Here is a 144,179-nt window from a genome sequence, read left to right on the forward strand (position 1 = left end):
GAGCATTTTGTGCAGCCAAACGCTGCGACCTTCTATGGCCAGAAACCACATGACTGTCTATTACACGTGACACACCCGTCTCTTGGATCAGGTACCGCAAGAGTCCATGCCTCAGGTCATAATGGTTTTCGTTAATTGGTGTAGTAAGTGATACCCCTACTGATAGTCATTTTTTTATTTACTAAACAAATTAATATTTGACATTAAGGGACTAAATATAGGTAATAAAGATTGGAAACATTCGGACTGTGAAAGGAATTTGAATATCTCTATTCCGGTAAACGTTGTCTAGTCTTTCATTTTATATTTTTTTTTCTTTAAAATCAAACCCGCTGATAGATTTGGAAAGCTTGTGGCTATAAAGCTTTCACCTTGAAATAAAAAAAAGGAAAAATTAAAAGAATAAGGACCCAGAAGAAGTTAAAAGAAGCATAGACAAATGAAGTGTTCAAGCTATGTTTCCGAGGGGGGCGAGTGGACTTTTTATCTAGATACCTTTGAATTGCGAGTCAAGCTAGTGAAAGTTACAACTGGGTTAAAGTTTAAATGGCATAGAAGAAAGATGAAAAATATTTTATCCGGACGGAGGAACAAAGAGCTTGACTCTTTATCTATGTACCTGTCTAAAGAAAAACTACCAGGAGTCCTAGAGATGAGCTCACCTATTGTTCATAGATAAGAATTAAAGTAATTGAAAGGAAAAGCAGTAGGAACAATATTCAGCATTACACTTCCAGCATTGTGGTTATATGGATATTCATTGACCCTGTAAGTACCGGTGGATAGCTCATATAGTGTGACAATAAAAACAAGAAAGATCAATTAATTATTAATAATTACACTAATAATATTTTATTCCCTTTATGATATAATACGGTTTATAGTGTAGCCTATATTTATATCTTTATATAAAAGGAGGTTTAATGAGCGCATCTCCAACTGTCATGGCGGCGACATGACCTGTGGAAACTACAGATTCTGGCATTCTGCCTGCTAACTTCTCTGATGTCTGTGATCAGCGCAGGGAGACTCAGGCGTCGACCCACAGACTTGTAGTTCATAGGCAGTCTAGAAAAAGTTAATCTCTGCTGGACTGATTGATCACCTCCTTTTATCACATGCTGTGCGGGAGCAGTCACATTCGCTCCCCTCCTATATATGCTGGCTGGACAATTCCATTAATGGCAGCTATAGCTAGTCTATACTGGTCTGGTGCTGTGATCCAGATTTACTGGTGGTTGTAGTATTTTATTGCTGTGAGTTGTGATTTTATCCTGTGTTGTCCTTTTGTTGCTGTGAGTCTCTTAAGGGTACTTTACACACAACGATATCACTAACAATATATCGTCAGGGTCACGGTGTTCGTGACGCACATCCGGCGCCGTTAGCGATATCATTTTGTGTGACTAAAAGGAGCGACGATCAACAATCGCAAAAACGTCAAAAATCGTTGATCGTTGACACATCACTCCTTTTCATAATATCATTGGTGGTGCATGCCGCTGGTTGTTCGTCATTCCTGCGGCATCACACATTGCTATGTGTGACACTGCAGGAACGACGAACATCTCATTACCTGTGTCCACCGGCAATGAGGAAGTAAGGAGGTGGGTGGCATGTTCCGGCCGCTCATCTCCGCCCCTCCTCTCCTATTGGGCGGCCGCTTAGTGACACCACTGTGACGCCAAACGAACCGCCCCCTTAAAGGAGAGATTGTTTGGTGTCTCCAGCGACGTCGCTAAGCAGGTATGTGCGTGTGACGCTGCCGTAGCGATATTGTTCGGTACGGCAGCGATCACCCCATGACGAAACAACGACGCGGGCGGGTGCTATTGCCCACGACATCGCTAGCGATGTTGCAGCGTGTAAAGCACCCTTTAGGGTATGTGCCCACGATCAGTATCTGCTGCGTCCTGGATGTGGCAGGTCCTGATCTGCGGGGCCACAAATTTCCTCCGCAGGAGACCACATCTGTTCGTGCCCACGATCAGGGTTCGGGGCGCTACCATCTCTCGCTATGTTCTCCCTGCTTAGAACGCTTGCAAAGCTGCAGCAAAGAATTAACATGCTTGCGATTCAGAAAGCCACACCGCAGGTCAGTTTATACTGCGGGCTGTATACACACGGTGGGCTTGGGCTTCTATAAATCCCATCCACTGTGCTTGTACTGTACAACGCAGCTGTGAACCCTGATTATGGGCACACACCCTTACTGTTTGCTCCTGTGAGTTTCCAGTGTGTCTAAGTTTTGTTTTTTTTCCGGTCTGTCTTTATCTATCTTGCCATCACGCTCCTACCCCTTCCTTCCCTGTTGGGGAGAACAGATTAGTTCTGGTCAGGAATATAGCCAGGCACGGGACTCAGGCATCTCCACCATTAGGGATAACCCTGATTTTAGGGACAGCCTAGGCTTCCCTAGTGTGAGGGATAGTACGAGAGCCTCGTGTCCCTCGCTATTCTGCAGTCACATCGTGACAAGGGGTGTACACAAAAATCCCAGAGCCCTGTAAGAAAACTCTTACTGTCTATCTTTTCCATATTTCCTATGCACTGAGACCTCCATAGTGACCCCAACAGGTAGCCACTTTGACACACCCCATAGCAGAGGTGTAGGTTCTCTCTATGCAAGATATGACCCTGGTAATTTGGTAAATGGAGGAGGACATGGTGATAGATAGGTTTGTTTGGAGGATTACATTTTTCCTGAAGATTATTGTGCGCCTCTGAATTACTCAATAAAATGGGAAAACCTCAAATGTGGTTGTTCCTGGGAGGTTTTGGGAGCATTCCTGGTTGGAATGCGCCAAGGCTTTCTTTGTAGTTGATCTGGCAAATTTGACAGGCAACATAGTCATCCAAACAGACCACAGGCAGAATATGATAGTTATGAGGAATATGGATGATAAAAATTGGATTTCACCCCATTGCAACATTTACTACGGTTACTCCTTCTGTGTGTATTTTTAATCATTCCTAGTCTTTTATGTAAATATACTTTTTTTCTAGTTTGATTAATTATCCAATAACATGGAGAAACCTTAACTGGGTTTTATCCTGGGTAATTTTGTGAGCATTTTCTCAATTAGTGAACATGGCAAACTTTTCTGTGTGTATTATTTGTATGCTATAACATCACTGTGTGTATTATCCCTGTACTGTGACATCACTGTGTGTATTATCCCTGTACTGTGACATCATTGTGTGTATTACCCCTGTACTGTGACATCACTGTGTGTATTATCCCTGTACTGTGACATCACTGTATGTATTATCGCTGTACTGTGACATCACTGTGTGTATTATCCCTTTACTGTGACATCACTGTGTGTATTATCCCTATACTGTGACATCACTTTGTGTATTATCCCTGTACTGTGACATCACTGTGTGTATTATCCATGTACTGTGACATCACTGTGTGTATTATCCCTGTACTGTGACATCACTGTGTATATTATCCCTGTACTGTGACATCACTGTATGTATGATCCCTGTACTGTGACATCACTGTGTGTATTACTCCTGCACTGTGACATCACTGTGTGTATTATCCTTGTACTGTGACATCACTGTGTGTATAATCCCTGTACTGTGACATCACTGTGTGTATTACCCCTGTACTGTGTCATCACTGTGTGTATAATCCCTGTACTGTGACCTCACTGTGTGTATTAACCCTGTACTGCGACATCACTGTGTGTATTATTCCTGTACTGCGACATCACTGTGTGTATTATTCCTGTACTGTGACATCACTGTGTGTATTATCCCTGTACTGTGACATCACTGTGTGTATGATCCCTGTACTGTGACATCACTGTGTGTATTATCCTTGTACTGTGACATCACAATGTGTATTATTTGTATGCTATTAAATCACTGTGTGTATTATCCCTGTACTGTGACATCACTGTGGGTATTATCCTTGTACTGTGACATCACAATGTGTATTATTTGTATGCTATTAAATCACTGTGTGTATTATCCCTGTACTGTGACATCACTGTGGGTATTATCCCTATACTGTAACATCACTGTGTATTATCTCTGTACTGTGACATCACTGTGTGTATTATCTCTGTACTGGGACACTGTGTGTATTATCCTTGTACTGTGACATCACTGTATGTATTATCCCTGTACTGTGACATCACTGTGTGTATTACCCCTGTACTGTGACATCACTCTGTGTATTATCCCTATACTGTGACATCACTTTGTGTATTATCCATGTACTGTGACATCACTGTATTATCCCTGTACTGTGACATCACTGTGTATATTATCCCTGTACTGTGACATCACTGTAGGTATGATCCCTGTACTGTGACATCACTGTGTGTATTATCCCTGTACTGTGACATCACTGTGTGTATTATCCCTGTACTGTGACATCACTGTGTGTATAATCCCTGTACTGTGACATCACTGTGTGTATTACCCCTGTACTGCGACATCACTGTGTGTATTATTCTTGTACTGCGACATCACTGTGTGTATTATTCCTGTACTGTGAAATCACTGTGTGTATTTTCCCTGTACTGTGACATCACTGCGTGTATGATCCCTGTACTGTGACGTCACTGTGTGTATTATCCCTGTACTGCGACATCACACATATCCTGACCTTAAAATTGGAGATGATCATGGTGGCCTAGGATTACATAAGTTTTGCTATGGGCCCTATGGCACATGTTCTCTGGTTGCTGCAATTTTAAAATAGCTAAACATGGATGAGCTAATCCAGGATTTTCTGGTATCTGCAAATGAACCTTCGTTTGGAGAAATCATGTTTTTAAATATTAAAATGAAAGTTACATTTCACTATTTTGAATTTTATTCATTACATTTTTGGATTTGTGAAATCACCTTTAACATGAAATGCCACACATTTTACAGCGTATGCAAAAAAGCCAGAAATAATGTGGAAATCGCAGGTTTAATATCTTTATTCTTATTCCACAGATGTGTTCCAGGATTTCGATTTTAGCAGCGCCCCACATACTGATATCTACAGGTACATTCTAGGAGGTGCGCAGCATAATTGTTTTCACAGTTTAATTCTGAGAGATTTGCTTGTTGCTTTGGAAGTAGGGCTTTTATCTATTTCCATATAGTGACAAGCTGAACAAACAGTGACATTTTCAACAGCCGGCGCTTATTCTTAATCATGTTTTTAAGAAAAGATTTCATTTTAAAAAGACTCGTTGGCGAAAAATTATTCCCTTAAGTGTGAGCTATTTTGAAAAGAAATTGTATCTTTTGTTCATAAATGCATTTTAAAGTTTGCCAACTATGTAAACTGTGTTATTAGTTGTCTTGTTTGGAAGCGTACACTACTGCATTTTTTAATTTCATTTCCCCACTTTTTGACTATTCCATTTTGTGAAAAATATGTGTGGCACCCCTGAGGCTCCAGTCACCATAGAGGTACTGCACCTCAGCCAGAGGTGTGGTATCCAATTCCTGGGTAAGGAGGAGGTCACAAATTGGTATACACAAACACAGACACTCTTTATTTAGGGACACTCCATTAGACCATGGTTAGGACAAGTTGCACCTTTGCTGTCGCCATTGGAACGCACAGTCCAAAGCCAGATTGGGGGTGGAGTCTAGTTAGTGGGAACAGAATGTAGAACGTTGGTCAGTTAGGAGGAGGACGCGGAGGAGAGAGGTCCTGGGGTCTGGAGCTGCGGAGCTCGTCCTATGATCAGGACAGAAGGAGTCCTAAGGTCACGGGAAGTGCGCCATACACCCGTGGACTCTTTTTGACATCCAATATATCGGTGTGGAGGGACTTGGCCACATAGGGGACCGGCCCCTTAACTAGTGGAGAACTTCAACACTCAGCTAGCAAATCGGAGGCAGAGGTTACTGCAAGTACTGAAGCCACATCCGCACATAAATTGCTGAAAAGGTGACCACATAGGACCAAGGGACAAGGCAGAAAAGCCACCCATAAAAGGATCCATGGACACTGGTTCCCGGCTCTGTGTGTGAGGCGTGTGGCAGGCGGGAGACGCCAGCGCAGGAAGACGACCAGGGAAGCAGAAGGGTGTATCGGGTTTTGCCTCCAAACTATCCATGGATCGGCTGGGGCCCATCAAAGCAGAACTCAGCACTCCAAGGGCAGCATTTGACCATCCGGACGTGATAATCTGGAACTCTTAACTGTGAGTAAAGAACTTGTGACTGCATCCCTGTGTTGCCCAGTTATTCCCTGCACCTCCGACTTACACCCCGCAATTACTCCACAAGTAATGGGACTCAGCTCTGCCTGTGGAGAGGTATACCAACCAAGCTGCATCTGTCGCAGGCGGAGGGGCCGCGCTCGCTACGCTCGGGTCCGGGGCTGCTGTTGCTCGGTGGCTCGAGCGGCAGGCCGGACCCGGGGACTCGAGCAGCGCTCCTCGACCACGAGTGAAAAGGGGTGGTTTGTTTGGGGAGATAGTTCGTGACGCCACCCACAGTTCGTGGTGATAATGAGCACCAACGCTGCTGGTGACGGGGATCCCGGGAGCGATGGCAGGGAGCAGCTAGGATGTTGGATCCGTGGGTAGGGGTTGGTGATCCCGGGGCCCGGTTGCGGTACGGGGAGGCAGGAAGGCTGGGGTGCAGGGTTGCAGGGGTAGCGCGGCGCGGTGCCGGATGGCACTGTTGTACTCACTCAGGCACAGATTCACAGAGTCTCTGGTAAACCAAACGGCTGGATGGACGGGTCCCGCAGCCGGCTGCAGTGTCTTTGCTCTCCCCGGACAGGTTGATGGTGGCTGTCTTTCCCTGCACCGCTGTGTATGTATTGACTCCGATGGTTTCCCACTGGTAGTCCGCTCCCTGGCGTGTATGTACTGAAGGAGCCCGTTTTGCCCGCAGGCGCTGGCCCTTGGATCTCTAGCCTATGGCGGTGGCTTTTTATCCTCACTGTATGGACGGTTGCCTTCTGTCGGGTCTTGGGTGTTAGGGAACCCCTGGGGTTCTGGTCACTATCGGATTTGACTGTTGTCGGCGGCTCCTAGCCTGGTCGGGGTCTGATGGCCCTGCCTTTGTGCTTGGTACAGATCTGCTCCCCGGCTCGGTACCGGCGGGCCACCGCCCGTCCCCGGTCTTACGGTTCCGCTGACTTGCACCACCTCCTGCAGACAGCCACCACCGTCTGCCGGCCTTGCTGACAGTGCCTGGGCTCCTATCCAGACACCAACAGTTTCTGTCCTCTCACTTTCAACTCCAACTCGAATCTGTTACTTTTCCCGCCTCCAGGCCTGTGAACTCCTCGGTGGGTGGGCCAACCACCTGGCTCCGCCCCATCTGGTGTGGACATAAGACCCTGGAGGAGGCAACAAGGATTTTGTTTGACTGTTGTTGCCTAACCAGGGGAGGGTGTGTGTGTGATGTTGTGTTTGTGACTACCTGGCTAGTCCAGGGCGTCACACATCACCATCGACCCCCAGGGCAAACTGAATATCAGCGGCGGCATCTATGTTGCCTCATACCACAGGTGGCATCACGACTTATCTCCTGTAAATAACCTCCACCACTCATTCAAACGACACCGCCAGGGTCACAGAGCCGAGCCCTGCCGCCGTGACATCCCAGAAACTTAACTGCTGCCCGGTAATGAGTAATCCCCACGGCCCTGGTGGGCGTGTCATATAGATTAAAAATACATTTGTCCCATCTAGAAATTTAGAATTTGTGCAGAGATATATTAGTATTAATAGGACCAAAAATAAAAGCTTTATCTTTGGTGAAAATGCCAGCAAGCATTCTCATTACCTTCCCAGATGTTTCCGGTTTGGACCACTCTCAGTTTTTTTATATACCTTCTGCTATCAGTAAAGGGTGCCGGTTATTCTCTTACTTATTTGGATGCTTGGCCTTGAGGTGGAAGTTGCTGGTGGAGCCCTCTCTGAAAGTTGCTGTGGTGGCTGCAGTCCTGGTGCTGACTGAACAGTCTGTTGTTGTGTTTCTCTTGTCTGTATTTCCTTCCCTTGTTGTTTTATTAGTGCAGCAGTGGGGCTAGTGTCCCTCACCTGCCAGCTCGCTAGCCAGGGCTTTTACAGGGTCTGCCAGGGTCTCAGGTATGTTGTTCGGCGACAGGTGCAGAACCTATATAGGGACTGGCTAGGAGTGTAGGGTCAGCTGCAGGTGAGTGAAGGTGGTGTCCCATCTTCCCTTCACTAGCGCTAGGGCCTACCATTATTAAAGTGTCCCCTGTACCCCTTGTTTTGTACAGTGTAGTGTTGTGTGCCATATTTTCCGTTGTCATTCACGTGACAGAAGAGGTTTGTCCTTATGTTATATTGTGCCCTCGTGGCCCACTTCAAAACAATTAAAGGGTATCTGTCAGCAGATTTTTGTTATTTAATCTCAGAGCAAAATGACATAGAGAAAGAGAGTCTATTCTACGATGTGTCTCTTATTAGGCTGTGTGTAGTAGTTTCAATACAATCACTATTTTATCAGCAGGAGATTATCAGTGCCTGACTATGTCTCATGTGCAGGCCAGTCAGGCTAATTTGTGTAACCCCGCCCCCACTGCTGATTGCCAGATTGTTGACAGTGTACAGTGTACAGAGGAAGCTGTCAATCAGGGGTGTGGGAGTGATTATACAGGGCTCATCATTCTGACTACTGCTACATCTACAACTGCGAGTGGCACAGTCGGACTTTATTTTTCTTTTTCTTTTTCATTTAAAACTGTTCGACGGTGCCCCCGGGTCCGGGACCCCTTGAGCCACGGACCGCCTGGATCCGAGCAGCTCGGCTGCCCTGGGGCGCAACACTACATGATGCTGCTCTCAGATTACACAGTAAAAATCTACTGACAGATTACATTTAAGTAACAGTAATATGCAAAAAATGTTATACAAACATGCACACATAATAATACCGTACTGTGCATATATAATAATACTGTATTGTGTACATATAATACAATAATGTTCACATATAATAATACCATACTGTGCACGGATAATAATACCACATTGTGTACATATTAATAATACCGTACTGTGCACATATAAGAATACCATATTGTGTACATATAATTTTAGCAACCCTGTGGTACCAGGTGCCACACAATATGTGAACGTGGAAACCCAAATCCGGGAATAGCCGTGCCAGACAGTACACCAACACCTTCAGGCCACATACACAACCCCAACACCAGACTGGGAGACTGCCTAGCAACAGGAAAAAGGGATGGGCACTGATTGGATAGTCGCCACCCAGTCTGTAGGGAGAAACCCAGTGAGGGGGAGGGGCCAGTGGTCACTTGGGAAGTTGGCGGGAGGAAAGAGTGAGTGAAGAGTAGGAGTGTGAAGGAAGGAGTAGAGGAGTGTGAGGAGAGAGAAAAGGAGTTGAGAGTGAAAGTACAGAAAGACCTGATGTAACAATGGAGTGCTGTAATAGGAGTGAGGGACTGTGGCGTATGGAACCTGGACTCCAGGAACCGTGGGTTACCTGTGGAAGTCTCAATAGCCAATGTAAGGAGAAGGAAACAACCACACAATCCAGCTCAGATCCGGTAAAAAACGTCTTCTTTATTTTACGAATAGGTGCATATAAAACGCAGGGTGTGTGTTGTTTCTATTTGTCTTAGTTAAAACTGTTATTTAATGTTTTTCATGCTTGTCTCTACTGCCATCTACTGGTCAGACCTTTTGGCTCCTCTGTTTCTTTTGCCGAGCCCATGGGAGTGTCTGATGACCCTCTTGCATCACTTCCTGGCTTGTTCATTCCAGCCAGAGTTTTGTGAGAGCAACATCCCTTATTGGAGCTACTAGGAGCAAAGTCTTCTGACCACGTAGTAGCTTCAGAGGCAAGCATCACTGAGAATTACAATGCCAAGTACTTGGATTACTGCACTCTGCATGTCCTAACCTTTGGAGAAAATAAACCACCATTGTTTCATCTTAGCATGTGCATGTTTCACTCTGGAGTGCTCTGGTCCTGTCTGCCCTACCTATAGGAAAAACGAAGGTAAGACTCTCACAACCTCTCACAACTACGCACCTTCCATCGCCTTTAAGTGGGGACAGAACAGGGTGAAGACCGGGTGCAGGTCCTACCAGATCGACAGCTGTTTCGCGTACAGTCACGCTTCCACAAGTGGACCTTACATTGGCTATTGAGGCTCCTTATCCTTTCAACACGCACCCAGGACCGGTGAGTGAAATGAAGTTTCCGTGAGATGTCCATTCCCCCCAGGACTATTATCAGGCTGGTTGCGGCGGTGCAGAACTGTCTTTTCTTTTGTAACTTTTTGTTACCTGTGGAAGTGTAAGACTCCAGGAACCGCGGGACGCCTGTGGAAGTCTGGAACCAAGGCTCACAGGACTCAGCACAAGGCAGGGTGCAGACCCTAGGACAGCGGGACACTTTATTGTCAACTTTTAATTCTGCCAGGTGACAGGATTTCCAGGATCCCTCACCAACCCAAAGAGTCTGAAGTATCAGCAGGGAAGAAGGGACCGGGGACTGAACCCCTTAAATAGTCCATGCTTCCTGCAATAGGACCAAGACTGAAAGGAAGGGACTCCCAAGTAGCTCTAGGCCACAAGAGCCCATCAACAACAAGTGTGCACGTAGGACAGCCAACCCAGGTCACAGCTGGCATGGAGAACAAGGGGAGCGGGAACATCTGGAACCGGCACCAGCGGGTCCAAGCACTGAAACCAAATAAAACAAGGCAAGTTTAAACTGCAATACTGGTGTGGACTGTTTCCTTATTGCCTCCGTACACATACACTGACTGTTCCCAACTATAACCCCCATCATCCACTGCTGGGGCCTGTCCCTGGTTGCGGAGGAACCACAACACCTAAGCTGCATTACTCCATCAACCCCAGCAGGACCCTGCAGCGGCGGCTTCAAATAACCTGGCTGCACACCGCAAGTGGCGTAGTCGAGAACTCTTTTATTTTTATTCCCTTTTTATTTTTCACCCCTTTTTATCAGACCGACCCCCAGGGCCATGGAACCGGCCATCGGCCGCGACCACGACTGATCCCCCCTGCGCACCACACGCCCGGGACCAAGTACCCCACAGCCCTGGGGCATCACATAATAATACCATACTGTGCACGTATAATAATACTGTATTGTGTACATATAATAATATTGTACTATGCACATATAATACTGTATTGTGTACATATAATAATACCATACTGTGCCTGTATAATAATACCATATTGTGTACATATAATACCACATTGTGTACATATAATAATACGGTATTGTGCATGTCGCGGGCGGGGAGGAGGGTGTCAGCACTGCGCTTACCCCTCTGCTCGGGTCCGGCTGCTGCTGCTCAGTGGTGGCTCGAGCGGTGGGCCGGATCCCGGGGGTTCTCGAGCGGCGCTCCTCGCCCGTGAGTGAAAGGGGATTGGGTTGTTGGGATATTGTCTATTGTCCGTGACGCCACCCACGGTTGTGGTGATTTGTTAGCACCACCGCTGCTCGGTGTGGGGATCCCGGGAGTGATGGTGTGTAACAGCAAGTTGTTGTGTTGCCCCTCCGTGGGTAGGGGTTGGTGATCCCGGGGCCAGTGATGAGGTGGGCAGATGCAGGGCCTGGTGGGCGCAGGGACGCGGGGGCAGCGCTGTGCCTTGCGGCACTGTGGTACTCACTCAGCCTGAGACGTTGACACAGTTCTCGGTAAAACACACGGCTGGAAAGACGGTTCCCATGGACGGCTGCACTTGCTTTCCCCAGTAGGTGACGGTGATGTCCCTTTTCCCTGCACCTGATGTTGTTGATGGTCTCGATGGGTTCCCACCGGTAACCCGCTCCCCGGCTTCAAGCTGGACCGGAGGAGCTCTACTCTTTGCCCGCAGACGCTGGCCCTTAGAAACTGGTGCCCTGGCGGTGGTGGTGTCTCTACTGTAATGGTTGGGCTGTTGCCTTCAATCGGGACTTGGTTGTTGGGGGATCTACGTCCCCTTCACTGACGGATTTGGCAAATTATGGCGACTCCTAGCCTTGCCGGGGTCCGAGAGGCCCTGCCCTGGTGCTGACTGTCTTTTGTACACTGCTCCAGACCGCCGGGCCACTACCCGTCCGCGGTCCTTCCAGGAACTTCCAAACGGTCACCCCTCCGGACAATCACCGCCATTGCTGACCTTGCTGACTCTGTCCTGCACACAGCTGGACCACTTCAGGCTTTCTTACTCTTTCTTTTCGGTCACCACTCTTACTGTCCTCCTTTACCACTTTACTTCCTTCACTTCACTACTTCTTTACTCAAGCTCTCCCTGAGCTAATCTGCCTGGCACTTCCTGCCTCCAGGGCTGAGAACTCCTCGGTGGGCGGAGCCTACCGCCTGGCCCACCCCCTGGTGTGAACACCAGCCCCTGGAGGAAGGCAACAAGGATTTTGGGTTAGCTTTGGTGTTCCTAACTGGGGTGTAGGGTGTGGTGGTGTGATGACCTGTGACCCCTGGCTTGCCCAGGGCGTCACATTCCCCCTTAGCAAAATGCAGACCGTCCGCGGGCTGCCCGTCCAACACCGGTTTTATTTTTCTGAAAATGCATAAAAGGTAAACGGTAACATATTTACATTTTTAATAATTCTTCCCATATGGGAGGCACATTTCTTAAACGTTGCATAACGGTTTACGGTTACCGCACTCTCCCACCCAAGCAACCTGGCCCTGACGCTGCCCCTAAAACCCAGGCAGCACCCCTTGACCCACAGTCCAGCACAAGTTACCCGAGCGGGATCTGTCCTTTCCCTCCAGAGGGTAGCCACCGGTTCCGGTGGTGGCTGGGCCCCAGCCTGCTCTGCTGAGGGCCCTCCCTCCAACCTGCCTCTCCGGAGGCGGCATTGCGGAAACGGTAACGGCAAACAACTTATTTACAAGCCACTTAACGTTTGTGGTTGCCCTGCAAGTTCTCGGGCTTGTCCATGGAAAGTTCTCCATGCAAAACAACTTTCAAACGGTCCCCACGGGGACAACGGTGCCGGCTCCGGCCGGTTCAATCACTGTTAGACAATCTGGTTACTGTTCGGTAATCATTTTCATCATTTTTAAAACTTTCACACAAACTTAAACATGAACTCAGTGGTGGCCCCAACGGGGGCTGCTGCAGCGGGCATCCGCTGCCCTACTCCGGACTTTCAGCTTCTTCCAAGGGAGGGGGTGCGGGACTCACTCTGCTCTCCTGGCTGCCCCGCAGTTTTACATCCAGGGCAAACCACCCCCTCTCTCCACAGTGCTGGGTGTACTGTACAATATCGCCCGGCATTAGGTTACGGCCGGGATGTTCTTCAGGCAGGTGGGCATTCACATCCCGCCGGGCTACAAACACTTCGGCGTCCAGGCCCGGTTCATAGATAAACCCGTAGCCCCGGCGGACATCAAACCGCCTCACCTGCCCCTCGTACAGCGGTCCCCGGAAACGGAATGTTGCTTGCTGGAGATTCTCCTTTTCTCTAATGGCTCTGGCCACCAGCTCGGCCTTCTTTCTCTCCCGTTCACCGAACTCCAGGCCCAACGGTACCGGCTCCCTATCCCAATACGGCGCTGCTGCGAGCTCCGGCGCACGGGTCGGGCCCCGCGGGACATTCTGGACGTTGCCCACTGTCAGGAATCTGGGCGGCGTGTCCCGCGGTGTCTTGGCCTTGGGCGCTGCCTTACAGCAACAACCCGGCGCTACCTCAGCCGAGGTGTGGGGGATGGGCATAGGGGCCTTCCGCTGCTGGGCCTTCGGCTCGGAGCGGGTCATCAGCTCCGGCTCGGGGGACTTTTCATGGGATGCCTCCGGTTCAGTTTTCGGGACCTTCCAGGGCAACACCTCCGGTCGACTACGGGCTCCGGCTACAGGTCGGCCCGCCTGGGCGGGGACGCTGGGTATTGCTACCGGTTGCGGTGGTAGCAGGCCTAGTGGCGGGGTCACGGCCTCCGGGACGGGTGGCGAGGGAGGCAACGGGGGGAGAGGGCTTGGACCGGGTCCCGCAGCCGCGTTGACCGGCCCTTCCAGGGCATCGGGGCGTGGGTCACTCACCCTCCCTTCCTCCGCCTCCTCCTCGTGTCTCCGCACGGCTGCTATAACGTCCGCCATGTCGGCCTCCCACTCCTCCATGAGGAGCTGCATCTTGACCTGCAGCCGTTGGTAGAGCTGCGCGGTCCGGATCTCCACCCACGCCGCGGTCCCAGGCGCGGAGGCTACGGTGTCGCGGGACGGCATTCACATGTTGCTGGCGGCTCTTCCCAGGAACAAGATGTCTGCAGAGTCCTGGCGTCCCTGCTTTATAACTGCGTTCACATGCAGCCGCCATCGCGTCCCCCTTAGCTCTTTCCGGCCCCTCCTCTCTCGGGGCGGGGTTTTGGCCTTCGCGCGTCTGCTACTCGAGAAGACGCTCGAGCGGGAACTTTTCGCGCCAAAGATCGCGGCTTCTGAAATTTTCCTGCCGGATACCTCCAGCGGTTACAAGGCGCACCTCTACCCAACGGCAGAGCGGTAAGATCCTGTTCGTGACGCCAAGTTGTCGCGGGCGGGGAGGAGGGTGTCAGCACTGCGCTCACCCCTCTGCTCGGGTCCGGCTGCTGCTGCTCAGTGGTGGCTCGAGCGGTGGGCCGGATCCCAGGGGTTCTCGAGCGGCGCTCCTCGCCCGTGAGTGAAAGGGGATTGGGTTGTTGGGATATTGTCTATTGTCCGTGACGCCACCCACGGTTGTGGTGATTTGTTAGCACCACCGCTGCTCGGTGTGGGGATCCCGGGAGTGATGGTGTGTAGCAGCAAGTTGTTGTGTTGCCCCTCCGTGGGTAGGGGTTGGTGATTCCGGGGCCCAGTGATGAGGTGGGGAGATGCAGGGCCTGGTGGGCACAGGGACGCGGGGGCAGCGCTGTGCCTTGCGGCACTGTGGTACTCACTCAGCCTGAGACGTTGACACAGTTCTCGGTAAAACACACGGCTGGAAAGACGGTTCCCACGGACGGCTGCACTTGCTTTCCCCAGTAGGTGACGGTGATGTCCCTTTTCCCTGCACCTGATGTTGTTGATGGTCTCGATGGGTTCCCACCGGTAACCTGCTCCCCGGCTTCAAGCTGGACCGGAGGAGCTCTACTCTTTGCCCGCAGGCGCTGGCCCTTAGAAACTGGTGCCCTGGCGGTGGCGGTGTCTCTACTGTAATGGTTGGGCTGTTGCCTTCAATCGGGACTTGGTTGTTGGGGGATCTACGTCCCCTTCACTGACGGATTTGGCAAATTATGGCGACTCCTAGCCTTGCCGGGGTCCGAGAGGCCCCTGCCCTGGTGCTGACGGTCCTTTGTACACTGCTCCAGACCGCCGGGCCACTACCCGTCCGCGGTCCTTCCAGGAACTTCCAAACGGTCACCCCTCCGGACAATCACCGCCGTTGCTGACCTTGCTGACTCTGTCCTGCACACAGCTGGACCACTTCAGGCTTTCTTACTCTTTCTTTTCTGTCACCACTCTTACTGTCCTCCTTTACCACTTTACTTCCTTCACTTCACTACTTCTTTACTCAAGCTCTCCCTGAGCTAATCTGCCTGGTACTTCCTGCCTCCAGGGCTGAGAACTCCTCGGTGGGCGGAGCCAACCGCCTGGTCCACCCCCTGGTGTGAACACCAGCCCCTGGAGGAAGGCAACAAGGATTTTGGGTTAGCTTTAGTGTTCCTAACTGGGGTGTAGGGTGTGGTGGTGTGATGACCTGTGACCCCTGGCTTGCCCAGGGCGTCACATGCACATATAATACCGTACTGTGCACATATAAAAATACAATGTTTACATAATAATACCATACAGTGCCTGTATAATAATACTGTATTGTGTGCATATAATAATACAATATTGTGCACATATAATACTCTATTGTTCACACATAATAATACCATATTGTGCCTGTATAATAATTAAATACTCTGCACCTATAATCATACAATATTGTGCCAAAAGTATAATACTATACTGTGCATAAACTGTAATACTACTGTACTGTGCCTATATAACAATTATATACTGTGCACATAGGCCGATTCCCATGCAGATCAATGTCCGGACCAGAGCTCATTTACAAATAAGCAAAACATAGATTTCTCTGGAATAATGATTTATTGTTCTCAGTGAGAGAAACAAAATTAAAATTTTGTAGTTGTGATACATTTTAATGGCTAACTAAAATAAAATATGATGATGCAAGCTTTCCAGACATCTCAGGTCTCTTCCTCAGGCATGTTATGACAAAATATCTGAAGAAACACAAATATATGCACAAACAGGGCAGAGGGCTGGCATAATAAAAGGACATTTAAATAAACAAACACTAAGCTTAGAAAGTGAATCCTTAATTAGCTTTGATTAGTGGTGTGAGAGTTTTATTGTCCCAATATCCATGTAGGATCAGAGGCCTGTGCCCTCAGTCTCTGGAGCAGACTCCTCAGATTTTGTAATGTGTAATAAATCTTCCTAGAACAAAATAGGGACGGCACCACCATTAAATATATATAGGTAATGGAAGTGTGCTTCAACCCATAAATAGAATCTGGAACACAAAACATGGGAAAGAGTGAGCACAACTACACCAAACATATACTGGAAAATCCAGGATAATGGAATCAAGCAAGAGGAGTCCCTTGTTGCATGCAAAAAGTGTGAAAAAGTTTATTAATAACACAGAGAAATATTGTTAAGACCATTTAAAAATGGGAAAGATCAAAAGAATGATCTACCCATGAGCAAATTGGCACATCACCAACCAAAACCTCATGAATTAATATAAAGCATACTAGCTCACAAAAGCAGTACCAAAGGACAGTATACAGCAGTACATAGTCACCAATTGTAGGATTCACATAAATATGGTACAGATCAAAGAGAGCTAATACAATACCAGGTAAGTAAATAGTGAGGGAGGTGGTGTGGGTGCGCCTGCCCCACGCGTTACGCCACCATATGTGGCTTCATCAGGGGTAAGTTGAGGAGTGACCAGAGCCTAAATATATATGTACAAAAGGACCATTAATAATTACTAACCGGTGGGTTGAATAAACCACTCACCAAGCAGGTGAGGAGGGCAGAATCCTCTGTAATCTCCCTGTAAACAGGAACCAGGCTGTCGGCGTGCGTTCCACAGTGGAATGCAGCACCATGTGATCCGGTCATGTGACCGGAGTGACGTCAAGCCCCGCCCCTCAACTCCTATGGAGTACAGAGGCAGTTATCAGCGTCATTCAGAGTCTGGTATCACTAAGGATACCACAGATAAGACCCTGAACAGCAGATGTGCACATCTATTGGTTCCATAGTAATGTAATCCTTTTAGTGTAAAACAGGAAACTGGTCACCCCAGTGTGTGCTGAAACAAAAGAACGACTTAATATTTTCTCTGCAAGGACAATACACATTTAGATACAATATAATGCACAGGTGCAAAGCAACAGGAATAAGCAAACAAACAGGTATACAAATGGAGCAGAGAATGGGTTAATTGCAGACACAGTAAAGCATCCTAGAGAAAGTTTATATGGAATTCTCATGTTTATAGTGGAACAAAGAGGAGAAGGTAAGGGGAGCCCAATCAAAATGCAGGATAAAAGTGTCTATTTTTTATAGTACCCAGTAAATAAAAGATTCTCATTAATGCCATTGGGCATAACTGTATCAAGCTGGAAAATCCACCAGGATTCAGTTCTCAGGAGTGCCGGAGTGGGATTACCACCTCGTATATTGCTCAAAACTTTATCCAAGCCAACCACGGTTGTATTTCCAATTCTGCTCCCATGGTGTCTAAGATAGTGCTGTGCCACTGTAGAGATCGTTCGTCCCTGTTTAAGATGTTTAGAAGCCAACGCAATGTCCGAGAAGTGTTTTTGAATACGATGTCGCAGCTCCTGCGAAGTCTGTCCGACGTAAATGAGTTGGCAAGGGCAGGTGAGAGCGTAAACAACGTTCTGGGACCTACAGTTCACATAATGTCGTAATAGGTACGACCTCTGGGTGCGATGGTTACTAAAATTGGATACAGGAGACATGAATTGGCAAATAGAGCACTGTCCACATGGGAAAGATCCCTTCAAAATGGTTCCTCTCCCAATACGGGTGGTAGGTCGTGTGAAGTGGCTCCTACAAAGGTGGTCCCTCAGATTTGCTGATCTCCTTGCTGTAAGGAGTGGTCTGGAAGAGATAAACTTTTTTAGGTTGGAATCAGACAACAAGATGTTCCAATTTTTATTCAGGGTCTGATATATATCTGACCACTGACAATTAAAAGTGGTTACCAACCGTGGAGAGTCATTTTTGGGCTTATGGTCCTTAGGTTTCAGCAAAGTATGGCGGTCCGTGTTGATGGCTTTCTGGTATGCTCGATGAATGATCTTCCGTGGATAACCTCTCGTTCTGAATCGTTTGGACAGATCCTGTGCCTGTACAAGAAAATCAGATTGTGCACTGCAATTTCTTCTTAAACGAAAAAATTGGCCCACCGGTATACCAACTTTAAGATGTTTAGGATGTGAGCTCTTATAATGCAAAAGACTATTAGTGGATGTGCACTTACGGTAAAGATTAGTTTCAATCTTTTTCCCTTTTATTGCCAATGTCAGGTCCAAAAAATCCATGTTGTCCGATGTAATTTTCGAAGTGAGCTTGATGTTCAGTTGATTACTATTCAAATTCGAGATGAATTCCAGGCAAAGGTCTCTAGGTCCTGTCCACAAAAACAAAATGTCATCGATATATCGAAACCACCCACAGACATAGTCACGACACCACGACGAGGGATACACGCACGTCTCCTCCCACCAACCCAAAAACAGGTTAGCGAAAGAAGGCGCACAGCGCGCCCCCATCGCGGTCCCAGACGTCTGCCTGTAGGTGGTCCGGTCGAAGACAAAGTAATTGTGTCGGAGGATAAAGGCCAGTAAATCCAAAACAAACGTACCGTGAGCTGAGATATTATCCTGGTCATCCTTGAGAAAGGTGGAAACGGCATGTAACCCTTCTTTATGTCCTATGCTCGTGTAGAGGGCCTCGACGTCTAGGGAAACAAGTAAGGTCTGTGGAGGTAATTCAAGACTATCCAAAATTTCCAGCAAGTGCATAGTATCCCGTACATAGGACTTTAAATTGGCCACAAGAGGTTGTAAGTAGAAGTCTATGTAGACACAGGCATGTTCACTTAGACCACCGATCCCTGCCACAATTGGCCTTCCGGGTGGATTTTGAATACATTTGTGCACCTTCGGAAGTAGATAAAACGTTGGCGTTACAGGATGAGTATTATATACAAAGTCTCGCTCCCTCTTACCTATAACATTCCGCGACAATGCGTCAGCAAGCAAGGCATCCAATTTCTTCTGGAACACCGAGGTGGGGTCGGAGGGTAATACCGTGTAAAGAGATGTGTTAAGAAGCTGTCTTTTGGCTTCCTCCACGTAAAGATCCGTAGGCCAAAGGACTATGTTGCCGCCTTTGTCAGCTTCTTTGATGACAAAAGCTGTGTTGTTCTTAAGTGTGACAATAGCATCTCTCTCATCCTGGGTAAGGTTATCATGGGCAGCACCCCTGATCTTAAGTGTAAGTATATCCTGTACCATGGTGTTAAAAAAGACGTTAATAGTTGGGCAAGTCCCAAAAGCCGGTGTTTTTTGAGATGGTCTGTATATGGTGAACGGCTTCCTACCTGAGGGATCCTCAATCTCCTGTAACAGATCAATCAGGTCCTCAAAAGCTCTTTGTTCCATTTCAGGTAAAGATTGTAAGGACGAAGGGTAGAGGTGGTAGTATTTGAACATGAGGCTTCTGCAGAAAAGATAAATATCCTTAATCAGGGTAAATTTGTCTAATTTCTGTATTGGTGAGAAGGACAAACCACGTTTCAGGACAGTCTCCTCTGCAGGGGATAAAACATGATCAGACAGGTTGATTATTTGGAGTGTATTCTCACCAACTATCTCCGATTCTTGTTCCTGTAGCGAGTCTGCATGTATACATTCGGTGTCCGATTCCGTGGTATTCTTTTGTTGTTGGTTCCTCTTCCGGCCACCTCTTCTCCCCCTCCTTCTGCTTCGCTTGTGTCTGTAGATAAAAAATCAGTAGACGAGCCTTCGCCCGGATTAATTGAGTGGCTCTGTTTAGACACAGCGAACCGAGATCTTCTATTTCCTTGATGGCTCCACCTATAGGCATGGTTATCCTCAAAGTCTTTCTTGTCGCGAGCAAATTTTCTCTTTTTGCCGGCAATAATGTCCTTTTCATACTTATCAATGTTTTCCTTCAATTTGACTAAAAATGGTTGTACCAATGTATTATTATCAAAGATATTAATTTTAAGCTCAGTTGCCTTAATACTTTCTTTGATCTGTACCAGCAAATTACGATCATGTCCTATCAACAGTTCAAGCAATATGCCAGAGCACTGAATGAGACCCCCTTCCCAAAGACCTCTGAAGTGTTCATCCACCTCCCAGGAGGGAAATATCTGAACCCTCAGTCCACGGGGAATAATCTTCAATTTTAGATACTGTTCCAGGCTCTTGATGTTCCACCATACACGGATATATCTTTTATGTAAATTCAAAAGTTCATCACATATAGCCTTAAAATCACCGTCTGCTGTGTCAGGAACCTGACAATCAAACACCGCTGCCACCTGATTGTTCCAAAACACCTCTCTTGCTTCCAAGTCATAAGCCATAGTAGGGCTCATGTAATCCAAATCAGACAGTTAAATCAAACTATGATAGTGTGCACAAGTCCCTGATGGTGAAAAACCATAGAACAAGGATCATAGAACAAAATAGGGACGGCACCACCATTAAATATATATAGGTAATGGAAGTGTGCTTCAACCCATAAATAGAATCTGGAACACAAAACATGGGAAAGAGTGAGCACAACTACACCAAACATATACTGGAAAATCCAGGATAATGGAATCAAGCAAGAGGAGTCCCTTGTTGCATGCAAAAAGTGTGAAAAAGTTTATTAATAACACAGAGAAATATTGTTAAGACCATTTAAAAATGGGAAAGATCAAAAGAATGATCTACCCATGAGCAAATTGGCACATCACCAACCAAAACCTCATGAATTAATATAAAGCATACTAGCTCACAAAAGCAGTACCAAAGGACAGTATACAGCAGTACATAGTCACCAATTGTAGGATTCACATAAATATGGTACAGATCAAAGAGAGCTAATACAATACCAGGTAAGTAAATAGTGAGGGAGGTGGTGTGGGTGCGCCTGCCCCACGCGTTACGCCACCATATGTGGCTTCATCAGGGGTAAGTTGAGGAGTGACCAGAGCCTAAATATATATGTACAAAAGGACCATTAATAATTACTAACCGGTGGGTTGAATAAACCACTCACCAAGCAGGTGAGGAGGGCAGAATCCTCTGTAATCTCCCTGTAAACAGGAACCAGGCTGTCGGCGTGCGTTCCACAGTGGAATGCAGCACCATGTGATCCGGTCATGTGACCGGAGTGACGTCAAGCCCCGCCCCTCAACTCCTATGGAGTACAGAGGCAGTTATCAGCGTCATTCAGAGTCTTGTTGTCTGATTCCAACCTAAAAAAGTTTATCTCTTCCAGACCACTCCTTACAGCAAGGAGATCAGCAAATCTGAGGGACCACCTTTGTAGGAGCCACTTCACACGACCTACCACCCGTATTGGGAGAGGAACCATTTTGAAGGGATCTTTCCCATGTGGACAGTGCTCTATTTGCCAATTCATGTCTCCTGTATCCAATTTTAGTAACCATCGCACCCAGAGGTCGTACCTATTACGACATTATGTGAACTGTAGGTCCCAGAACGTTGTTTACGCTCTCACCTGCCCTTGCCAACTCATTTACGTCGGACAGACTTCGCAGGAGCTGCGACATCGTATTCAAAAACACTTCTCGGACATTGCGTTGGCTTCTAAACATCTTAAACAGGGACGAACGATCTCTACAGTGGCACAGCACTATCTTAGACACCATGGGAGCAGAATTGGAAATACAACCGTGGTTGGCTTGGATAAAGTTTTGAGCAATATACGAGGTGGTAATCCCACTCCGGCACTCCTGAGAACTGAATCCTGGTGGATTTTCCAGCTTGATACAGTTATGCCCAATGGCATTAATGAGAATCTTTTATTTACTGGGTACTATAAAAAATAGACACTTTTATCCTGCATTTTGATTGGGCTCCCCTTACCTTCTCCTCTTTGTTCCACTATAAACATGAGAATTCCATATAAACTTTCTCTAGGATGCTTTACTGTGTCTGCAATTAACCCATTCTCTGCTCCATTTGTATACCTGTTTGTTTGCTTATTCCTGTTGCTTTGCACCTGTGCATTATATTGTATCTAAATGTGTATTGTCCTTGCAGAGAAAATATTAAGTCGTTCTTTTGTTTCAGCACACACTGGGGTGACCAGTTTCCTGTTTTACACTAAAAGGATTACATTACTATGGAACCAATAGATGTGCACATCTGCTGTTCAGGGTCTTATCTGTGGTATCCTTAGTGATACCAGACTCTGAATGACGCTGATAACTGCCTCTGTACTCCATAGGAGTTGAGGGGCGGGGCTTGACGTCACTCCGGTCACATGACCGGATCACATGGTGCTGCATTCCACTGTGGAACGCACGCCGACAGCCTGGTTCCTGTTTACAGGGAGATTACAGAGGATTCTGCCCTCCTCACCTGCTTGGTGAGTGGTTTATTCAACCCACCGGTTAGTAATTATTAATGGTCCTTTTGTACATATATATTTAGGCTCTGGTCACTCCTCAACTTACCCCTGATGAAGCCACATATGGTGGCGTAACGCGTGGGGCAGGCGCACCCACACCACCTCCCTCACTATTTACTTACCTGGTATTGTATTAGCTCTCTTTGATCTGTACCATATTTATGTGAATCCTACAATTGGTGACTATGTACTGCTGTATACTGTCCTTTGGTACTGCTTTTGTGAGCTAGTATGCTTTATATTAATTCATGAGGTTTTGGTTGGTGATGTGCCAATTTGCTCATGGGTAGATCATTCTTTTGATCTTTCCCATTTTTAAATGGTCTTAACAATATTTCTCTGTGTTATTAATAAACTTTTTCACACTTTTTGCATGCAACAAGGGACTCCTCTTGCTTGATTCCATTATCCTGGATTTTCCAGTATATGTTTGGTGTAGTTGTGCTCACTCTTTCCCATGTTTTGTGTTCCAGATTCTATTTATGGGTTGAAGCACACTTCCATTACCTATATATATTTAATGGTGGTGCCGTCCCTATTTTGTTCTATGATCCTTGTTCTATGGTTTTTCACCATCAGGGACTTGTGCACACTATCATAGTTTGATTTAACTGTCTGATTTGGATTACATGAGCCCTACTATGGCTTATGACTTGGAAGCAAGAGAGGTGTTTTGGAACAATCAGGTGGCAGCGGTGTTTGATTGTCAGGTTCCTGACACAGCAGACGGTGATTTTAAGGCTATATGTGATGAACTTTTGAATTTACATAAAAGATATATCCGTGTATGGTGGAACATCAAGAGCCTGGAACAGTATCTAAAATTGAAGATTATTCCCCGTGGACTGAGGGTTCAGATATTTCCCTCCTGGGAGGTGGATGAACACTTCAGAGGTCTTTGGGAAGGGGGTCTCATTCAGTGCTCTGGCATATTGCTTGAACTGTTGATAGGACATGATCGTAATTTGCTGGTACAGATCAAAGAAAGTATTAAGGCAACTGAGCTTAAAATTAATATCTTTGATAATAATACATTGGTACAACCATTTTTAGTCAAATTGAAGGAAAACATTGATAAGTATGAAAAGGACATTATTGCCGGCAAAAAGAGAAAATTTGCTCGCGACAAGAAAGACTTTGAGGATAACCATGCCTATAGGTGGAGCCATCAAGGAAATAGAAGATCTCGGTTCGCTGTGTCTAAACAGAGCCACTCAATTAATCCGGGCGAAGGCTCGTCTACTGATTTTTTATCTACAGACACAAGCGAAGCAGAAGGAGGGGGAGAAGAGGTGGCCGGAAGAGGAACCAACAACAAAAGAATACCAAGGAATCGGACACCGAATGTATACATGCAGACTCGCTACAGGAACAAGAATCGGAGATAGTTGGTGAGAATACACTCCAAATAATCAACCTGTCTGATCATGTTTTATCCCCTGCAGAGGAGACTGTCCTGAAACGTGGTTTGTCCTTCTCACCAATACAGAAATTAGACAAATTTACCCTGATTAAGGATATTTATCTTTTCTGCAGAAGCCTCATGTTCAAATACTACCACCTCTACCCTTCGTCCTTACAATCTTTACCTGAAATGGAACAAAGAGCTTTTGAGGACCTGATTGATCTGTTACAGGAGATTGAGGATCCCTCAGGTAGGAAGCCGTTCACCATATACAGACCATCTCAAAAAACACCGGCTTTTGGGACTTGCCCAACTATTAACGTCTTTTTTAACACCATGGTACAGGATATACTTACACTTAAGATCAGGGGTGCTGCCCATGATAACCTTACCCAGGATGAGAGAGATGCTATTGTCACACTTAAGAACAACACAGCTTTTGTCATCAAAGAAGCTGACAAAGGCGGCAACATAGTCCTTTGGCCTACGGATCTTTACGTGGAGGAAGCCAAAAGACAGCTTCTTAACACATCTCTTTACACGGTATTACCCTCCGACCCCACCTCGGTGTTCCAGAAGAAATTGGATGCCTTGCTTGCTGACGCATTGTCGCGGAATGTTATAGGTAAGAGGGAGCGAGACTTTGTATATAATACTCATCCTGTAACGCCAACGTTTTATCTACTTCCGAAGGTGCACAAATGTATTCAAAATCCACCCGGAAGGCCAATTGTGGCAGGGATCGGTGGTCTAAGTGAACATGCCTGTGTCTACATAGACTTCTACTTACAACCTCTTGTGGCCAATTTAAAGTCCTATGTACGGGATACTATGCACTTGCTGGAAATTTTGGATAGTCTTGAATTACCTCCACAGACCTTACTTGTTTCCCTAGACGTCGAGGCCCTCTACACGAGCATAGGACATAAAGAAGGGTTACATGCCGTTTCCACCTTTCTCAAGGATGACCAGGATAATATCTCAGCTCACGGTACGTTTGTTTTGGATTTACTGGCCTTTATCCTCCGACACAATTACTTTGTCTTCGACCGGACCACCTACAGGCAGACGTCTGGGACCGCGATGGGGGCGCGCTGTGCGCCTTCTTTCGCTAACCTGTTTTTGGGTTGGTGGGAGGAGACGTGCGTGTATCCCTCGTCGTGGTGTCGTGACTATGTCTGTGGGTGGTTTCGATATATCGATGACATTTTGTTTTTGTGGACAGGACCTAGAGACCTTTGCCTGGAATTCATCTCGAATTTGAATAGTAATCAACTGAACATCAAGCTCACTTCGAAAATTACATCGGACAACATGGATTTTTTGGACCTGACATTGGCAATAAAAGGGAAAAAGATTGAAACTAATCTTTACCGTAAGTGCACATCCACTAATAGTCTTTTGCATTATAAGAGCTCACATCCTAAACATCTTAAAGTTGGTATACCGGTGGGCCAATTTTTTCGTTTAAGAAGAAATTGCAGTGCACAATCTGATTTTCTTGTACAGGCACAGGATCTGTCCAAACGATTCAGAACGAGAGGTTATCCACGGAAGATCATTCATCGAGCATACCAGAAAGCCATCAACACGGACCGCCATACTTTGCTGAAACCTAAGGACCATAAGCCCAAAAATGACTCTCCACGGTTGGTAACCACTTTTAATTGTCAGTGGTCAGATATATATCAGACCCTGAATAAAAATTGGAACATCTTGTTGTCTGATTCCAACCTAAAAAAGTTTATCTCTTCCAGACCACTCCTTACAGCAAGGAGATCAGCAAATCTGAGGGACCACCTTTGTAGGAGCCACTTCACACGACCTACCACCCGTATTGGGAGAGGAACCATTTTGAAGGGATCTTTCCCATGTGGACAGTGCTCTATTTGCCAATTCATGTCTCCTGTATCCAATTTTAGTAACCATCGCACCCAGAGGTCGTACCTATTACGACATTATGTGAACTGTAGGTCCCAGAACGTTGTTTACGCTCTCACCTGCCCTTGCCAACTCATTTACGTCGGACAGACTTCGCAGGAGCTGCGACATCGTATTCAAAAACACTTCTCGGACATTGCGTTGGCTTCTAAACATCTTAAACAGGGACGAACGATCTCTACAGTGGCACAGCACTATCTTAGACACCATGGGAGCAGAATTGGAAATACAACCGTGGTTGGCTTGGATAAAGTTTTGAGCAATATACGAGGTGGTAATCCCACTCCGGCACTCCTGAGAACTGAATCCTGGTGGATTTTCCAGCTTGATACAGTTATGCCCAATGGCATTAATGAGAATCTTTTATTTACTGGGTACTATAAAAAATAGACACTTTTATCCTGCATTTTGATTGGGCTCCCCTTACCTTCTCCTCTTTGTTCCACTATAAACATGAGAATTCCATATAAACTTTCTCTAGGATGCTTTACTGTGTCTGCAATTAACCCATTCTCTGCTCCATTTGTATACCTGTTTGTTTGCTTATTCCTGTTGCTTTGCACCTGTGCATTATATTGTATCTAAATGTGTATTGTCCTTGCAGAGAAAATATTAAGTCGTTCTTTTGTTTCAGCACACACTGGGGTGACCAGTTTCCTGTTTTACACTAAAAGGATTACATTACTATGGAACCAATAGATGTGCACATCTGCTGTTCAGGGTCTTATCTGTGGTATCCTTAGTGATACCAGACTCTGAATGACGCTGATAACTGCCTCTGTACTCCATAGGAGTTGAGGGGCGGGGCTTGACGTCACTCCGGTCACATGACCGGATCACATGGTGCTGCATTCCACTGTGGAACGCACGCCGACAGCCTGGTTCCTGTTTACAGGGAGATTACAGAGGATTCTGCCCTCCTCACCTGCTTGGTGAGTGGTTTATTCAACCCACCGGTTAGTAATTATTAATGGTCCTTTTGTACATATATATTTAGGCTCTGGTCACTCCTCAACTTACCCCTGATGAAGCCACATATGGTGGCGTAACGCGTGGGGCAGGCGCACCCACACCACCTCCCTCACTATTTACTTACCTGGTATTGTATTAGCTCTCTTTGATCTGTACCATATTTATGTGAATCCTACAATTGGTGACTATGTACTGCTGTATACTGTCCTTTGGTACTGCTTTTGTGAGCTAGTATGCTTTATATTAATTCATGAGGTTTTGGTTGGTGATGTGCCAATTTGCTCATGGGTAGATCATTCTTTTGATCTTTCCCATTTTTAAATGGTCTTAACAATATTTCTCTGTGTTATTAATAAACTTTTTCACACTTTTTGCATGCAACAAGGGACTCCTCTTGCTTGATTCCATTATCCTGGATTTTCCAGTATATGTTTGGTGTAGTTGTGCTCACTCTTTCCCATGTTTTGTGTTCCTAATAAATCTTCCTGACAGGTTGAGTCCTGTGTCCACAGAGTTAAGCTGGGTTTACACACTGCAACATCGCGAAGGACATCGCTGTAACGTCACCGGTTTTGTGACGTAACAGCGACCTCCCTAAGTCTCTGCTAAGTCGCTGGGGAGCTGTCAAACAGGCAAACCTGGCCAACAACGCAACAGCGATCCGGACCTGCAGAGCGACCTAGCTGGTTGTTGGGGACGTTGATAAGCAGCCTTTTGAAAGGGAAGTTGCTAACAAAGTCGCTGCAAAGTCTTTCACACACTGAAACTTTCCAGCGATGCTTGCTGCACAGCGGGAAACAAAGGACCTAGGAATGGTCCTGAACGATTTGTAACGATTACAACTTCACAGCAGGGGCCGGGTCACTGATAGGTTTCACACACTGCAACATCGCAAAAAACATCGCTATTGCGTCACAAAACCGGTGACGTTACAGCGATGTCCTTTGCGATGTTGCAGTGTGTAAACCCAGCTTTAAACATTGTGATGAATTCTCTGGAATAAGACATGGGATCCCAGACATCAGGATATCAGGTTACTCAGTTTCCTATGACCTACATGCTCATTTAGAAGGCTTAAGAGGGTTGATCCCACTGACAGATTCCCTTTAAAGTTTGTGATAGTATGTCCATTATAATGTCTGAATCATAGCCTACTCTCAGCTGCCGCTTCCTACAAGTAATGAGAGTTTCAGACTGACAGTTATTGTTCCCTCTTCAGGTTAAGGAGGGCTGAGCTCTGAGCGGCTGTACAAATGACATATTTCTAAGCCAGTGATTGGAAGAATCTGTTATTCCATACAATTGCTCTTTCTAATATTAAAATAAACTAGTGATTGGGGGGGCAAAATATGTGTCATTATCTGCAGAGCCATATTTTGGGGAGCACATAACTGGACGCTTTTCCCATGAGCAAAGCGGTTCTCCGGCCCTACAATGCAAGTCTGGAGACACTCTGTGTACCTCTCTATGTGATTACAGACTCATGAATGCTCATATTGTGCACACTGCACACTGTGAGGATTCCCCCTGTGCCGGCACCAGAAGCCGGCGGTCATGTAACTGCAAGTATAAAATCTGAATACTTCTTGCCACATTCCGACTAGACTGCATGTGTACTGCCCCGCGGGCTCGGCTGCGACCGCCGAGCCGCTCGGATCCGTGCTCGTACTGCAGGTGGTGGCTTGAGCCTCTCACGGACCCGGGGGTCATGTTGCTCTGCAAGGGAGTTGGCGCTACACGCGGGGATGTGGGGTTTTTGGATTTGAGGTGATAGTTCGTGACACCACCCACGGGTTGTGGTGATTGTGGACACCACCACTGCGGTGAAGGTGTGGGGGCCCCCGGGAGCGGTGTAGTAGCGCAGCTATGTGTTGACCCCTACGTGGGTAGGTGATGTTGGTCCCGGGGTCCGGTGGGCCAAGGCCCAGGTGCAGGGGGTAGTGTTGTGGTGCAGCGCGGCGCAGTGCCTGATAGCACTGGTGTACTCACTCTGACACAAGACACTGGAGTCACTGGTAAACCAAACGGAGTGATGAACGGGGCCCGCAGCCGGCTACAGCTTTTCCCAAGTTAGGTTGGTAATGTCCGCCTTTCTCCTGCACCTTTGTATGTGAATCTTGACTCCCGTGCCTAAGCACCGGTAGTCCGCTCCCCGGCGTATATCTGTCGTAGGAGCCCGCTTGCCCGCAGACGCTGGCCCTTTGGATCTCTGGCCCTTGGCGGTGGCACTTATCCGGAATGGTTGGGCTGTTGCCTTCAATCGGGACTTAGGTGGGAATGAACCCCTGAGGTCCAGACCGCAATCAGTTAATTCGACTATGGTGGTGGCTTGTAGCCTAGTTCGGGGTCTGAGTACCCTGCCTGGTGCTTCGGTATCCAGTTGGCTCCCCGGTTCGGTTCCGGCGGGCCACTACCCTGTCCCGATCCCTTACGGTTCCACCGGTTGTCTTCCCGGTCTCCTGTAGGTGGCCATTACCGTCTGCCTCCTTGCCAATAGTGACTGGGCTCCAACCCAGGCACTGGAGTAGTCTTTGGCAGGCCTGAGCACAGGTCTGCTTCTGGACACAACCTCCCTCCTTCACGGTCAAAACCACTCTCTCTACTACTTTGGACTTGACTACTTGTGGTGTGGACATCAAACCTGGAAGGTGGTGACAAGGCTTTTAGGTTGACTGCTGTTACCTAACTGGGAAGGGGTATGTGTAGTGTTGCTGTGTCTACCTGGAACGACCTGGATAGTCCAGGGCATCTCATATCTGGCCTCGATCAAAAAAGTTAAAGATACTTCATTGTAGAAACCAGACACCCCCAAAAGCGAGAAGACAGACTCAAAAGAAAGCAGACAGTGCCTCCTCAATCACCATCACCAGACCCCGAACAGCTACAGCTTGCAGGTGCCAATGGTGGATGGGCTCTTCCACAGAGATCTGCATTGCTGTCAGGTTCGCTCACACACACATCGGGCACAGGATACCTCCATTCTCACAGACACACCTATCAGATCACAATAACCACACACACACACACACACACACACACACACACACACACACACATTTCTGGTGATACCGTACTGTGGAATGCATTAAAGACCTGTTGTGTAACACATCAAGGACTTGCTGGGGAATATATTGAGAACCTGCTGTGGAACGCATCGAGGACCTGCTGTGGAATGCATCGAGGACTTGCTGTGGAATGAATGGAGGACCTACTGTGGAACGCATCGAGGACCTGCTGTGGAACGCATCGAGGACCTGCTGTGGAACACATCGAGGACTTGCTGAGGAATGTATCAAGGACCTGCTGTGGAACTCATCAAGGACTTGTTGTGGAATGCATCGAGGACCTTTCCTGCTGGGACGACCGCTGTCGCATGCATTGAGGACTTCCTGTGGAACGTATCGACGACCTATTGTGGAACGTATCGAGACTTGTTATGGAATGTATCAACAAAATGTTGTGGAATGCATCTTGGACCTGCTGTGGAACGTATCGAAGACTTGCTGTGGAATGTATCGAGGACCTGCTGTGGAACATACCCAGGATTTGCTGTGGAAAGTATCCACTACCTACTGTGGAATGCATCGAGGAATTGTTATAGAATGTATCGACGATCTGCTGTGTAATGCATGTGTACCGCCCCGTGCTCGGCGGCAGCAGAGCCGCTCGGATCCGGACCTTCTGGGGTAGCTCGAGGGTCTCCGGACCCGGGGGTCCTACTGTCACTCCAACTGAAAAAGGGGGATTTATGGTATGGGGATGTAGGTGTATGGCCGGAGCCGTGATTTGAGTTCGTGACACCACCCACGGGATGTGGTGAAGGTGGACACCACTGCTGCAGTTATGGGGCACCCGGCCAGGGAAGATGGTATGCAGCAAGTTGTTAAACCCTCTGTGGGCAGGGATGGTGGCCCCGGGACCCGTTGGGGTGTTTTGGCGGTGCAGGGAGCTCGGCGGCCAAAGGGCACTGGTGTACTATTAGAATAAGACACTCGAGTCTCTGATAAACCAAGATGATGGTGTTCGGTGCCCGCAGCCGGCTGCAGTCGGGTTCCCCCACCCGGTTGGTGGTCTCTGCCTTTCTCCTGCACCTGTTTGAGATGTTGGACTACCTGCTCGAGTTACGTTCGAGAAAAGTTCGATCAGCAAAAAGCCTAGCTAGTTACTAGCTGGCTTTTCACTGTAATTGTGTGAGTCACTCTGTGATTCACACTATTATCTAATTTCAGCGTATAGTTGCAGGGGTGGCGCGTTTAGATCAGTGCTGCTGGGATAATGGCGATCTCCATTTTTTTTTTTTCCCAAACGCGCGTGCAGTGGGGTGGGCCAGCATGTCAGCCAATCCCAGACACACACACAGCTGAGTGGTCTCTTTTGCCAGACAAGCAAGGGCATGTGTCATAGGCTGTCCATGGCACATGTCCTTGCATTATAAATACGGCCATTTTCCCTCACGGCGCCATTATCTGATTTCTGCGTGTGGGTGACAGTCACCGCTCACGCAGCTCCTGGCACCGCTCCGGCTGTGAACGCTATACACACAGCACTCTACAGATTAGGGACAGAAGTTTATTTCAGCCCTTTTCAGGGCTCACATCCTCGGGCTCAGAGCCATAGGTGACAGTCAGGTCCATGGAAACGCTGTATACAGTTTCAGATAACAGCGTCCTTGTAGCTAAGCTCAGGGAATTCCTTGCTGCATTTCACCATTAGGAGGGATAGAAAGTGAGGCTTCCTTTCCTGTCCACTGACCCAGAGAACCCGGCCACTGTACCCACCTGCCTACGTTTGCCATGCTATTTTTATAGCAATCAGTGCTGAAACTTAGTGGCATCCAAAAAGTGGCTGCTATACTCCATTGTTGTCCCACTGGTGCCTAGCAATTTTCAGCACCTCTGTATTCAACCCTCATGCACATTTTGCTACGCTATTTTTATAGCAAACAGTGCTGAACATAAGTGGCATCCAAAAAGTGGCTGCTATACTCCATTGTTGTCCCACTGGTGCCAAGCATTTTCCAGCACCTCTGCATTAAACCCTCATGCACATTTTGCTACGCTATTTTTATAGCAAACTCAAGGAATTCCTTGCTGCATTTCATCATTAGGAGTGATAGAAAGTGAGGCTTCCTTTACTGTCCTGGTACCTACAGAACACGGCCACTGTACCCACCTGCCCACTTTTGCCACGCTATTTCATTTGCCCACAGAGCTGACACTTTTTCTGCCATCCTAAAATTGTCTGGAATACTAAGTGTTCCTTTGCTGCCAAGCAAGGTACAACACATGTGCATTCTACACTCCTTTCCATTTGTAGAATGCAATTATTAACTGTAGGTAGTCCAGCCAATCTGTGATGAAGGTGCAGACGTGGATATAATGTTGCCTTCATCCAATGGTGGTTCTCTCGATGTCTGACAGCTCAACAATACCATCTGTTTCCACTTCCAAAACAAGTGACGACCTGCCAATCACACTCCCGCTTACGGGTAAAGGGGTGGAAGTTCAGCGTGAAAAACCATGTGTGACTGCTGTCCCCACAGTCACAGAGGATGGAGAGCATGCAGATGCACTTGATGGGGCAGGCGGTGGTTGCACAGGCACGCTAGGCCGCATTGTAGCACAGTGAAATTCCCATTGCGACTTATGCTTCATTTTAAGTCATGTACAGGGTGGACTCCCCAGTATGCAGCAAAACCACGCAACAGTAAAAGGACTCTAGGCAGTTGGGTTGATAAATGATTCTTTAACTTTCCCAAAACAAACAATAAGAACCGTGCATAAAATTGAATTAATAGAACAATGTATTCAGTTGCTTACTACCTGCTAATCCCTCTGCGTAGCAGCAGTAATTGCGTGTTTGTGTGTGTGTGTATGTGTGTGTGTGCGAACACGACTTACCAGTGGCGCATCACAAGAGATTTTAAGTTATCTACCTAAACATAGACAAAACACATTACCCCCCCCCCCCCCCCCCGAATACCCTTGTTAGCTGAAGCCTCAAAGATAAGGCAGATGATAACAGTATGAATGCAAACCACACATCTCTGCAACACAGTCATGGAAATCTTGAAAAGCAACAGTCAATGCAAACATGTGTCGCTGTCCCTCTATGATTTAAACTGTAAGTGACAATTTGACAGTGCAGAGGTAGCAAGTCTTATTGTCTATATAGTTGGCCTACCCAGAACAGATATGTGTTTTGCTAATAAAACAAAGTGTTGTGTGCACGCATTACTGTCTGGGCACAGCGTACCGTACCCGGGTACTGTGATGTCCAGTTGCCAGAAATACAGACTTTACGCTCCTCTCACGGTAAACAGTATAGACAGCACCGGAAGAATGTTGGTCTGTGGCACAGGATGCTTGTTACGGGGGGACCGGCAGATTAGGACCAGGGGTATATATCCCAATCGCCAGTCGGGGCCCACCGTGCTCCAGATGGTAATGGAGCTGCTTGCACCCTGTGGGTTAGGCGGAGACTATAGAGATGGATGGCTCTGAGATAAAAGGCTCTCAAGGAACTGGACACGTGTGTAGGGACACGTCAGACCGGACGACAACCCAGTTAGTGTTTCGGTAGAGCGGACGCTACTCCGACCACGTGTGTAGGGACACGTCAGGCCGGATGGTAACCAGTTAGCGTTGACCGAGAAGACCGCTGCGACAGCGCCCTGTCGGCCACGTGTGTAAGACACGTCAGGCCGAGCGGTCCTCCGATTAGCGTTTCTGGCCACCACTCGACTGGCCACGTGTGTAAAGGACACGTCAGACCAGGCAGTCACACCAGTAGCATTTGACTGGGAAGCCGAGGAGGATAATAGGGTTCACACACCCAATCCAGGTACACCCTGTTAACTTCACAGGGGTTCTGGGGTGCGCTGTCCGTGCGCGTAGAGGGCACAACCGGACAGGTGGCACAGCATGTACACTGTCCGTGTGCGTAGAGGGCACTCTCGGACAGGTGACGCAACAGGTATTCTGTCCGTGTGCGTAGGAGGCACAACTGAACAGGTGACGCAGCAGCCGCAGCCCAGTTAATGCCACTGGACTGCTCTAGCACAACAGGAACGGTAGCAAGGAAGCACAGCGCCTGACCTTCATGTGCTGAGCCACGAATCTTGGCGTGACAGGCACCGTTCGCCTAGCCCTACCTACCGCTTCCAACAAGGCTTATGCCACCAAGAACTCTAAATGAAGACTGCGCGCCTCCATGTTGTTTCCAGCCCCTTTTATAACCTGGGTCCGCCCCAAACCCAGGGTGGAACCACCAAGGTCCAATAGCAGAGTGCCATGTCATCAGTGACGTCACATGCGTCCTATCCGGAACCGCCACGTCATTGATGACCTCATGGCAGCCACGCCCCAAACACTTCACCAATGATCGTCTGACGACCAATGGTAAGGTGCCAGATCATAGGGGCGGGCCTCTGCGAGCCAGTCCAGATTTGCCACGTCATCAGGACGCCTGACACCCTCTGCCCTATCAGGGCCTGCCACCTCACGGACATGCTCAGTGAGGTCCTTACCGGACCTAGCCTCTGATGCACTAAGTGCCTGAGCATGCTCAGTAGCCTGAACAACAGGCTCAGAAAGCAGACTATCAGTTTGAGCATGCTCAGTAGGCACATCCCAGAACTTAGACACAGCACGAAGTCCAAGTACCTGTGCAAAGAGGCTGTTAGGGTTAATTGTGGGAGCATGCTCAGTAGGAAAAACACCGGGCTTAGACTCTGGCTGGTGTAAATCGGCGCACGCATGCGCACTAGCCACCTCTCCACACTTAGACGTGGTGGAAGGAGCAGGCAACTGGACGACCCAAGGCACGGCCAAGAACGGCAGCCGGCGCCTGGGCGCAACAGGAACCAAGGAAAAAAAAAAAAAAAAAAAAAAATTGTGAAAACATACCCTGCTGTAACTAAATAAAAGCATAGTGCATATAAACATAGGGTACTTAGTAAACACTGTTTTTGATCAAAAAAAGCATAAAGCTATCCCACCAACGCCAAGGTGTACCCAGTTGGGATAGTACCTACACTCTCTAATATTAAAACCTTACCATGGGTCTAAAATAGGCCTCAATGTGGCTAAGGGCTGAGAGCGACCGGGTCCCAACAGGACACACACAGTCAGGGGGATTCACAGAATGAAATGTCCAGCTCGCTGAGAAGGGGGCCACTCCCTGTTTGTACTGAATACAAAAAAACTACATAAAAACAAAAAGTGAGCCGGAGTATGAGATGGTATACATGGAACTTGTGAGACCATGTTCACACTGGCCATGAGACAAAGAGAAACCAAGGAAAAAAAAGAAAAAAAAAATTGTGAAAACATACCCTGCTGTAACTAAATAAAAGCATAGTGCATATAAACATAGGGTACTTAGTAAACACTGTTTTTGATCAAAAAAAGCTCTGGCTGGTGTAAATCGGCGCACGCATGCGCACTAGCCACCTCTCCACACTTAGACGTGGTGGAAGGAGCAGGCAACTGGACGACCCAAGGCACGGCCAAGAACGGCAGCCGGCGCCTGGGCGCAACAGGAACCGCAGCAGGCTGCTTGCGGCTATGGCGGCGCCGGTTCGCAACAATGCTGCTCACTGGCGTTACGGTGCTCCTCACCAAACTCCAACACGACTCCCCTCACAATTGAACGAAATGTTTCCGCGGTGGCTCCTTGATGTAACACATACCTTTAGCTTTTCCTTCTGTTCATAGACAGCATCTCCAAGTCCACACCCGAAGACCAATTTGCTATTGCTATAGTGACCAAACAGACAAAGGCAGATCCAAAAAAACAGCAGCCCCTTGTGTGTAGTCTGCAACAATGCATGCAATGAACGGCAAATAAGCATGTTGCATTGACAGTGGCTAAAGCAGAGCAATACACCCTCACGCTATCAATTCATATCCATGTGACACTTCATGGAGGAAGTACTCAAAGGTGTGAGTTTTTGCCTTCTACTTAGAGATTGTTGACAAATCTTACAGATTACATGACTTGGGTGATCCTTTGCGATGTCCAAAAAGTCCCAGGCTAGGCAAGGCTTACAGCCCATGTGACCTGCATAGCCAGCATGACTTATGCTCAGAGGCAGAGTTGTGGCCGAGGATTCAGTTACTGACGTGCTTCCAGTACTTTGTCTCTGTCCAGGAAGACACAACGTAAACTTGTCGTCAGTAGCATCCTCCTCCACCTCCTCTGCTGACGTCATCGACTGGCTGACTTTGGTTTGACAGTATGTGGGGTCTCCAACCTCATCATCACCCTGTGTGTTTTCATTCCCCTTGTCCTGAGTCCTCCGTGACAACCTCTTCCTGCCCTGACCGAATAGCAAAGTTGTCGTTACAATCAGGTATCTGAGTCTCCTCATTATGTTCCCCATTGTCTCCACCAGGATGATGTACGGTTTGGAAATGAAGGTGTACATTATGCTCAGCACCTTCTTCATCAGGGCCTGGATCCGACTCACAAAGCTTCTGGCCATCTGTGCAGATCATTTCCCCTGTCTCCTGGAACTCGCTGCCTCAACATGTCAGATTATCTGCGACACCCGCAAGCTTCAAACGGAACCTGAAAAATCATCTGTTGAGAAATGACTATAACCTTCAATGACACCACCACCGTGCGTAGCTGCCACCCAACCTACACCACACATCTCCTCCCCAAAATACTTTACAATGTAGTCCCGCAAGGGCTGGGCCCTCTTCCCTCTGTATCAGTCTGTCTATTGTTACTTGTATATGTATTCTGTATGTAACCCCCTTCTCATGTACAGCACCATGGAATCAATGGTGCTCTATAAATAAATAATAATAATAATAATAACTTCTTTGTCTGTACTCACTGCAGGTTTGGAGCAGACCTCTGATTCCCAGGCTATAGTGTGACTGAACAGCTCTGCAGACTCAACCATCTCTGTTACCCCATACTCAGCAGGGCTGGTGGAAACTTGAGAGCTGTTAGGAAGCAAGTGCAATTGGGTTGACACCACAGTGGAATGGAGTATTTGTGATATTGAACTTGAGGTAAAGAAGAGGCCACTTTATGGAGCACTTGAGATCCATTGAAGCAGCTGCTGTTTTGGTGCCTCATCTACATTTGTTAGCGATGGTCGTGTCCGTGAAAAAAGGATCATATCAGATTATCCACGGGAAGAAGTACACCTGTTATTTTGGCTGTTATTTGTTGTTACGAATTGGAGCCGCCGTAAAACGCAAGCAACCTGCTGCAGTTCCAGTTGCGCCCAGGCGTCAGCTGCCATTTAGGGCTGTGACTCGGGTTGTCCAGCTGGCTGCTTTCTCCTCCACGTCTAAGTGTGGAAAGGCGGCTAGTGCCATTGCGTGTGCTGATTTACCCCAGCCGCAGCCTAACTCCAGTGTTTTGCCTAGTGAGTATGCTCAGCCTGACTGTGCCATTCCTGAGGCTAAGTCTTAATTTCGGGCTACAGCGCATGCTCCCACACTTAGTGCGAAAAGCCTCTTTGCATAGGTACTTGGACTTCTGGCCAGGTCTAAGTCCTGTGTTGTGCCTAGACACCATGCTGAAGCTGATAGTCTTTTTTCGGAGACTGTATTTCATGCTACTGAGCATGCTCAGGCACTTACTGCATCAAAGGCTAGGTCCGGTAATGATCTCTTTGGCCCTGCCCCTGATGTGGGGGGCCCATATAGACCACTGGGCATCAGGTGTCCTGACGATGTGGCCAGGCAACTCCCAACTGGCTTGCAGAGGCCTGCCCCTATGACTTGTCACCTCATTATTGTTGGTCAGGCGAGGACTGGTGAGGTGTTTGGGTTGTGGCTGCCATGAGGTCATCATTGAAGTGGCGGTTCCGAATAGGACGCTAGTTATGCCACTCATGACGTGTCACTCTGCTTTTGTCTCCAGGAGGTACATTGTGGTCCACCCTGGTTTGGGGCGGACCCAGGTTATAAAAAAGGCTGGAGCCAACAAGGAGGTGCGCAGTCTTCTATTATGTGCACAAATAAAGGGTGGTCGTGCACCACTGCTTGTCACCTGCGGTACCGCATATATCCGGGGTTTCACTTGCCGGTGGTTCACATCCAAAGTGGGGTGTGCGTCACGAAACAAGATCCAAGGATGATAAGGTAAGAAAAAGGACCGCACTCCTTCGCTGTGCTGTAAACTTTATTCAAACAGTACATAATAAAAGTACACAAAGCAAATGGGAGACTTTTATGAGCATCCTGAATAGGGCTTGTGCAGAAAATATACCCTATGGGAACAAACATGCTAGAAATAGGAGGAAACCCCTATGGCTAAATAGAGATGTAAGGGAAGCAATAAAAGAAAAACAGAAAGCCTTAAAAGAATTAAAGAGGGTAGGTAGTGATGAGGCATTATATAATTATAGAAAATTAAATAAAATATGTAAAAAGCAAATTAAGTTAGCTAAGTTTGAGACAGAGAGACTCATTGCGAGAGAAAGTAAAAATAATCCTAAAATATTCTTTAACTACATAAACAGTAAAAAACTGAAAAGCGATAGTGTTGGCCCCCTTAAAAATAGTCTTAGTGAAATGGTGGAAGGGGATGAGGGTAAAGCCAACCTGCTGAATGACTTTTTTTCTACGGTTTTTATACAAGAAAATGCCATGGCAGATGACATGACCAGTGATACCATAAATTCACCCTTGAATATTACCTGCTTAACCCAGCAGGAAGTACGCCGCCGCCTCGAAATCACTAAGGTTGACAAATCTCCGGGCCCAGATGGCATACACCCCAGAGTACTACAGGAATTGAGTTCTGTGATAGATAGACCATTATTTTTAATCTTCTCAGATTCCTTAATAACAGGGTCGGTACCGCAGGACTGGCGCATAGCAAATGTGGTGCCAATATTCAAAAAGGGGACAAAAACTGAGCCGGGAAATTATAGGCCGGTAAGTTTAACCTCTACGGTTGGTAAAATCCTTGAGGGTTTCTTGAGAGATGCTATACTGGAGTATCTCAAGAAAAATAACCTTATGACAGAGTATCAACATGGGTTTATGAGGGATCGATCCTGTCAAACTAATTTGATCAGCTTCTATGAAGAGGTAAGTTCAAGTCTGGACCAGGGAAATGCAGTGGATGTTGTGTATATGGACTTTTCAAAAGCTTTTGATACGGTGCCACACAAAAGGTTGGTACATAAAATGAGATTAATGGGGATAGGGGAAAATATGTGTAACTGGGTTAAAAACTGGCTCAGTGATAGGAAACAAAGGGTGGTTATTAATGGTACGTACTCGGACTGGGTCTCAGTTCATAGTGGGGTACCACAGGGGTCAGTATTGGGCCCGCTTCTTTTCAACATATTTATAAATGACCTTGTTGGGGGCATGCGGAGTAGAATTTCAATATTTGCAGATGATACTAAACTCTGCAAGGTAATCAATACAGAGGAGGATAATTTTATATTACAGGGAGATTTATGTAAATTGGAGGATTGGGCTGAGAAGTGGCAATTGAAGTTTAATGTAGATAAATGTAAGGTCATGCACTTGGGTAGAGGAAATAACATTTATGATTATGTACTTAATTGTAGAACACTGGGTAAAACAGACACAGAAAAAGACTTGGGTGTATGGGTGGATGGTAAACTTCACTTTAGTGGCCAGTGTCAGGCAGCTGCTGCCAGGGCTAATAAAATAATGGGATGTATTAAAAGAGGTATAAGTGTTCATGAAAAAAATATAGTTCTACCTCTGTACAAGTCACTAGTGCGACCGCACTTAGAATACTGTGTACAATTCTGGTCACCGATATATAAGAAGGACATAGCTGAATTGGAGAGGGTGCAGAGAAGAGCGACCAAGATTATTAGAGGAATGGGTGGGCTGCAATACCAAGACAGGTTATTAAACTGGGGGTTATTTAGTTTGGAAAAACGAAGGCTTTAGGGGGATCTAATCACAATGTATAAATATATGAGGGGACAGTACAGAGACCTTTCCAAAGATCTTTTTACACCTAGGCCTGCGACTGGAACACGGGGGCATCCGCTATGTCTTGAGGAAAGAAGGTTTAATCATAATCACAGACGAGGATTCTTTACTGTACGAGCAGTGAGACTATGGAACTCTCTGCCGCATGATGTTGTAATGAGTGATTCACTACTAACATTTAAGCAGAGCCTGGATGCCTTTCTTGAAAAATTTAATATTACCAGTTATGTATATTAGATTTTTTTCCCCATTGGAACTTGTTTGCCACATTGGGGTTTTTTTTGCCTTCCTCTGGATCAACATGTTAGGCTACGGGTTGAACTAGATGGACTTAGAGTCTCCCTTCAACCTTAAAAACTATGATACTATGATACTATGATACAGGTGCAAGGTAAAAAGCTGGAGGCAACCTATATGCCAGCTCCTGCTATGGTCCATAGCAGTAGCTGGCATACAGGTTGCCTCCAGCTTTTTACCTTGCACCTGTTTGAATAAAGTTTCCAGCACAGCGAAGGAGTGCGGTCCTTTTTCTTACCTTAGCAGTCTTCTATTATGCTCCGAAAGAGCACACCTCCATGTGTTGAACCCATTGCGGCTTTAGGCCAGAGGTAGGCAGGGATAGGGCATCGATGCAGGCCACCACCACAGTTGGTGACGCAGAACGGTTAAGACCAGCTCCTGTCCTACCAGTCCTGCTAGTGCAGCACAGTGGCATTAACAGGCCTGCTGCTGCTGATGCGCCTGCTGTCCACAGGTGTGGCCCCTACGCACATGGACAGTGTACCCAATGGCTCCTGTGTTGTTAACAGGGAGTTCCTGGGCTGGGTGGGCGTGTGGACCCTGTGACGCTAACAGGTCTCCCAGTCTCCAGATCCGAGTGTCGTTTAACTCAGTTCAGGCTACTATTAGTTTCAGAGTCACCCAGCTCTGTATCCTCCACCTAACCTTCCAGTTCCAACCACAGTCTCCCTCGTTTCCACTAATTGGGCCACACACACCCCACTTGACTGGCATCAGTTGACCCCCATTTTCAAAATGAAAAAGATGCTTTGCATGAAGCACTCTCAAAAATACATGTGCCTTTCGCCTCCCCTGGATGACCCAGGAGAAGAAAAGTCCTCTGTGATCCATGACTTCCTCATCTTGGTGAACGTTAGTATGTCCACATTGTTAGTGGACAGACGTGTGTGCTTATCTGTCAGCAGACCTCCAGCAGCACTGAAGACACGTTCCGAGAGAACGCTGGCTGCGGGACATGACAAGATCCCCAAGGTGTTCGTGGCGAGCTCAGGCAATTTATCCAGATTGGAAGCCTAAAATGAGCAAGGCTCAAGTTGCACAGTAATGGCATCGATGTTCCCTTGCATATACTCATATATCTGTGTCTCCTCCTCTTTTTCCTCATCCAGCTGTTTAGTTTTCATATGGGTATTTGTCCTTGTCACTTTCCAATGTGTTTGTGTTGTTTTGGGAGTTGTTTGGCACCTTTTGGACAACTTTGAGGGTGTTTTCCAGGTGTTTTTAGGTGTTTGTGATTTCCTCCCATTGTTTTCAATGGGGTTCGAGAGGTTCGTCGAATGGCTCATCGAACGGCTCGTTGAACGGGGCACCGTTTGATGAACCGAACTCGAACTCTAGGGGGATGGCGCATCTCTAGTCAGGAGTCCGCTCCCCGGCTTGTGAATGTCGGAAGAGCCCGTTTGCCCGCAGACGCTGGCCCGTGGGATCTCTGAGCCGTGGCGGTGGCTGCTTATCCCCCTCGTTGGGCTGTTGTCTTCTATGAGGGACTTTGGGTGGGAAAGAACCTCAAGTCCAGATCGCAATCAGTTAATTAACTCAGTCCAGTAGTTTCTAGACCTCGTTTCAGGGTCTGAGTACCCCCTCTTGTGCTCCATTTTCCGAGTCGGTTCCCCGGGTCGGTACCGGCGGGCCACTACCCTGTCCCGGTCCACCACGGTTCCACCGAGCCGTCTTCCCGTCTCCTGCAGACAGAGGCCTCCGTATGTCTCCTAGCCAGAGGTACCTGTCAGACAGTTGCAGACCTGACACAGGCCAGACCTCCTCTCAACTCTCCCTCCAAACTGCTCTCCCAGACTCAACTGTTTACTTTTTCCTGCCTCTGGCTCTCTGAACCCCTCGGTGGGTGTCCCAAATGCCTGGCTCCACCCCCTGGTGTGTCCATCCAGCCCTGAGGGAGGTGACTAGGGTTTAATGTGGTTGGCTGGTGTTACCAAGTGAGGGGACTGGTGTTGTGCGGGGCTCTATCTGTGACTACCTGGCTTGTCCAGGGCATCACACATTGAGGACCTGCTGTGGAACGTATTGAGGATTTGCTGTGGAACTTATCGAGGATTTGCTGTGGAACGTATGGAGGACCTGCTGTGAAACATATTCAGGATTTGCTGTGGAACATATCAAGGACCTGCTATGGAGCGTATCGAGGATTTGCTGTGGAACATATTGAGGACCTGCTGTGGAACATATTCAGGATTTGCTGTGGAACGTATCGAGGACCTGCTGTGGAACATATTGAGGACTTGTTGTGGAATGCATCAAGGACCTTTCCTGCTGGCAGGACCGCTGTCAAATGTATTGAGGACCTGCTGTGGAACGCATCAAGGATCTGCTCTGCTGGGGAATCGCTGTTTAACGCATTGATGACCTGCTTTGGGATGCATTGAGGACCTACTCTGCGAAAAGAAACGCTGTTTAATGCATCAATGACCTGCTGTGGAACGCATCTGTGACACACCAGAACTAGTCAGGGTGTCCCAGGGTGCCGAACTTTTTTTTATCTTGATTGGTGCAGGACTCAACCCTCATGGTTCTGGAATCCTAAGTTTTTGTATTGCTCCTTCAGCATGCAAATCCTAGTCACACCTCACACCCTGTCAGGCACACCAGTGCGTGGTCTAGCTGGAAAAGGGCCACTCGCCTAGGGGTCAGGCAGACTGGTGGGAGGGAGGAAGACAGAGAGAGGACGTGGAGAGCAAAGCTTAGACAGTTGAGTAGTAGCTCCCAAAGAGTGAGGCACTGGGAGTTGGAGCTCCCTGGGGACTTTTGGCTAGGTCGCAGACAGTGGTCTGGGACCCGAGGAGTCAGAGACCCAGTCGCAGGGTATTGGGGAAAGGTGCCAGGCTTAGTTTTGGGGAATGGCGGGCACCGGGGTACCTAGTAACCGAACTGGACCGAACATGGTGGGGTACTGGACACTAGATCAGGGAGTGGCTTCACACAACCGAGATATGTAGCCTGTGGAGGATAGTCTCTTTATGGACTTTCCCCAAGAGCTCAAAGATCGAAAGCATCAACACAACGAGGGGGACAGGGCTTTCCAGCTTATCCGGCCAACTGAAATCCTAAGTGTCAGCCATCGAGAGCACAGCTTCACTACTTAACAGTGGGGAGCGGGACCCTGACAGCTTCAAGCATAGGGGTCACAACGGACACTATAATACAGTGCATGGAGGCAAGGTACAGACCATCATCAATACCAAAGGGAGCGGACTCCCGGACAAGCTCCCCTGAAGTGGCAGCGGCACACAGAGACTTCGTTTACCTTTGTGTCAGAGTCTGCTTTGCGGTCGCATCACTACCAACACCGCCGTAGTGAGTACGCTGTCTTCCCCTGCTTCCAATCTGCACCACACTCCCCTTCACCTCCATTATCCAGAGTCCCGCGGGCTCCCTTACCCGTGGAGGAAACGTCATTTGTCTGCCCCACTCCATCTTCCCTGGGTACTCCCATCGGCAGTGGCGGTACTCCCCTTACCGCGAACCACGGATGGTATCACAAACTCTTATCCCCTGTAAATACCCCCTTTTCATTTGAAGTGGCCACAAGCCCCTGGGTCTGGAGACTCTTGAGCCACAGCAGACCCCGGATCTGAGCGGTTCGACCGCTGCAGGAGCAGCACACATCGAGAACCTGCTCTGCTGACAGGACCGCTGTTTAACGCATCGATGACCTGTTGTGGGATGCATCGAGGACGTACTCTGCTGAGAGGACGGCTGTGGAACGCATTGAAGACCTGTTGTAGAATGCATCGAGGACCTGCTTGTGGAACTCATCGAGGACCCGCTCTCCTGGGAGAACCGCTGTGGAACGCATGAGGACCTGCTGGGAGTGCCTACTGTGGAACGAAGCAGGGCATGGAAGCAATGCAGATATGCTTGGTCTGGTAAGTGTGATTCTCTTGGGGGCATCAGCCTTCTTTTGGGGGTAAACTAACCCCCAACCTGTATTTCCCCAAAAATAAGCCCTACCCCGAAAATAAGCCCTAGTGCATTTTTCCAGGCAATAATTAATATAATACAGTGTATTATTTTAGGTGAAACATGGTATATATGGAGTTTTTTTTTTGTTTTATAATTTGAACACATTTTTTTTCAGCTGTAATAAACTCGCTTATTCTAATACAGTCAGGGCCAGAGATATTTGGACAGTGACACAAGTTTTGTTATTTTAGCTGTTTACAAAAACATGTTCAGAAATACAATTATATATATAATATGGGCTGAAAGTGCACACTCCCAGCTGCAATATGAGAGTTTTCACATCCAAATCAGAGAAAGGGTTTAGGAATCATAGCTCTGTAATGCATAGCCTCCTCTTTTTCAAGGGACCAAAAGTAATTGGACAAGGGACTCTAAGGGCTGCAATTAACTCTGAAGGCGTCTCCCTCGTTAACCTGTAATCAATGAAGTAGTTAAAAGGTCTGGGGTTGATTACAGGTGTGTGGTTTTGCATTTGGAAGCTGTTGCTGTGACCAGACAACATGCGGTCTAAGGAACTCTCAATTGAGGTGAAGCAGAACATCCTGAGGCTGAAAAAAAAGAAAAAAATCCATCAGAGAGATAGCAGACATGCTTGGAGTAGCAAAATCAACAGTCGGGTACATTCTGAGAAAAAAGGAGTTGACTGGTGAGCTTGGGAACTCAAAAAGGCCTGGGCGTCCACGGATGACAACAGTGGTGGATGATCGCCGCATACTTTCTTTGGTGAAGAAGAACCCGTTCACAACATCAACTGAAGTCCAGAACACTCTCAGTGAAGTAGGTGTATCTGTCTCTAAGTCAACAGTAAAGAGAAGACTCCATGAAAGTAAATACAAAGGGTTCAGATCTAGATGCAAACCATTCATCAATTCCAAAAATAGACAGGCCAGAGTTAAATTTGCTGAAAAACACCTCATGAAGCCAACTCAGTTCTGGAAAAGTATTCTATGGACAGATGAGACAAAGATCAACCTGTACCAGAATGATGGGAAGAAAAAAGTTTTGAGAAGAAAGGGAACGGCACATGATCCAAGGCACACCACATCCTCTGTAAAACATGGTGGAGGCAACGTGATGGCATGGGCATGCATGGCTTTCAATGGCACTGGGTCACTTGTGTTTATTGATGACATAACAGCAGACAAGAGTAGCCGGATGAATTCTGAAGTGTACCGGGATATACTTTCAGCCCAGATTCAGCCAAATGCCGCAAAGTTGATCGGACGGCGCTTCATAGTACAGATGGACAATGACCCCAAGCATACAGCCAAAGCTACCCAGGAGTTCATGAGTGCAAAAAAGTAGAACATTCTGCAATGGCCAAGTCAATCACCAGATCTTAACCCAATTGAGCATGCATTTCACTTGCTCAAATCCAGACTTAAGACGGAAAGACCCACAAACAAGCAAGACCTGAAGGCAGCGGCTGTAAAGGCCTGGCAAGGCATTAAGAAGGAGGAAACCCAGCGTTTGGTGATGTCCATGGGTTCCAGACTTAAGGCAGTGATTGCCTCCAAAGGATTCGCAACAAAATATTGAAAATAAAAATATTTTGTTTGGGTTTGGTTTATTTGTCCAATTACTTTTGACCTCCTAAAATGTGGAGTGTTTGTAAAGAAATGTGTACAATTCCTACAATTTCTATCAGATATTTTTGTTCAAACCTTCAAATTAAACGTTACAATCTGCACTTGAATTCTGTTGTAGAGGTTTCATTTCAAGTCCAATGTGGTGGCATGCAGAGCCCAACTCGCGAAAATTGTGTCACTGTCCAAATATTTCTGGACCTAACTGTATATACAGTGCCTACAAGTAGTATTCAACCCCCTGCAGATTTAGCAGGTTTACACATTCGGAATTAACTTGGCATTGTGACATTTGGACTGTAGATCAGCCTGGAAGTGTGAAATGCACTGCAGCAAAAAATAATGTTATTTTTTTTTTTAATTGTGAAAAGTTTATTCAGAGGGTCATTTATTATTCAACCCCTCAAACCACAAGAATTCTGTTTGGTTCCCCTAAAGTATTAAGAAGTATTTCAGGCACAAAGAACAATGAGCTTCATATGTTTGGATTAATTATCTCTTTTCCAGCCTTTTCTGACTAATTAATACCCTCCCCAAACTTGTGAACAGCACTCATACTTGGTCAACATGGGAAAGACAAAGGAGCATTCCAAGGCCATCAGAGACAAGATCGTGGAAGGTCACAAGGCTGGCAAGGGTTACAAAACCCTTTCCAAGGAGTTGGGCCTACCTGTCTCCACTGTTGGGAGCATCATCCGAAAGTGGAAGGCTTATGGAACTACTGTTAGCCTTCCACGGCCTGGACAGCCTTTGAAAGTTTCCACCCGTGCCGAGGCCAGGCTTGTCCGAAGAGTCAAGGCTAACCCAAGGACAACAAGGAAGGAGCTCCGGGAAGATCTCATGGCAGTGGGGACATTGGTTTCAGTCAATACCATAAGTAACGTACTCCACCGCAATGGTCTCCGTTCCAGACGAGCCCGTAAGGTACCTTTACTTTCAAAGCGTCATGTCAAGGCTCATCTACAGTTTGCTCATGATCACTTGGAGGACTCTGAGACAGACTGATTCAAGGTTCTCTGGTCTGATGAGACCAAGATCGAGATTTTTGGTGCCAACCACACACGTGACGTTTGGAGACTGGATGGCACTGCATACGACGCCAAGAATACCATCCCTACAGTCAAGCATGGTGGTGGCAGCATCATGCTGTGGGGCTGTTTCTCAGCGAAGGGGCCTGGCCATCTGGTCCGCATCCATGGGAAGATGGATAGCACGGCCTACCTGGAGATTTTGGCCAAGAACCTCCGCTCCTCCATCAAGGATCTTAAGATGGGTCGTCATTTCATCTTCCAACAAGACAACGACCCAAAGCACACAGCCAAGAAAACCAAGGCCTGGTTCAAGAGGGAAAAAATCAAGGTGTTGCAGTGGCCTAGTCAGTCTCCTGACCTTAACCCAATTGAAAACTTGTGGAAGGAGCTCAAGATTAAAGTCCACATGAGACACCCAAAGAACCTAGATAACTTGGAGAAGATCTGCATGGAGGAGTGGGCCAAGATAACTCCAGAGACCTGTGCCGGCCTGATCAGGTCTTATAAAAGACGATTATTAGCTGTAATTGCAAACAAGGGTTATTCCACAAAATATTAAACTTAGGGGTTGAATAATAATTGACCCACACTTTTATGTTTAAAATTTATTAAAATTTAACTGAGCAACATAACTTGTTGGTTTGTAAGATTTATGCATCTGTTAATAAATCCTGCTCTTGTTTGAAGTTTGCAGGCTCTAACGTATTTGCATCTTATCAAACCTGCTAAATCTGCAGGGGGTTGAATACTACTTGTAGGCACTGTATATATATTTTTGCAGCAATTCTTGGATGCTGTGTCATGTAGTTGATTTTTCTCACACTCATTCATAAAGATTCCTATGACAGAAATGAACGCACAAGTCAACAGAATAAAAAAAGGCTTAAATGAGAAGTTTAAATGAAAAACATGCCATCTGGTAATTGTCCATCCCTGTTTCCTTTATTACGTGCGAACAGAATTGTACTTTATTTCTTTGCGTTTTCAAGGAGAAAAGGAAGGGCATTTGCTTAAAGATGCATATAAATAGGATGTATATTACATAGTGTCGTCCACAACATAAATATTACGAAGAGATATGAGACACGAACTGCATGAGAATAAAACGGGTCACGGGGGAGTAAAACTGGGAGCTGGCCAATACTGGCTTCAGGTATTGAATATGTAAATTGCATGGAGAATTCCGCTTGACAGTAAAAAAGCTTTGAGATTCTAAATATCATGAAATAAATATACCAACAACTGGCTGATGGCCGGGAACATATGTGTCGGTGTGAGTGCAGCTCCGGTTGCAGGTCGGCTGACTGAAAAATTACTCAACTATATTTTCATCTTTTGCTTAGAAAATCTAGGAGTGAGCGGTTGAGGTGGGGGATGTTCTTTGTTTGGGATCTTCATCTTGTGGACAGTGTAAAATATGATTACAAAGAGCGCTTCTCTTCTGGAGGACCTGTCTGGTCCGGTATTACACAGACGATTGGTTGAATTTGAATAAATACTGTGTAATGCTCAACATCTCCTGTGGTGGCGTTACAGGGAAATCAATCACCTAATGCCGGATTTCCTCAGCAGATCGTTGCTGATAATCACACTTTGTGATCTGCTCACTGTCAAAGGTCCTTTCTTAAAGCCTGGTTTACACGCTTCAATAGATCTTTCAATCCGTCGTCGGGGTCAAGTTGTAAGTGACGCACATCCGGCATCGTTCGTGACGTATTTGCGTGTGAAACCTACGTGCAATCAAGATTGAAAGAAAATACGGTGATCGCATACACGTCGTTTATTCCTCATACATTGGACGTTTTGTTGTATGAACCTAGTCAATTGAAACGTGTGACATCCCTCATACGATTTGGATGTCTGAGGCTATGTGCGCAGGTGTGCGCTCTGCACCGCAGCTTAAAAAAGGTCCGCTTCAGAGCGCAGCTGAAAAGCTGCATTCTGAAGCGCCTCACAATGTCTGTCATTCACTAATCTCTGTCAGTCCGTCACTATCTCTGTCCCTCACTCTCTGTCCATGTCAGTCTATCCCTCTTACCCCCTCTCTCATACTCACCGATCCCCGGCTCTGCACGGCATTCACACTGCTACGGCGGCTTTTACTGTTTTGAAAAAGCCGGCTACCCATTAAACAATCTCGTATTCCCTGCTTTCCCCGCCCACCGGCGCCTATGATTGGTTACAGTGAGACACGCCCCCACGCTGAGTGACAGGTGTCACACTGCACCCAATCACAGCAGCCGGTGGGCGTGTCTATACTGTGCAGTGAAATAAATAATTAAATAATTAAAAAAAACGGCGTGCGGTCCCCCCAATTTTAATACCAGCCAGATAAAGCCATACGGCTGAAGGCTGGTATTCTCAGGATGGGGAGCTCCACGTTATGGGGAGCCCCCCAGCCTAACAATATCAGCCAACAGCCGCCCAGAATTGCCGCATACATTAGATGCGACAGTTCTGGGACTGTACCCGGCTCTTCCCGATTTGCCCTGGTGCGTTGGCAAATCGGGGTAATAAGGAGTTATTGGCAGCCCATAGCTGCCAATAAATCCTAGATTAATCATGTCAGGCGTCTATGAGACACTTTCCATGATTAATCTGTAAATTACAGTAAATAAACACACACACGCCCGAAAAATCCTTTATTAGAAATAAAAACACAAACATATACCCTGGTTAACCACTTTAATCAGCCCCAAAAAGCCCTCCTTGTCCGGCGTAATCCAGGATGATGCAGCGTCGCTTCCAGCGCTGCTGCATGGAGGTGACCGGAGCTGCAGCAGACACAGCCGCTCCGGTCACCTCCACACAGCAAATGAAGACAGCCGCGCGATCAGCTGATCTGTCACTGAGGTTACCCGCGGCCACCGCTGCATCCACCGCTGGATCCAGTGACAGCGGGTAACCTCAGTGACAGATCAGCTGATCGCGCGGCTGTCTTCATTTGCTGTGTGGAGGTGACCGGAGCGGCTGTGTCTGCTGCAGCTCCGGTCACCTCCATGCAGCAGCGCTGGAAGCGACGCTGGAGCATCCTGGATTACGCCGGACAAGGAGGGCTTTTTGGGGCTGATTAAAGTGGTGAACCAGGGTATATGTTTGTGTTTTTATTTCTAATAAAGGATTTTTCGGGTGTGTGTGTTTATTTACTGTAATTTACAGATTAATCATGGAGGGTGTCTCATAGACGCCTGACATGATTAATCTAGGATTTATTGGCAGCTATGGGCTGCCAATAACTCCTTATTACCCCGATTTGCCAACGCACCAGGGCAAATCGGGAAGAGCCGGGTACAGTCCCAGAACTGTCGCATCTAATGTATGCGGCAATTCTGGGCGGCTGTTGGCTGATATTGTTAGGCTGGGGGGCTCCCCTTAACGTGGAGCTCCCCATCCTGAGAATACCAGCCTTCAGCTGTATGGCTTTATCTGGCTGGTATTAAAATTGGGGGGGACCGCATGCCGGTTTTTTTAATTATTTAATTATTTATTTCACTGCACAGTATAGACCCGCCCACCGGCTGCTGTGATTGGGTGCAGTGTGACACCTGTCACTCAGCGTGGGGGCGTGTCTCACTGTAACCAATCATAGGCGCCGGTGGGCGGGGAAAGCAGGGAATACGAGATTGTTTAATGGGCGGCCGGCTTTTTCAAAACAGTAAAAGCCGCCGGAGCAGTGTGAATGCCGTGCAGAGCCGGGGATCGGTGAGTATGAGAGAGGGCTGCTCAATTCACTTACTCAGGAGTTTAGCGGTCACCGGTGAGCCCTTCACATGTGACCGCTAATCAGGACGCGGCACATATAGAGCCGCAGCATGACAATGAAGTCGGGTGAAGTTCACCCGAGTTCATTCTGACAGTGCGGCTCTGTCTGTGTCTGCTGTCATCTGCCATTCAGCTCTGCTACATGGCTGTCTGTGTCTGCTGTCAGCGGCCATGTAGCAGAGCTGAATGGCAGATGACATAGTAAAAACGCATCCCTACACATTACACACGCTTGGCAAGTCAATAAATAAATAAAAAAAAAAAGGGTGCCCAATGCATACGTCACAGAACACATGATCTAAAGGAGCGCACACAAAATTGATCAATTTAACATAGACTACTAACGCTCGTGTGACAGCAAATGAACGACCTACGTGCAATCTCATTCAATCGCATATGCGACCTGGGCGTGTCACATCGCATACGAGATCGCACACCTAATTGTAAGGTGTAAAGCTGGCTTTAGAGTAGAAATTGTCTAAAAAAACCCATTTTCAAATTACTATTAATTCAGCACTGAAATTATATTATTTAAAGAGGTTTTCAAACAAGCAAAGTTCATATTAATCAATAGATCTTGTAAGAAAAATAAGTTCCACAATTGGATGCAATGAAAAAAAATGTTCCTGTGCTGAGATAATCCTATATGTGTCCCTGTTATGTGCTGTGTAATGGCTGTGTCTGACCATACAGGGACATGGTCTGAACATACCCCAGTTCTGGCCAACACCAGATGATCGGTGGTGGTGTTGGGTGTTGCACCCTCACCAATTAGACATTGTTGACCTTTCCTAAGGGGTACTTTGCACGCTGCGACATCGCAGCCCGATGCTGCGATGCCGAGCGCGATAGTCCCCGCCCCCGTCACAGCAGCGATTTCCTTGTGATAGCTACCGTAGCGAACATTATCGCTACGGCAGCTTCACATGGACTCACCTGTCCTGCGACCGTCGCTCTGGCCGGTGACCCGCCTCCTTCTTAAGGAGGCGGGTCGTGCGGCGTCATAGCGACATCACACGCTAGGCGGCCAATCGGAGCAGGGGCGGAGATGAGTGGGATGTAAACATCCCGCCCATCTCCTTCCTTCCGCATATCCTACGGAAGCCGCAGTGACGCCGGTAGATGTTCCTCGCTCCTGCGGCTTCACACACAGCGATGTGTGCTGCCGCAGGAGCGAGGAACAACATCGGACTGTCGCGTCAGCGTAATCATGGATTACGCCGACGCTGCACCGATGATATGATTACGACGCTTTTGCGCTCGTTAATCGTATCATCTAGGCTTTACACACTACGATGTCGCATGCGATGCCGGAAGCGCGTCATTTTCAATTTGACCCCACCGACATCGCACCTGCGATGTCGTAGTGTGCAAATCCCGCCTAAGGACAGACCACCAATGTTACAGTAGTGAACAACCTCTTTAAATAATACAACTCTGAAAGACTGTTAGGAGTTTAAATAGGGTGTGGCACTGCCCCATTGGCAATAGCAGGCAGCCAGTTACTTTTGTTGAGCAGTACACATTCACTCCCTCTGGTTGATCAGCACCATAAGTCACAGACCTACCAATATTCTTGTGGCGGCCGCGCCCCTAAGGGTCCAGTTGCCACAGAGGTACTGCACCTTAGCTAGAGGTGTGAGACCCCATCCCTGGTAAGAAGGAGCACATAGACCATAGTACACACACAATCTTAGTATAGCTACACCACTTCAGGCCATGGTTAGGGTGAGATTGCTTCTTAGGGAGAGCACAGTCCCAGAGCCCGTTTGGAGGTGGAGTTAGTTGGTGAGTGGAACATACACTCAGAAAGAACAGAGTGAGAGAACAAAGTAGGACGCGGAGGAGAGAGGTCGTGGGGACTGCTGCTGGAAGAGCTCGTCCTAGGACCAGGAGAAGGAAAGAACTAAAGAAGAGCCACGGGAAGTGAGAGATGCATCCGTTGGCTCACATCCACATCTGACACACCGGTATGGAGGGACTAGGCTGCAAAGGGGATCGGCCACTAGACTAGTGGAGAACAATCAGGCTCAGCTAGCGAAAACGGAGGCTGAGGTATCTTCATGTGCCGAAGCCACCACCAAACGCGAATCCGCTGAAAAGGTGACCATAGAGGGCCAGGGGATCAGGCAGAAGAGCCTCCCAAAACAGGGTCAGCGGACACAAGTTCAGGGCACTGTGTGTGAGACGCAGGGCAGGAGGGTGAAGACAGTGTAGGAAGATGACAAGGAGAGGACACTGGTCTTGTGCTTCTGAATTACCTGGGGATCGGCTGGATCCCATCACCGTAGGACTCAGCACTCTAAGGATAGTGTCACGGGCGGAGGGGACGCGCTCGCCACGCTCGGGTCAGGGGCTTCTGCTGCTGCTCGGTGGCTCGAGCGGTGGGCCGGACCCGTGGACTCGAGCAGCGCTCCTGTGGCGCCCTGGACAAGCCAGGTCGTCACAGGTACTACACCAACACACCCCACACCCCGGCTAGGCACACCAAAGCCAAACAAAAATCCTTGTTGCCTTCCTCCAGGGGCTGATGTCCACACCAGGGGGTGGGCCAGGTGGTTGGTCCCGCCCACCGAGGAGTTCACAGTCCTGGAGGTGGGAAAAGGAGGGCTGATGAGTTAGGGAAGTGGAGAAGTGAAGTGGCAGTAGAGGAAACTGACCGTGTCCGGGTGTGTGGCCCGGGCACATACAGCAAGGTTGGCAGACGGTGGTGACCGTCTGCAGGAGAGGCTGATTGGAGTGAACCGTAAGGACCGGGGACGGGCGGTGGCCCGCCGGTACCGGATCGGGGAGTGAAGAGAAGCCAGCACCATTCGGCAGGGCTTACGGACCCCGACCAGGCTAGGAGTCACCGTAAAACTGGTCAAATCCGTTAGCGAAGGGAACCTCCGGGGTTTCCCAGCAGTCAAGACCCGATTGAAGGCAACAGCTCACACCATAAAGGAAAACACAGTCACCGCCAAGGCTACAGTTCCCAGGGCCAGAGCCTGCAGGCAAAACGGGCTCCCTCAGCATCCATCCAAGCTGGGGAGTGGGTTACCGGTGGGAAGCCATTGGAACCGTAAACACAACACAGGTGCAGGGAAAGGCAGTCACTATCAACCTACTGGGAGAGCTGCCGCAGCCGTCTGTGGGACCCGTCCATCCAGCCGTTTGTTTGACCAGAGACTTCGTGTGAATTACTGGCTGAGTGAGTACCACCGTGCCGTGCAGCACAGCGCTGCCCCCGCGACCCTGCACCTCACCAGGCCCCGTAACCCGCCTGCCATCCCTAACCCTCACCGGGGCCCCGGGACAACCAACCCCCCTACCCACGGAGGGGAGAACCAACATCCAAGCTGCTCCCTGTCATCGCTCCCGGGATCCCTGTCCAGAGCAGCGGCGGTGTCACAACTTCACCACAACCGTGGGTGGCGTCACGGACAATATCCCTAAACCAAACCACCCCCTTTCACTCACGGGCGAGGAACGCCGCTCGAGTCCCCGGGATCCGGCCCACCGCTCGAGCCACCACCGAGCAGCAGCAGCCGGACCCGAGCAGTGGGTGAGCGTAGCGTCCCCTCCTCCGCCCGTGACAACTTGGCGTCACGAACAGGATCTTACCGCTCTGCCGTCTGGCAGAGGTGCGCCTTGTGACCGCCGGAGGTGTCCGGCCGAAAATTTTGAGAAGCCGCCATTTTGGGCGCGAAAAGTCCCCGCTCGAGCGTCTTCCCGAGTAGTGGAGGTGCGAAAGCTGAAACCCCGCCCCTGTAGAGGAGGAGCCGGAAAAAGACTAAGGGGGACGGATGGCGTCTGGCCGCATGTAGCCCGCGGCTCTAAAAGAAGGGACGCCAGGACCCTGCGGCCATCTTTTTGTTCCTGGAAGAGGCCGCCGCAGCGATGTACCAACCGTCCCACAGCACCGTAGCCCCCACGCCTGGAACCGCGGCGTGGGTGGAGGTCCGGACTGCTCAGCTGCAACAACGGCTGCAGATCAGAGTGCAACTCCTCTTGGAGGAGTGGGAGGCCGACATGGCGGAGGTGGTGGCGGCCATACGGAGATTCGAGGTGGAGGGAGTCTTGGAAGAGAGGGTAAGTGACCCACACCCCTGTACCCCTAGTGGGTCGGTCATCGCGGCCAGGGGGCCCAGTCTACACCCGCTCGCCCTGCTACCTCCCCCGCTACCCGCGTTGGCTGCTGCTGCCCCGTCACTAGGCCCGCTACCACGACAACCGGTAGCGGTACCCCGCCAATCCGCCCAGGAGGACCGACCTGCAGCCGTGACCCGTGACCGTGCAGCACCGCTCCCTTGGAAGACACCAAAGGCCGAGCCCGTCAGTGAAGCTGTACCGGAGGCACCGGTGATCGTGCCTGACCCCGTACCGACCCCGGCAGCCCGTCTCATGCCGGAGGAGGCGGAGGCTCAGCGGGAGAGGATCCCTGTGCCCGTTCCCCACACGTCGGCTGAGGTTGCGCCGGGTCGCCGCTGTAAGGCAGCACCCCAGACCAAGTCACCGCGGGACCTTCCACCCAGATTGCCAGTGGTGGGCAGCGCCAAGGAGGTCTCGCGGGGCCCGACCCGTGCGCAGGGGCCCGCAGCAGCCCTGTATTGGGACAGGGAGCCGACACTGCTGGGCCTGGAGATCGCCGAGAGGGAGAGGAGGAAGGCGGAGCTGGTGGCCCGCACTATTGAAGAGAAGGAGTGCCTCCGAAGAGCCACCTTCCGGGTGCGGGGCCCGAGATATGAAGGACAGGTGCGGAGATTTGATACCCGAAGGGGGTATGGCTTCATTTACGAACCGGGCCTGGAGGCCGAAGTTTTTGTGGTTCGAAGAGATGTAAATGACCACTTACCGGAAGACCATCCCAGCCGCAATCTGCTCCCCGGTGACCTCGTCAACTACACCCGACATTGTGGGGAGAGTGGATGGTACGCCCTGGGTGTCCGGCTGAGAGTAGGCCAGGGGCTTCAAGCGCCCGCTCAACCCTCTACCCCGGTCGGTGAGGTGGACCTGAAGTGAAGCCGGCGGTCCTCCGCCAAAAAGTTGTCCCCGTTGGGACCATCAGCACCGTTGTTGTTAAAAGTTTGAATGATAAGTGAAGAATAATCAACCGAAGAAGTAACCTGATTGATGTTTTGATTGAACCGGCCGTTGCTGGCAACTGTTGTCCCCGTAGGGAGTGTCTGCAAACCGTTGCGTAAGGAACTGCTTACGGACAAACCCGAGAACTGGCAGGGCAACCACAAACTAGTGGGATGTAAATAAAAAAATGTGTTGGCTTGATACCGTTACCGTCTCCGGAGAGGCTGATTTGGGAGGATGGGCCTAGAGGAAAGTGATGGCCCAGGCCCGCCACTACCGTAAGCGGTGGCGATCCTCCGGGGGTTCAGGGGTCCCCATGGACGCGGGTCCCCTGAAAGAGACAGAACCCGCTCGGGCAGCCTGGTGATGGACTGGGGCAAGGGGTGCTGCCCACTTCTTAGGGGCAGTATCAGGGCCAGGTTGTTTGAGTGGGAGAAGAGTGAAAGCCGTACCGTTGAAAAATGTTTGATGTTTTTACATGCCTTTTACCGTTTTCTATCTCTTTGCAGTTAACCAAAAATAAAACCGGTGATGGACGGGCAGCCCGCGGACGGTCTGCATTTTACTAAGGGGGAATGTGGCGCCCTGGACAAGCCAGGTCGTCACAGGTACTACACCAACACACCCCACACCCCGGCTAGGCACACCGAAGCCAAACAAAAATCCTTGTTGCCTTCCTCCAGGGGCTGATGTCCACACTAGGGCGTGGGCCAGGCGGTTGGTCCCGCCCACCGAGGAGTTCACAGTCCTGGAGGCGGGAAAAGGAGGGCAGATCAGTTAGGGAAGTGGAGAAGTGAAGTGGCAGTAGAGGAAACTGACCGTGTCCGGGTGCGTGGCCCGGGCACATACAGCAAGGTTGGCAGACGGTGGTGACCGTCTGCAGGAGAGGCTGATTGGAGTGAACCGTAAGGACCGGGGACGGGCGGTGGCCCGCCGGTACAGGATCGGGGAGTGAAGAGAAGCCAGAACTATTCGGCAGGGCTTACGGACCCCGACCAGGCTAGGAGTCGCCGTAAAACTGGTCAAATCCGTTAGCGAAGGGAACCTCCGGGGTTTCCCAGCAGTCAAGTCCCGATTGAAGGCAACAGCTCACACCGTAAAGGGAAACACAGTCACCGCCAAGGCTACAGTTCCCAGGGCCAGAGCCTGCGGGCAAAAGGGGCTCCCTCAGCATCCATCCAAGCTGGGGAGCGGGTAACCGGTGGGAAGCCATTGGAACCGTAAACACAACACAGGTGCAGGGAAAGGCAGTCACCATCAACCTACCGGGAGAGCTACCGCAGCCGTCTGTGGGACCCGTCCATCCAGCCGTTTGTTTGACCAGAGACTTCGTGTGAATTACTGGCTGAGTGAGTACCACCGTGCCGTGCAGCACAGCGCTGCCCCCGCGACCCTGCACCTCACCAGGCCCCGTAACCCGCCTGCCATCCCTAACCCTCACCGGGGCCCCGGGACAACCAACCCCCCTACCCACGGAGGGGAGAACCAACATCCAAGCTGCTCCCTGTAATCGCTCCCAGGATCCCCGTCCAGAGCAGCGGTGGTGTCACAACTTCACCACAACCGTGGGTGGCGTCACGGACAATAACCCTAAACCAAACCACCCCCTTTCACTCACGGGCAAGGAACGCCGCTCGAGTCCCCGGGATCCGGCCCACCGCTCGAGCCACCACCGAGCAGCAGCAGCCGGACCCGAGCAGTGGGTGAGCGCAGCGTCCCCTCCTCCGCCCGCGACACTCCTTGTCCACGAGTGAAAAGGGGGTGGTTTGTTTAGGGAGATAGTTCGTGACGCCACCCACGGGTCGTGGTGATTATTAGCACCACCGCTGGTGGTGACGGGGATCCCGGGAAGGATGGTAGGGAGCAGCTAGGATGTTGTCCCCTCCGTGGGTAGGGGTTGGTGGTCCCGGGGCCCGGTGGTGATACGGGGAGGCTGGATGGCTGGGGGTGCAGGGTTGCAGGGACAGCGCGGCCCGGTGCCGGATGGCACTGGTGTACTCACTCAGACAGTCAATGACAGAGTCTCTGGTAAACCAAACGGCTGGATGGACGGGTCCCGCAGCCGGCTGCAGTGTTGTGCTCTCCCCGGACGGCTGATGGTGGCTGTCTTTCCCTGCACCTGTTAGAATGGTCTGACTCCTGTGGTTGCCCACTGGTAGTCCGCTCCCCGGCGTATAGGTGCCGTAGGAGCCCGTTTTGCCCGCAGGCGCTGGCCCTTGGATCTCTAGCCTATGGCAGTGGCTGTATATCCTCTCGGTGTGGACTGTTGCCTTCTGTCGGGTCTTGGTTGTTGGGAAACCCCTGGGGTTCCTGTCACACTCGGATTTGACTATTGTCGGCGGCTCCAAGACTGGTCAGGGTTCGATGGCCCTGCCTGTGTGCTTAGCTTCACTCCGCTCCCCGGTTCAGTACCGGCGGGCCAACGCCTGACCCGGGTCCTACGGCTCTGCAGAGATTCACTAACTCCTGCAGACGAACACCACCGTCTGCAAACCTTGCTGTCAGTGCCTGGGCTCCGACCCAGACACTTGCAGTTTCTGTCCTCTCACTTTCACCTCCAAACTAGACTGACTGCTTTTCCCGCCTCCAGACCTGTGAACTCCTCGGTGGGTGGGGCCAACTGCCTGGCTCCGCCCCACCTGGTGTGGACATCAGACCCTGGAGGGAGGCAACAAGGGTTTTTGTTTGACTGTTGTGACTGTCTAGGGAAGGGGGTGTGTGTGGTGTTATGTCTGTGACTACCTGGCTAGTCCAGGGTGTCACAATAGCATTTGACCGTCCGACATGATAATCTGGAACAAACAAGTGTGAATAAATGAACTAATGACTGCTACCCGCTATGTCCTGGAATCATTGCCTGCTCTGCCAGCCCCACGTTGTACCAATACTTTATCGGCTAACAACTGACTATGGTTGCCCTGGGGTCCCAGCTCCACCTATGGGGAGCTGTGCCATCTAAGCTGCATTACCATCTGCCCCAGCAGTCCCATCTAAGCAGTGTCGGCCATTCTTGGCCGAAGACCACAGGTGGCATCACGCTTAATCATTCCCCAATTTGTTATATTAAACACCGCCAGGGTCACGGAGTTGGGCCCCTGCTGCCGTGACCTCCCTAAGACCCAGGACCCCCGGCCCGGTTCTGAGTGCCCCACGGCCCTGGTGGGCATGTCAAAATATGGCGTCAGAACAGGATTTCGCGCCCGTTACAATGGGTGCTGTGTACCTAGAGACTGTGTAATAGTGTCTACCAAAAAAGAACATGCGCCATGTGTACTCAGAAGGGATTGGTGCGTCCTCCCTTTGTGGGCTGGATTGCAAAACGGCGCGAAGAGCCATGCCCGCCCACCGCCGAGGTGTTGCAGAGAAATGAAACTTACCAAATGGCTTAAAAGCCCCACCTCCTCAGGAAGAAGACAGAGAAGCAAGGGAGTGGAATGGAGCACCTGTGTTGTCGAAGGACCCTGTGTGCATGGTGGTCAGCGGTGATCAGCGCGACCTTGAGCGTGGGGTGAAAACCATGGACTCCCCCAGCTGTCTAGAGGAGACACTGGTGACACTGTCTGCACTAGACCCGGGCTTCATGGATCGGGAGGTGGAAGTGCTCAGCCATCGACAGCTGGAGGTCCAGGTGAAGGCGGTAACGTGATAGCAAGAGTCCCTGCTGGAAAAAATGGCAGAGGGACGCGCAGCATGCGAACTAGCAACGCCGACCCCACAAGAGGAAGAAACCAACCCCCGGAGAGGTCAGAATTAACAAACCAGTTGTTGCCCCGGTAGCTGAAGACACCCTAGTGGGACCTTTAGCAGTCCCATGGGTTCCTGCATTCGATCAGGTCTCCCGTTACTGGGCCTGGGACCAGATGTCCAGCAGTGGGGAAGGACTGGTGACCCCTCTACAGCCCATAATCGTACCCTGGGGTGCAGAAAGAGAAGGTTGCGGGATTCTCAGTACAGAGGTCCACTGGGAGGGCGCCTGAGGTGCAATACCCTGCATTGCCAGTGAGATGTTCTGCCACCAGCAGTTGACTAGGTTGGCCGCAGAGCAAGAGGACCACTGACTGCAGTGGGACGTCATGGAGGCTGGAAATATGCTGGCAAAACCGAGACTCCCAAAGGCCAATCCTGCAAAGCGGGGACCCCTAAGATGTGGGATAGTGGTCAGTTTCGACTTACAGAAGGGATGGGGTTTCTTTAAAGAACCCGGACTAGCCTCAGACGTTTTTGCTATCCGTCGGGACGTGGAGTTGCACCTACCACAAGGACACTCTGATCGTGACCTGTACCCGCATGATGTTGTTAGGTATATGTGGCAGGAAGGTGAATGGGAATGGTACGCTTTGTACATTAAGAAAGTGCGCCTACAGTGATAAGAACTGGCTATGGAGCACACCCCAGCGGTGCCAGACCTAAAGTGTAATCGGGAAACCCAGAACCCATAGATAACAGCAAGGTGTAAAATGTGTAAATATATTATATAGAATACAGTAAAGCTTATTAGGTAAGAATGTTGACCCATAAACTTTTTAAGGACTGTTACGTTGTGGACTATGAACAAGTGAACTTATTGTAAATAGTTAGCACTGATTAGAGTGCTTCCCAGTAAATTGAATACACCACACAAGCAAAACCCGCTAGGTGTGGTCGAAGAACCAAAAAGGTGGTCAGTCCATGCTCTATCACCACGCCCAGAGCCTACGTTGAGGTTTGTTGGTGACGGGTGCCCCGTTTTTGTTCTGTTGCTGCTTGGACTTCCAGTAGTGAAAAAAACCACTCGGAGAGTGGATCACCATAGACTCCTGAAAAGCTGTACAAAATGTTAATAATGCAGATGTTATATTTGATTATAAAGTTGTGTTTGTAACGTGCAAGAAATTACGCCTCTCATAAAGGGATGAAAAGTTTAAATGTTACCTGTTGGAATGTTTTGCTAAAATGTTTTGCATGTCTTAAGACTGGTTGTGATTCTGTGTTTCAGCCAGAGGACGTGCTGGGTTTTGCTGTGGGGGAGTGTTGCGCCCTTGAGGGTCCAGTCGCCACAGAGGTGCTGCACCTCAGCCAGAGGTGTGAGTCCCCATCACTGGTAAGAAGGAACACATAGACCATAGTACACACACAATCTTAGTATAGCTAAGGTCATGGTTAGGGCGAGATTGCTCCTTAAGGAGAGCACAGTCCAGAGCCAGTCTGAAGGTGGAGTTAGTTGGTGGGTGGAGCATAGACTCAGATCAGAGTGAGAGAATGAAGTAGGACGTGAAGGAGAGAGGACCTGGGGACTGGAGCCAGAGGAGCTCATCCTAGGACCAGAAGGAGGAAAGAAATAAAGAAGGAGTCCTAGAGCCACGGGAAGCGAGAGATCCACCCGTGGGCTCACATCCACATCTGACACACCGGTGTGTAGGGACTAGGCCGCAAAGGTGACCGGCTCCTAGACTAGTGGAGAACAATCAAACTCAGCTAGCGAAACCGGAGGTTGAGGTATCTTCATGTGCCAAAGCCACCACCAGATGCGAATCCGCTGAAAAGGTGATCATGGAGGGCCAGTGGATCAGGCAGAAGAGCCCCAGAAAACACGGTCCGCGGACACCGGCTCAGGGCACTGTGTGTGAGACGCAGGGCAGGAGGGTGAAGACAGTGTAGGAAGACGACCAGGAAAGGACACCGGTCTTGTGCTTCCGAATTACCTGGGGATCGGCTGGATCCCATCACCATAGGACTCAGCACTCCAAGGATAGCATTTGACTGTCCGGACATGATTATCTGGAACTGACAAGTGTGAATAAAAGAACTAATGACTGCTACCAGCTGTGTCCTGGAATCATTGCCTGCTCTGCCAGCCCCACGTTGTACCAACACTTTATCGGCTAACAACTGCCTACGGTTGCCCTGGGGTCCCAGCTCCACTTTTGGGGAGCTGTGCCATCTAAGCGGCATTACCATCTGCCCCAGCGGTCCCGTCTAAGCAGTTTCGGCCATACCTACCCGAAGACCACAGGTGGCATCACGATTAATCATTCCCCAATTTGTTATATTAAACACCACCAGGGTCACGGAGTTGGGCCCCTGCTGCCGTGACCTCCCCAAGACCCAGGACCCCTGGCCCGGTTCTGAGTGCCCCACGGCTCTTGTGGGTGTGTCAAAACGTGACATCAGAACAGGATTTCGCGCCCGTTACAATGGGTGCTGTGTACCTAGAGACTGTGTAATAGTGTCTACCAAAAAAGAACATGCGCCATGTGTAATCAGAAGGGATTAGTGTGTCCTCCCTTTGTGGGCTGGATCGCAAAACAGCGCAAAGAGCCATGCCTGCCCACCGCCGAGGTGTTGCAGAGAAATGAAACTTACCAAATGGCTCAAAAGCCCCACCTCTCCAGGAAGAAGACAGAGAAGCAAGGGAGTGGAATGGAGCACCTGTGCTGTCAAAGGACCGTGTGTGCGTGATGGCCAGCGGTGATCAGCGCGACCTGGAGCGTGGGGTGTAGGGACTAGGCCGCAAAGGTGACCGGCTCCTAGACTAGTGAAGAACAATCAGGCTCAGCTAGCGACACCGGAGGTTGAGGTATCTTCATGTGCCAAAGCCACCATCAGATGCGAATCCGCTGAAAAGGTGAACATGGATGGCCAGGGGATCAGGCAGAAGAGCCCCAGAAAACACGGTCCGCGGACACCGGTTTAGGGCACTGTGTGTCAGACACACGGCAGGAGGGCAAAGCCAGCGTAGGAAGACAACCAGGAAAGGGACATGGAAAGGGACACCAGTCTTGTGCCTCTGAATTACCTGGGGATTTGCTGGATCCCGTCACCGCGGGACTCAGGACAGTGCTTGTACTGCCTTATGATGCCGGTCATAATGTCTCATTTATTACAAGCCCCGTCTCCAGAGTAAAAGGCAATGCTGCTTTGTACCAGAAGCAGATGTCCAGGTGATTACATAGCACGAACGTAGGAGAATTATTATTGTGGAAATACGGCACTCCCGTCCTTATGTAGGAGAACCATATCTGGCAGTGAATAAAATAATTTAATGAGAACCTGTCAGCAGGGAAATTGTGTCCTATGTGAGGGTGCGACTTAATAGGGACTCTAAGTATAGGAATGATTGTGTCAGAAAAACTGTTAGTGCCATGAGCAGAGCATCAACGTAATTATGGGATGCATTGAATACTCTTGACTAAAGTGGCTTTCCACCTGCATTGTAAATGTGACTTTTCATTACTAATTGCAGCGCTGACATCCCTGCATTGGTGTCCCCAGCAGGATGCCATCCTAGTCACTGCCGCGGCCTGCCCGTACCACGAAGTCTTCCTTTCCCGCAGTCTACCACATGTGCATCCTTTTCTTTCTTCTCCCGGAGCATGTTCATGCATAGGTCTTCCGGGAATGTGCCTAGGGTGCACGCACAGCTGCCCTTCTCTTAAAGGGCCAGAGTGCCATTTACTGGAAGTACCTCTCAGGCCATCACTGAGAAGCACTGGGTACTTAAGACACTTTCCCCCCACAAGGGGAGGTGCCTGAACAACATGGTTACTTAGTTAGTGGTCTGTTCTCTAGCTAGCTAGTTGTCAGGTCCCCTTGTCCACACTTTGTGTCTTAAAGATTATCTTTAAGAAGCTAATTTTTTTTTAGAAAACAAAATGGTGCTGAAAAATTAACATTAGAGAGATATTCCCATTTCCAAGATCCTATCCCAATATGTAGTAGGTGTAATATTAATAATAGTATCAAATACCTCCAATTAGAAATGTAGCATAGTTCTTCTGATTAGCTATTGCTTTTACCTCATGTACAGGGCATTGCAGCTTCGGCATCCATGTTAGTTGCTGATGGTTGTAACCATGGATACCTTAGCTGCAATGCCCTGCAGATGAGGTAAGAGGCTAGATCAGGAGAACTATATTGCTTTTCTAATTGGAGGTATTTGCTAATATTATTATTACACATGCTACATATTGGGATATGATCTCGGACATGGGAATACCCCTTTAATTTTAATACTTGCAAATAACCTTTCTTAGAGATATTGCTTATTCAGCATAAATCCAATATTGATCTTTATGTATACAGCTATGTTAAGTGACAGGAGAATTTCTTATTTATCAATCAAGGAGGCCAATGTCATCTGTTGTCGTTGAAGACTTTATTCTCATATATGAGGAGAGAGCTCAAAAACACCATCCAGAATCAATAGGCAGGAGTGTCTGTTTTTCTATATTTAAATCTGTCTTTTTAAAGCTATGCATTCAAAGGTAATAGCTGCAAACAATCACATATCACCCTAGCCTTTAAGGCTGCTTTACACGTTACAATTAATCGTGCAATCGCATTTGCGATTGCACCCGCCCCCATTGTTTGTGCAGCATGGGCAATTTCTTGCCCGTGTTGCACAATGTTGTAACCCCCGTCACACGTACAGTACTTACCTCCCAAACGACCTCGCTGTGGGCGGCGAACATCCACTTCCTGAAGGGGGAGGGACGTTCGGCATCACAGCGACGTCACACAGCGGCCGCCCAATAGAAGCGGAGGGGCGGAGATGAGCGGGACATAAACATCACGCCCACCTCCTTCCTTCAGCATTGCCGGCGGCCGCAGGTAAGCTGCAGTTCATCGTTCCCGGGGTGTCACACGGAGCGATGTGTGCTGCCTCGGGAACAAAGAACAACAGGATGTTCGATTTTTAGAAAATAAGCGACGTGTCAACGATGAACGAGAAGGTGAGTATTTCTGCTCGTTCATAGCTGTCACACAATACGATATCACTAACGATGCTGGATGTGCGTCATTTATGACGTGACCCTGCGACATCTCGTTAGATATATCGTAGCGTGTAAAGCCCGCTTAAGGCCCCTTTACACACTGCAACATCACTAGCGATATCACTGTAACGTCACCGGTTTTGTGACGTAATAGCAACCTCCCCAGCGACATTACAGTGTGTGACACGCATCAGTGACCTGGCCCCCGCTGTGAGGTCGCTGATCGCTAAAAGTCGTTCAGGACCATTCTTTGGTCCTTTGTTTCCCGCTGCGCAGCATGTATCGGTGTGTTTGACACCTTTACAATGACATCGTTAGCGACTCAGCCCATAAGTGTGCTAGCGTTCCCTTTCCAGCGAGGTCGTTCTGCAGGTCCGTATCGCTGCTGTGTCGTTGGCCAGATCTGCCTGTTTGAAAGCTCACCAGCGACTGTTAGAGACTTTCCAGCGATTCCGGCCAGGTCGAGATCGCTGGTGGGATCGCTAGAAAGTCTCAGTGTGTAAAGGGGCCTTTAATTCTCTGCTCACCAGATAAGGAACTTGTAGCCATTATCTATTCTAGACTTTGTTTGGACTTGAATAAATCTCTTTCTTCTGCCCTATTGTCCAGACAGGAGAAGCCTAGATAAACAAAGCATCTCTCCCCCTTCTTCATACATCAGCATCATAAGTACAGAGTATTACAATTACTTAAGGCACAGTCAAACAAACAACTTACCAGCGATCCCAACAACGATACAACCTGATAGGGATCGCTGGTAAGTTGCTAGGAGGTCGCTGGTGAGATGTCACACTAAGTGACGCTCCAGCGATCCCACCAGCAACCTGACCTGACAGGGATCGCTGGAGCGTCGCTACACGTGGAAGCATGCTGCGCTTGGTAACTAAGGTAAATATCAGGTAACCAACCCGATATTTACCTTGCTTACCAGCACACACCGCTTAGCGCTGGCTCCCTGCACGCCTAGCCACAGTACACATCGGGTTAATTAACCGATGTGTACTCTGCTACGTGTGCAGGCAGCAGGAGCCGGCTTCTGCGGTCGCTGCTAACCACGGTAAACAGCGGGTAACCAAGAAGCCCTTACCTTGGTTACCCGATATTTACCTTCGTTACCAGCGTCCGCCGCTCTCAGCTGTCAGTGCCGGCTCCTGCTCCCTGCACTCCTAGCCACAGTACACATCGGGTTAATTACCCGATGTGTGGTCTGGCTATGTGTGCAAGGAGCAGGAGCCGGCACTGACAGCTGAGAGCGGCGGACGCTGGTAACGAAGGTAAATATCGGGTAACCAAGGTAAGGGCTTCTTGGTTACCCGCTGTTTACATTGGTTACCAGCATCCGCAGAAGCCGGCTCCTGCTGCCTGCACATTCAGTTGTTGCTCTGTCGCTGTCACACACAGCGATGTGTGCTTCACAGCGGGAGAGCAACAACTAAAAAATGGCCCAGGACATTCAGCAACAACCAACGACCTCACAGCAGGGGCCAGGTTGTTGCTGGATGTCACACACAGCAACATCGCTAGCAAGTTGTGCCTCAGCAGCGATGTTGCTAGCAATGTTGCTTAGTGTGACGGTACCTTTAGGCTACTTTCACACTTGCGTTGGACGGCTTCTGTAGCATTGCGTTGTGTGACGGATGCAACGGATGCGTTGCATATAGTGGCACAACGGATGCTACGGATCGTATAAAACAATGGAAAGCTTTTTTTTTTTTTTCTTCTTTACAGTTTTACCGGCAGCAGATTATTGTGAACGATCAGCTGATCGCTCTCAATAGCCGGCGGCCGGTCACTCAGCTGAGCGCTCTCACATGCCGGCGGCCAGGCATGCCGGCGGGCGGGCGCTCTAATGAGCGCTTTCACATGCCGGGCATGCTGGTGGCCGGTCGCTCAGCTGAGTGCTCTCACATGCGGGCGAGCGCTCAGCTGAACGTTCGGCCACCAAAAGACAAAATAAAGTTTGTGATTTAAAAAAAAAAGAGCATGCGCAGTGAAATCCTATGGATTGCGCTGCTCAAAAAAAGTTACATACTGCGTTTCTTCCGCCCGACGCAGCATCAAAATAACGACGCTGCGTCGTCCAGCGGATGCAACGCTGACATTTGCGTTACAGTGCGTTGTCCATACAAGTCTATGGAGAATAGCGCAGTGCGTTAACGGACTGCGCTATTCTCCATAGTGACGGACTCCGCTGAACGCAAGTGTGAAAGTACCCTTATAATGTCCAACTATTAATACGAGACTAAAATTCCTATAACACTACTTACCATATTTTTTGGATTATAAGACGCACTTCTCCCAAAAATTTGGGAGGAAAATGAGGGGTGTGTCTTAAAATACAAGTGTAGTTTACTGGGAGGTGGAGAATGGGCACTGTGCTGACTGCGGTGTGCCGTGCTGCCTGCGGGGGGGCTGCTGTGTGGGCTGGGGGCTGTGTGGAACAGACATCCCAGATGCTCTGTTGGCGGTGTGGGCTTCAAATAATGGCACCTGGAGTTGGTGTGGCGCCCCTGACCTAGTCAGGCACCACTGAGTACTGCACCTGTGGCGCCCTGGACAAGGCAGGGGCCACAGGTAACAACACACACACACCCCCACCCCCAGCAGGTCACAGTAGTCATCCCCAGTGAGACCTGATTTCTTCCCTCGGGTTCAGACAGACACACCAGGTGGGCGGAGTCAGGCAGATGGGCACGCCCACCGAGGAGTCTAGCTGGCCTGAGGCAAAAACCAGCTCAGACAAGTCCAGGCAGAGGAGAGGAGGTCTGCAGAGAGGCAGACGCAGACTGGGGCCTAGGTTGGAGCCTAGGTCCCTCGTGTAGCCAGTGAGGCAGACGGTAGTGGCCGTCTGCAGGAGCCGGGAAGACAGTCTTGGTGGAACCGTAGGTAGCCGGGACAGGGTAGTGGCCCGTCCGGTACCGAACCGGGGAGCCAGCTGGAAACCGGAGTGCAGGAGGAGCGTACACGAAGGTGAAGGAAAGGACTTACACTACCAACCTGGGGTCAGGGGAAAAACACCGCATCCGTCTGTGGGACCCATCCATCCAGCCGCTTGTTTTACCGGAGATTTTGCATTCATCACTGGCTGAGTGAGTGCCACCGTGCCGTGTGGCACGGCACTGCCCCCGCGACCCTGCACCTCACCAGACCCCGTAGCCCGCCTGCCATCCCTACCCCTCACCGGGCCCCGGAACAACCAACCCCCCTACCCACGGAGGGGAGAAAACAATGTGGCGCCCTGGACAAGCCAGGGGCCACAGGTAACAACACACAAACACCCCCACCACCAGCAGTTTCACAGCAGACATCCCCAGTGAAACCTGATTCCTTTCCTCGGGCTCAGACAGACACACCAGGTGGGCGGAGTCAGGAGATGGAGACGCCCACCCAGGAGTTAGCTGGCCTGAGGCAGGAAACAAGCGCAGTCAAGTCCTAGGAGAGGAAGAGAGAGGAGGTCTGCAGAGAGGCAGACGCAGACTGGGGCCTAGGATTGGAGCCTAGGGCCCTCGTGCAGCAGAGAGTCAGGCAGACGGTAGTGGCCGTCTGCAGGGAGCCGGGGAGACAGTTGGTGGAACCGTAGGTAGCCGGGGCTGGGCGGTGGCCCACCGGTACCGAACCGGGGAGCCAGCTGGAAGCCGGAGCGCAGGAGGAGTGTGCACGGAGGTGGAAGAAAGGACTTACACCACCAAACTGGGTCAGGGGAGAAACAACAACCGCAGCCGTCTGTGGGCACCCGTCCATCCAGCCGAGTGTTTTACCAAGGACTGTGTCGTGATTACTGGCTGAGTGAGTACCCAGTGCCGTGCGGCACAGCGCTGCCCCTGCGACCCTGCACCTCACCAGGCCCCATAACGAGCCTGCTACCCATCCACCTACCTCACCGGGCCCCGGGACAACCAACCCCCTTACCCACGGAGGGGAGAACTAACATCTAGCTGCTCCATACCATCACTCCCGGGATCCCCGTCCAGAGCAGCGGTGGTGTCACAACCTCACCACAACCGTGGGTGGCGTCACGGACAATCTCCCTTACCAAATCCCCTTTTACTGTGGAGCCTGGGATCACAGACCGGGTCACGCCACCGTGATACCCACAGAAGTGACCCCGTGGCCCGGATCTGAGTACCCCCTGATCCACGGGCGACACAACAATATCCAAGCTGCTCCCTGTCACCGCTCCCGGGATACCCGTCCAGAGCAGCGGTGGTGTCACAACCTCACCACAACCGTGGGTGGCGTCACGGACACTATCCCTAAACCAAACCACCCCCTTTCACTCACGGGCGAGGAGCGCCGCTCAGGTCCCCGGGATCCGGCCCACCGCTCGAGCCACCGACCGAGCAGCAGCAGCAGCAGCCGGACCCGAGCAGTGGGTGAGCGCAGCGTCCCCTCCTCCGCCCGCAACACACCCATGCTGGGACAGTGCTTACAGGTAATTCTAAAGGCCAGAATGAGGTGTGTACGCACAGATACATAGCAACCAGTTCTCCCACACCATTAGATGGGACCCTTGGGTAGCCTCTGGAAGAGGCTAGCCTTCAATTTTTGTCAAAGGGTGTAGTGGAGGGGCTGGAAGCTAAGCTGCAGAGGCTGTCAGGAAAGAGGTGGAGCAAGCCAGTCTGGTGGCAGTGAGCGCGGTTGCTCAGAGACGCAGACATTCACACACGCTAGTCAGACCCTGCACGTGTAGTAGCTGTTAGCGGGGGAGAACGGTTAACAGAAAGTCAGTCTGAAAGACCGGGGAAGAGAGTCGGTTGAGTACGGTGACTCCTGGTGACTAGGCACGTACGGGATACAGGTCCCAATGACAGACTCTTGTTTATCTGCTAAACCTGCCGGTGAGGGGAACTTCAACTACCTCACCAACCTCATAGGTCTGAGCCTCAGCAGCAACGCAGGGACCCATAGGAGACATAGCCAGAAGCCATCTCACCTGGTCCACGCTGCCGGCAACAGGCTGAACATAGGGGAGAAAAGGCAGTAGCGACTCCCTGGATAGACCCCACAGTACTTCAGGTCAGGGGTTATCCGAACAAAGAAGTGCTCGGATGGCAAGTTAATGGTTACCCTCAGACGGCCTGAAGGAGCCCTGGTTCAACCTGGTTATCTCAGCATCGCCCGGGTACCTCACAGAAACATCTGAAGTGAGTAAAGATCAGTTGAAAGACTTTCTGGACTGAGACTGAGTTATTCTGGGACCTGTTGTTCTACACACCTGAGCCTCTGGGGCCAGCCTCACTCACGGGAGGCCATACCACCCGACTGCAGACCCCATCAGCCCCAGAAGCTCGTTAAAACCTGCAGTGGCGGTCACCCATAATCCTGACCGCAAACCGTGAGTGGCGTCACGAAACATACACAAAAATCGACATACCTGTCGCCTTGCCAAATACACAAAAAGGACCCTGTGGCGTCCCTGAAGGTGGATCGATGTCCCTGGGACGACTGGGCTTCCCATCGGCACGTGCGCAGATGGAGCTCTTGGCTCAAGATCTCATCTGTGCACACACCGCCTCTGGCCCATTGATCTCTGTGCATTAGACTTAAGGAAAATGCCGCTCGGAGGTAGTGCATGCGCAGATGAGATCTCAGCTTGTCATTCTACGCACGCGCCAACTCTGGGCGCTATTTCTTTGAAGCCTGCACCACTGGCAGAGCATCTGGGACAGTGGCCGAACCACCCTGCAACACACAGCCAGCACAGCCCCCGCTGCTGCCAGCACAGTCCCCACCGCAGCGCATTCAGCATCGTCGCTCTCCAGCACCGCCCCTGCCTCCTGCGACCCCTCTCCGGTAAGACACCACCGATGTATAAAACGGATCCCATTTTTTTTACCTTTTTTATTTCTAAATTTGGGGTGCATCTTATATTCCGGTGCGTCTTATAAAACGAAAAATATGGTATAATGAATATAGACTATTGAATATTAATATGGGATTGAAATTCCTTTAACATTAGGCCATTTTTACCTATAATGACTCTTATTATCTTGTCTCTTACCTGTCTTCCTCACATTGACGTCAATTACAAAAGTGAAAATGTTATTTAGCCAAAGCTTCAGCGAAATCCTACAAGGCTTCAGTTTGTTTGTCATAAATCATCACCGAGTAATTTGGGATCTTTGTTGCACAAAATTTCTTGAGCTGGAAGAGTGTTAAATGAAACATTTATAAGTGGAAACTGCATTCCTAAGGGGATTTCTCTCTTCTTAAAAAAAACTTTCCCTTATGACTACTGCACCAGCTTATGTTCATAGAGTCAAAGCTATTACTGGGAGGCATTTCAGGGAAATATGAAGTTGTTACAGCCAGGAAAAGAAGCAAAAACCTGCGGGGAAAAAAAGGAAAATGGAAGATTACAAAGACGTTAAATGGCGGAATTGCCGTTGCGTAGAGTCATTACTATTACCTACTTCCATTTTGGATAATGCACATCTTTATACACTTTTAGATCTTGTAAAAAGCTTTTATTATTAATTTTAATATTAACTTTTGGTTTTTTTTCTTTTATTTGCAAAGATTTTGAGTTTTATATCATAAAGAGTAAAATTTTATAATTTTTTTATATTCTAAATGCCATTTTAAATTCTAGTCCAAGTGAAGGTTTAATAAAATAACTTAATTGTGTGTTGAATTCCTGCTCCTGTTAATACTCTTTTTTACTTCCACTAACTAGAATTATTACAGCTGATTTTGCCTCAGGCTCGGTTCACCGGGGAGCGTAAACCTGGGGTTCTGTTGATATCCCTGTCACCGGCAAGGTAAGGAGGAGTTGACTTGCATTCGATATGAGCGCCGTGCTAGCAAAAAAAAAAAAAAGGCATTTTAATAAGGCACAGACAAAAGATAAAATGCAGAGTACGGTGTCACTAACATGAATCCACAATTAACAATCGTAAACTTTTTCTTTCATTCTTTTCCCAATATAAATTGAGATAAAATCTATAGAAGTTTCTACAAATGTGGACACCTGACAATATTAATTTCTGTTTGTGATGGCAATGAGAGATTATCTTCTAAGAAATTAAAGGGAAGGTGTCGTCCCCCCCAAAAAAAATATCAATATTTGAAAAAAAATTAAAGTATTAATTTTTTAATGTTTTGTTTAAATATTATTATTTGTTTTTAATTGAGCAAAATATAAATTAAAATGAAAACGTTTCCTTTTATAAAACTTTCTACAGGTCCAAGCAAGAATTTTGAGATTTTAAGAGGAAGCCCCTGGATGAATTCTACTAGAATCTTTTTTAAACTATGTGTATTCTCCAAAATACAAATTTTGGGCAATTCGCTCCTCGCAGATTCAACAGAATAGCAGCCAGCTGTGTCTGCTGTTTTATTAAGCTGTAGAGGGCGTGCCTAAGGATAAAAAGAATCTGTCACCCTTTTGTGTTTTTTTAGTTACTAAAGGGAACCTGTCACCAGATTTGGCGACTATAAGCTGCGGCCACCACTAGTGGGCTCTTATATACAGCATTCTAACATGCTGTATATAAGAGCCCAGGCCGCTGTGTAGAATGTAAAAATCACTTTATAATACTTACCTTACAGTCGGTCTGGTGCGTGCAGACTGGTCAAATGGGTGTCTCCGTTCTCCGGTACCAGCGCCTCCTCTTTCGGCCATCTTTGTCCACATTCTTCTGAAGCCTTGGTGCATGACGCGTCCTACGTCATGTACACAGGCTGACACTGCGGTTTGCGCAGGACCTCAATGCTGGCTTGTGGGCATGATGTAGGATGCATCATGCACTCAGGCTTCAGAAGAAGGAGGACAAAGATGGCTTAAAGAGGAGGCGCTGGCACCGGAGAACGGAGACACCCATCCGACCAGTCTGCAACTGTTTTTTTTTTTTAAACTCGTTTTATTGAAGGTTAAGTATAACATAGAATCACCAATCAATATAGCGATTAGTAAATGAAGGATAAAATTTGAACATTAAAAGGTACATAAGTATTCAATCACAGGTTGTATCCAAAACTTGCAATACCAAAAAGACGCAGAATAATATTATCAAATGCTGGGAACCGTGTCCCACTACCAGCATGAAAACCAATACATTCTATAAGAGTCCACCGTCCGAGTAATTATTATAACAGAAAAAGAACTTTAAGACGAAAAGTCATGTAAGTTTGAAGCCAGGGAGCTGGGCGAATCCCCTGTCAAGGGCGATCTCAGCCACCCGCCCCTGATTTTCTCAAATTTATTTAAAGAACCCCTGTTCTTGAATACAAATTGCTCTAGAGGGATTATGACATTCACAAGGGCAATCCAAGAAGCTCTGGATGGGGGGTCTAGGATTCATCCAATTTAGTATTATGCCCTTACGAGACAAGAAAAGGGCTTTCTTTAGTAGCATATTCTCAGATTGGGACCAGGAGTTAATATTCAATATACCAAACAAGCACAGGATCGGGCTCATAGGGACCATTTTCTCCAGCACAGCCGCGAGCGTTGATGCCACTTCTGTCCAATAGGAGTAGACAGCATGACATTCCCATATCATATGCCAAAAGTCTGCACCACCTCTCCCACACCTCGGGCAAGAGTCCGCAACTGTGCTGTTCATTTTATTTAGTCTTACCAGAGTAATATAGCTCTGATGTATAATATATAGCTGAATGAGTCTATTGTTAATTGCAGGAGAAACCAAGGTGTGGGATTCAATAATGTCATCCCAAACTATATCATCTAACTCAGGGATTTTGGTTTTCCACTTCCCCAAGACGGGGGAGAGGATTGTTCATGGCCTTGGCCCGGATGAGTATAATTTAGAAATTAGACCCCCAGGGCCCTGTGATCTAATAATTCTAATTATCGGGAATGATGAAAATCTAACCCCACGACCAGAAAATTGAGCCCGGAAAGCATGTCTGACCTGGAAGTACTTGAACTCATGAGAATCCGGCAGATCAAACTCAGTCTGCAGTTGTGCAAAGGGACGGAGCTCATTATCTCGGACTATTGAACTCAGGGAGACTATTCCTTAGTTCCTCCATTCCTCAAAGCCCGGCAATCCACAAAAATGCGGGAGGTCCAAATTGACCCATAAAAGGGTCTCAATGGGCACATCCTGAAAACCAAAGGTGGACCTAGCTTCCTTCCAAATCTTGGCCCCCAGTTTGTGAATTGGGAGAATTCGGCCCTCAGGGGCTCGTTTGTGATCAAATAGTAGGGGCCATAGCAGTTCCACCCCCTTGAAATCTGCCAAGAATCCCTCCGGGGAGCTACCTGCGCCAGGTAATGTCCAATATCCCAGATATTTCAACTGTCCAGCTAAGTAATATATGTATAGGTCTGGAAGGGCCATGCCCCCCAGATCTTTAGGTCTTTGCAATTTAGCTAGCTGGATTTTTGATCTAGAGGAACCCCAGACAAAAGAAATCATTAAGGATTCTATGAAGCGGAAAAAGGACCGGGGAATCTGTACGAAGATATGCTGGGTAATATAAAGACACTTCGGTTGTACTATCATTTTAAGGAGGTTAATCCTTCCCGCTACTGAGAGGGGAAGCTGACTTCACCTATTAAATTTTTCCCCGAAGTATGTTAGGAGAGGCGCAACATTTCTAGCAATCATTTCTGCTGGACTTTTCGTTAATATAATCCCCAGGTATTTGAACAGGTCAACTACCGGTATTCTACATAAATATGTGTCCACCGATTCATTTCTACACTGGGATAGAAATAGGAGATATGATTTTGACCAATTTATCACTAGGCCCGAGAATTCCCCGAACTGATCAATGAGTTCCACAGCTCTAGGAATGGAGGAGTCCGGCTTGGAGGCAAAAAGCAAGAGGTCATCTGCATACAGTGACAGACGTTCCTGTCCCCCTCTATACCTTACTCCCTCATACAATGGGTCCGCCCTAACACGCACTGCCAACGGTTCCATGGCTAAAGCAAATAAGAGGGGAGACAGGGGGCACCCCTGTCTGGTTCCCCTCCCCAAGGTAAAGGTCTCAGACACCCCGCCACCCACCTGGATGTTGGCCGTTGGCGCCTTGTATAGAATTTCAACCCATCGAATGAAATTGTTACCGAATCCAAAGGCCCGCAGTACCTCCAGCAGATAGGGCCACTCAATGGAATCGAAGGCTTTAGCCGCATCCAATGAGACCAGAGCCCAGTCCTCGTCCAGCTTTGCACCCGCCTGTAAGATCACCTGTGCCCTCCTCAGATTGTCCGAAGTGCTCCTACCTGGGATAAACCCAGACTGATCCCTATGTATTATGGAGGAGATCACTTTATTGAGTCTAGTTGCCAGGATTCTCGTAAGTATTTTGTAATCAGAATTTAACAGTGAGACTGGTCTGTAAGAGCCGCAGTCCAGGGGGTCCTTATCCGGCTTCAATAATAAAACAATGGTGGCCTCATAGAAGGAGTCGGGCAGCCTACCCATTCGGAACGAGGCCCCAATCGTCTCCAGGAGGGCTGAAGCAATCTCCCCCTGGTATTTAGTATATATCTCAATCGGTAGTCCGTCAGGACCAGACGCCCTACCCTTATTAAGGGCCCCCATCGCTTCCACCAGCTCCTCCAGGCCAATGTCCTCATCCAAAACTAGTCTCTGTCCGAATTCAATTTGGGAAACCTAAGGTCTCGAAGGTAGTCAGAGGTCTCCTCTCTGGAGAAAGTCAGTCTGGACTCATACAGGCGCTTATAAAAGGAAGAGAACACTTCCAAAATGTCATTGACGGAAGTGACAATCTCCACACCAGAAGCTCTGATCCGGAGGACCGCAGGTGAGCTACTGGACTGATGCACCAGGAATGCCAATAGGCTGCTAGATTGGTTTCCCTGCTCAAAGTATCTCTGGTTCGTGAAGAAGACATGTCTTTTGGCCTTATCCTGCAAAAATAGAAGATATTGCCTCCCTACTTGTAGCCAGCGGGATCTATTTTCTTCAGTCGGGTCAGATGTGAATCTGTGTTCCAATAATTTATTTTGAGCAGCTAGGTCCTGCTCTTCCCTGGCCGCTTGTTTCTTGGTATATGAGATGGAGGATTGGCAACAGCCCCTAAGGTATGCCTTAAGAGCGTCCCAATAGGCTGAGTAATTTTCCTCAATAGAGTTCATCTCAGTGTATGTTTTAATCTGGTCAGGGATCTTTAATCTGGTCAGGGATCCTATCATTGGCTCCAAAGAGTGACAGCCACCAGGGGTTAATCTTCCGAGATAATCTATGTGACGTGCATCTCTCCCATCGGACATTCACAAATACTGGGGAATGGTCTGAAACAGATCTGGGTAAATGGCATACCAATTGTATATAAGAACAGACCCTCTCATTCCCACATATGTAGTCAATCCTGGATAGGGAGTGTTTCCCGGGGGTGTAGCAGGTATATTCCCTCAAAACTGGATTATGAAGACGCCACATATCACACCACCCCACCTCCTTGAGGAATGCACTCAGTCTGGTTTGTATCTTTTGAGGGATAGATGCCAGTTGGGTACTAAATTTATCTAACCCGGGGTTATTGATTAAATTAAAATTCCCCATGCAGAATACCAGTGCCTGAGGGTATTGAGAAGCAAACTTAGCCGCCTCATATAGAAGTGAGGTGCCCATTGTTGGAGGATTATAAATGGCTAGGATCACCACCATTGATCCGTCTATGTGGGCTTGAATGAACACATATTTACCCTCAGGGTCTTTTACAACCTTACCCGGGTCCTAACGTAGTGATCTATGAACCAATACCGATACCCCTCTGGAGAAGGAGGAGTGAGTGGAATGAGCCGACCATTGGATCCATGGTTTTTTAAGAAATCTAACTGTTTCAGATAGCAGATGGGTCTCCTGTAAGCATACAATCAGAGCTTTGGAAGATTTGATGTGTGAAAACACTGCCGCCCTCTTCCTGGCCGTGCCCAGTCCCCTGACGTTCCATGTCATTAAACTTATAACCAGGGCCGTATTTGCCATTAGGCACCTGAGGGCACGTGCCTGGAGCGGCGCCTTCCAGGGTGGCGGCGCCCAGACCAAAACTTAATAAAATTTAAAAAAAAAAATGTTTTTTTAAATCTTCCTCCCTCCTCCAAACTCTTTATTAAATCCGGCGCCTTTTTGGAGGAGGGAGGGGGCGCCGCAGTCATTTATAGTCGCGTCTATAACACGCGAATATAAATGAAACTGTGAGCGCGCCGGCAATTCCGGGGTCAGAGGAGCTGGAATCAGCTTCCCGCCCCGACGTGCTGCCGTGCGCTCACTGTGCAGAGGTCACAGCAGCGCGAGGCAGCGCCACGCAGAGGAGGACAGGAGATGCAGCCGCCGCCGAGGAAGATGTGAGATGATGATCCTGCCACCGCCACCACCACCACGGAGAACAGGAGGTGCAGCCGCCGCACAGGAAAGGAGATGCCGCCTGGAGCAGGTAAGCGCTTTACTGCCGAAGACAGCGCCGAACAAGCAACCGGGGTAGGCGCGCGCAACATGGAGGATGAGGGGGATGCAGCATGATGTGGAGGCGCAACATGGAGGATGGGGGGATGGAACATGATATGGGGGCGCAACATGGAGGATGAGGGGGATGCAGCATGATGTGGAGGCGCAACATGGAGGATGGGGGGATGGAACATGATATGGGGGCGCAACATGGAGGATGGAGGGGATGCAGCATGATGTGGGGGCGCAACATGGAGGATGGGGGGGTGGAGCATGATGTGGGGGCGCAACATGGAGGATGGGGGGATGGAACATGATATGGGGGCGCAACATGGAGGATGGGGGGGATGAAGCATGATGTGGGGGCGCAACATGGAGGATGGGGGGATGAAGCATGATGTGGGGGCGCAACATGGAGGATGGGGGGGATGAAGCATGATGTGGGGGCGCAACATGGGGATGGAGCATGATGTGGGGGCGCAACATGGAGGATGGGGGGGGATGAAGCATGATGTGGGGGCGCAACATGGAGGATGGGGGGATGGAACATGATGTGGGGGCGCAACATGGGGATGCAGCATGATGTGGGGGCGCAACATGGAGGATGGGGGGATGGAGCATGATATGGGGGCACAACATGGAGGATGAGGGGGATGCAGCATGATGTGGGGGTGCAACATGGAGGATGGGGGGATGGAACATGATATGGGGGCGCAACATGGAGGATGGAGTGGATGCAGCATGATGTGGGGGCGCAACATGGAGGATGGGGGGATGGAACATGATGTGGGGGCGCAACATGGGGATGCAGCATGATGTGGGGGCGCAACATGGAGGATGGGGGGATGGAACATGATATAGGGGCGCAACATGGAGGATGAGGGGGATGCAGCATGATGTGTGGGCGCAACATGGAGAATAAGGGGATGGAACATGATGTGGGGGCGCAACATGGAGGATGAGGGGGATGCAGCATGATGTGGGGGCGCAACATGGAGGACGGGGGGATGGAACATGATATGGGGGCGCAACATGGAGGATGGAGGGGATGCAGCATGATGTGGGGGCGCAACATGGAGGATGGGGGGATGGAACATGATATGGGGGCGCAACATGGCGGATGGGGGAGATGAAGCATGATGTGGGGGCGCAACATGGAGGATGAGGGGGATGGAACATGATGTGGGGGCGCAACATGGGAATGGAGCATGATGTGGGGGTGCAACATGGAGGATGGGGGAATGAAGAATGATGTGGGGGCGCAACATGGAGGATGGGGGGATGAAGCATGATGTGGGGGTGCAACATGGAGGATGAAGCATGATGTGGGGGCGCAACATGGAGGATGGAGCATGATGGGGGTGCGCAGCATGGGGGATGGAGGAGAATGGGAAAATGGGGGGGGGGAAATGAGGGAGGGTGGTGGACAGTATAGCGAATGGGAGTTGCAGTATTGAGAATGGGAGGCATGGTATGGAGAATGGGGAAGCATGGGGGGTGCTCGGTATGGAAGGGGAACCATGGTGGGCTTGGTATGGAGGGGGCTTGATATGGAGAAGGGGCAGCATGGGGAGCGCTCAGTTAGGAGCCTGGGAGGGCTCGGTATAGAGAATGCGAAGCATAAGGCTCCTTATAGAGTGGGGACATCATGAGGGGGACAGTGAAGTTGGGATCTGCATGGAGAGGTGGGGACAGTGGAGGTCATAGTTCATAAGTGAGGAAGGTCTGGAGGGTATAATTCAGTGGTGAGGACAGTGGGGGGTTTTCATTTGAGGGGGCAGTGTAGTGGAAATGTTATAGGAGAGAATGTGGAGGCCGTATACTATAAGTGACACGGTGTGGGGTCATTCTTGGTGCTGTGAGCTCAGTGATGGGCAGTTATTTATTCTTGGGCACAGCCTTGGGCTTACTTAGGGTGGTTACTCTTTTTAGTGAGGAGAATTATAAGTCTCACCAGGTTTTTGCCACCTAATTTGAGAGCAGCATAATGTAGGGGCAGAGATCCTGATTCCAGTGTTGTCACTTACTGGGCTGCTTAGTGTAGTTTTGATAAAATCACTGTTTAATCAGCAGTAGTTATCATTACAGGACTACTTGGTGTGCTGCAGAAATAAGAAGAAACAAAAGTCTTTAAATTTGCCTAAGTATCTGTATATCCCATGGTCAATAATTAGCGATAATAAACGCTATAGTGCACATAAAAAGTTTTAGTAGACACAAGGTACATGGGGTATAGAATATAATAAAACATACAGGACAGGATGTGACAATGACAGGCCACATGCAGGGTTATTCATATACTGTGTCCCTGATATACAAAGTGCTGAGTGATAGAACCAAGCTTATACATGAAACAACTACCAGCCCTTACTGAAAGCAGTGACTGACCAGAGTCAGATAATCACAGGCTAGAAAAACCAGTGAGCCATGGAGACCCACAACAGCACTGGCTAGCAGTACAGGGGGCCATAGAGAACCACACCAGCACTGGCTAGCAGTACAGGGAGCCATAGAGAACCACAACAGCACTGGCTAGCAGTACAGGGGGCCATAGAGAACCACACCAGCACTGGCTAGCAGTACAGGGAGCCATAGAGACCCACAACAGCACTGGCTAGCAGTACAGGGGGCCATAGAGAACCACACCAGCACTGGCTAGCAGTACAGGGAGCCATAGAGACCCACAACAGCACTGGCTAGCAGTACAGGGGGCCATAGAGAACCACAACAGCACTGGCTAGCAGTACAGGGAGCCATAGAGAACCACAACAGCACTGGCTAGCAGTACAGGGGGCCATAGAGAACCACACCAGCACTGGCTAGCAGTACAGGGAGCCATAGAGACCCACAACAGCACTGGCTAGCAGTACAGGGGGCCATAGAGAACCACACCAGCACTGGCTAGCAGTACAGGGAGCCATAGAGACCCACAACAGCACTGGCTAGCAGTACAGGGAGCCATAGAGAACCACACCAGCACTGGCTAGCAGTACAGGGAGCCATAGAGAACCACACCAGCACTGGCTAGCAGTACAGGGGGCCATAGAGAACCACACCAGCACTGGCTAGCAGTACAGGGGGCCATAGAGAACCACACCAGCACTGGCTAGCAGTACAGGGGGCCATAGAGACCCACAACAGCACTGGCTAGCAGTACAGGGAGCCATAGAGAACCACAACAGCACTGGCTAGCAGTACAGGGAGCCATAGAGAACCACAACAGCACTGGCTAGCAGTACAGGGAGCCATAGAGAACCACAACAGCACTGGCTAGCAGTACAGGGAGCCATAGAGAACCACAACAGCACTGGCTAGCAGTACAGGGGGCCATAGAGAACCACAACAGCACTGGCTAGCAGTACAGGGAGCCATAGAGAACCACAACAGCACTGGCTAGCAGTACAGGGAGCCATAGAGAACCACAACAGCACTGGCTAGCAGTACAGGGGGCCATAGAGAACCACACCAGCACTGGCTAGCAGTACAGGGAGCCATAGAGAACCACAACAGCACTGGCTAGCAGTACAGGGAGCCATAGAGAACCACAACAGCACTGGCTAGCAGTACAGGGAGCCATAGAGAACCACAACAGCACTGGCTAGCAGTACAGGGGGCCATAGAGAACCACACCAGCACTGGCTAGCAGTACAGGGAGCCATAGAGACCCACAACAGCACTGGCTAGCAGTACAGGGAGCCATAGAGAACCACAACAGCACTGGCTAGCAGTACAGGGGGCCATAGAGAACCACAACAGCACTGGCTAGCAGTACAGGGAGCCATAGAGAACCACAACAGCACTGGCTAGCAGTACAGGGGGCCATAGAGAACCACACCAGCACTGGCTAGCAGTACAGGGGGCCATAGAGACCCACAACAGCACTGGCTAGCAGTACAGGGAGCCATAGAGAACCACAACAGCACTGGCTAGCAGTACAGGGAGCCATAGAGAACCACAACAGCACTGGCTAGCAGTACAGGGAGCCATAGAGAACCACAACAGCACTGGCTAGCAGTACAGGGAGCCATAGAGAACCACAACAGCACTGGCTAGCAGTACAGGGGGCCATAGAGAACCACACCAGCACTGGCTAGCAGTACAGGGGGCCATAGAGACCCACAACAGCACTGGCTAGCAGTACAGGGAGCCATAGAGAACCACAAAAGCACTGGCTAGCAGTACAGGGAGCCATAGAGAACCACAACAGCACTGGCTAGCAGTACAGGGAGCCATAGAAAACCACAACAGCACTGGATAACAGTACAGGGGGCCATAGAGAACCACAACAGCACTGGCTAGCAGTACAGGGAGCCATAGAGAACCACAACAGCACTGGCTAGCAGTACAGGGAGCCATAGAGAACCACAACAGCACTGGCTACCAGTACAGGGAGCCATAGAGAACCACAACAGCACTGGCTAGCAGTACAGGGGGCCATGGAGACCCACACCAGCACTGGCTAGCAGTACAGGGGGCCATAGAGACCCACAACAGCACTGGCTAGCAGTACAGGGAGCCATAGAGAACCACAAAAGCACTGGCTAGCAGTACAGGGAGCCATAGAGAACCACAACAGCACTGGCTAGCAGTACAGGGAGCCATAGAAAACCACAACAGCACTGGATAACAGTACAGGGGGCCATAGAGAACCACAACAGCACTGGCTAGCAGTACAGGGAGCCATAGAGAACCACAACAGCACTGGCTAGCAGTACAGGGAGCCATAGAGAACCACAACAGCACTGGCTACCAGTACAGGGAGCCATAGAGAACCACAACAGCACTGGCTAGCAGTACAGGGAGCCATAGAGAACCACAACAGCACTGGCTAGCAGTACAGGGAGCCATAGAGAACCACAACAGCACTGGCTAGCAGTACAGGGGGCCATAGAGAACCACAACAGCACTGGCTAGCAGTACAGGGAGCCATAGAGAACCACAACAGCACTGGCTAGCAGTACAGGGAGCCATAGAGAACCACAACAGCACTGGCTAGCAGTACAGGGAGCCATAGAGAACCACAACAGCACTGGCTAGCAGTACAGGGAGCCATAGAGAACCACAACAGCACTGGCTAGCAGTACAGGGAGCCATAGAGAACCACAACAGCACTGGCTATCAGTACAGGGGGCCATAGAGAACCACAACAGCACTGGGTAGCAGTACAGGGAGCCATAGAGAACCATACCAGCACTGGCTAGCAGTACAGGGAGCCATAGAAAACCACAACAGCACTGGCTAGCAGTACAGGGAGCCATAGAGAACCACACCAGCACTGGCTAGCAGTACAGGGGGCCATAGAGACCCACAACAGCACTGGCTAGCAGTACAGGGAGCCATAGAGAACCACAACAGCACTGGCTAGCAGTACAGGGAGCCATAGAGAACCACAACAGCACTGGCTAGCAGTACAGGGAGCCATAGAGAACCACACCAGCACTGGCTAGCAGTACAGGGAGCCATAGAGACCCACAACAGCACTGGCTAGCAGTACAGGGGGCCATAGAGAACCACACCAGCACTGGCTAGCAGTACAGGGAGCCATAGAGAACCACAACAGCACTGGCTAGCAGTACAGGGGGCCATAGAGAACCACACCAGCACTGGCTAGCAGTACAGGGAGCCATAGAGACCCACAACAGCACTGGCTAGCAGTACAGGGGGCCATAGAGAACCACACCAGCACTGGCTAGCAGTACAGGGAGCCATAGAGACCCACAACAGCACTGGCTAGCAGTACAGGGGGCCATAGAGAACCACAACAGCACTGGCTAGCAGTACAGGGAGCCATAGAGAACCACAACAGCACTGGCTAGCAGTACAGGGGGCCATAGAGAACCACACCAGCACTGGCTAGCAGTACAGGGAGCCATAGAGACCCACAACAGCACTGGCTAGCAGTACAGGGGGCCATAGAGAACCACACCAGCACTGGCTAGCAGTACAGGGAGCCATAGAGACCCACAACAGCACTGGCTAGCAGTACAGGGAGCCATAGAGAACCACACCAGCACTGGCTAGCAGTACAGGGAGCCATAGAGAACCACACCAGCACTGGCTAGCAGTACAGGGGGCCATAGAGAACCACACCAGCACTGGCTAGCAGTACAGGGGGCCATAGAGAACCACACCAGCACTGGCTAGCAGTACAGGGGGCCATAGAGACCCACAACAGCACTGGCTAGCAGTACAGGGAGCCATAGAGAACCACAACAGCACTGGCTAGCAGTACAGGGAGCCATAGAGAACCACAACAGCACTGGCTAGCAGTACAGGGAGCCATAGAGAACCACAACAGCACTGGCTAGCAGTACAGGGAGCCATAGAGAACCACAACAGCACTGGCTAGCAGTACAGGGGGCCATAGAGAACCACAACAGCACTGGCTAGCAGTACAGGGAGCCATAGAGAACCACAACAGCACTGGCTAGCAGTACAGGGAGCCATAGAGAACCACAACAGCACTGGCTAGCAGTACAGGGGGCCATAGAGAACCACACCAGCACTGGCTAGCAGTACAGGGAGCCATAGAGAACCACAACAGCACTGGCTAGCAGTACAGGGAGCCATAGAGAACCACAACAGCACTGGCTAGCAGTACAGGGAGCCATAGAGAACCACAACAGCACTGGCTAGCAGTACAGGGGGCCATAGAGAACCACACCAGCACTGGCTAGCAGTACAGGGAGCCATAGAGACCCACAACAGCACTGGCTAGCAGTACAGGGAGCCATAGAGAACCACAACAGCACTGGCTAGCAGTACAGGGGGCCATAGAGAACCACAACAGCACTGGCTAGCAGTACAGGGAGCCATAGAGAACCACAACAGCACTGGCTAGCAGTACAGGGGGCCATAGAGAACCACACCAGCACTGGCTAGCAGTACAGGGGGCCATAGAGACCCACAACAGCACTGGCTAGCAGTACAGGGAGCCATAGAGAACCACAACAGCACTGGCTAGCAGTACAGGGAGCCATAGAGAACCACAACAGCACTGGCTAGCAGTACAGGGAGCCATAGAGAACCACAACAGCACTGGCTAGCAGTACAGGGAGCCATAGAGAACCACAACAGCACTGGCTAGCAGTACAGGGGGCCATAGAGAACCACACCAGCACTGGCTAGCAGTACAGGGGGCCATAGAGACCCACAACAGCACTGGCTAGCAGTACAGGGAGCCATAGAGAACCACAAAAGCACTGGCTAGCAGTACAGGGAGCCATAGAGAACCACAACAGCACTGGCTAGCAGTACAGGGAGCCATAGAAAACCACAACAGCACTGGATAACAGTACAGGGGGCCATAGAGAACCACAACAGCACTGGCTAGCAGTACAGGGAGCCATAGAGAACCACAACAGCACTGGCTAGCAGTACAGGGAGCCATAGAGAACCACAACAGCACTGGCTACCAGTACAGGGAGCCATAGAGAACCACAACAGCACTGGCTAGCAGTACAGGGGGCCATGGAGACCCACACCAGCACTGGCTAGCAGTACAGGGGGCCATAGAGACCCACAACAGCACTGGCTAGCAGTACAGGGAGCCATAGAGAACCACAAAAGCACTGGCTAGCAGTACAGGGAGCCATAGAGAACCACAACAGCACTGGCTAGCAGTACAGGGAGCCATAGAAAACCACAACAGCACTGGATAACAGTACAGGGGGCCATAGAGAACCACAACAGCACTGGCTAGCAGTACAGGGAGCCATAGAGAACCACAACAGCACTGGCTAGCAGTACAGGGAGCCATAGAGAACCACAACAGCACTGGCTACCAGTACAGGGAGCCATAGAGAACCACAACAGCACTGGCTAGCAGTACAGGGAGCCATAGAGAACCACAACAGCACTGGCTAGCAGTACAGGGAGCCATAGAGAACCACAACAGCACTGGCTAGCAGTACAGGGGGCCATAGAGAACCACAACAGCACTGGCTAGCAGTACAGGGAGCCATAGAGAACCACAACAGCACTGGCTAGCAGTACAGGGAGCCATAGAGAACCACAACAGCACTGGCTAGCAGTACAGGGAGCCATAGAGAACCACAACAGCACTGGCTAGCAGTACAGGGAGCCATAGAGAACCACAACAGCACTGGCTAGCAGTACAGGGAGCCATAGAGAACCACAACAGCACTGGCTATCAGTACAGGGGGCCATAGAGAACCACAACAGCACTGGGTAGCAGTACAGGGAGCCATAGAGAACCATACCAGCACTGGCTAGCAGTACAGGGAGCCATAGAAAACCACAACAGCACTGGCTAGCAGTACAGGGAGCCATAGAGAACCACACCAGCACTGGCTAGCAGTACAGGGGGCCATAGAGACCCACAACAGCACTGGCTAGCAGTACAGGGAGCCATAGAGAACCACAACAGCACTGGCTAGCAGTACAGGGAGCCATAGAGAACCACAACAGCACTGGCTAGCAGTACAGGGAGCCATAGAGAACCACAACAGCACTGGCTAGCAGTACAGGGAGCCATAGAGAACCACAACAGCACTGGCTAGCAGTACAGGGAGCCATAGAGAACCACAACAGCACTGGCTAGCAGTACAGGGAGCCATAGAGAACCACAACAGCACTGGCTAGCAGTACAGGGGGCCATAGAGAACCACAACAGCACTGGCTAGCAGTACAGGGGGCCATAGAAAACCACAACAGCACTGGCTAGCAGTACAGGGAGCCATAGAAAACCACAACAGCACTGGCTAGCAGTACAGGGAGCCATGGAGAACCACACCAGCACTGGCTAGCAGTACAGGGGGCCATAGAGAACCACAACAGCACTGGCTAGCAGTACAGGGAGCCATAGAGAACCACAACAGCACTGGCTAGCAGTACAGGGAGCCATAGAGAACCACAACAGCACTGGCTAGCAGTACAGGGAGCCATAGAAAACCACAACAGCACTGGATAACAGTACAGGGAGCCATAGAAAACCACAACAGCACTGGCTAGCAGTACAAGGAGCCATAGCAAACCACAACAGCACTGGATAACAGTACAGGGAGCCATAGAAAACCACAACAGCACTGGATAACAGTACAGGGAGCCATAGAGAACCACACCAGCACTGGCTAGCAGTACAGGGAGCCATAGAGAACCACACCAGCACTGGCTAGCAGTACAGGGAGCCATAGAGAACCACACCAGCACTGGCTAGCAGTAGAGGGAGTCATAGAAAACCACAACAGCACTGGCTAGCAGTACAGGGAGCCATAGAAAACCACAACAGCACTGGCTAACGGTACAGGGAGCCATAGAGAACCACAACAGCACTGGATAACAGTACAGGGAGCCATAGAGAACCACACCAGCACTGGCTAGCAGTACAGGGAGCCATAGAGAACCACACCAGCACTGGCTAGCAAAACAGGGAGCCATAGAGAACCACAACAGCACTGGCTAGCAGTACAGGGAGCCATAGAGAACCACAACAGCACTGGCTAGCAGTACAGGGAGCCATAGAGAACCACACCAGCACTGGCTAGCAGTACAGGGAGCCATAGAAAACCACAACAGCACTGGCTAGCAGTACAGGGAGCCATAGAAAACCACAACAGCACTGGCTAGCAGTACAGGGAGCCATAGAAAACCACAACAGCACTGGCTAGCAGTACAGGGGGCCATAGAGAACCACACCAGCACTGGCTAGCAGTACAGGGAGCCATAGAGACCCACACCAGCACTGGCTAGCAGTACAGGGAGCCATAGAAAACCACAACAGCACTGGCTAGCAGTACAGGGAGCCATAGAGAACCACACCAGCACTGGCTAGCAGTACAGGGGGCCATAGAGACCCACACCAGCACTGGCTAGCAGTACAGGGAGCCATAGAGAACCACAACAGCACTGGCTAGCAGTACAGGGAGCCATAGAGAACCACACCAGCACTGGCTAGCAGTACAGGGAGCCATAGAGAACCACACCAGCACTGGCTAGCAGTACAGGGAGCCATAGAGAACCACAACAGCACTGGCTAGCAGTACAGGGAGCCATAGAGAACCACACCAGCACTGGATAACAGTACAGGGAGCCATAGAGAACCACACCAGCACTGGCTAGCAGTACAGGGAGCCATAGAGAACCACACCAGCACTGGCTAGCAGTACAGGGAGCCATAGAGAACCACAACAGCACTGGCTAGCAGTACAGGGAGCCATAGAGAACCACACCAGCACTGGATAACAGTACAGGGAGCCATAGAGAACCACACCAGCACTGGCTAGCAGTACAGGGAGCCATAGAGAACCACACCAGCACTGGCTAGCAGTACAGGGAGCCATAGAGAACCACACCAGCACTGGATAGCAGTACAGGGAGCCATAGAGAACCACACCAGCACTGGCTAGCAGTACAAGGAGCCATAGAGAACCACACCAGCACTGGCTAGCAGTACAGGGAGCCATAGAAAACCACACCAGCACTGGCTAGCAGTACAGGGAGCCATAGAAAACCACAACAGCACTGGCTAGCAGTACAGGGAGTCATAGAAAACCACAACAGCACTGGCTAGCAGTACAGGGAGCCATAGAAAACCACAACAGCACTGGCTAGCAGTACAGGGGGCCATAGAGAACCACACCAGCACTGGCTAGCAGTACAGGGAGCCATAGAGACCCACACCAGCACTGGCTAGCAGTACAGGGAGCCATAGAAAACCACAACAGCACTGGCTAGCAGTACAGGGAGCCATAGAGAACCACACCAGCACTGGCTAGCAGTACAGGGGGCCATAGAGACCCACACCAGCACTGGCTAGCAGTACAGGGAGCCATAGAGAACCACAACAGCACTGGCTAGCAGTACAGGGAGCCATAGAGAACCACACCAGCACTGGCTAGCAGTACAGGGAGCCATAGAGAACCACACCAGCACTGGCTAGCAGTACAGGGAGCCATAGAGAACCACAACAGCACTGGCTAGCAGTACAGGGAGCCATAGAGAACCACACCAGCACTGGATAACAGTACAGGGAGCCATAGAGAACCACACCAGCACTGGCTATCAGTACAGGGAGCCATAGAGAACCACACCAGCACTGGCTAGCAGTACAGGGAGCCATAGAGAACCACAACAGCACTGGATAGCAGTACAGGGAGCCATAGAGAACCACACCAGCACTGGCTAGCAGTACAAGGAGCCATAGAGAACCACACCAGCACTGGCTAGCAGTACAAGGAGCCATAGAGAACCACACCAGCACTGGCTAGCAGTACAGGGAGCCATAGAAAACCACAACAGCACTGGCTAGCAGTACAGGGAGCCATAGAGAACCACAACAGCGCTGGCTAGCAGTACAGGGGGCCATAGAGAACCACACCAGCACTGGATAGCAGTACAGGGGGCCATAGAGAACCACACCAGCACTGGCTAGCAGTACAGGGAGCCATAGAAAACCACAACAGCACTGGATAACAGTACAGGGAGCCATAGAGAACGAACACCAGCACTGGCTAGCAGTACAGGGGGCCATAGAGAACCACAACAGCACTGGCTAGCAGTACAGGGAGCCATAGAGAACCACAACAGCACTGGATAACAGTACAGGGAGCCATAGAAAACCACAACAGCACTGGCTAGCAGTACAGGGGGCCATAGAGAACCACACCAGCACTGGCTAGCAGTACAGGAGCCATAGAGAACCACACCAGCACTGGATAACAGTACAGGGAGCCATAGAGAACCACACCAGCACTGGCTAGCAGTACAGGGAGCCATAGAAAACCACAACAGCACTGGCTAGCAGTACAGGGGGCCATAGAGAACCACAACAGCACTGGCTAGCAGTACAGGGAGCCATGGAGAACCACACCAGCACTGGCTAGCAGTACAGGGAGCCATAGAGAACCACAACAGCACTGGCTAGCAGTACAGGGAGCCATAGAGAACCACACCAGCACTGAATAACAGTACAGGGAGCCATAGAGAACCACACCAGCACTGGCTAGCAGTACAGGGAGCCATAGAAAACCACAACAGCACTGGCTAGCAGTACAGGGAGCCATGGAGAACCACAACAGCACTGGCTAGCAGTACAGGGAGCCATAGAGAACCACACCAGCACTGGCTAGCAGTACAGGGAGCCATGGAGAACCACACCAGCACTGGCTAGCAGTACAGGGAGCCATAGAGAACCACAACAGCACTGGATAACAGTACAGGGAGCCATAGAGAACCACACCAGCACTGGCTAGCAGTACAGGGAGCCATGGAGAACCACAACAGCACTGGCTAGCAGTACAGGGAGCCATAGAGAACCACACCAGCACTGGCTAGCAGTACAGGGAGCCATGGAGAACCACAACAGCACTGGATAACAGTACAGGGAGCCATAGAGAACCACAACAGCGCTGGCTAGCAGTACAGGGAGCCATGGAGAACCACACCAGCACTGGCTAGCAGTACAGGGAGCCATAGAGAACCACACCAGCACTGGCTAGCAGTACAGGGAGCCATAGAGAACCACAACAGCACTGGCTAGCAGTACAGGGAGCCATAGAGAACCACACCAGCACTGGCTAGCAGTACAGGGAGCCATAGAGAACCACAACAGCACTGGCTAGCAGTACAGGGAGCCATAGAGAACCACACCAGCACTGGCTAGCAGTACAAGGAGCCATAGAGAACCACACCAGCACTGGCTAGCAGTACAGGGGGCCATAGAGACCCACACCAGCACTGGCTAGCAGTACAGGGAGCCATAGAGAACCACAACAGCGCTGGCTAGCAGTACAGGGAGCCATGGAGAACCACACCAGCACTGGCTAGCAGTACAGGGAGCCATAGAGAACCACACCAGCACTGGCTAGCAGTACAGGGAACCATAGAGAACCACAACAGCACTGGCTAGCAGTACAGGGAGCCATAGAGAACCACAACAGCACTGGCTAGCAGTACAGGGAGCCATAGAGAACCACACCAGCACTGGCTAGCAGTACAGGGAGCCATAGAGAACCACAACAGCACTGGCTAGCAGTACAAGGAGCCATAGAGAACCACACCAGCACTGGCTAGCAGTAGAGGGGGCCATAGAGACCCACACCAGCACTGGCTAGCAGTACAGGGAGCCATAGAGAACCACAACAGCACTGGCTAGCAGTACAGGGAGCCATAGAGAACCACACCAGCACTGGCTAGCAGTACAGGGAGCCATAGAGAACCACAACAGCACTGGCTAGCAGTACAGGGAGCCATAGAGAACCACACCAGCACTGGCTAGCAGTACAGGGAGCCATAGAGAACCACAACAGCACTGGCTAGCAGTACAGGGAGCCATAGAGAACCACAACATCACTGGCTAGCAGTACAGGGAGCCATAGAGAACCACAACAGCACTGGATAGCAGTACAGGGAGCCATAGAGAACCACAACAGCACTGGGTAGCAGTACAGGGAGCCATAGAGAACCACACCAGCACTGGATAGCAGTACAAGGAGCCATAGAGAACCACACCAGCACTGGCTAGCAGTACAAGGAGCCATAGAGAACCACACCAGCACTGGCTAGCAGTACAGGGAGCCATAGAAAACCACAACAGCACTGGCTAGCAGTACAGGGAGCCATAGAGAACCACACCAGCACTGGCTAGCAGTACAGGGAGCCATAGAGAACCACAACAGCGCTGGCTAGCAGTACAGGGGGCCATAGAGAACCACACCAGCACTGGATAGCAGTACAGGGGGCCATAGAGAACCAAACCAGCACTGGCTAGCAGTACAGGGAGCCATAGAAAACCACAACAGCACTGGCTAGCAGTACAGGGAGCCATAGAGAACCACACCAGCACTGGCTAGCAGTACAGGGAGCCATAGAGAACCACACCAGCTCTGGCTAGCAGTACAGGGAGCCATAGAAAACCACAACAGCACTGGATAACAGTACAGGGAGCCATAGAGAACCACACCAGCACTGGCTAGCAGTACAGGGGGCCATAGAGAACCACAACAGCACTGGCTAGCAGTACAGGGAGCCATAGAGAACCACAACAGCACTGGATAACAGTACAGGGAGCCATAGAAAACCACAACAGCACTGGCTAGCAGTACAGGGGGCCATAGAGAACCACACCAGCACTGGCTAGCAGTACAAGGAGCCATAGAGAACCACACCAGCACTGGATAACAGTACAGGGAGCCATAGAGAACCACACCAGCACTGGCTAGCAGTACAGGGAGCCATAGAAAACCACAACAGCACTGGCTAGCAGTACAGGGAGCCATGGAGAACCACACCAGCACTGGCTAGCAGTACAGGGAGCCATGGAGAACCACAACAGCACTGGATAACAGTACAGGGAGCCATAGAGAACCACACCAGCACTGGCTAGCAGTACAGGGAGCCATAGAGAACCACAACAGCACTGGCTAGCAGTACAGGGAGCCATGGAGAACCACAACAGCACTGGCTAGCAGTACAGGGAGCCATAGAGAACCACAACAGCACTGGCTAGCAGTACAGGGAGCCATGGAGAACCACAACAGCGCTGGCTAGCAGTACAGGGAGCCATGGAGAACCACACCAGCACTGGCTAGCAGTACAGGGAGCCATAGAGAACCACACCAGCACTGGCTAGCAGTACAGGGAGCCATAGAGAACCACAACAGCACTGGATAACAGTACAGGGAGCCATAGAGAACCACACCAGCACTGGCTAGCAGTACAGGGAGCCATAGAGAACCACACCAGCACTGGCTAGCAGCACAGGGAGCCATAGAGAACCACAACAGCACTGGCTAGCAGTACAGGGAGCCATAGAGAACCACACCAGCACTGGCTAGCAGTACAAGGAGCCATAGAGAACCACACCAGCACTGGCTAGCAGTACAGGGGGCCATAGAGACCCACACCAGCACTGGCTAGCAGTAAAGGGAGCCATAGAGAACCACAACAGCACTGGCTAGCAGTACAGGGAGCCATAGAGAACCACACCAGCACTGGCTAGCAGTACAGGGAGCCATAGAGAACCACACCAGCACTGGCTAGCAGTACAGGGAGCCATAGAGAACCACAACAGCACTGGCTAGCAGTACAGGGAGCCATAGAGAACCACACCAGCACTGGATAACAGTACAGGGAGCCATAGAGAACCACACCAGCACTGGCTAGCAGTACAGGAAGCCATAGAGAACCACACCAGCACTGGCTAGCAGTACAGGGAGCCATAGAGAACCACAACAGCACTGGCTAGCAGTACAGGGAGCCAGTGAGAACCACACCAGCACTGGCTAGCAGTACAGGGAGCCATAGAGAACCACAACAGCACTGGCTAGCAGTACAGGGAGCCATAGAGAACCACACCAGCACTGGCTAGCAGTACAAGGAGCCATAGAGAACCACACCAGCACTGGCTAGCAGTACAAGGAGCCATAGAGAACCACACCAGCACTGGCTAGCAGTACAGGGAGCCATAGAGAACCACAACAGCACTGGCTAGCAGTACAGGGGGCCATAGAGAACCACAACAGCACTGGCTAGCAGTACAGGGAGCCATAGAGAACCACACCAGCACTGGCTAGCAGTACAGGGAGCCATAGAGAACCACAACAGCACTGGCTAGCAGTACAGGGAGCCATAGAGAACCACACCAGCACTGGCTAGCAGTACAAGGAGCCATAGAGAACCACACCAGCACTGGCTAGCAGTACAGGGGGCCATAGAGACCCACACCAGCACTGGCTAGCAGTACAGGGAGCCATAGAGAACCACAACAGCACTGGCTAGCAGTACAGGGAGCCATAGAGAACCACACCAGCACTGGCTAGCAGTACAGGGAGCCATAGAAAACCACAACAGCACTGGCTAGCAGTACAGGGAGCCATGGAGAACCACAACAGCACTGGCTAGCAGTACAGGGAGCCATAGAGAACCACACCAGCACTGGCTAGCAGTACAGGGAGCCATGGAGAACCACACCAGCACTGGCTAGCAGTACAGGGAGCCATAGAGAACCACAACAGCACTGGATAACAGTACAGGGAGCCATAGAGAACCACACCAGCACTGGCTAGCAGTACAGGGAGCCATAGAGAACCACACCAGCACTGGCTAGCAGTACAGGGAGCCATGGAGAACCACAACAGCACTGGATAACAGTACAGGGAGCCATAGAGAACCACAACAGCGCTGGCTAGCAGTACAGGGAGCCATGGAGAACCACACCAGCACTGGCTAGCAGTACAGGGAGCCATAGAGAACCACACCAGCACTGGCTAGCAGTACAGGGAACCATAGAGAACCACAACAGCACTGGCTAGCAGTACAGGGAGCCATAGAGAACCACAACAGCACTGGCTAGCAGTACAGGGAGCCATAGAGAACCACACCAGCACTGGCTAGCAGTACAGGGAGCCATAGAGAACCACAACAGCACTGGCTAGCAGTACAGGGAGCCATAGAGAACCACACCAGCACTGGCTAGCAGTACAAGGAGCCATAGAGAACCACACCAGCACTGGCTAGCAGTAGAGGGGGCCATAGAGACCCACACCAGCACTGGCTAGCAGTACAGGGAGCCATAGAGAACCACAACAGCACTGGCTAGCAGTACAGGGAGCCATAGAGAACCACACCAGCACTGGCTAGCAGTACAGGGAGCCATAGAGAACCACAACAGCACTGGCTAGCAGTACAGGGAGCCATAGAGAACCACACCAGCACTGGCTAGCAGTACAGGGAGCCATAGAGAACCACAACAGCACTGGCTAGCAGTACAGGGAGCCATAGAGAACCACAACATCACTGGCTAGCAGTACAGGGAGCCATAGAGAACCACAACAGCACTGGATAGCAGTACAGGGAGCCATAGAGAACCACAACAGCACTGGGTAGCAGTACAGGGAGCCATAGAGAACCACACCAGCACTGGATAGCAGTACAAGGAGCCATAGAGAACCACACCAGCACTGGCTAGCAGTACAAGGAGCCATAGAGAACCACACCAGCACTGGCTAGCAGTACAGGGAGCCATAGAAAACCACAACAGCACTGGCTAGCAGTACAGGGAGCCATAGAGAACCACACCAGCACTGGCTAGCAGTACAGGGAGCCATAGAGAACCACAACAGCGCTGGCTAGCAGTACAGGGGGCCATAGAGAACCACACCAGCACTGGATAGCAGTACAGGGGGCCATAGAGAACCAAACCAGCACTGGCTAGCAGTACAGGGAGCCATAGAAAACCACAACAGCACTGGCTAGCAGTACAGGGAGCCATAGAGAACCACACCAGCACTGGCTAGCAGTACAGGGAGCCATAGAGAACCACACCAGCACTGGCTAGCAGTACAGGGAGCCATAGAAAACCACAACAGCACTGGATAACAGTACAGGGAGCCATAGAGAACCACACCAGCACTGGCTAGCAGTACAGGGGGCCATAGAGAACCACAACAGCACTGGCTAGCAGTACAGGGAGCCATAGAGAACCACAACAGCACTGGATAACAGTACAGGGAGCCATAGAAAACCACAACAGCACTGGCTAGCAGTACAGGGGGCCATAGAGAACCACACCAGCACTGGCTAGCAGTACAAGGAGCCATAGAGAACCACACCAGCACTGGATAACAGTACAGGGAGCCATAGAGAACCACACCAGCACTGGCTAGCAGTACAGGGAGCCATAGAAAACCACAACAGCACTGGCTAGCAGTACAGGGAGCCATGGAGAACCACACCAGCACTGGCTAGCAGTACAGGGAGCCATGGAGAACCACAACAGCACTGGATAACAGTACAGGGAGCCATAGAGAACCACACCAGCACTGGCTAGCAGTACAGGGAGCCATAGAGAACCACAACAGCACTGGCTAGCAGTACAGGGAGCCATGGAGAACCACAACAGCACTGGCTAGCAGTACAGGGAGCCATAGAGAACCACAACAGCACTGGCTAGCAGTACAGGGAGCCATGGAGAACCACAACAGCGCTGGCTAGCAGTACAGGGAGCCATGGAGAACCACACCAGCACTGGCTAGCAGTACAGGGAGCCATAGAGAACCACACCAGCACTGGCTAGCAGTACAGGGAGCCATAGAGAACCACAACAGCACTGGATAACAGTACAGGGAGCCATAGAGAACCACACAAGCACTGGCTAGCAGTACAGGGAGCCATAGAGAACCACACCAGCACTGGCTAGCAGTACAGGGAGCCATAGAGAACCACAACAGCACTGGCTAGCAGTACAGGGAGCCATAGAGAACCACACCAGCACTGGCTAGCAGTACAAGGAGCCATAGAGAACCACACCAGCACTGGCTAGCAGTACAGGGGGCCATAGAGACCCACACCAGCACTGGCTAGCAGTAAAGGGAGCCATAGAGAACCACAACAGCACTGGCTAGCAGTACAGGGAGCCATAGAGAACCACACCAGCACTGGCTAGCAGTACAGGGAGCCATAGAGAACCACACCAGCACTGGCTAGCAGTACAGGGAGCCATAGAGAACCACAACAGCACTGGCTAGCAGTACAGGGAGCCATAGAGAACCACAACAGCACTGGCTAGCAGTACAGGGAGCCATAGAGAACCACAACAGCACTGGCTAGCAGTACAGGGAGCCATAGAGAACCACAACAGCACTGGCTAGCAGTACAGGGAGCCATAGAGAACCACAACAGCACTGGCTAGCAGTACAGGAGCCATAGAGAACCACACCAGCACTGGATAACAGTACAGGGAGCCATAGAGAACCACACCAGCACTGGCTAGCAGTACAGGGAGCCATAGAGAACCACACCAGCACTGGCTAGCAGTACAGGGAGCCATAGAGAACCACAACAGCACTGGCTAGCAGTACAGGGAGCCAGTGAGAACCACACCAGCACTGGCTAGCAGTACAGGGAGCCATAGAGAACCACACCAGCACTGGCTAGCAGTACAAGGAGCCATAGAGAACCACACCAGCACTGGCTAGCAGTACAGGGAGCCATAGAAAACCACAACAGCACTGGCTAGCAGTACAGGGAGCCATAGAGAACCACACCAGCACTGGCTAGCAGTACAGGGGGCCATAGAGAACCACACCAGCACTGGCTAGCAGTACAGGGAGCCATAGAAAACCACAACAGCACTGGATAGCAGTACAGGGAGCCATAGAAAACCACAACAGCACTGGATAACAGTACAGGGAGCCATAGAGAACCACACCAGCACTGGCTAGCAGTACAGGGGGCCATAGAGAACCACAACAGCACTGGCTAGCAGTACAGGGAGCCATAGAGAACCACAACAGCACTGGATAACAGTACAGGGAGCCATAGAAAACCACAACAGCACTGGCAAGCAGTACAGGGGGCCATAGAGAACCACACCAGCAATGGCTAGCAGTACAGGGAGCCATAGAAAACCACAACAGCACTGGCTAGCAGTACAGGGAGCCATAGAGAACCACACCAGCACTGGCTAGCAGTACAGGGAGCCATAGAGAACCACACCAGCACTGGCTAGCAGTACAGGGAGCCATAGAGAACCACAACAGCACTGGCTAGCAGTACAGGGAGCCAGTGAGAACCACACCAACACTGGCTAGCAGTACAGGGAGCCATAGAGAACCACAACAGCACTGGCTAGCAGTACAGGGAGCCATAGAGAACCACACCAGCACTGGCTAGCAGTACAAGGAGCCATAGAGAACCACACCAGCACTGGCTAGCAGTACAGGGAGCCATAGAGAACCACAACAGCACTGGCTAGCAGTACAGGGGGCCATAGAGAACCACAACAGCACTGGCTAGCAGTACAGGGAGCCATAGAGAACCACACCAGCACTGGCTAGCAGTACAGGGAGCCATAGAAAACCACAACAGCACTGGCTAGCAGTACAGGGAGCCATAGAGAACCACACCAGCACTGGCTAGCAGTACAGGGAGCCATAGAGAACCACAACAGCACTGGCTAGCAGTACAGGGAGCCATAGAGAACCACACCAGCACTGGCTAGCAGTACAGGGAGCCATAGAGAACCACACCAGCACTGGCTAGCAGTACAGGGAGCCATAGAGAACCACAACAGCACTGGCTAGCAGTACAGGGAGCCATAGAGAACCACACCAGCACTGGCTAGCAGTACAAGGAGCCATAGAGAACCACACCAGCACTGGCTAGCAGTACATGGGGCCATAGAGACCCACACCAGCACTGGCTAGCAGTACAGGGAGCCATAGAGAACCACACCAGCACTGGCTAGCAGTACAGGGAGCCATAGAGAACCACAACAGCACTGGCTAGCAGTACAGGGAGCCATAGAGAACCACAACAGCACTGGCTAGCAGTACAGGGAGCCATGGAGAACCACAACAGCACTGGCTAGCAGTACAGGGAGCCATAGAGAACCACAGCAGCACTGGCTAGCAGTATAGGGAGCCATAGAGAACCACAACAGCACTGGCTAGCAGTACAGGGAGCCATAGAGAACCACAACAGCACTGGCTAGCAGTACAGGAGCCATAGAGAACCACACCAGCACTGGATAACAGTACAGGGAGCCATAGAGAACCACAACAGCACTGGCTAGCAGTACAGGGAGCCAGTGAGAACCACACCAGCACTGGCTAGCAGTACAGGGAGCCATAGAGAACCACAACAGCACTGGCTAGCAGTACAGGAGCCATAGAGAACCACACCAGCACTGGCTAGCAGTACAGGGAGCCATAGAGAACCACAACAGCACTGGCTAGCAGTACAGGGAGCCAGTGAGAACCACACCAGCACTGGCTAGCAGTACAGGGAGCCATAGAGAACCACAACAGCACTGGATAGCAGTACAGGGAGCCATAGAGAACCACACCAGCACTGGCTAGCAGTACAAGGAGCCATAGAGAACCACACCAGCACTGGCTAGCAGTACAGGGAGCCATAGAAAACCACAACAGCACTGGCTAGCAGTACAGGGAGCCATAGAGAACCACACCAGCACTGGCTAGCAGTACAGGGGGCCATAGAGAACCACACCAGCACTGGCTAGCAGTACAGGGAGCCATAGAAAACCACAACAGCACTGGATAGCAGTACAGGGAGCCATAGAAAACCACAACAGCACTGGATAACAGTACAGGGAGCCATAGAGAACCACACCAGCACTGGCTAGCAGTACAGGGGGCCATAGAGAACCACAACAGCACTGGATAACAGTACAGGGAGCCATAGAAAACCACAACAGCACTGGCTAGCAGTACAGGGGGCCATAGTGAACCACACCAGCACTGGCTAGCAGTACAGGAGCTTACCAATAGGGGGAGATCGCTTGTGGCCTGTCATTGTCAAATCCTGTCCTGTGTTTTATTATATTCTATACCCCATGTACCTTGTGTCTAATAAAACTTTTTATGTGCACTATAGCGTTTATTATCGCTAATTATTCACCATGGGATATACAGATACTTAGGCAAATTTAAAGACTTCTGTTTCTTCTTATTTGAGCATACCTATTGAAGTTGTTGCCTTTCACTCCTAATGAAGCCCATATGCACTGCTCTGTTTTCCTTAATCTTGGTATGCTGCAGGTAGTCCAGCATATTCATGAGCTCTGTATAACTGCGAGATCTGCAGCAGAGAAAATGACAGCAAACAGCTCTGTAAGTGACACATTGCTGGAATCAGGGGCTCTGTCTCTACATTATGCTGCTCTCAGAGGGGGGAAAAAAACCTGGTGACACATTCCCTTTACGGGCACCATTGCAGTATGTGCTGCAGCAGACCAAACAAGAGGAGAGTCTTGGGAGACACAGGACAATGTGTTGCTAAGAGCGATGACATTTTACTTTTACTCCCAAAATGCCAATTAATCTGCATACCCATTTATACTGGGGACGTCGCTCTGGCATGTACAGTTTTAACTTAATATTTTATTATATGCAGACGGTTCTGTCCCCCCTGGTGCGGCCGGTGTCTTGGTGCAGATGTGCACCCTCCTATTTGCATATTAAAGACAGTCCCTCATCCTTAAGTGAGAGTCAGTGCTGTCTAAAATCACTTAGCATTTCTGCACGTGTCCTGACACTGGAGGAGCAGAGTAGGACTTAAAGTGTCAGTGTGGGTGCGCACGCAATGGGACTGCAGTGCCAGTGTGGGTGCGCACGCAATGGGACTGCAGAGTCAGTGGGGGTGTATGCAATGTGACTGCAGTGTCCGCGTGGGTGCGCATGCAATGTGACTGCAGTGTCCACGTGGGTGCGCATGCAATGTGACTGCAGTGTCCGCGTGGGTGCGCATGCAATGTGACTGCAGTGTCCGCGTGGGTGCGCATGCAATGTGACTGCAGTTTCCGCGTGGGTGCGCATGCAATGTGACTGCAGTGTCCGCGTGAGTGCACGCAATGTGACTGCAATGTCGCGTGGGTGCGCATGCAATGTGACTGCAGTGTCCGCGTGAGTGCACGCAATGTGACTGCAATGTCGCGTGGGTGCGCATGCAATGTGACTGCAGTGTCCGCGTGAGTGCACGCAATGTGACTGCAATGTCGCGTGGGTGCGCATGCAATGTGACTGCAGGTATGTTCTGACACCTGGTTGCTGCCTGTATTTGACTGCAGATTCCATGAGGAGGAAGGTTGTTGCAGTGAGCAGACAGCACATCACAGCGCCGTGTCCCCCTCCTCACTGTGCTCCTCCTGTGTTGGATGCACACATGCACTGACGCTTGGAGTGTGCCGCTGTGCTCCTCCTGTGTTGTGTGCACACCCGCACTGACGCTTGGAGTGTGCCGCTGTGCTCCTCCTGTGTTGTGTGCACACCCGCACTGACGCTTGGAGTGTGCCGCAGGGTTGGGTGCGGTGCAGTCAGGAGATCTGGTGTTACGGTGCTCACTCTCACCAATGGATCCTATTAATCAAGACAAAGGCCTGGCTAGTATTTTCCTATATTAGGTGGTAATGATGCACCCAGGCTTGGGCCGTGCAGAAATGTCCTCATTTTCATATCAAATAAATGTGGCTTTTTCAGTGAATATTAAAGGGAACCTGTTACACCCTTTTTCAATTTTAAACTGCCCCCCCTCTTGTTAGTGACGCAATGTAAGTGATGCACATTTTCTGACTAACAAGACGATGAAGCAGTTTATTAAAGGTCGTGACCAGTTCCTTTTAAGCTGAACTATATGGGTGGGATTATTTATCCACAGATCATGTCCCCCATATACAGTTAGGTCCAGAAATATTTGGACAGTGACACAATTTTCGCGAGTTGGGCTCTGCATGCCACCACATTGGATTTGAAATGAAACCTCTACAACAGAATTCAAGTGCAGATTGTAACGTTTAATTTGAAGGTTTGAACAAAAGTATCTGATAGAAATTGTAGGAATTGTACACATTTCTTTACAAACACTCCACATTTTAGGAGGTCAAAAGTAATTGGACAAATAAACCAAACCCAAACAAAATATTTTTATTTTCAATATTTTGTTGCGAATCCTTTGGAGGCAATCACTGCCTTAAGTCTGGAACCCATGGACATCACCAAACGCTGGGTTTCCTCCTTCTTAATGCTTTGCCAGGCCTTTACAGCCGCAGCCTTCAGGTCTTGCTTGTTTGTGGGTCTTTCCGTCTTAAGTCTGGATTTGAGCAAGTGAAATGCATGCTCAATTGGGTTAAGATCTGGTGATTGACTTGGCCATTGCAGAATGTTCTACTTTTTTGCACTCATGAACTCCTGGGTAGCTTTGGCTGTATGCTTGGGGTCATTGTCCATCTGTACTCTGAAGCGCCGTCCGATCAACTTTGCGGCATTTGGCTGAATCTGGGCTGAAATATCCCTGTACACTTCAGAATTCATCCGGCTACTCTTGTCTGCTGTTATGTCATCAATAAACACAAGTGACCCAGTGCCATTGAAAGCCATGCATGCCCATGCCATCACGTTGCCTCCACCATGTTTTACAGAGGATGTGGTGTGCCTTGGATCATGTGCCGTTCCCTTTCTTCTCCAAACTTTTTTCTTCCCATCATTCTGGTACAGGTTGATCTTTGTCTCATCTGTCCATAGAATACTTTTCCAGAACTGAGCTGGCTTCATGAGGTGTTTTTCAGCAAATTTAACTCTGGCCTGTCTATTTTTGGAATTGATGAATGGTTTGCATCTAGATGTGAACCCTTTGTATTTACTTTCATGGAGTCTTCTCTTTACTGTTGACTTAGAGACAGATACACCTACTTCACTGAGAGTGTTCTGGACTTCAGTTGATGTTGTGAACGGGTTCTTCTTCACCAAAGAAAGTATGCGGCGATCATCCACCACTGTTGTCATCCGTGGACACCCAGGCCTTTTTGAGTTCCCAAGCTCACCAGTCAATTCCTTTTTTCTCAGAATGTACCCGACTGTTGATTTTGCTACTCCAAGCATGTCTGCTATCTCTCTGATGGATTTTTTCTTTTTTTTCAGCCTCCTAATGTTCTGCTTCACCTCAATTGAGAGTTCCTTAGACCGCATGTTGTCTGGTCACAGCAACAGCTTCCAAATGCAAAACCACACACCTGTAATCAACCCCAGACCTTTTAACTACTTCATTGATTACAGGTTAACGAGGGAGACGCCTTCAGAGTTAATTGCAGCCCTTAGAGTCCCTTGTCCAATTACTTTTGGTCCCTTGAAAAAGAGGAGGCTATGCATTACAGAGCTATGATTCCTAAACCCTTTCTCCGACTTGGATGTGAAAACTCTCATATTGCAGCTGGGAGTGTGCACTTTCAGCCCATATTATATATATAATTGTATTTCTGAACATGTTTTTGTAAACAGCTAAAATAACAAAACTTGTGTCACTGTCCAAATATTTTTGGCCCTGACTGTAAATATTTCTGCAGTCTAGGTGTCATTTTGGGGTGACAGATTCCCTTTCAGTCAGCTTAAAAATCATCTCACCTGACGAATGAAAGTTTTTCTCGTGCATCGGGTGATGGACACTGTTTAGATAAATCAGTTTCCCATCTTTGGCTGCAGTGTTAATGCTGCTTTAAAGGGGTTTTCTCATATTGGCAACTTTCCCCCTATCCTTGGGATGGGGAATAACTTTCCAACCGCTGGGGGTCCGACTACCGTGGCTCCGAGTTTTTCCGAGAACCAGAACATGCAGACAGAATGGATTCCGGGAGTAAAATTTCATAGTCCTGTCTCCTGAGCTGTGCACTTAAGAGGTCTTTTGAGCAATTGGTGGGGGTCTCAAGTCCCACCCCATGATGCCCCTTCTCCCTACTGGGCCCACCTCTGCCCTACTAATCTCAGAATTAATGGACCTAAACATATAAGATCTCCTCCAAAAGTTAAGTCTACTGCCTGGGACTAATCAGTATTGTGGTTCTTATATGGTCAACAGTCTAATGATGGCTGGTAACAACTACCAGCTAGTGATGAGCGAGCATGCTTGTTACTACTCGGTACTCGCACGAGTATCACTGTACTCGGTCTACTCGGCGGGGACCGAGTAATCTCGCGATACTCGTGCTGTACTCGTGGTCTTCATTTCTGCATGTTGGCGCTCTTTTGAGAGCCAGCCCTCATGCAGGGATTGGCTGGCAGACCACTGCAATGCCACAGCCCTGTTAGTTGTGGAATTGCAGTGATTGGCCGGCCTGCACAGCGTGACCGAGCCTTTATACCGGCCGGCGCGCTGTGCTCTGCTCACAGCTATCCAGACAGTCAGTGCAGGGAGAGTGTCGCTGATTCAGGGAAAGCTTTGCGGCCCTTTATAGCTTTTTCAGTTGCAGGGCTGCAAACAGTGTGACCAAAAGTCCTTCTCAGGACTATTCTAGTTGTATACAGGCAGGCAGGGTATAGCCAGGTCGGAGTACAGTAGCAGAGTCCTTCTCAGGACTATTGTTGCTATATACAGGCAGGGTATAGCCAGGTCTGAATACAGGGTAGTGACCAGAAGAGTCCTTGTCAGGACTATTGTACCAGTATACAGGCAGGCAGGGTATATATAGCCATTCCTAGTGGTGACCGTATACCAGCCTTCATCATATCTGGGGCTGGTGTATACAGTCTAAAACAGTCCAGATAGTGTCTGACTTGTCTGTAATTGTCGCTCCCCAAAAAAACCTGTTAGGTTCTTAGTGCGTCCGTGCTTGGTTTTTAAAACCGCACGTGTGTGCCTGTCGGTGGCAGCGTACAGGTGCACTTGTGTGCAATTTCCACAAACTTTGATATAACGCACAAGTAGTGAATACACGTCAGCACAGCATTGCAAAATGCGCAAGGGCATTGGCAAGGAACAAGGAAGTGGACGTGATGGTGGTGCAGGCAGAGGCCGAGGTCGTGGGCAAGCTCTAATTTCGCCACAACAAAGGGCCACATCTAGTCGCTCGCACGTCCTGTCCCAAATTCTTGGGGACCGCAGCAGTACACCGCTCTTGAACCAAGACCAGTGTCAACAGGTTGTTAGTTGGATAGCAGATAATGCTTCCAGTCAGATTGGCACCACCACAAACACTCTGTCTTCCACACGGTCAAGTGTCAGTAGCCGTGATACTGCACCGCACATTTCTGAACCTGATCCTCCTTCCTACCACCAGGCTGAGTACACGTCCTCCTCGGACATTAATGATCCCACACTTGGACACTCGGAAGAGCTGTTCACGTTTCCATTCACACATTCTGGCCTCTCGCCAGCTCATATTGAAGTGGGTCATGAGGAGATCGTCTGTACAGATGGCCAAATATTTGAGCAGCCACGTTCTCACGAAGTTGGCAACGTGTCTCAACAAGTGGTGGACGATGATGAGACACAATTGTCAGGAAGTCAGGAGGAGGAGCAGGGTGCGGAAGAGGAAGACGACGTGGTGGATGATCCAGTAACTGACCCAACCTGGCAGGAGGATATGCAGAGCGAGGACAGCAGTGCACAGGGGGAGGGAGGCGTAGCATCACAACAGGCAGTAAGAAGCAGGGTGGTGGCCCCAGGCAGAAGTCAGGCAACCGTTCCCCGGAACAACACGACGACACAAGGTGCCTGTACAAATGTTAGGTCTTCCCGAGTCTGGCAGTTTTTTAAGTTGGCTCCAGATGATTCTAAAAAGGCCATTTGCAACACCTGCCGTGCCAGCATCAGCAGGGGTACCAAAACTAGCAGCCTGACCACCACCAGCATGATCAGGCACATGTCAGCCAAGCACCCGACTTTGTGGGAAGTACAACAGAGTCGAGGAGCAGTGCTTGCTGATGTCACTGCTACGTCTTCGCTGGTTGTGCATGCGAGCCAATCCCCTGTCCATGCTGCCTGCGAACAAGCCTCCTCCACTCCTGCACCTGCAGTTGCCTACGCAGAAAGAACACCATCATCAAGCACGTCCTTGTCCCAGCGCAGCGTTCAGTTATCCATTCAGCAAACCTTTGAACGCAGGCGCAAATACACTGCCAACACCCCACATGCCACAGTTCTAAATGCTAACATTTCGCGACTGCTTGCGCTGGAAATGTTGCCTTTTAGGCTGGTGGAGACAGAAGCATTCCGTGACCTGATGGCGGCAGCTGTCCCACGTTACTCGGTCCCCAGCCGCCACTATTTCTCCCGGTGTGCCGTCCCCGCGTTGCATAACCACGTGTCACAAAACATCACACGTGCCCTGAACAACGCTGTTTCACCCAAGGTCCACCTAACCACAGACACGTGGACAAGTGCTTGTGGGCAAGGCCGCTACATCTCGTTGACGGCACACTGGGTTAATATTGTGGAAGCTGGGACCCAGTCTGAGCGAGGGACGGAACACGTCCTTCCCACACCAAGGTTTGCAGGCCCTACCTCAGTCAGTGTTTCACCCACACTCTACAGCTCAGGAATGTCATGCTCTTCAGCCTCCTCCTCCTCCTGCGCATCCTCATCCACTGTACCCTCCACACCAGTCCCAAGCTGGAAGCACTGCAGCACTGCCTCGGCGAAGCGGCAACAGGCTGTGCTGAAGCTAATCTGCATCGGTGACAAACCCCACAATGCAGAAGAGGTGTGGACAGCTCTGAAACAGCAGGCAGATCACTGGCTCACACCTCTGAACCTAAAGCCAGGAAAGGTCGTGTGTGACAATGGCCGGAACCTGGTGGCGGCTTTGAGGCGAGGCCAGCTGACACATGTTCCATGCGTGGCCCATGTGCTCAACCTCGTGGTTCAGCGGTTTATAAAGTCATACCCAGAGCTGTCTGATCTGCTGGTAAAAATTCGCCGCCTGTCTGCACATTTTCGAAAGTCACCTACTGCTTCAGTCGGCCTTGCCGGCTTTCAGCGCCGTTTGCATCTCCCGGCTCACAGACTGGTGTGTGATGTCCCCACGCGTTGGAATTCAACTCTGCACATGTTGGTCAGGATATGTGAGCAGAAGAGGGCAGTTGTTGAGTACCTGCATCACCTAAGCCGTCGGGAAATGGGTCAAACTCCACACATAACACCTGAGGAGTGGAGATGGATGTCAGACCTATGTACCATCCTCCAAAACTTTGAGGACTCCACCAAGATGGTGAGTGGTGATGACGCCATTATTAGCGTCACCATACCGCTACTCTGCCTTCTAAAACGGTCTCTGCTGAAAAACAAACATGATGCATTGCAGGCGGAGCGCGATGAGTTGTAGCAAGAAACAGTAGTGGGTGTGGGTGATAACACACAGCCCAGCCTCGTCTCATCACAACGTGCAGTGGAGGACTATGACGAGGAGGAGGATGAAGACATGGAGCAACTCTCCGGCCAAATTGAGGATATGACATGCACACCAGTCATATCCTCGGTTCAGCGTGGCTGGCCAGAGGACAGGGTAGATGAGGAGGAGGAGGAGGAGGAGGACAGCATGTTCAGTCATCTTGTTGGTCAGGCTACTGAAGTCCTGGCTGTTAAGAGTCTGGCGCACATGGCTGACTTTATGGTAAGCTGCCTGTCTCGTGACCCTCGCGTTAAGAACATCTTGGCCGACAATCATTACTGGTTGGTAACACTGTTAGACCCACGCTACAAGGAGAACTTTTTGTCTCTTATTCCCGTGGAGGAGAGGTCAACCAAAATGCAGCAGTTCCGGAAGGCCATAGTCACGGAAGTAGGCAAAGCATTTCCCTCACAAAACGCTAGCGGCATAGGTCAGGAATCAGTGGACAACCGAGGCGTACAGCCGAGAGAGGCACAAGTCCAATCCGCCAGAGGTAGGGGAACAGTCTTTAAGATGTGGGACAGTTTTCTCAGCCCCTCACGTACCACAGCCCCTGAGGTGCGGGGTAGTGCCACAAGAAATCCTAAGTTTGCCCAGATGCTGAAGGAGTACCTTGCAGATCGAACAACTGTACTCCGACATTCCTCTGTGCCTTACAATTATTGGGTATCCAAGCTGGACACGTGGCATGAATTGGCTCTCTACGCCTTGGAAGTCCTGGCCTGCCCTGCCGCTAGGGTTTTGTCAGAGCGTGTTTTTAGTGCCGCAGGTGGAATCATTACAGATAAACGCACCCGCCTGTCAACTGAAAATGCTGACAGGCTGACTCTGATCAAGATGAACAAGGGTTGGATTGGGCCAGACTTCACCACACCACCAGCAAATGAGAGCGGAATTTAAAGTTTGCCATGTACCTCCACTCACCCATGGGTACACACTTCTGGACTTTGGATAATCGCTGGACTGCTCCTCCTTCTCCTCATGCGCCACCATGATGACCGTTACAAATTGCAATACTTAGGCCTTTGTTTCAGGTATACCCCCAGTGGTAAATTTTTTCGCCCATTCTTTGCAGAATGGACATTACAACGACAGGAGACCCGCTCCTTTGCAATGGGAACAATGTTTTGAGGCCCTCATGCACGTCTCTACCCAGGGACAACGTGGAGCCTCCCAATTTTTGGCTGCCCTGCCTAAGGGCTATACTATAATACACCCACTTCCTGACAATGGACACTTCAAGTTTACAGGCCCTCATGCACGTCTCTATCCAGGGACAATGTGCAGCCTCTCAATTTTTGGCTGCCCTGCCAAAGGGCTATACTACAATAGACCCACTTCCTTACAATGGGCACTTCAAGTTTACAGGCCCTCATGCACGTCTCTATCCAGGGACAATGTGGAGCCTCCCAATTTTTGGCTGCCCTGCCAAAGGGCTATACTACAATAGACCCACTTCCTTACAATGGGCACTTCAAGTTCACAGGCCCTCATGCACGTCTCTAGCCAGGGACAACGTGGAGCCTCCCAATTTTTGGCTGCCCTGCCAAAGGGCTATACTATAATACACCCACTTCCTTACAATGGGCACTTCAGGTTTACAGGCCCTCATGCACGTCTCTATGCAGGGGCATTGGTGAACCTCACAATTTTGGACTGCCCTGGCAAAGGAAAATACTACAAAGACTCACTTCCTCAAAATGGGCACATTAGACTCAAGAGGCCTTCATGTACGTCTCTTCTCAGGGACATCGGAGTGCCACACAATGTTTTCACGTAAAATCTTTCATGTATTAATCTCAAAAAGTAACATACACCAGCTCTATCTCACTATTGGGTATGTGCCCTTAACATTTCTGCCATGAAAAATCATTTTGGGGTCATTTTGGAAGATTTTCTGGTGAGTCCGTAAAAATGGCGTGAAACGCGGACAAAATTGTTCACAGCTGTGACTTTTGAGTGATAAATGCTTCAAGGGGTCTTCCCCATGCTGTTGCCATGTCATTTGAGCACTCTTCTGAGACTTTTGTGCCATTTTTAGGGTTTCTCCATGCTGCCGGGGGGTCATTTCACAAAAATACTCGGGTCTCCCATAGGATAACATTGGGCTCGTTGCTCGGCCCGAGTACACGAGTATCTTGGGAGGCTCGGCCCGAGCTTCGAGCACCCGAGCTTTTTAGTACTCGCTCATCACTACTACCAGCATCTCCTTACCATTGTTAAGGACATACTGAGAGTTGTACGTTAATGCAATACATACATGTATATGGGTCTAACCTGACACTGCACTTGATTGCTGTACGAAGTTGGCAATGTATTCATGTACTGATGGTGGTTTTGGTGATGTATTATTGTCTTTAGGGTGGGTTTGGCAATGTATTATTGTCTTCAGGGTAGGTTTGGTGATGTATTATTGTATTTAGGGTGGTTTTGGTGATATATTACTGTATTGACAGTAGTTCTGTTGATGTATTACTGTACTAACTGTGGTTTTGCTTACGTATTCTTGTATTTAGTGTGGTTTTAGTTATGTATTACTGTACTGATGGTGGTTCTGGTGATAGTCATGTGGCTGTTGTAATCTTTACCTTATCAGTCTTGATCCTAAAACATAGGGTCAGCGTGCTGGACTAAAAATACAGCTATCTGCATGTCTGTCAGCCTAATAAATAAGAGACTAAAGCCCCCATACACTATAGTCTGATTTTTAGGCCGGCAGCTATCTTGCTCAGCTCTCCCATATACAGGAGCACTCATTCTGCCAAGTGTTTATGTGTTCTCTATTAGAGCCGCTGCTGGACATCTCCGGCAGCAGCTTATCATTTAGAGGATAATAGGATCTACACTCCGTAATCGGACATGCTGGATCTATATTCCCCCCGACAATCAGAATTGAGAGCCCCTATACACATTGGGCTGTCAGCAGAACCTGTCGATATTGGCGGGTTTAGACAACTTTAGCTTAATGTGTATGGAGGTCTTAACTACTATATGAAGGCTATGGGCTCTATCAGGGAATGTGCACGTCTTGTAGATGTTTGTGAACCCCCGTAATTATTCAGACAGAATACGCTTCAGGACAGTCATCATTTTATCCGGAAGCACATTTTTTTTTTTTTTTTTTTGCTGTTGCTTCTTGGTTGTTTTTTCCAACATCTTTTAGCTACTGGATTTTACTTATTTTTTTAAATGAACTAGTAAGCGGCATCCAAGCAGAAGCCGCCATATAATGGACAGGTCACTTTTGGTGGCTTCATGTCTGAGGAAACCTGACGCGCTTAAAAAAAACCCTCCAAAGACTGAACATATGGATAGCAAGTGGTTTTTACACTGCCGTGTATGAGTTCATTTCTTTAATATTTAGAGTTTGGGTTTTTTGGGCGGGTTACAGCACGGATCTGTCTGAAAACAAAATGCTGTGTGCACATACCCTTAATCTGACTGATCAGAAGGGGGCGCCACCACTGACAGTGCCTAGGGCAGCATAAACCCCAAATACGGCCCTGCTTATAACCATTAGTGAATATTACCTGTGAAACTGGATAAAGTATGTCAAGTACTCAACCTGCAGTTTAACGTGGGTAAACGTACCCCTGAACACTAAGTACTTGGTTGCCCAACGCAGACAACAAGGAAAAACTTAGTAGTGTGACCAGCAGAGATATTCCCTAGAAATGTCTAGGAATAGCTAACGTGGCTAGTTGTTGTACTTGGTACGGGGGAGTCCTTAATCAAGGACCTGAACTACTCCTACAGACCAACTTATTACAACTGTTAATTATCCTAAATGAATGATATATATAGTTATAAAGATGGGGGAAAAGGGGGAATCTGGAAAGAAGAAGGGAACCAGAAGAGAGAGAAAGGGGAAGGAAGAGAGAAGGAAAGAAAAGATAAGAGCAGGGGGAAAAGGTGGGAATAGAGGGGGTAAAGAAGAGTAGTAGAACGAGGGGCAGGGGAAGAAGTAGAAGGTTTGGGGGGAAGGAGAAGTGAGATATCAGAATGTGTCTCAGCGGCATAGGGAGATGGGAATTGGGAAAAATAGGGGGATGGTTGAGGATAGGGGTGTAGGGGGAAGGGAAGGAGTAAGGTAGGCTGGGGGGTGAAAGTGGAAGCAAGAGGGAAAAGGAAAAGGGGGCCAGGGATTGGGGTAAAGGGTGTGCAGTAATTGGATTAGATAAAAGGGGAATTAAGAGGAGGAGAACATTGGAATATTAGCTGAGAAAGGGGGGACGGGGAAGGAAGGAAGGGCGGAAAGGAAGAGGTAGAGGTTCGCAATAGGACATATATAGCAATAACATACGGTAACCATAACCTTAATAAAGATCAATAGTGAATAGCAATATTAGCCTTAACTGCGATGCAAAATATGATCATCCAAAAATGAAAATCCAGTCCATCCAATGACTTGAATAATTATTTTGAGTCCACCGTGCCCCGTATCCGAGCAACGCAATAGCGATCGGGACAGAGTCTCCTCCATAGGGTGAGGCTCCGGGCCCAAGGATCTCTGTATCACGGGTGACTCAGTTTGTTTTCCGGCATAGGATGCTGCGGAAATCCAACTTAACAGCGTTGCAAGCTGGACGCAGTATTGACCCATAAAGCATCGCAGGGATCGGGTCCACAACAGCGTTTCCTCCCCAACAAATAAGGCAGCGGGAATCCATATTCGGGGAGCCGCGAGCTAATCACAACAGCGGCCCCAAACATGTCGCCCTGAAAACGGGCTTGCAACAGCGCTGTCTTTCTTGCGATCCAAAAAATGGAATTTCAAAGCACAGGGGACACAAAAAACGCAATAGCGACCCTGAGCATATCGCATAATGTCCGGATCCACATCCTCGTTGTCATCCCGGAGAACCGAAATTTCAGAGTTGCGGGTCAGAGGTGTCGCAAGTTAGACTCAGTAGCGACCCCCAAGACATCGCAAGAACCCAGCCCGCTTCAGCGTTTCCTCTCCAGCTTCAGCGAATTGATCCAATCCTCCACTTCCCCAGGAGAGGTGAAAAACATGGAGCGATCCTGATGAACCACTCTGAGGCGAGCAGGGAGAATCATGGAGTAGGTAATCTGATGCTCCCTGAGGCGCTTCTTCACTTGGATGAAAGATGCTCTTGTTTTCTGAAGGGACGCAGAAAAGTCGGGGAATATCGATATAGTTGCGTTGTTGTGTGTTATCGGTCCCTTGCGTCTCGCAGCACTCAGGATCACATCTCTATCCCTGCTGCTTAGCAGCCTAGCTAGGAGAGGCCTCGGTTGCGCCCCCGGGGGAGGAGGTTTAGCTGGAACCCGATGGGCTCTTTCTATGGCATAGGCCTCAGATAGCGTCGCATCTGGGAAGGTTTCTGTAAGCCAAGCTTCCATACACTTACATGGGTCGCTTCCTTCCGTTCTCTCCGGCATCCCCAGGATTCTCAGATTGTTGCGACGTAGGCGGTATTCTAGGTCGTCGGATGCCCTCTGCGCCCAGTTGTTTGCCGCTTGCTCCAGGGACGTTAGCCTACCAGGCATCGCTCTTGCGTCGTCCTCCAGCATGGAGATCCTCTGCTCCGTCTCCTTGACACGCTCACGGAGGTTTTGCAGATCCAGTCTGAGAAGGCCCACATCAATTTTCACCTCCTCAATCTTGCCTGTTAGCGACACCTTAGAGTCCTGGATTGCCGCAAGGAGATGTGCTGAGACCTGTTGTAAGGTCAATTCCTGCGCTCCCTCGGGTTCCGCATCCGTGCCATCTTCCTCCTCCGTCTCGCTGGCTTCCCGCGCTGCCTGCTTGCCGGCGCCATCTTGCTGGGGGTCACGGGCAAACTTTTTTAGCTTTTCAGCCGCCGCTGCGCTGTGTCCCCTACTCATGTCTCAGATAAGGATGTTCACCGCACCGGGGGGAATCTGATGATGTGTTTCAGTTACCGATTACGGCAGGATTAATTGCAATATCAGGCGTTGGACTGCGGAGCTGCTCTCAGATGCGACCGCTCATGCTGCTCGCTGGCCACGCCCCCCCAGTCTGCAACTGTTTAGGTTAGTATTATAAAGTGATTTTTATGTTCTACACAACAGCCAGGGGCTCTTACAGTTAGGTCCAGAAATATTTGGATAGTGACACAATTTTTGCGAGTTGGGCTCTGCATGCCACCACATTGGATTTGAAATGAAACCTCTACAACAGAATTCAAGTGCAGATTGTAACGTTTAATTTGAAGGTTTGAACAAAAATATCTGATAGAAATTGTAGGAATTGGACACATTTCTTTACAAACACTCCACATTTTAGGAGGTCAAAAGTAATTGGACAAATAAACCAAACCCAAACAAAATATTTTTATTTTCAATATTTTGTTGCGAATCCTTTGGAGGCAATCACTGCCTTAAGTCTGGAACCCATGGACATCACCAAACGCTGGGTTTCCTCCTTCTTAATGCTTTGCCAGGCCTTTACAGCCGCAGCCTTCAGGTCTTGCTTGTTTGTGGGTCTTTCCGTCTTAAGTCTGGATTTGAGCAAGTGAAATGCATGCTCAATTGGGTTAAGATCTGGTGATTGACTAGGCCATTGCAAAATGTTCCACTTTTTTGCACTCATGAACTCCTGGGTAGCTTTGGCTGTATGCTTGGGGTCATTGTCCATCTGTACTATGAAGCTCCGTCCGATCAACTTTGCGGCATTTGGCTGAATCTGGGCTGAAAGTATATCTCGGCACACTTCAGAATTCATCCGGCTACTCTTGTCTGCTGTTATGTCATCAATAAACACAAGTGACCCAGTGCCATTGAAAGCCATGCATGCCCATGCCATCACGTTGCCTCCACCATGTTTTACAGAGGATGTGGTGTGCCTTGGATCATGTGCCGTTCCCTTTCTTCTCCAAACTTTTTTCTTCCCATCATTCTGGTACAGGTTGATCTTTGTCTCATCTTTCCATAGAATACTTTTCCAGAACTGAGCCGGCTTCATGAGGTGTTTTTCAGCAAATTTAACTCTGGCCTGTCTATTTTTGGAATTGATGAATGGTTTACATCTAGATGTGAACCCTTTGTATTTACTTTCATGGAGTCTTCTCTTTACTGTTGACTTAGAGACAGATACACCTACTTCACTGAGAGTGTTCTGGACTTCAGTTGATGTTGTGAACGGGTTCTTCTTCACCAAAGAAAGTATGCGGCGATCATCCACCACTGTTGTCATCCATGGACGCCCAGGCCTTTTTGAGTTCCCAAGCTCACCAGTCAATTCCTTTTTTCTCAGAATGTACCCGACTGTTGATTTTGCTACTCCAAGCATGTCTGCTATCTCTATGATGTATTTTTTCTTTTTTTTCAGCCTCAGGATGTTCTGCTTCACCTCAATTGAGAGTTCCTTAGACCGCATGTTGTCTGGTCACAGCAACAGCTTCCAAATGCAAAACCACACACCTGTAATCAACCCCAGACCTTTTAACTACTTCATTGATTACAGGTTAACGAGGGAGACGCCTTCAGAGTTAATTGCAGCCCTTAGAGTCCCTTGTCCAATTACTTTTGGTCCCTTTAAAAAGAGGAGGCTATGCATTACAGAGCTATGATTCCTAAACCCTTTCTCCGATTTGGATGTGAAAACTCTCATATTGCAGCTGGGAGTGTGCACTTTCAGCCCATATTATATATATAATTGTATTTCTGAACATGTTTTTGTAAACAGCTAAAATAAAAAAAACTTGTGTCACTGTCCAAATATTTCTGGACCTAACTGTATATACAGCATGTTAGGTTGCCGCAACTTATAGTCGTCAAATCTGGTGACAAGTTCCCTTTAATATGAGCACACAAGTGGCATAGAGGTTAAATTAGCCATACCTGTATGCCTCCTGGATGATGGATCTGTGCTGCCCCCGTGGAAGCAGCCGAGCTGCTCGGATCCAGGTTCGCTGTGGTTCGAGGGTCTCTGGACCCGGGGGTCGTGCGGCCACTCAAATGTAAGGGGGATATTTACAGGGGAGTTGGTATATAGTTCGTGACGCCACCCGTGGTGTGCGGTAAGTTGGGGAGTACTGACGCTGCCGCTCGGAGTACCCAAGGTGATGAAATGGGGCAGCAAGGTGTAGCCACCCTCCACAGGTAGGGGAATGCCCCGGGACTCGGTGTAGGGGTTTCGTGGGGTGCAGGGGTCACTGTCGTACTCACTCAGTCCATAAGCAGACACTGACAACCGGGTAAACTAAGTATCTGGGTACCGCTGCCGCTGAGGAGAGGTTGTCCGGGTCCCATCCCCAATGGTGCTGCCTGGTGATCCGTGACCTGCCTCCTGGTTCTTAGTTTGACTTCAACTTGATGGCCCGGTAGCATGGATCTAGCCGGGCCCTGCTCCCTAATAGGGCTAAGTATGGAAGCTTGCTCTCAGGGCTCACGCTTGGGATTTTCTGAACCGTTTTGGATTTGGAAAGTCCTATCCCCCTCGTTGCACTAATTTCCCGATTCTGGTGCGGGTGAGAAGAGATCATAAAGGCTCCGTTCTCCTCAGGTAAATTATCGGGTTGCCTGAAGCTACTCCCCAACCTAGGGTCCACGTACCCCGTCGTGCCTTCGGCCCGGACCGGTGATAGTGCTAGGCTGCCGGCTGTCCTCCTCGACAGGTCCAAGCACCTCGCCACAATCCCCTGCGACCGGGGTCCGACTCCTCTAGGCCCACACCACCATCTGCAATCTAGACAATGCCTTCAGGAGTCACCACTCCCGACTTCCTCTGAGCTCCTCACAGCTCAAGGGCTACTTCCCAATCTCTCTCCTTCAACTCTCCTCTACACAATCTCTGACTACACTCCTCCCCTCCCCTCCCCTCCCCCCAAGTGGCCGACTCTATTCCACTCAAGCCGTCCACTGGTGTGTCTGGTGGGTGTCGTGCAGGGTGTATCTAGGATTTGATTTGCTGTTGGAAGGAACACCATTTAGTTAGGGGCCCAGAACCAAGAGGGAGGCGAAATACTGCTCAGAAGGGCAGCTTGTGCAGTACCCTGTGATGACCTGATAGCCCAGGGGCGTCACAGATCGTTTGGCAAAAATCCTCCTTTATATCTTATAGCTTCCAGGCTATGGGGCGTGTGATGCCCGGAAGATACGCCTTCCACCATTCTTCATTATACAGTATTCCTCCTCCCATTCTCTTCCCTGGTGTCCCTGTGCTGTCAGGTGTGTGGCTGGAAATCTTGCGCCTCTTCATTATACTTGCCAAATATTTGATTTAAATGGCATATGTTGCCAGATTTATACTAGCTTATCTGAGAGCAGCATAATATAGAGCCAGAAATGCTCATTCCATTGATGTTTTACCTACTGGGCTGCTTGTGTAGTTATCATTAAATCACTCTTTTATCAGCTGGAGATCATCACTAAAGGATAAACTCCTCCATCACCACTGATTGGCAACTTTCTGCCTATGTACAGTGTACACAGAAAGCTGCCAATCAGTGGTGTGGGCGGGGTTATACAGGACTCAACATTCAAGGAACTGGTACATCTACAGCAGATAAAACTGATTCTATAGGGGTAGTCAAGTCCCCTACAATGTAAATTGCATGGTTATGTAAAATGTAATGTGTTATGTGCTGTAAATGCATTAACGATCTGTATTAGTCAGATATAGCAGAGTGGAGAGTGTTAAGTAGTAAGTGCAGTAATGTAAAGCATAGGAATGTTATTTAGATACATTGTGTTAGTAATAGAAATGGTTCACGTCAGGATCAGCTCACTGGCGGGTGAAACTAGTGTTGAGCAAGGAGACACTTCTTGGTTGTGAGGTGCCAGTTTTGTGGAAGGGTTCCTGGAGTGAGGACATAGCCTTGTAACTTGGGTTATTTGGGGAACCCAGACTTATCCTTCACGGGTCCGGAGCTTACAGCTCACCTCGGGATAGGCTTAGAAGAGGACAGGGACTAAACGGCTGTTGGGGCAGCGAACCTTTGACGGGCCAAAAGAAGTCGATTGACTAGAAGCCAACAGAGGTGGAGGAGAGGACCAGGTTGGCTGAAGGTGTAAGAGAGGGGAAGAGGAGGCATAGGCCCTGTAGTTGGTGGACTAGATGGTTGGATAGGTCAAGACAAAGTACCCCAGAAGAAAGCGGCAGCAAAACCAAGGAAGTGTGGCCATGTCTGTCATGATAGTGGAAGATAAAATAAACTGTTCTACATTGTTTGGCCAAAAGAACCCCAGTGTCTGATATATCTACGATGGATTAAAGTGCTGGAGGGGGGGGGGGGCATGGTCTGGCCATGCAGGAGTAAAGAAGCCCATTAGCTTTGCTCCTGCTCCCGGATCGGCAAACAGCCGGTTAAATCAGCCGACGAGGACCAAAAACGGAGTATGAGCCAGAGGAGAGGGAGGAGAACGCAGGGGAGCGACGCCTGGGACCCCCAGCCAGAAAAGAAAGGCATCGCAAGGTTTTTTTCAGGACCAGCGCGGGCCGCAGCCTCACATACCTGCAGCTCTTCCAAGATGGCCGCGGTGGATCCACGAGCTGCTGGAGCGGCGGGCGCAAGAGGAGAGAGGAGCGGTGTACAGCGTGAGGGGCCCCGTCAGCAGCAACCACAGCAGTCGGGCTTGGAGCGCTGGTCCCCCACCGTAAAAAGCGGAGCAGTGACAAGGGGAGCCAGCAAACAGCAGGAGGCACCGGCGGCAGCGGAGCAGAGGTCGGCAGACAAATCAGGAGGAGAAAGTGACGAGCCTGACACCCCCGGACGGCAGTCAGCAGGTACTGGAGGGGAGCCCTCAGCCCACAGGCACAAAAGCAAAGTCCCCATCAGAGAAAGAGAACCAGCAGGAGCCACAAGCAATGGAGTGCCTTAGGAGTGGGGGAGGAGAGATGGAACTGGAGGGAGACTCGAGGGGGGGCCCCAGAAGCTCTGTGTGCACCACCACCAAATCTGCTTCAGAGGCATCAGGAGTTCTTGCTGAGCTGAAAGAGCTGCGTGCTCATATAAATACCATCCCCACCAGAGAGCAAATGGAGGCTTAAATAGCCAGGCTAGAATCTGCATATAAAGAGGAGCTGGTGACCTTAAAGGGAGAAGTAGAAAAGATAGAAACCCAGGGTCAGGCTCATGATGTGAGAATTCAGGCTCTAGAGGCAGCAGCTCAGGATCAGCAAAAGACGACCGATCAGCATTCCCATCAACTACAGTACTTAATAGAAGCTATGGATGATGCTGAAAATCGAGGGAGAAGAAATAATCTTAGAGTGCGGGGCCTCCCAGAATCCATAGAGTCCAGAGACCTTCCTGACACTTTGCAAGCTATCTTTAATGACATTCTAGGAGAACCTCCAAACAAAAATCTGGAGCTTGACAGAGCTCACAGGGCCCTGGGTCCTAAACCTGCAGAGCTGGACCGTCTGAGAGACGTTATATGTCGAGTGCATCGCTATGTCTTAAAGGAGGCTATTATACATAAGATTCGTAATGGTGCCTCGGTGTCCTTTCAGGATAGAAGGATCTTCATCCTCCCGAATCTATCTCGTCTCACTTTGCAGAGGAGAAGAGCTTTGTGACCCCTTTTGGATATGCTGCGTGCTTATGAATTCCCTTATAGTTGGGGATTCCCCTTCCGTCTTCAAGTACGACATGCAGGACGCCTGCACTGCCTACGTTCCCCCTCTGATCTGTCAGCTTTCTCCAGGGCTCTGGACATACCTATGGTCAATATTGAGGACTGGCCTGCTTTTCCGCTGGGTCCGGTATGTGGTGAGTCCCGGGAGAGGCGGGAGGGTGTGGCCCGTAAGGGAGGGAGGGAATGGGTGGCTCCACATCCCCCTTGAGGGAAAGAATGGTTATCTGACAAAGAGGCAATGTTTTTTCTAATCTCCCTTCTGGACGCTCAAGTGAGAATATGATGTGGCACCATTTGGACCTTCGTTATGTTCATTGTTGTAAGAGGATACAGTTCTTTATATGTTAATGGGCAGGCAGCCTTACCACAGGTCTCACGCTTTAACCTCGGAAGCGTAGGTGTCGAGTGCCACGAAAAAGGAATGTTTAGGTCAGTTATCTGAGATGGAGATATATGTTTTTGAGATGGGACTTACCCAAACTTTTGTGAGTAGCCTTCCTCCATTTAGAGAGGCTGGGTAGGGGGGCGTTTACATATAACAGGGTAGGCAAATAAGTCTATATATGTGCATATGTTTATACATGGAAATGTGTAAGAGGAGTGGGGCTAAGGGTTTTTTTTTTTTTTTTCCTCTCTTCCACAGTCCCTCTCTTTAATAGAAACATAGGTCATTAAAGTAACTTTGGCTTTCGATCCGGGGCAGGTAGCCATGCATTGGAAAGCACTCCCCGATTGGGATCAACGTCACGCGTTAGTGACGTTGTTGTTCTAGTCCACAGATACGTATTCTAAGAGACTGTTGTTCAGTTTAAATATTTAAAGTGATTTAGGGTGCGATAGTACCCAATAGTTTGTATTATCTTGTTTTCCTTCTTTTTTATTTTCCTTTCTCTTCTTTCTCTTACCTTTTCATCTTTTCTCGCTTGGACTTTCTAGGTGCTTTTTTCTCTCCCTCTTTCTTCCATATTACCTTTCCCCTGCTTTAACTCTAAATTCCTCCTGCCTAATCCCCATCGGGCTCACCACTGGTCTATATTTCAGTTGGGTCCCCTCTGGACTTAGCTTCCCCCATATTAATATCCTTTCCTATCAGCTTCTGACCTCTCGTTCCCTTATCTGGAATCACCTCTCCCTCTCAAAATGACACAAATTAAATGGGGATCCATTAACGCAAGGGGGCTGAATGTCCCGCAAAAGCGAACCCAAGTGTTCTATGATATGCATAAAAAAAAGGTACATATTCTGTTGATACAAGAGACACATTTTAAGACTGGCCATCTCCCCTGCTTTAAAGACAGATACTATACGTCATGGATACATGGTACAAACCCGGAATCTAAATCAGGGGGGGTCTCTATAGGCTTGCATAAGTCCCTGGTCCATTCGGTTAAGGATCAAGTAATAGACGCCAAGGGTAGATATATCTTCTTAAAGATTGAAGTTAACTCCACCATTTTCACCATAGCAAACTGGTACCTCCCTAATAGAGACCCAACATCTATGTGCTCCTCCCTCCTGTCCGCACTGGCAGAGTTTGCGGAGGCTATTTTGGTGGTGGGGGGGTTTCAACTTCACATTGGATCCTAAGTTGGATTCTTCATCAGGCTCCCATCCCCTGTCTCGAAGGAAAATCAATGCGGTGAAAAGAGCCATTCAACATCTCCGTCTGGTAGATGTGTGGAGAGCGCAACACTCCACGGATCGCGATTATTCATACTTTTCCCCGGCGCATTCCTCATACAATCGCATAGACTTATTCTTAATTAGCCAGCGTGCTCTGACCTGGCAGATACAGTCATCTATCGGAAGTATCTCCTGGTCCGATCATGCCCCAATATTCCTGTGTGTCACTATACCAGATGGGGTGGTGAAACCATGGAATTGGAGGCTCAATGACACACTGCTGAGAGACAAGGGGTGCGTAGACGAGATACGGCGCACTATTTCGGAGTTTTTGGAGGTGCATGCGGGGGACCCCACGGCTCTTCCAACACAGTGGGAAGCGCTCAAATGCGTTGTAAGAGGGATCTTAATAAAGAATGGGGCCAGGCTTAAGAGGAAAAGAGCGCAGGCGATCTCATCATTGGTAGGGAGGGTATCAGTCCTGGAGCGGGCCCATAAGAAATCACTTTTGCCATCTGTAATGAGCGATCTCACCAAAGCAAGAGAGGACCTCAAAATTATGGTTAATCAGCATTATGAGCGCCAAAAAATTAGATTCAAACGTTTTATATACGAACATAGTGATAAATGCGGGAGACCATTGGCCAGACTCCTTCACCCGTGGGGGGATCCTTGCTATATCCCAATGATTAAGCGCAGGGACGGTACTGCTACTCAGAATCCGATTCAAATTGCGGAACGGTTTCAAGAATTTTATAGGGACCTGTACCACATTAAGGGGCAGTTTGGAGATATGGCCCCAGAGGACTTGGAGCAAAAAATTGAGGAGTACATACAAAAAACATCTCTCCCATCTGTCCCCGCGGAATCGATAGAGGCACTAGAAGAGGATTTCTCGGAGGCAGAGGTCACAGACATCATTGGGGAATCTCCGGCGGGGAAGAGCCCGGGCCCGGACGGTTTCACACCCAGGTTCTACAAATTATTCAAAGACGAGATAGCCCCATTTCTAACAAGAGTATTTAATGCTGTCTCTGTTAGTGCCCCCTGGGTAGCCCAGTCACTGGAGGCACATATAAGCGTTATCCCCAAGCCAGGAAAGGATCATACGGGAGTAGCCAATTACAGACCTATTTCCCTAATTAATATCGATATCAAACTATATTCAAAGGCCTTGGCCAATAGATTGCCTCCATTGCTCCCGGAACTAGTACACACAGACCAGGTGGGGTTTGTTAGGGGTCGAGAGGCCAGAGATAACACCAATAAGCTGTTCCTCCTTATGGCACGGTCGAGGGCTCGGTCATTACCCATGTGCCTGCTTTCGGTAGATGCAAAGAAGGCCTTCGATTGTGTCAGCTGGAGGTTTATGCTGGCGTCTTTGCGGCAGTTGGGGTCAAAATTTATAGAGCGGGTGGCATCCTTGTATAATGGACCCACGGCAAGAGTGCAGGCAAATGGATTTTTGTCCTCCCCATTCCATATTCATAACGGAACCAGGCAGGGGTGCCCATTGTCTCCACTGCTGTACGTTATCACAATGGAACATCTGGCAGTAGCCATCCGAAGCAACAATCACATTCATGGAGTCGAGATGGGGGGGAGACAGTGTAAATTGGCCCTCTTTGCGGACGATCTCCTTTTGTTCATTACTCAGCCGCGGATCGCGTTTCCTTCCCTCATTAGAGAGTTTGAGGTGTTCGGGAATCTAAGCAACTTCAAAGTGAACTTCTCCAAGAGCGAGGCCTTGGATGTGACCTTGCCGGACGAGGACTTAGAGTTTCTTAGGGACAATTTTCCTTTTAAATGGCAGAATTCGGCTTTAAAATACCTGGGGATAATGTTTTCAAAGGACCCTACACAAATCTTTTCTTTAAATTTCTTGCCCCTATTGGAAAGAACAATTAGAGACTTGAATAAATATGATAAACGTAGCCTTTCCTGGTTTGGGCGTATCAACGCAATTAAAATGGATATCCTCCCTCGATTTTTATTTTTGTTTCAGACTATCCCTATGGGACTACCAGCTAGTTTCTTTGCCAAACTCCAGTCGGCTCTGTCGAGATTCGTGTGGGGAAACAGGAGACCTTGAATTGGTTTTAAGACCCTATCAAGGCACAAAGACAGGGGGGGAGCAGGGCTTCCAAATTTCAGAGTTTACCACAAGGCGGCCATCCTCACGAGACTGTTTGACTGGCAGTTCCATGGAAAGTCTAAACAATGGGTGAACTTAGAGCAATCTACAGTGGAGCTTCCTTTACGGTATCTCCCATGGTTGGGAGTGGCGTGCAGGGGTCGATTGGAAAAGGAGACGGAGCTGATAAAGGTGGCGTTGAAGGCTTGGGACTTAGAGGTTAAGGCTGGGGGATTATCCTCGGGGAGGGGACCACTGACTCCTCTTTTTGGCAACTCAGAGTTTCCCCCTGGTCTCTCTTCAGGACGTTTCTTGGGGTGGAGTCGGGAGGAGGAATCTCGTTTCCATCATATCCTTGGGGGCCAGGTGTTGCCTCCTCGGGAGATCCTTGTAGCTACAAGGGGGAAGGTGTCTTGGTTGGAATACTCACAGATGAGGTCTTTTCTTTCCAAAGGAGGAGGAGAGAGGGTATTTGGGGCATGTCCAACTCAGTTTGAAAAGTTGTTCCTTATGGGGGCGGCACCCGCTCACTCTATCTCACTTTTATATAAGTATATGAACCGAAGAAATGAAGTGGACAGTCCCAAGTTCGTTATGGGTTGGAGGGAGGAGCTTGGAGTGGATGTGGGGGAGGAGGAATGGCAGCGGGCGTTTTTCTGGACGCACAAATTATTGATGGCTTGCTCAGCACAAGAAAAAAATTATAAAGTTCTTACTCGCTGGTGCCGCTGCCCAGCGACCTTACATAAGATCTTCCCCGCGGTTTCGGATAGATGTTGGAGATGCGGAGTGGACAGAGGTTCCATGCTACACATCTGGTGGAGCTGCCCCAGGATTCAACCCTTTTGGAAGTCTGTATTTTCAATCTACTGTAACATGAGTGGGAATCAGGTGGATAGTTCTCCACAGATAGCTCTTCTCTCTGTCCTCCCGGGCTCCGTTAAATCCCAGAGATGTGACTTACTGAGATTTTGCTTAACCGCAGCGCGGATGGTTATCCCAAGACTGTGGAGGTCGGTGGAGGGTCCTGCCGTGGGGGACTGGGTGAGGGAGATGGCCAATCTCCAGAGGATGGAGGACCTTACTGCAGAAAAAGATGGGACAAGTGACAAATATACTCGAATATGGGGACCTTGGATTATGTTCTTGGACTCCCCTGAGTTCAGAGAGATACTTGAACGAGTTTGAGTGGGAGAGGTGATCCCCCCCCCTCTTTTCCTTCCCCTTCCCCCTAGCACCTTCTTAATCCTTAATCCTTTTTTTTTCTCTCTCTCTCTCTTACTTTCCTTTTCTTTATTCTTACCTAATCATTTACTCTAAGATATTTTCTTCTTAATTCTTGTTCTTAAAGGTTTCTCCCTATCTGTTCTATTTCTTCTTTTATGTACTTATGCTTTCAGTTTAGGAGGTCATGTAGGGTATTTAAAATATTAGAGAGTAGGACGTTCTTAGCAATATTGTCCTGCACACTCTATGTACAATTATTTCTGGAAAAACTCATTGTAATTGAGTATGTGTCAATATGTTATGCTAATAAACACAGTTTGAACATAAAGTGCTGGAGGGGAAAAAAGCGCAATAGGGTCTTACCGAAAAACAGACTAAAAATAAATAAGGCAATAAGCTCACCTTCTGGTGGATTTCCTGATGAAGAAGTGGGGTACACTTCGAAACGCGTTGAAATAAACCACCTTGCATTATACTTTTCCTGGGCGTGTGTCATATCTCCAGCAGCGCAGTGGTAGATCCACATTTTACAGTGTTCCTAAGCGTCTTTTGGGCACATCTACGATGGTGACAGGCGGCGGGGTGGTGGACATTGCCCTGAAGAGAACCGTACGTGTCACACACTTTGCTTGGAGCAGTCTACACACACTGATTCTCTCTGGAAAAGGAGTGCGGAGCCCTCACGTCCCGGCATCCGCACCTTCCTTCAGTTGTATCAAAACTGCATTAAGCAGCCCAGTAAGTAAAATGTCACTGGAATCAGGATCTCTGTCCCTACATTATGCTGCTCTCAGATGGGGTAGCAAAAACTGGTGACAGATTCCCTTTTAACCTGTGGTATTATCCCAGAATAGGAGTGTGACGCCCTGGCCTAGTCATGTAGTCATAGACACAACACCATACACACCCCTTCCCTGGACAGGTCACACCAGTCACACATTAAACCCTTGTTGCTACCCTCCAGGGTTGAGGTCCACACCAGGTGGGGCGGAGCCAGGCATTTGGCCCCGCCCACCGAGGAGTTCACAGGCCTGGAGGCGGGAAAACAGTGCAGTTCAGTTCAGTGGAGTGAGAGGAGTGAAAACTGTTGGTGTCTGGGTTGGAGCCCAGGCACTTCAGCAAGGTCGGCAGACGGTGGTGGCCATCTGCAGGAGTTGGTGAAGGTCAGCGGAACCGTAGGACTGGGGTCAGGCGGTGGCCCGCCAGTACCGAACCGGGGAGCCGATTGGAGCCAAGCACCAGGCAGGGTACTCAGACCCCAACTAGGCTTAAAGCCAACCTTTAGTCAAATTTTCTGATTGCAGTCTGGACCTCAGGGGTTCATTCTCACCCAAGTCCCGATTAAAGGCAACAGCCCAACTGTTCCAGATAAGTGCCACCGCCAAGGGCCAGAGATCCAAAGGGCCAGCGTCTGCGGGCAAATGGGCTCCTCCGGCAAGTATACATCGAGGAGCGGACTCCCGGTGCCCAGGCATTGTAGTCAAGACACAAAACACAGGTGCAGGGAAACGATAGCCACCATCAACCCATACAGGGAGAACACCGCAGCCGGCTGCGGGCCTCGTCCATCCAGCAGTTTGGTTTACCAGAGACTCTGTCCATCTGTGTCTGAGTGAGTACACCTGTGCCATCCGGCACCGCGCTGCGCTGCACAGCAACCCTGCGCCCTGCCAATAACCCCTCGTGAGGAGCCCCAACCTCTTACCGGGATCTGGGACCAACAGCCCCTACTCACGGAGGGGCCAACACCTTGCTGCTCCCCGCCATCGCTCCCAGGAACCCCGTCACTAGCAGCGGTGGTGCCCACCATCACCACAACCCGTGGGTGGCGTCACGAACACTCTATCCAGCCCAAAAATCCAACTCCCCTCCCTTTTCACTCGTGGGCGAGGAGCTCTGCTCGAGCCCCGGGTCCGGCCCGCTCGAGCCACCGAGGAGAAGGTACCGGATCCGAGCGCGATCTTCCCGAGCAGCCCCCGAGACGAGGAAGCCGGCCCCCGCCCCCGACAACTTGGCGTCTGCGAACAGGATTGAACCAGTCTACTTACCAGTAGAAGTGCGCCTTGTAATCCCTGTCAGCGGCGTCCCGCTGAAAAATCTGAAGATCCGCCATTTTGGGCGTGAAGATTTCCCGCTCGAGTCATCTTCCGTGAGCAGTGAAGGCGCGAAAAGTGAAGCCCCGAACCCGAAAAGGTGAAGTGCTGTAAAAAGACCAAGGGGGACGGGCGAAGATTTGGCCCCATGTGATCCTGGGGATAAGAAGCGGGGACGCCAGGACTCTGCATCCGTCTTGTTCCTGGAACCCCTGTGTACAACATGTCTGCCCCGTCTGGAAGGCCCGAATTCCCGGAGCCCGCGCCTGGAACATCGGCGTGGGTGGAAGCCCGGACGAGCCTCATGTGCTGCCGGCTGCAGGTCCAGGTGAGGTACCTAATGGAGCATTGGACGGCCGAGGTGGGGGAGATCGCCGCGGCCGTGCGGGCGCGCAAGATGGGGATGAATTTGGAGGAGAGGGCGAGCGACCCACGCCCCTATGTCCTTGAGGGACCGGCCGCTGCGGCTGAGGGACCCGGTCTGCCCCCGATTCTCCTGTCACCCCCTCCGCTCCCCGTGTCGGCCCCGGCTACTCCTCCGCTTGGCCCACCGCCCCCAACACCGGCGGCAGAGTCCGCCCCAGATGCCTTGAAGTACCCCCCTGTGTACACAGCCCGCGGGCGACCGTATGCACGGCCCGCTCCCGTCCCGCTTCCGTGGAAGGAGAACTCCCGGAAGAAGCCCGTTCCCGAGGAGGCCCCACTGCTCCCGGAAACGACCACGCCCGAGGAAGTCCAGGCCCCGGCAGTCCGCCCCGCCAAGACGGAGGTGCCCGGTACCCAGAGGCCCGCCCGGCGGGCAAAGCTGACCGCTACCCAGACCCAGGCCTCGGCTGAGGCGGCGCAGGGTTGTTGCTCCAGGGCAGCGTCTCAGGCCACGGCACAGCGGGGTTCCCAAAGGATGGTGCCGATCGTGGTTGGCATGGGGGAACTCCAGTTGGGCCCAACCCGCGCGCCCGAGGGGCAGGTAGACATCCCTTATTGGGAGCGGCAGCGGAGCCAGCTGGGCCGAGAAATCGAGGCCTGGGAGAAGAAGAAGGCCAAGGTCCTGGCCCGCACGATTAAGGAAAAGGAGAATTTGAGGTGTGCCACCTTCTTAGTGCGGGGCCCGAGGTACGAGGGCCAGGTCTGGTGCTTTGACCCCGACAAGGGGTACGGATTCCTGTATGAGCCCGGCCTGGAAAAGGAAGTGTTTGTGGCCCGCCGGGACGTGTACCCCCATCTGCCTTTGGGCCACCCGGACCGTGACCTGATCCCCGGTGAGTTGGTCACCTACACCCGCCACTGTGGAGAAAGGGCCCGGTTTGCCCTGAACATCCAGAAAAGGGCACAGCAAGTAGGCCCGCAGCGCTCCCGGACCCCTCCTCCACTGTACAGCCCAGATGTGGAGCTGGAGGAGGAATATGAGAAAGGCGACCTCAAATAGGCAGCGGATCTCCGTTGTTAATGAACTGTCCCCGTTGGGACCACCTGTGTTTATTTTCTGGCAGCGCTGAGCTGTTAAAGCGCCTGTCCCCGTTGGGACTGATGTTGTCCCTGTTGTCCCCGCTCCCAAAGAACAAGGCTGAGAACTTGCAGGCCACCCAAAAACTATTGGGTTTGTAAATTTTCTGCCCCACTTGTCCTTCCCACAACTGCCAGTCTCCGGAGAGGCTGGTTGGAGGAAGGACCCGCAGCACAGCAGGCTGGGGTCCGGTCACCACCAAGACCGGTGACCATCCTCCGGGTCAGGGGTCCCCTTGGACGTGGGGCCCCTGAGTGACTGCCGGGTGCGAGACACCGTACCCGTTCCCGCTTGGGTAGCCTGGGCCAGGTTCCTGTTTCCGGACTGGGGAAAAGGTGCTGCCCATTTTTTAGGGGCAGCATCAAGGTCTAGGTTGCTTGGATGGGAAAGCGGAAGGACATCGACCCGTTCCCTGTTATTAATAAAACTGTTCCATTTATAACGGTTTAAGAATGTGCCTCCCGTAAGGGAAGAAATGAAAGAAATGCTTAATGTTTTTATGTTTTGTTCCCGTTGTTTTATATCTTTTCAGAAAAATAGAACCGGTGGTGGACGGGCAGCCCGCGGACGGTCTGCATTAAACTAAGGGGGAATGTGACGCCCTGGCCTAGCCAGGTAGTCACAGACACAACACCATACACACCCCTTCCCTGGACAGGTCACACCAGTCACACATTAAACCCTTGTTGCCACCCTCCAGGGTTCATGTCCACACCAGGTGGGGCAGAGCCAGGCATTTGGCCCTGCCCACCGAGGAGTTCACAGGCCTGGAGGCGGGAAAACAGTGCAGTTCAGTTCAGTGGAGTGAGAGGAGTGAAAACTGTTGGTGTCTGGGTTGGAGCCCAGGCAGTTCAGCAAGGTCGGCAGACGGTGGTGGCCATCTGCAGGAGTTGGTGAAGGTCAGCGGAACCGTAGGATCGGGGTCGGGCGGTGGCCCGCCGGTACTGAACCGGGGAGCCGATTGGAGCCAAGCACCAAGCAGGGTACTCAGACCCCGACTAGGCTTAAAGCCAACCTTTAGTCAAATTTTCTGATTGCGGTCTGGACCTCACGGGTTAATTCCCACCCGAGTCCCGATTGAAGGGAACAGCCCAACCGTTCCGGATAAGTGCCACCACCAAGGGCCAGAGATACAAAGGGCCAGCGTCTGCGGGCAAACGGGCTCCTCCGGCACGTATACGTTGGGGAGCTGACTCCCAGTGCCCAGGCATTGGAGTCAAGACACAAAACACAGGTGCAGGGAAACGACAGCCACCATCAACCCATCCAGGGAGAACACCGCAGCTGGCTTCATGCCCCGTCCATCCAGCCGTATGGTTTACCAGAGACTCTGTCCATCTGTGTCTGAGTGAGTGCACCTGTGCCATCCGGCACCGCGCTGCGCTGCACCGCAACCCTGCACCCTGCCAAAAACCCATCCTGAGGAGCCCCAACCTCCTACCAGGCCCCGGGACCAACATCCCCTACCCACGGAGGCGCCAACACCTAGCTGCTCCCCGCCATCGCTCCCGGGAACCCCGGTACCAGCAGCGGTGGTGTCCACCATCACCACAACCCGTGGGTGCGCGTCACGAACACTGTCTATCCATCCCAAAAATCCAACTCCCCTCCCTTTTCACTCGTGGGCGAGGACCGCTGCTTGAGCCCCGGGTCCGGCCCGCTTGAGCCACCGAGGAGAAGGTACCGGATCCGAGCACGATCTCCCCGAGCAGCCCCCGAGACGGGGAAGCCGGCCCCCGACAGGAGCATCACAGAATTATAGTATTAAAGGACTGGTGATATCCACTCTTCACCTACGGATGCTAAGTTGCTGATTACCGGGGGTTCAGTTGCAGTGGTAGCCAAGTGCTGTACTGGTACTGTACCTCTGCGCAGTGACGTAACTAGAGTTAGATGGGCCCTGGTGCAAAGTTCAGACCTGGGCTCCTTTCCTCTCCCGTACACCAACACTTGGGGTATGGGATAATGACACTGAAACTCGGGCTACGGGATAATGACACTGACACTTGTCTCTTACCCTCAGCACCCAGGTTTCCCATGATCTGAAATCCCTCTATCAGCACCCAGCTTTCCTATGTTTTAATATCCATCTTGTCCTTGGTACCCAGCTTCCTCATGCTCTGCTATACATCTTTCCCTCAGCACCCAGCTTTCCTATGTTTTAATATCCATCTTGTCCTTGGCACTCAGCTTCCTCATGCTCTGCTATACATCCTTCCCTTGTAAGCACTAAGGTGTGGGAGGGCACTAGACACAAATAGCATATAAAAATGAAAAAAGAGGGATCATAAAGCCACTAGCACATTTTAGGGAACACTTGAGCAGTAAAAGAGAAAGAAAATGTGCAACAAAGTGGGATCACCAATGTAACAATAAACATCATTTATTAGACACAAAAAAACCAACCATAGACATGCATTAAAAACAATTAAAAAAGCACAAGCTTATAATCATATATTTGGTGTCAATGGTATATGGCACCAAGAAAATACCCCACACCCTCAACAACCCAAACAGCCCAATGAAAAGAGCATGGCCCTGCATACAGATTTAAACAATGTAATGCAATGAGGCAGGTGAATAAAATAACACACTAGAAAATGCCCAAACGTGAATAGAATAAATAACTGACTAGCAATGCATTACAGTAAACAATACACATGGGCTGAAACACAACAATCACCTGTCTTGAGACAATGTGTGGAGCCAGAAGGATGCAGAGGCACACACCCTAATAAAAAATGAGGGCTGGAAGCAAGAAAATGCAGGAGGGGGGGTGGGGTGATGACCCCACGCGTATCGCTACAGCAAAGTGTAGCTTCCTCAGGGGAAAGTGAGGAATGTCATGGGTGGTGTGTCTTAAATACAGCGTAAATTGATTAGTAAATTGTTTACCGGCATGGAGATAGGAGGCCGAAAGGAGTCATCATGTACGCCGAGGGACGCCGATGGACGCCGCCATCTTCACCATGTGATGCGATCAGGTGGGGTCATGACATGGGAATGCCACGTACTGCGCCTGCGCTGGATCAATGACGCTTGCAATTGAAAGAACCTCATATGCGCATGCGCGGTGCTACGGACGAAACAGAACACACAGGGTACAATCACATGACTACCAGCCATACACCGCGTCACTCATCCGCGCACCTGCGCAAACACAATCATACTCCAAGTGATACAAGTTTCTGTAAGGCATCGAACGTATATAAACGGGAAAAGGTGCGCATGTATAATACACAGCACTGCGCATGCCCCAGTATCATAGGCAGCATTATGTAGGTACTAAATTGTCCAATGCAGGCGCAGGAACGACGACACTTGTCACAACAGAAATGAGCTCATGCAAATATTGAAAAGCCCAGAGATCTGTACCATAAACACAGCGTGTAGGGCACAGTTCCCATGAGAGCTATAAAAACATCGGCACGATGCCAGTGTGGCAAAATGGACCATCCACTGTACACAAATAGACCCCATAGATAGAGAATACATTCATGTGTATAAAAGGTATAAGCAGCAGAAATTGCCGATGTTCACACATGTCACCTGGGAGTGCATAGAAGTGACCCATGCCATCACAGCCTGACATACTGTTGGTAAGTCATTGTCCAGCGCATGCGCAGAAAAGGCGGCACCCATCGCATGTTTAGATGTCCAGATGTCTGGATTCCAAATACATCAAAAAGGATGGTATAGGGCATAGCGCACAAAAAGACAGTGTAGACATGATACAATTATGGCGGAGTGGACTGGCTACATGACAAATAAGCCAAATGTATAATGACAGTTAAACAGAAAAAGTCCCCATGAAGGAAAAAGATGGCCTTCATAGTAGAGCCAGAGACACATCAAGTTCTTTGTGTAGTTGTAGGATTCAAACATGAAAAAATCACGATGGTGTAGAAAAAGCCGTAGATCCAGAGGAGCTTGATGAAGCAAAAAGGCCAGAGATGAACAGATGAAACTGTAAGTAGACCAAGATTCAGTTCTCAGAGGGAATGCCAGCACCCAATAGAGATCTTCAAGCGTAAAAGGATGACTTCATACGCTATTCCATCGCAGAGGATCCGACCCTCCCAGGTATGGGAATACCACCTATAAATGGGGAAAAAAACCCACAAATGAATAAAACCCCCAAAAAACCACACACAGCAACCCCCCCTCTCTCCCTTCCCCCCCCACCGCCCCTCCCCTTCCCTTGTGGGGAAGGAACAAGCACAAGGTAAGCCCATAACATCTGTGGCTAAACATTTCCTTGATGCACATAATGGTTCATTTCGCAAGGTCCGTATTTTGGTGCTTGAGTCTGTCCCACTCAATATTCGGGGGGGCAGAATGTCCGATGAGCTCTTGAGAAGGGAAGCCAGGTGGATTTACCAATTGCAGAGTCTTTCTCCCAATGGCCTTAACGAGGAATTACTATTCACAGGCTTTTATAAGAAATGAGGGCCAACTAGTGTCCAGCTTCTGAACCCTCGTCCTGCCGCAGGGGCCAGTTGAATTTTTCTCGCTGGTCCGACTCCTACCTGTTTCTGGGTTACATATTCTTCCCCGGCGGTTCCCCCCCCCCCCCCTTTTTCCCCCCCACCGCCCCTCCCCTTCCCTTGTGGCCGGGGGGGGGGGGGGGGAGGGAGAGAGGGGGGGTTGCTGTGTGTGGTTTTTTGGGGGTTTTATTCATTTGTGGGTTTTTTTCCCCATTTATAGGTGGTATTCCCATACCTGGGAGGGTCGGATCCTCTGCGATGGAATAGCGTATGAAGTCATCCTTTTACGCTTGAAGATCTCTATTGGGTGCTGGCATTCCCTCTGAGAACTGAATCTTGGTCTACTTACAGTTTCATCTGTTCATCTCTGGCCTTTTTGCTTCATCAAGCTCCTCTGGATCTACGGCTTTTTCTACACCATCGTGATTTTTTCATGTTTGAATCCTACAACTACACAAAGAACTTGATGTGTCTCTGGCTCTACTATGAAGGCCATCTTTTTCCTTCATGGGGACTTTTTCTGTTTAACTGTCATTATACATTTGGCTTATTTGTCATGTAGCCAGTCCACTCCGCCATAATTGTATCATGTCTACACTGTCTTTTTGTGCGCTATGCCCTATACCATCCTTTTTGATGTATTTGGAATCCAGACATCTGGACATCTAAACATGCGATGGGTGCCGCCTTTTCTGCGCATGCGCTGGACAATGACTTACCAACAGTATGTCAGGCTGTGATGGCATGGGTCACTTCTATGCACTCCCAGGTGACATGTGTGAACATCGGCAATTTCTGCTGCTTATACCTTTTATACACATGAATGTATTCTCTATCTATGGGGTCTATTTGTGTACAGTGGATGGTCCATTTTGCCACACTGGCATCGTGCCGATGTTTTTATAGCTCTCATGGGAACTGTGCCCTACACGCTGTGTTTATGGTACAGATCTCTGGGCTTTTCAATATTTGCATGAGCTCATTTCTGTTGTGACAAGTGTCGTCGTTCCTGCGCCTGCATTGGACAATTTAGTACCTACATAATGCTGCCTATGATACTGGGGCATGCGCAGTGCTGTGTATTATACATGCGCACCTTTTCCCGTTTATATACGTTCGATGCCTTACAGAAACTTGTATCACTTGGAGTATGATTGTGTTTGCGCAGGTGCGCGGATGAGTGACGCGGTGTATGGCTGGTAGTCATGTGATTGTACCCTGTGTGTTCTGTTTCGTCCGTAGCACCGCGCATGCGCATATGAGGTTCTTTCAATTGCAAGCGTCATTGATCCAGCGCAGGCGCAGTACGTGGCATTCCCATGTGATGACCCCACCTGATCGCATCACATGGTGAAGATGGCGGCGTCCATCGGCGTCCCTCGGCGTACATGATGACTCCTTTCGGCCTCCTATCTCCATGCCGGTAAACAATTTACTAATCAATTTACGCTGTATTTAAGACACACCACCCATGACATTCCTCACTTTCCCCTGAGGAAGCTACACTTTGCTGTAGCGATACGCGTGGGGTCATCACCCCACCCCCCCTCCTGCATTTTCTTGCTTCCAGCCCTCATTTTTTATTAGGGTGTGTGCCTCTGCATCCTTCTGGCTCCACACATTGTCTCAAGACAGGTGATTGTTGTGTTTCAGCCCATGTGTATTGTTTACTGTAATGCATTGCTAGTCAGTTATTTATTCTATTCACGTTTGGGCATTTTCTAGTGTGTTATTTTATTCACCTGCCTCATTGCATTACATTGTTTAAATCTGTATGCAGGGCCATGCTCTTTTCATTGGGCTGTTTGGCTTGTTGAGGGTGTGGGGTATTTTCTTGGTGCCATATACCATTGACACCAAATATATGATTATAAGCTTGTGCTTTTTTAATTGTTTTTAATGCATGTCTATGGTTGGTTTTTTTGTGTCTAATAAATGATGTTTATTGTTACATTGGTGATCCCACTTTGTTGCACATTTTCTTTCTCTTTTACTGCTCAAATACATCCTTCCCTCAGTACAAAGCTTTCCCATATCAGAGCATGGGAAAGCTGGGTGCTGAGAGATGTATAGCAGAGCATGGGAAAGCTGGGTGCTGAGAGATGTATAGCAGAGCATGGGAAAGCTTGGTGCTGAGGGAAAGAGCCTTTTTCCCTCAGCGCAAAACGCTCCCATCCCTGCTTGTATCTTTGTCCCCCCTTGTATATAGTTCTATATATATATATACATATATACACCGTGTTTTTCCAAAAATAAGACCTCCCCCAAAGATAAGCAATTACACTCACCAGACACTGAGCGGCAGGACCTGCAGTGATCACACCCCCGCACACATCAGCTCACACACACACACAATCAGATCTCACACACACCCCAGATCTCACACACACACATCGGATCGCGCACACACACACACACACACAATCAGATCTCACACACACCCCAGATCTCACACACACCCCAGATCTCACACACACACACATCGGATCGCACACACACACACACACACACAATCAGATCTCACACACACCCCAGATCTCACACACACACACACACACACACAATCAGATCTCACACACACCCCCGATCTCACACACACACACATCGGATCGCACACACACACACACACACACACAATCAGATCTCACACACACCCCAGATCTCACACACACACACACACACACACACACAATCAGATCTCACACACACCCCAGATCTCACACACACACATCGGATCGCACACACACACACACACACACACAATCAGATCTCACACACACCCCAGATCTCACACACACACATCGGATCGCACACACACACACACACACACACACACAATCAGATCTCACACACACCCCAGATCTCACACACACACACACACACACACACAATCAGATCTCACACACACCTCAGATCTCACACACACACACACACAATCAGATCTCACACACACCCCAGATCTCACACACACCCCAGATCTCACACACACACATCGGATCGCACACACACACACACACACACACACAATCAGATCTCACACACACCCCAGATCTCACACACACACACACATCGGATCACACACACACACACACACATCGGATCACACACACACACACACACACACACACACACTCAGATCTCACACACACCCCGATCTCACACACACACACACATCGGATCACACACACACACACACACACACACACACACAATCAGATCTCACACACACCCCAGATCTCACACACACACATCGGATCGCACACACACACACACACAATCAGATCTCACACACACCCCAGATCTCACACACACACATCGGATCGCGCGCACACACACACACACAATCAGATCTCACACACACCCCAGATCTCACACACAAACATCAGCTCACACGCAAACAACAAATCACACACACACACACACACAAACATCAGATCGCACACACATCGGATCGCATACACACTCACCTCATCCAGTGACACCGATCTCTTCTCGCCGGGAGCAGCCGGTGCAGCGCGACGAACAGGAACTGCGTAGGACACGTGACTTGCTCTCATTCTCTGCTGCCGTAAGTGCTGGATGTGATGTGATGTGGTGTGTGGTGTGTGTGTCTGCGATCGGCTGTGTTTTTCTGCGATCGGCTGTGTGTGTCTGCGTTCGGATGTGTGTATCTGTGATCGGCTGTGTGTGCCTGTGATCGGCTGTGTGTATCTGTGATCGGCTGTGTGTATCTGTGATCGGCTGTGTGTATCTGTGATCGGCTGTGTGTGCCTGCGATCTGCTGTGTGTGATCTGCTGTGTATATCTGTGATCGGCTGTGTGTATCTGTGATCGGCTGTGTGTGCCTGCGATCTGCTGTGTGTGATCTGCTGTGTATATCTGTGATCTGCTGTGTGTGTTTGTGTGTTATCTGCTGTGTGTGTCTGGGATCTTCTGTGTGTGTCAGCTAGCAGCAGGGTAGGAGGGCGTGCAGCACTGACCGGAGATCACAGGAGGACCTGGGAACCACGCAGACGTCCTGGTCTGGTGAGTATGAGTCTCCTGGGAAGTGGGGGGTCTGCTTTTTTGGGGGGTAAACTTACCCCCAACCGTGTTTCTCCAAGAATAAGACCTCCTCAAAAAATAAGCCCTAGCGCTATTTTGGGGGGCAAAAAAAAATATAAGACAGTGTCTTATTTTTGGAAAAACACGGTATATATATATATATATATATATATATATATATATATATATATATATATATATATATTAGAATGCATCTCCATAGTCCTCCATGTATTATAATGTATTTTCCATAGTTCTCCTTGTATTATAATTCACCCCATAGTCCTCCATATATTATACTGCACTACATAGTCCTCCATATATTATAATGCACCCCCATAGTCCTCCATGTATAAAGTAGCCTTCATAGCCCTCCAATTATGATAATGAATTTCTCATAGTTCTCTATGTATTATAATTCACCCCATAATTCTCCATATATTATAATGCACCCCATAGTACTCCATATATTATACTGCACTACATAGGCCTCCATGTTTTATAACGCACTCCCATAGTCTAAGGTAGGCTTCATTGTTCTCCATATATTATAATGTAGCCCCCATAGTCCTATATGTATTATAAGACAACCCCATAAAACTTCATATTGTATTATGCAGCCCCATACTCCTCCATGTATAATGCACTCCTATATTCCATGTATAAGGTGTCCTTCATTTTCTATTATGCAGCCCCATACTCCTCCATGTATAATGCACCCTTAGTCCATGTATAAAGTGTTCTACATGTTGTATAATGCATCTTCATAGACCTCCATGTATAAAGCAGCCCCATAGACCTCCATGTATAATACACCCCTATAGTACATCTATAAGGTGTCCTTCATGTTTATTATGCAGCCCCATAGACCTCCATATATAATGCAGCCTCCCAGATCTCCATGTATAATAATGCAGCCAGCCTCCCCAGGCCTCCTTGTACAATAATGCAGCCAGCCTCCCCAGGCCTCCTTGTATAATAATGCAGCCAGCCTCCCCAGGCCTCCTTGTATAATAATGCAGCCAGCCTCCCCAGGCCTCCATGTATAATAATGCAGCCAGCCTCCCCAGGCCTCATGTATAATAATGCAGCCAGCCTCCCCAGGCCTCCATGTATAATAATGCAGCCAGCCTCCCCAGGCCTCCATGTATAATAATGCAGCCAGCCTCCCCAGGCCTCCATGTATAATAATGCAGCCAGCCTCCCCAGATCTCCATGTATAATAATGCAGCCAGCCTCCCCAGGCCTCCTTGTACAATAATGCAGCCAGCCTCCCCAGGCCTCCTTGTATAATAATACAGCCAGCCTCCCCAGGCCTCCTTGTATAATAATGCAGCCAGCCTCCCCAGGCCTCCATGTATAATAATGCAGCCAGCCTCCCCAGGCCTCATGTATAATAATGCAGCCAGCCTCCCCAGGCCTCATGTATAATAATGCAGCCAGCCTCCCCAGGCCTCATGTATAATAATGCAGCCAGCCTCCCCAGGCCTCCATGTATAATAATGCAGCCAGCCTCCCCAGGCCTCCATGTATAATAATGCAGCCAGCCTCCCCAGGCCTCCATGTATAATAATGCAGCCAGCCTCCCCAGGCCTCCATGTATAATAATGCAGCCAGCCTCCCCAGGCCTCCATGTATAATAATGCAGCCAGCCTCCCCAGGCCTCCATGTATAATAATGCAGCCAGCCTCCCCAGGCCTCCATGTATAATAATGCAGCAAGCCTCTCCAGGCCTCCATATATGATAATGCAGCCAGCCCCCGAGGCCTCCATGTATAAAAATGCAGCCAGCCTCCCCAGGCCTCCATGTGTAATAATGCAGCCAGAATCCCCAGGCATCCATGTATAATGCAGCCCCCCCGGCCTCTGGCCACAGTGTACTCACTAATTTATATATATAAAAAAAACAACTACTCACCTCTATCATTGTTCCCCCGTTGCTCCATCCTCACCTCTATCCTCGCTTCACCACTGCTGTCCTCACCTCTCGCCTCCGTTCCCCCGCTGCTCCAGTCAGCGTCTTCCCACCCTGTGCTCTGTGCTCTCAGCACAGCAGTCGCACAGGAGTGACGTCATTGCGCAGGCACAGGGGGAGAATGATGATGCATAGAGCGGCGCCGGCCGCTCTATGCTTCATCACTGCTGTGCGCGATGACGGGGAAGGGGGACCCTGTGCCGCCGCTGACACCGGGCAGGGTGGCCAGATGGGAGAGCTTCCCCTTAGGCTTGCGGCGGCACTGGGTCATATAGCGGCCGCGTGGTCTGCGACAGATCAGCGCAACTCCTCTCTCACTGAAAGGAGCTGGCTGCTGATCTGCTGGGCGGCCACGGGCCCATAACCTGCCGGGCCCGGACGCAATGGCGACCCCTGCAACCGCAATAGTTATACTCCTACCTCTGCGAGTCCCAGTGATAATAAGTGAAGAAGTGTAGCAGTAGTGTGCATTGGGGACAATAGCTGCTTTAAACTAGTCTTGTTTTCAGGATTGGACTGAGTTCCAGTGGTCCGGTGGCCAATGTGCAGGAATTCATAGTCTAAATTCAAACAACTCTCAAAATTCTAATTTTTTTTTTTAAAAGTGGAAACAAGATGCCATAATGTAATTATTTTTCATACACTGATTTACAGAGTTTACTAATCAGCAGGCTGCATCTGCAGTGTTAACCAAACTCATCTAAAATGCTGGGGTCCCTGCAGAGACAGAAATATCATAACCCATGGAGACTTGAACTGTGTGCGACGACATTTGGCTTTGCTATAAGGGATAGAATATTTTGCATATAGCGGCATGATTGATGTTTACATTACTATATATATATATTGTGATAACACGCTCCGGGATCGCCTTTGCTGGGTTCAAAGGGCACGTATTCACCTCAGGCAGACAGCCGAATTCAAGGTGTAACTGACGCTTGGTCAGGTTTATTGCAGTGAAGCATAAACAAAAAGAAAAAAAAACACCAACAAAATAAATCCTTGCCTGTCCGGCACTAACTATACACGGTGTTATCCTAACTACCAACTGGAGGGCTTCTCCCTTCCAGCTAAACCATACAAACATCAGGCACTGCTCCTCACAAGTGTCTCCTACACAGACAGGCTTACTGTGTTCCCAGATGGAGACCCTCCCCCAACTTCCCAGATTCCTTTTACCTCCGTCCTTCACCTCCCATTAATCCATTAGTAGCCAGGTGATCCTGGCCAGGCTAAATCACATAGGACCGATACCGGGGTGAGATATACCTGCCCTCATCCACTAATCCCACATGAGTCTCACATATCCCCCCCCTCTGCTCAGACCACTGCAGCTGAGCAACAGCACCCACAAAACAGTGCACATGAGACAGGGCATCAGCATTCCCCATCCGCACCCCCGGGCGGTGCTCCACTGTAAAACGGTAGGCCTGAAGTGCAAGGAACCACCGGGTCACTCGGCCATTCCGTTCCCTATTCAAGTGCATCCACTTGAGAGGGGCATGGTCAGTGATCAGCCGGAACTTCCTTCCAATCAAGTAATATTTAAGGGACTCTAGAGCCCACTTAATGGCTAAGCATTCTTTTTCCACTATGGCATAGTTGCGTTCATGCTTATTAAGTTTCCGACTAAGATAAAGGACCGGATGTTCCTCTCCGTCCTTCAGTTGTGACAATACAGCCCCTATACCGGCATCAGAAGCGTCCGTTTGGACCACGAACTCGCTGCGGAAGTCAGGAGTCATGAGCACAGGTTGAGAGCAAAGAGCTAGTTTTAAGTTATGGAAGGCTTCTTCGGCTGCCGTGGTCCATTTGATCATGACAGAGTCTTTCCCTTTGGTAAGGTCCGTCAGGGGAACAGCGGTAGCCGCAAAATTGGGAATGAACCGTCGGTAGTAGCCGGCTATTCCTAAAAACGCTCTCACCTGCTTCTTGTTGACTGGTTGCGGCCATTTCTGAATGGCTTGTATCTTGTCAATCTGGGGTTTAACAATTCCCCTCCCAATTACGTATCCCAAATACCGGGCTTCTTCCAGCCCGATATGACATTTCTTGGGGTTTGCTGTTAGACCCGCCTCCCGCAGGTCCTCAATCACGGCCTCTAGTTTCTGGAGGTGCGTCTCCCAGTCCAGGCTGTAAATGACTATGTCATCCAAATACGCAGAAGCATACTGTCTATGGGGCCTCAGGACTCGGTCCATCAACCTTTGAAAGGTTGCCGGTGCCCCGTGTAGTCCAAACGGCATATACACATACTGGTATAAACCTTCCGGTGTAGAAAACGCAGTTTTCTCTTTAGCGGCCTCTGTTAGCGGGATCTGCCAATAGCCCTTCGTTAAGTCTAGGGTCGTGATATACCGGGCTTTTCCAAGCCGATCTATTAATTCATCGACCCGTGGCATAGGGTATGCATCAAATTTGGAGACCGCATTTAATCTCCTGAAGTCATTGCAGAATCTAATGGAGCCGTCTGGTTTCGGTATTAACACAATCGGACTCGACCAGGCGCTATGCGATTCCTCGATTACACCTAACTCTAACATGGTCTTCACTTCTCGGGAGACAGCTTCCCGCCGAGCTTCCGGTATTCGGTAGGGCTTTACCTGAACTGTTACTCCAGGCTCTGTTATGATGTCATGTTTAATGAGAGTGGTCTGCCCGGGCTTTTCCGAGAAAAACTCGTGATTGTTGATTACAAACTGCTTGACGTCTGTCTTTTGCCGCTCTGACAGCGTCTCCGCAATCCCGACATCCGGTATGGTCTGCTTGCAGACCGGAAGGGCCAGACCTGCTGACAGAGCTGGACGGTCCTTCCAGGGTTTTATCAGATTCACGTGATAAATCTGTTCAGGCTTCCTTTTACCAGCCTGGTACACTTTGTAGTTTACCTCACCCACCCGTTCCTTAATTTCAAAGGGGCCTTGCCACTTTGCCAGAAATTTGCTTTCTGCCGTGGGGACCAGGATCAACACCCTATCTCCGGGTGCAAAAGTACGGATCTTGGCCCCCCTATCATAAATCCTTTTCTGTGCTCCTTGAGCCTGTATCATATGCTCTTTAACGATGGGCATCACCGCCGCAATACGGTCCTGCATTTGGGTTACATGGTCTATTACGCTTTTGAACGGGGTGACCTGTCCCTCCCAGGTTTCTTTAGCGACATCTAACAGTCCACGGGGACGTCGGGCGTACAGAAGCTCGAAAGGAGAGAACCCGGTGGAAGACTGGGGCACCTCCCGGATGGCAAAAAGCAAATACGGGAGTAAGTAGTCCCAGTTCTTCCCGTCCTTGTCTATCGCCTTACGGAGCATCTGTTTCAAGGTTTTGTTAAACCGTTCGACCAGTCCGTCCGTTTGAGGGTGATACACGGAGGTGCGTAACTGTGCTATTTGTAACAGCCTGCAGAGTTCTTTCATTACTTTAGACATAAAGGGGGTTCCTTGGTCTGTGAGTATTTGTTTTGGGACACCAACCCGACTAAACACATGGACCAGCTCCTTGGCAATGGTCTTGGTGGCCGTGTTACGCAAAGGGATGGCCTCGGGGTAACGAGTGGCATAATCCAAGATGACAAGGATGTGCTGGTGTCCTCGTGCAGACTTGGGGAGGGGTCCAACTAAATCCATCCCAATTCTCTCAAATGGGATCTCGATGATAGGCAGAGGTACTAAGGGGCTACAGAAACGGGGCCTAGGTGCAGACAATTGGCAGTCAGGACAAGACTCACAATAGGTGCGAATATCGTGATGCATGCCGGGCCAAACAAAACAGTGTAATATCCTTTCGGTAGTTTTCTGGACCCCCAGGTGTCCCCCCATCATGTGTCCGTGTGCCAGGTCCAGCACTCTCCGCCTGTAGGCTCTCGGCACAACCAATCGTTGTACTGTGTCATCCCCCTTCTTCTCTATCTGATAGAGAAAGTCATTCTCCAGTGCCATGTAGGGGTAAGACAGCCTAGTACCTGCATCCACCTGCACCCCGTTTATCATTTTAACATTTTTTATAGCCTGAGAAAGGGTAGGATCTCTCATTTGCTCACTTTGGAAGTCATCTTTCTGGACTTCCAAATTCAGCCAAGAGGAAGGGGGACAGCCACCCGTGTCCGCCTCTGCCCCGGGTTCATCGGAATCACCCGCCAGAACTGAAAAGGGGAACTGGGGGTTGTTTTCAGCGGATTCCTCCTCTGAACCCTCTTGTGGGGCATCCTCTAGTGGCTCCGGGCCCACACAAGGTGTGGGAGAAGGATCATCCGTGCGGCTACCCTGGGGTACTAATTGGTTCTCCCACAACTGCCAGAAGTGGGGAAAATCCCTGCCCAAAATGATATCATGCAATAGTGCTGGTACTAGTCCCACCTTATGATGCACAGACCCATAGGGCGTAGTAATGCAGGAGACCGTTGTGAGGTACGAGCAGGTGTCTCCATGCACACATGTCACAGAAAATTTATCTGACGGTCCCATCGGGACTGCTACCAGACTGGCCTTTACCAGAGTCACCACACTTCCCGAGTCTAATAGTGCAACAACAGTATTGCCATCAATGGACACTTCACACAGGTGTTTTTTCATATCGCCTTGACATGCAGCAACACACACTACCCGTGCAACCATAGCCCTGCGTTTTTCAAAGTCCGTGACATCGCACTGCATCGGTTCTGCAGTTACTGGACAGTTTGCAGCAATGTGGCCCGCCTCCTGGCAGCGGAAACACCTCACGGGCCCCTTGCTAAGACCATAGTTTGGCACCTTAGCCCTCACAGGGCCAGCAGTCCTGTTTTCCTCCTCCACTGCCTTAGGATATTTTCCTCCTCCCCATGACCCTGGAACAGTCTTACCAGATCCTCGTCGAGAAGGGGAAGAGTGAGGATGTGTAGCATCGTCCATAAGTCCTTCTGCCAAGGAATAACGCTCCACTAGATCCACTAGCTGATCTGCTGTCGTGGGGTTTCCATGGCTTACCCACCTCTTCAGAGATGGCGGTAGAGCTCTTAGGTATTTATCAAGAACGATTCTTTGTACCATCTCTGGCGCCGTCAAAACCTCAGGCTGTAGCCATTTCTTGGTCAAGTGAATGAGGTCAAATATCTGTGACCGCGGTGGTTTATCGGGCTGATAAGTCCATTGATGAACTCTCTGTGCTCGCACGGCCGTCGTCACTCCCAGCCGGGCAAGGATCTCGGCTTTTAGTTTATCAAAGTCATGCGCTGCTTCAGGCTCAAGATCAAAGTAGGCTTTTTGGGCCTCACCTGCCAGAAACGGTGCAAGCAAGTCGGCCCATCGCTCCTTTGGCCACTTTTCCCGCTCCGCCGTCCGTTCAAACGTGGTCAGGTAAGCTTCCACATCGTCATCTGTGGTTAGTTTCTGCCAGCACCGACTCACATGAATCACCCTCTGGTCAGCCTCTGCATTACTCTCCGGTACGGTCGCCAGACGCTGCGCCACCTGCTGCAAAAGTTGGCGGTCTCTAACCGTCGATTCCACCAGTTCCTTCAACTGTGCCGACATCAAGCGATTAGCTTCCTGCTGCACAGCTGCGGATTGTACCAGCGCTTTCACCACGTCATCCATTATGATGCGCTGTAACGTGCTGCCCGCGTTCTCCACCACAATGTGATAACACGCTCCGGGATCGCCTTTGCTGGGTTCAAAGGGCACGTATTCACCTCAGGCAGACAGCCGAATTCAAGGTGTAACTGACGCTTGGTCAGGTTTATTGCAGTGAAGCATAAACAAAAAGAAAAAAAAACACCAACAAAATAAATCCTTGCCTGTCCGGCACTAACTATACAGGATGATATCCTAACTACCAACTGGAGGGCTTCTCCCTTCCAGCTAAACCATACAAACATCAGGCACTGCTCCTCACAAGTGTCTCCTACACAGACAGGCTTACTGTGTTCCCAGATGGAGACCCTCCCCCAACTTCCCAGATTCCTTTTACCTCCGTCCTTCACCTCCCATTAATCCATTAGTAGCCAGGTGATCCTGGCCAGGCTAAATCACATAGGACCGATACCGGGGTGAGATATACCTGCCCTCATCCACTAATCCCATATGAGTCTCACAATATATATATATATATATATATATATATATATATATATATTACAGACCAAAAGTTTGGACACACCTTCTCATTCAAAGAGTTTTCTTTATTTTCATGACTCTGAAAATTGTAGATTCACATTGAAGGCATCAAAACTATGAATTATCACATGTGGAATGAAATACTTAAAAAAGTGTGAAACAACTAAAAATATGTCTTATATTGTAGGTTCTTCAAAGTAGCCACCTTTTTGCTTTCATTACTACTTTGCACACTCTTGGCATTCTCTTGATGAGCTTCAAGAGGTAGTCACCGTAAATGGTTTTCCAACAGTCTTGAAGGAGTTCCCAGAGATGCTTAGCACTTGTTGGCCCTTTTTCCTATACTCTGCGGTCCAGCTCACCCCAAACCATCTCGATTGGGTTCAAGTCTGGTGTCTGTGGAGACCAGGTCATCTGGCGTAGCACCCCATCACTCTCCTTCTTATTCAAATAGCCCTTACATAGCCTGGAGGTGTGTTTGGGGTCATTGTCCTTGTGCTGTTCCTAATTGTTTTAATTAAAACTGTTATTTAATGTTTTTCATGCTTGTCTCTGCTGCCATCTACTGGTCAGACCTTTTGGCTTCTCTGTTTCTTTTGTCCAGCCCATGGGAGTGTCTGCTGATCCTCTTACATCGTTTCCTGGCATATTCAGTTCCAGCCAGAGTTTTTGTGAGAATATCATCCCTTATTGGAGCTGCTAGGAGCAAAGTCTTCTGACCTTAGTGACTCCAGAAACAAACATCACAAGAGAACCACAATGCCAGGTACTTGGACTACTGTACTCTGCATGTGCTAACCTTTGGAGAAAATAAACCACCATTGTTTCATCTCAGCATGTGCATGTTTATCTTTGGAGCGCTCTGGTCCTGTCTGCCTCACCTATAGGAAAAACGAAGGTAAGATTCTCACAACATCTCACAACTACGCGCCTTCAATTGCCTTTAAGTGGGGACAGAACAGTCAGAAGACTGCTAAACAGCCCAAAGTCAAAAATTCCTTGAGAGCCCAATCAGTCAGAAGACTGCTTAACAGCTCAATACCCCGGCTACAGATCCCTAAGAACCCTGTAACTTCCCTTGTAATCTGCCTAGCAACAAGCCTTGTGCACTAGTCTGCCTGCAACAGTGCATGCCTGGACAAGCCTAAGGCTATGTGCGCACTAGGCGTTTTTTTCACGCTGCGTTTTTATGTGCGTTTTTGTCTAAAAAACGCACCCGCGGCTAAACAAACGAGCTGATGCGTCAGGTGACTGCATCAGGTGATCAGCGCCAGGTCCTGCAAGCAAGGTCCTGCCGGCCGGGGAGACTGCACACAGCCAGAGCAGCGGGACCGGGAGGAGATGGGAGCGGGCATGGCACCGGGACCCTGCGGACAGGTGAGTATATGACATTTTTTTTTTTTTCTACTGTTCACTTTGGTTTTCGCCGCTGCCTCCACCTCCCGCCCAGACATGGCGCCGCACGGAGCTGACATGCACAGGACGGGAGGTGGACGCGGCGGTGACGGTACCGGGAGGATTCATGCTTCTGTGTTTACCAACAGAAGGAATCCTCTTCCTGTACACGTCACTGTAGTACCCACCCCTTGCGTTTATAGCTGCGTTTTTAGTCATAGAAACGCGGCTATATGCGTTATTCATTGCGTTTTTAACATCTCATTGAATTCAATGAGTGAAAAACGCAGTGGAAAACGCAGAAATAATTGACATGCTGCGTTTTTGTGGTCACCACAAAAACGCAGCTAAAAAAAAACGCTGTGTGAGGACAGCACTTCTGAAAACCCATTGACATTGCTGGGGAAGCAATGTCACTGCGTTTTCAGCACAAAAACGCGGTAAAAAACGCCGCTAAAAACGCGGCAAAAACGCCTAGTGCGCACATAGCCTAAGGGGAAGCTCTCCCATCTGCCACGTCCTGTGTCACCTCTG

The 144,179-nt window shown here is 49.8% G+C and overlaps 2 protein-coding genes across 16 annotated transcripts; one reads left to right on the top strand and one right to left on the bottom strand.

Annotated features, from left to right (window-relative positions):
• Positions 1-16,458: 16,458 nt before the first annotated feature.
• On the bottom strand, positions 16,459-21,513 carry LOC142255260 (uncharacterized). Of its 6 annotated transcripts, none has more exons than XR_012727389.1 (8): positions 21,348-21,513; positions 19,915-20,045; positions 19,651-19,769; positions 19,276-19,555; positions 18,910-19,005; positions 18,526-18,675; positions 18,252-18,391; positions 16,459-18,143 (listed from the first exon to the last, which is right to left on the bottom strand). XR_012727389.1 is itself a non-coding variant. In XM_075326788.1 (5 exons), the coding sequence occupies exons 1-4, from the start codon at positions 19,562-19,564 to the stop codon at positions 18,282-18,284; spliced, it is 645 nt and encodes a 214-aa protein (XP_075182903.1). In that variant the 5' UTR covers positions 19,565-19,628; the 3' UTR covers positions 16,459-18,143; positions 18,252-18,281. The 6 variants fall into 6 exon arrangements, 1 of the variants encoding a protein (XP_075182903.1); XR_012727387.1 differs by having other exon boundaries at positions 21,324-21,513; XR_012727388.1 differs by having other exon boundaries at positions 19,915-20,072; positions 21,324-21,513.
• Positions 21,514-21,566: 53 nt separating this feature from the next.
• On the top strand, positions 21,567-71,234 carry LOC142254618 (uncharacterized). 10 transcript variants are annotated; one of them, XR_012727277.1, is made up of 9 exons: positions 21,567-22,709; positions 23,961-24,118; positions 24,264-24,382; positions 24,478-24,757; positions 25,028-25,123; positions 25,358-25,507; positions 25,642-25,781; positions 25,890-27,029; positions 36,443-36,873. XR_012727277.1 is itself a non-coding variant. In XM_075325755.1 (7 exons), exons 1-4 carry the CDS (start codon positions 24,469-24,471, stop codon positions 25,749-25,751), a joined length of 645 nt encoding a protein of 214 aa, XP_075181870.1. In that variant the 5' UTR covers positions 24,405-24,468; the 3' UTR covers positions 25,752-25,781; positions 25,890-27,029; positions 60,698-60,802; positions 71,152-71,207. The 10 variants fall into 10 exon arrangements, 5 of the variants coding, with proteins under 5 accessions (XP_075181870.1, XP_075181874.1, XP_075181871.1 ...); XR_012727276.1 differs by having other exon boundaries at positions 23,988-24,118; XR_012727278.1 differs by having other exon boundaries at positions 21,567-22,685; positions 23,988-24,118.
• The last annotated feature ends 72,945 nt before the right edge of the window (positions 71,235-144,179 follow it).

This window comes from Anomaloglossus baeobatrachus, chromosome 10, assembly GCF_048569485.1.
Source record: "Anomaloglossus baeobatrachus isolate aAnoBae1 chromosome 10, aAnoBae1.hap1, whole genome shotgun sequence".
NCBI lineage: Eukaryota > Metazoa > Chordata > Amphibia > Anura > Aromobatidae > Anomaloglossus > Anomaloglossus baeobatrachus.

Excerpts from the sequence above, each read along its gene's own strand:
- LOC142254618 (XM_075325756.1), top strand. The coding sequence starts at position 24,469 with ATGGTACAGGATATACTTACACTTAAGATCAGGGGTGCTGCCCATGAT. Across the intron at positions 24,758-25,027 it reads ATTGTCGCGGAATGTTATAG|ACGTCGAGGCCCTCTACACG; the intron begins GTAAGAGGGAGC and ends TTGTTTCCCTAG. Across the intron at positions 25,124-25,357 it reads GGATAATATCTCAGCTCACG|GACCTAGAGACCTTTGCCTG; the intron begins GTACGTTTGTTT and ends TTTTGTGGACAG.
- LOC142255260 (XM_075326788.1), bottom strand. The coding sequence starts at position 19,564 with ATGGTACAGGATATACTTACACTTAAGATCAGGGGTGCTGCCCATGAT. Across the intron at positions 18,676-18,909 it reads GGATAATATCTCAGCTCACG|GACCTAGAGACCTTTGCCTG; the intron begins GTACGTTTGTTT and ends TTTTGTGGACAG. Across the intron at positions 18,392-18,525 it reads GATTGAAACTAATCTTTACC|GCACAGGATCTGTCCAAACG; the intron begins GTAAGTGCACAT and ends TTTCTTGTACAG.